This window comes from Schistocerca americana, chromosome 1 (assembly GCF_021461395.2).
Source record: "Schistocerca americana isolate TAMUIC-IGC-003095 chromosome 1, iqSchAmer2.1, whole genome shotgun sequence".
NCBI lineage: Eukaryota > Metazoa > Arthropoda > Insecta > Orthoptera > Acrididae > Schistocerca > Schistocerca americana.
In genome coordinates, this window is record NC_060119.1 from 132,188,120 (window position 1) to 132,332,298 (window position 144,179).

The 144,179-nt window shown below is 42.3% G+C and overlaps 3 protein-coding genes across 3 annotated transcripts; all 3 read left to right on the top strand.

Moving 5' to 3' along the window:
- Positions 1-27,418: 27,418 nt before the first annotated feature.
- On the top strand, positions 27,419-33,837 carry LOC124621893 (cuticle protein 67-like). The gene is made up of 2 exons (XM_047147373.1): positions 27,419-27,446; positions 33,417-33,837. Exons 1-2 carry the CDS (start codon positions 27,432-27,434, stop codon positions 33,741-33,743), a joined length of 342 nt encoding a protein of 113 aa, XP_047003329.1. The 5' UTR covers positions 27,419-27,431; the 3' UTR covers positions 33,744-33,837.
- Positions 33,838-47,607: 13,770 nt separating this feature from the next.
- LOC124546595 (cuticle protein 67-like) lies at positions 47,608-54,105 on the top strand. Its single transcript, XM_047125048.1, has 2 exons — positions 47,608-47,633; positions 53,685-54,105. The coding sequence occupies exons 1-2, from the start codon at positions 47,619-47,621 to the stop codon at positions 54,009-54,011; spliced, it is 342 nt and encodes a 113-aa protein (XP_046981004.1). The 5' UTR covers positions 47,608-47,618; the 3' UTR covers positions 54,012-54,105.
- Positions 54,106-66,074: 11,969 nt separating this feature from the next.
- LOC124621898 (cuticle protein 67-like) lies at positions 66,075-71,001 on the top strand. The gene is made up of 2 exons (XM_047147387.1): positions 66,075-66,116; positions 70,578-71,001. Exons 1-2 carry the CDS (start codon positions 66,102-66,104, stop codon positions 70,902-70,904), a joined length of 342 nt encoding a protein of 113 aa, XP_047003343.1. The 5' UTR covers positions 66,075-66,101; the 3' UTR covers positions 70,905-71,001.
- The last annotated feature ends 73,178 nt before the right edge of the window (positions 71,002-144,179 follow it).

Consider the following 144,179-nt stretch of genomic DNA (forward strand, 5'->3'; position numbering starts at 1 on the left):
TTAGCAGCCAATCAAGTGAAAGTCCAGGAGCAATTAGAAACTAATCAAGCGGAATTAAATAATAAATTAGTAGAGAGTTTTCAGAAACTTGATGATAAATTAAATAAAACTGCGGAAGAATTGAAAATTCAGAATGAAAAGACAGAATTAAAATTAGCTGCTCAAATTGAGCAAGTCACTCAGCAGTGTAATGAAAATGCGAAGAAGTTACGCCTAGAGCTAACCGAGTATGTTGCTACTAAGCTTGATACTATTAAAGAGCAGATCGAGTCAATCCCACAGATAGTTCAAGCACAAGAACAGATGCAATGTTCTATGGCGGTAATTCTGGTATTAGCTGAAGTTCAAGATGAATTAAAGCAACAAGCAAATGAGATGTCAGCAGATATGCAGGATTTGAGACAATCACAAGACAAGATCCCGAAGGACATCCAAAATTTGGATAAATCCATAAATAACATAGCGACAAGACGAGGTTGATCATAAGGTAAACACTCTCGCGGGAAAATTCTCGCAGTTAAGTCTGGAAAGGCAAAGCATTTCTTCAGACAATATTGAACATACGGTCAGAGCAGCTATAGAATTTCAACAATGGCAAGAAAACATTGAGAGACATTTAAATCTATCTCGAGAAGATTTGTGTTCCACGAAAGGTAGTGAACCCATAACAAGATCTATCAATGATCGAAACACTTGAAGCTTTGAGAGATATTTAAATCTAACTCGAGAAGATTTGTGTTCCACGAAAGGTAGCGAACCCATAACAAGATCTATCAATGATCGAAACACTTAAAGCTTTGTTGTGGGGCCTGACTAATGCTGCCGCTAGGCACTACTTCGGTTAAGCTAGCGTCTAATGTTTCACTAACCTCAGAAACAGCTGAGGGCTGTTGTGATTCGCTCTGCTGTTGCATTGCCATTTTATAAGCCGCCCTAGTAAGAACCATTAATACACAGAACACTCACATCTGAGTTAATAATGTCACTGACCTAAACTCTGCATAATACTCACTTATAATAAACACTTCCTGTCTAAAGTTCAACCCAACATTCACTTAATCAATCTGATTCAAACCGATAGACATTTAAATAGTTATCCTAAATTTCTATCTACAAAAATTTAATTGTATATTGTCTGGCCTGAACGACGTCCTCGTAGGTTGTGGCGAAATTGTGACTTCTGGAACAGGCCTCGTCTTCTTTTCTCTCGTGCACATGCAACATAAAATTCACACATGTTTAAGTAATGCTCAAAAATGTGTCCTGTCACAGTGAAGCAAATAACACAACCAGTCATCAACAACAACCAGTCATAACAGAAGCAGTAGATGATTCAAGAGAAAATAATAATCGACATTTAAACTGAAGAGGGCCGCTTTATGCTCCGTAAAGTCGGCCGGGGAATACAAAAGGGGCAAACCTGTTTTAAACGAAATTAATTCCGTGGCAATGTTGAGATATAATGAAGGCGAATTAATGACAGATGAATTGACGAGAGACTTAGAGGCCTGTGTAGTCGAAGATAAAAGGGTTCCTGTGTCTGAGATCATCACAAAAGTGGGAGGAATTTTAACCAATGTTGTATTGGACACAGCTTCATCTACAGACGTAGTATCCGGAACTTTGTTTCGCAGAATTAGTAAAATTAAGAAAATCCCTGTCCTACCAGTACAAAATTGCCGAGTTATAGGTGCAGTGGGAGCAAAATCCCGGAACGTCAAGATACAAACGCTTATAGAGATAAAATTGGGAAATGTAGCTAAACAATGCACATTCCTTGTAGAGGAAAAGTTAGTACATTGTATTCTTGGCATTGGAACTTTGCAATCCTGCAATTGCAAGTTGGACTTGGTAGAAGGGAAGGTGCATTTTAAAATCGAAGATCAATTTGTTAGACTGATCTTACTGAGAAAGGAGGCAGTGTAAGAGCGATATTTCCGTGGTGCTGCTGTGCAGTTGATTTGTGCTGAAAATAATAGTATGTACCGACTACCGATCAAGTCAATTCACGTAGAGGATTTCAGGCAAACAGTCGAACAGAAGATTGCTGAGTCAGATTGCCTAACGGATAGTCAGAGGGAACAATTATTCAATATATTAACAGAATATGAGTCAGTTTTCGATGAAAATCCCGGAATTATTAGAGGATATGTTTGTACATTACAGATTAAGCCCCATAAGACATTTTGCCGCACACAGTAACCCATTCTCTGGCGATTAAAACAACCAGTTCAGGAAGAGATACAAAAAATGTTAAACTGGAATCTTATTGAACCGTTGAACATCCCATATTGTTCTCCGTTGCTTGTTGTACCAAAGCCAGGAGGAAAAGTTCGATTGGTATTAGATGCAAGGGACATTAACAAAATTATAGTACCTGTGTGCACACATCCAGAGAACATCGATGAGTTAATGGTTCAAAATGGCTCTGAGCACTATGGGACTCAACTGCTGTGGTCATCAGTCCCCTAGAAGTTAGAACTACTTAAACCTAACTATCTTAAGGACATCACACACATCCATGCCCGAGGCAGGATTCGAACCTGCGATCGTAGCAGTCGCACGGTTCCGGACTGCGCGCCTAGAACCGCGAGACCACCGCGGCCGGCGATGAGTTAATATAGAAATTTCAAGATGTATCCTATTTAACCAGTATTGATTTGAGAAGTTCGTTCTGGCAAGTCCAGTTAGACAAGGACTCAAGAAAATATACTGCTTTCATACAGGGTGAGTCACCTAACGTTACCGCTGGATATATTTCGTAAACCACATCAAATACTGACGAATCGATTCCACAGACCGAACGTGAGGAGAAGGGCTAGTGTAATTGTTTAATACAAACCATACAAAAATGCACGGAAGTATGTTTTTAACACAAACCTACGTTTTTTTTAAATGTAACCACGTTAGTTTTGTTAGCACATCTGAACATATAAACAAATACGTAATCAGTGCCGTTTGTTGCATTGTAAAATGTTAATTACATCCGGAGATATTGTAACCTAAAGTTGACGCTTGAAACCTCCGACGTTCAGTTGCGTGTTGTAACACACACGGGCATAAATTGGCCAGCCCGTTCTCCTGATCTTACACCTCTGGACTTCTTTCTGTGGGGTACGTTAAAGGAGAATGTGTACCGTGATGTGCCTACAACCCCAGAGGATATGAAACAACGTATTGTGTCCATAGTGCTCAGAGCCATTTGAACAACGTATTGTGGCAGCCTGCGGCGACATTACACCAGATGTACTGCGGCGTGTACGACATTCATTACGCCAGAGATTGCAATTGTGTGCAGCAAATGATGGCCACCACATCGAACATCTATTGGCCTGACATGTCGGGACACACTCTATTCCACTCCGTAATTGAAAACGGAAACCACGTGTGTTCGTGTACCTCACCCCTCATGGTAATGTACATGTGCGTCAGTGAAAAAGACCAATAAAAAGGTGTTAGCGTGTGGACGTAATGTGCTGTTCCAGTCTCTTCTGTACCTAAGGTCCATCACCGTTCCCTTTGGATCCCTACGTAATTCGGTGCTCTCCGATACACACGATCGAACAGCGGAGGAGTGGTACTCAAGCGTCAACTTTAGGTTACAATATCTCCGGATGTAATTAACATTTTACAATGCAACAAACGGCACTGATTACGTATTTGTTTATATGTTCAGATATGCTAACGAAACTAACGGGGTTCCATTTAAAAAATCGTAGGTTTGTGTTAAAAAACATACTTCCGTGCATTTTTTTATGGTTTGTATTAACCAATTACACTAGGCCCTCTCCTCACGTTTGGTCTGTGGAATCGATTCGTCAGTATTTGATGTGGTTTACGAAATATATCTAGCGGTAATGTTAGGTGACTCACCCTGTATATGGAGGGAGAAGCTATCAGTTCAAGGTCGTTCCGTTTGGTCTCAATATCAGCTCTGGAGTTTTTATTTCTGCGTTGGACTATGCCCTATGACCAGAACTACGTAGTCGAATAACAATTTTTGTGGACGATCTATTAATTGCCTCTGAAACTTGGGAGGAACATGTACAACATATTAGGAGGATTTTTGCTGTGTTCAAACAAACTGGTATAGCTGCAAATCTAAAAAAATCCCAATTTTCTCTACAGTGCGATAAAAAATTTTCCAACTCCAAGAAACAGAAGACAACTGAACGGCTTTAGAGGCTTGGCTTCATTTTTTCGTCGATTTATTAAAACTCAAGCAATGAACTCTGAAGCACTAAACCGGCTCCTGAGGAAAGCTGTACCATGACAATGGTCTAATGATTGTGAAAAGGCTTTTTGTGAAATTAAGGATCAACTGATAAATACTCCGTTATTATACCACCCTGATATGAATGTCGGATTCTGTTTAGCCACTGATTCATCAGATGTGGGATTCGGATCTTGTTTATTTCAAATTAGGTACATCGATGGTGTAAAAACCTTTTGTCAAATTGCATGCCGGCCGAAGTGGCCGTGCGGTTCTAGGCGCTGCAGTCTGGAACCGCGAGACCGCTACGGTCGCAGGTTCGAATCCTGCCTCGGGCATGGATGTGTGTGACGTTCTTAAGTTAGTTAGGTTTAACTAGTTCTAAGTTCTAAGGGACTAACGACCTCAGAAGTTGAGTCCCATAGTGCTCAGAACCATTTGAACCATCCAACTGCATTTGCTAGCAGAGTTTTATCCATCTGTGAAAGAGCATATACCACTATGGAATTGGAAGCTTTAGCAGTTATTTGGTCTTTGAAAAGGTTTAATTATTATGTATATGGCTCAAGGATAGCCGTTTATTGTGACCACCAATCACTAGCCTTTTTACAAACTTGTAAGTTGCTGCATCCTCGCTTGTCAAGGCGGACGCTGGCGCTGCAAGAATATCAGTTTCAAATTATTCATGTAGCCGGAAAAGAAAATATTATAGCTGACGCGTTGTCAAGATCTTTAGAAGAAATAACACCTGAACTGGATGTAAATAATAAGGCAGAATTTCCAAAGCTTCTTCTTCAAGAAAATAATTACAAGTTATATTATATTCATTTATGTAAGACAATGGCTCAGCTTCAGGTGAAGGATCGACGATGGAATGCTATAATACGACAATTCAATCAACAAAATCCTATGGTCAATTTGGAATACAACCGGCTTGTGAATAATATTTTATTTTTTAAATCTGGGAAGGCTGAGAATCCAAAGTGGTGTGTCTGCATACCCGAAGAATATGAAGAACGATTAATTTGGTTTACACATTTGACCTGGGATCATGTTGGTGTTGTAAAGTGTGCTAATAAGATTAGATATTATTGTTACTTCCCAAATATAAGGCGAAAAGTGCACAAAGTCATACAGAAATGTGTTCTCTGTCAAAAGGCTAAGCCGGACAACAAGGGAAATAAAATTGCGCTTCACTCAATAATACCTGAAGCACCAAGATCACTTATATCATGTGATATTTGTGGACCACTTCCTAGAGCCAGAGGTGGTGTTAAGTACATTATTGGATTCTGTGATGTGTTTACAAAATATGTTTAACTACATCCTATAAAATCAGCAACTGCAAGAGCTGCCGCAGTAAAGTTTGTAAATGACTACATTCCTCATGCAGGGATTCCAGAATCTATAATCTCTGACAATGCGAAGATATTTACTGGATATTTATGGAGAAAACTAATATCACAACTAGGAATAAAACAGACATTTACATCTTGCTATCATCCACAAGGGAATTTAATTGAACGGGTTTTTCGAGAACTAAACAGATTCATGAGAACGTACTGTCATGATAAACAAACTACCTGGATAAACTATTTGACCGAGTTTGAGCAGATTTATAATAATTTACCTCATAGTTCTACAAACTTTACCCCGAATGAACTGATGATCAGAGATAACGAAAGAAACTTTTGGGTAGATAACTTGCCTAAACTCGAGGACACCAAAATGTCATGGGAAGAAAAAAATCGCAATGCTCTCATTAATATTACGGAGAAAGCAAGACAGCGAAAGGAAATCCATGACACAAACATCAAACGGATTCAGACTCTCAATATCGGACAGAAAATTCTTTTAAGAAGACACATCAAGTCATCAAGGTTGAAGAAGACCATCAGAAAATGGAATCTAATTTATAAAGGTCCATATATAATAGTAGTTGATATACCGAATCCTGGTGCGTATTTATTAGCATATCCGGATTCTGGAAGAAGAAAAGGATTATTTCCCCATGTAGACCTACAGAAGTACTTTTAAGGAAAGTGTTTCAAATTAAATGAAAAGTCTGTATGAAATATTTGGGTGTTGAAAAAAAAAATGAAGTGCGAAGGACAGTATGCCTCAGCTACTGTGATAGGTTAAATGACAGCATGCCAAGCATCTGTGATAGTTTAATGAACAGTAAGCGATTGCTTCTGTGATAGTATAGGAATATTTAGAAAAGTAAGTGGAACTGTAACTATTACTGCTGTGAAGACTTACGCATTATCTGTCTACACGATGATCACCAAAGACGCTTGTGCGTGTGAAATAATATACATTCAGGGAGTGTTAATCTCCAGTGAGAATAAGTTTACTGGAACTATATGATCGAATACGGCGCTTGCGTGTGAAGTTAGTGTTTGTAAACTGACAGTTCACAGGAGAACAAATGAACCGCGTAAGGAAATTAGAATCGATTGCTACTGTCCACAGATATAAAGACTCTCTGTTTTTTTTTTTTTTTTTTTTTTTTTTTTTTTTTTTTTTTTTTTTTTTTGCGCGAGCTAAATTCCATTCAAGAGAATTTAATTAACTAGCTTAGTGTGTGTTTCTAAAATTAGAGTTAATAAGAAAGTTCTTTATTGAATTCATAATAATGTGTCATTTTCCAGTTGGATTTGTTTATTGTTATATTGCATTCATATATGTTCATGAGAAAATGCGGCAATCGGAGTGCGCGTGCGCTGTGGGTAATGAGGAAGATCTGCTTGCCAAAAAGGTGTACAAGGGTCACGCGTGTGTACAGGGACAATGGATATCATAGCTCTTGCTTTATTTCCTTCCGAAGCTTGGGAGTTATTCAATTTTCTAATGTTATTCCAGAGTCAGTTTCTTGCTACTGAGAGGGACTTCGAGAAAGTGGCTTAACGATGGAGAGGGACAGAAAGAATTTTGATCTGATGGAAACGAGCGTTGCCGCCCCGTTGCTCAGACAAGAGCGTCAACGTGGACGGGAGATGTGAGAGACGTTGTTCATTGATAAGACAGTAGAGAAGACACCTGTCTGCACGCAGCCAAGATAACTGTATATACAGGGTGTTTCAAAAATGACCGGTATATTTGAAACGGCAATAAAAACTAAACGAGCAGCGATAGAAATACACCGTTTGTTGCAATATGCTTGGGACAACAGTACATTTTCAGGCGGACAAACTTTCGAAATTACAGTAGTTACAATTTTCAACAACAGATGGCGCTGCAAGTGATGTGAAAGATATAGAAGACAACGCAGTCTGTGGGTGCGCCATTCTGTACGTCGTCTTTCTGCTGTAAGCGTGTGCTGTCCACAACGTGCAAGTGTGCTGTGGACAACATGGTTTATTCCTCAGAACAGAGGATTTTTCTGGTGTTGGAATTCCACCGCCTAGAACACAGTGTTGTTGCAACAAGACAAAGTTTTCAACGGAGGTTTAATGTAACCAAAGGACCGAAAAGCGATACAATAAAGGATCTGTTTGAAAAATTTCAACGGACTGGGAACGTGACGGATGAACGTGCTGGAAAGGTAGGACGACCGCGTACGGCAACCACAGAGGGCAACGCTCAGCTAGTGCAGCAGGTGATCCGACAGCGGCCTCGGGTTTCCGTTCGCCGTGTTGCAGCTGCGGTCCAAATGACGCCAACGTCCACGTATCATCTCGTGCGCCAGAGTTTACACCTCTATCCGTACAAAATTCAAACGCGGCAACCCCTCAGCGCCGCTACCATTGCTGCACGAGAGACATTCGCTAACGATATAGTGCACAGGATTGATGACGGCGATATGCATGTGGGCAGTATTTGGTTTACTGACGAAGCTTGTTTTTACCTGGACGGCTTCGTCAATAAACAGAACTGGCGCATATGGGGAACCGAAAAGCCCCATGTTGCAGTCCCATCGTCCCTGCATCCTCAAAAAGTACTGGTCTGGGCCGCCATTTCTTCCAAAGGGATCATTGGCCCATTTTTCAGATCCGAAACGATTACTGCATCACGCTATCTGGACATTCTTCGTGAATTTGTGGCGGTACAAACTGCCTTAGACGACACTGCGAACACCTCGTGGTTTATGCAAGATGGTGCCCGGCCACATCGCACGGCCGACGTCTTTAATTTCCTGAATGAATATTTCGATGATCGTGTGATTGCTTTGGGCTATCCGGAACATACAGGAGGCGGCGTGGATTGGCCTCCCTATTCGGCAGACATGAACCCCTGTGACTTCTTTCTGTGGGGACACTTGAAAGACCAGGTGTACCGCCAGAATCCAGAAACAATTGAACAGCTGAAGCAGTACATCTCATCTGCATGTGAAGCCATTCCGCCAGACACGTTGTCAAAGGTTTCGGGTAATTTCATTCAGAGACTACGCCATATTATTGCTACACATGGTGGATATGTGGAAAATATCGTACTATAGAGTTTCCCAGACCGCAGCGCCATCTGTTGTTGAAAATTGTAACTACTGTAATTTCGAAAGTTTGTCTGCCTGAAGATGTACTGTTGTCCGAAGCATATTGCAACAAACGGTGTATTTCTATCGCTGCTCGTTTAGTTTTTATTGCCGTTTCAAATATACCGGTCATTTTTGAAACACCCTGTATGATGGTGAAATATGATGAAAGTGTCGAACATCACAGATATAACCAATACAGGCATTTATAACTAGCTACAGGCGCCGTGAGCTTTCCTGCGAAAGGCCTTGCAGGATAACACCGCCGTAAACAGACTGGAAGTGTTAGTATTTGTATAAGTCTTTTTTCAGATGAAGAGGGAAGAGATTTTTATATTTTAGCAGGGCATGGAGAGATGCTGATGCCTTTTTGCACATTGCAGTTACATGCTCAGTCCAACTCAGATTTTCATGTGTTATTACTGCTAGAATCGTTAGTGAAGAAGAGAGCCGGCCGGTGTGGCCGTGCGGTTCTAGGCGCTTCAGTCTGGAACCGCGAGACCGCTACGGTCGCAGGTTCGAATACTGCCTCGGGCATGGATGTGTGTGATGTCCTTAGGTTAGTTAGGTTTAAGTAGTTCTACGTTCTAGGGGACTGAAGACCTCAGATGTTAAGTCCCATAGTGGTCAGAGTCATTTGAACCATTTGAAGAAGAGAAGTTGATAGTTGTCCCATTTAGAGCTGAAGGTGGTAGTGACTCCCGATAATTTGGGCTAAGGAGCCAACCAATATCGCTTGGGTTCTGATTGGGTCATAGGCCACTTCTCAGCTTGTGTAAGCCACACGTCATTAGTTTATATCCTTTGGTGCGACACTCAGTTGTTAAATCATGATTGTGTTAGAAGACGAAAAGTGGTTTGTGAATGAACAAATAATACTTGCGGAATGTGAACTTAAATTCACTTACGACGTCATGATAGGTGGCTCTATACGTCAGGTTGTCCACTTACATTACTGTACAACTCTTCTAACAGCTGTGAGTATGTAATAATGCATGCACTGCTTACTTGACTCCAAGAGTACCTGCTCACAGTTTACATCGCTTCGCTCGTCGGTGTGAATTCTTTCGATCTTGGATGTAAGACCGCCTTGGTGAGCAGATTCCGACAACTACACAAATAAAACAACATCGATTACGTTTTCAAGTTGTTTCAATTCAACTGAAGATTCACGTCTACCTACAAAGCAATAATTCACTCTCTATGTTACCCCACCATACACGTTATAGTTTGGGTGGCGGGTTTGAGGCGCCATGTCACGGATTGTGCGGCCCCTCTCGCTGGAGGTTTGAGCACTCCCTTGGGCACGGGTGTGTGTGTTGTCTTTAGCGTAAGTTACTTCAAGTAGTGTGTAGCCGGCCGCTGTGGCGAAGCGGTGCTAGGCGCTTCAGTCCGAAACCGCGCTGCTGATACGGACGCAGGTTCGAATCTTGCCTCGGGCATAGATGTGTGAGATGTCCTCAGGTTTAAGTAGCTCTAAGTCCAGGGGACTGCTGACCTCACATGTAAAGTCCCATAGTGCTCAGAGCCATTTGAACCATTTGAAGCAGTGTGTAAGTCTAGGGACCGTTGACCTCAACAGTTTGGTCCCTTTGGAATTGACACACATTTGAACATTTTTGAACATTATACAGGGTGTTACAAAAAGGTACGGCAAAACTTACAGGAAACATTCCTCACACACGAATAAAGAAAAGATGTTATGTGGACATGTGTCCGGAAACGCTCAATTTCCATGTTAGAGCTCATTTTAGTTTCGTCAGTATGTACTGTACTTCCTCTATTCACCGCCAGTTGGCCCAATTGACGGAAGGTGATGTTGACTTAGGTGCTTGTGCTGACATGCGACTCATTGCTCTACAGTACTAGCATCAAGCACATCAGTATGTAGCATCAACATGTTAGTGTTCATCACGAACGTGGTTTTGCAGTCAGTGCAATGTTTACAAATACGGAGTTGGCAGATGCCCATTCGATGTATGGATTAGCACGGGGCAATAGCCGTGGCGCGGTACGTTTGTATCGAGACAGATTTCCAGAACGAAGGTGTCCCGACAGGAAGACGTTCGAAGCAATTGATCGGCGTCTTAGGGAGCACGGAACATTCCAGCCTATCACTCGCGTCTGGAGAAGACCTAGAACGACGAGGACACCTGCAATGGACGAGGCAATTCTTCATGCAGTTGACGATAACCCTAATGTCAGCGTCAGAGAACTTGCTGCTGTACAAGGTAACGTTGACCACGTCACTGTATGGAGAGTGCTACGGTAGAACCAGTTGTTTACGTACCGTGTACAGCGTGTGCAGGCACTATCAGCGGCTGATTGGCCTGCACGGGTACGCTTCTGCGAATGGTTCATCCAACAATGTGTCAATCCTCATTTCAGTGCAAATGTTCTCTTTACGGATGAGGCTTCATTCCAACGGGATCAAATTGTAAATTTTCACAATCAATATGTGTGGGCTGACGAGAATCCACACGCAATTGTGCAATCACGTCATCAACACAGATTTTCTGTGATCGTTTGGGCAGGCATTGTTGGTGATGTCTTGATTGGGCCCCATGTTCTCCCACCTACGCTCAATGGAGCACGTTATCATGATTTCATACGGGATACTCTACCTGTGCTGCTAGAACATGTGCCTTTACAAGTACGACACAACATGTGGTTCATGCACGATGGAGCTCCTGCGCATTTCAGTCGAAATGTTCGTACGCTTCTCAACAACAGATTCGGTGACCGATAGATTGGTAGAGGCGGACCAATTCCATGGCCTCCACGCTCTACTGACGTCAACCCTCTTGACTTTCGTTTATGGGGGCGTTTGAAAGCTCTTGTCTACGCAACCCCGGTACCAAATGTGGAGACTCTTCGTGCTCGTATTGTGGACGGCTGTGATACAATACGCCATTCTCCAGGGCTGCATCAGCGCATCAGGAATTCCATGCGAAGGAGGGTGGCTGCATGTATCCTCGCTCACGGAGGACATTTTGAACATTTCCTGTAACAAAGCGTTTGAAGTCACGCTGGTACGTTCTGTTGCTGTGTGATTCCATTCCATGATTAATGTGATTTGAAGAGAAGTAATAAAATGAGCTCTAACATGGAAAGTAAGCGTTTCCGGACAAATGTCCACATAACATATTTTCTTTCTTTGTGTGTGAGGAATGTTTCCTGAAAGTTTGATATATATATATATATATATATATATATATATATATATATATGTGTGTGTGTGTGTGTGTGTGTCAAGAGGGAGGGGGGGGGGGGGGTTGTAATCTTTCTGCATTAGAAAGCCACGTATGATCTTCTTCTATTTGTAGCAAAATAGAAACGCTACGTTACCTACCTCTTGGACTGCCTATCGCATATTTCATTCTGTTAGGTTAAACGTTAACAGACATTTCTAAGATGTCGTATCATGCTTTTTAAATATGTTGGTATCTGACAAGATTATTTGCAACACACGAAGTTCGCAGCAGATAATCTGTGCCCAAGCGCACACACTCGATTTTTATTTTCAGTGTTCAAGCAACCACATTTATATTTTCCATAAGGATCCAGCACATTCAAATTATCCCAAGATAACGTATTTCCTAATATTCACTTTTGAACAGTAAGTTCCCCTGTTACAGCATCCTTTTCTAGATAATACTCTGGAGGATACTGTATTTATTCACTTCCAAAAACCATTTGACTCGGTAGCATTCATAATCTTCGATGAAGCAGCTCTATCATATGGGATATCAAACAAAATTTGTGACTGGAATGAGGATTTCTTGGCTGCAATGAGAATTTCTTGGTAGGAAGGACACAGCATGTTGTGTTAGGTGGAAAGTCACGGACAGATGTAGAAGTAACTTCAAGCGTGCGATAGGAAAGTGTGCTAATATCCTTAATTTGCTTATAGTATGTTAATGACGTGGTTGACACTATTAAAAATGAAACGGGAAGGAAAGGACACATTTATACTGTAGTGTTGATGCAGTGGAATTCTGGACAAGCTCGCCAGATGACAGGGGGAGAAAAGGAGGTAATGTCCATATCTGTTAGGGCCCGTGATTAAAGTTTATAACTGTATAATTATGATGTCAGCAAACATGCAAAGAAGGCGACATTTCGGGGTCGCTGTCAACGATCATTTATTTAATTATTCTTTCCATGGAACGTGCCTATTTTTGATGCACACACTTCTGTTAATCTTGCACTAATATTCTTGATACACACATGCTGGATTTCACAAAAGATCGAAGTCATATGGCATAAAGGAAATATCTAAGAGAGAGAAAGGTTTTCAGACCACAAATATTGTAATATCAACATCTGATACAAAAAATGAGGAAAAGCACCTAACTTTTTTCAGCGGGCTCCGTTACTGAACAACTAATTAAATATACGTCGATCGTTTAACATGTATCGATTTGCGGTATAGGAAAGTTGTTGGCTCTACTGGGAGTGAAGCCAGTCTCGTGCTCAAGAAGGCGCAACAACAAAGCAGATAGAGTAACATTCGTTTGATCGACTCACACACAAGCAGGGGGAGCGAGTAGCTTCCTCTACTTACTAACAAATCTCATGGGGACAATCAAATAACAGAGAGAGAGAGAGAGAGAGAGAGTAGGAAGTGAGCATCATTATTAAGACTCATATCTGCAAGAATACCGCTAAAATTGGGAAATCAGAGAAGGAGAGAACACTCCTCCAGCATATCGGTATTCATTAGGAGCGAAATCTTGCGTTCTGCAACGCGCACAGCAGTACCGAATGGCAGCTGCCAAATCAGGGACATGAGACATGAATCATGCTCACAGACCATGACTAAGTCCTGAGAAACCAACTATCCACTAAACAAAATTCACAGAAGATTTGCGAAAACGTGTACTGCGACTGTGCAACTGACAACTACCGAAGGCATTTATACACCACACATAACATTTCTGTGGCCAGTACCCGTGAAATGTGGTGAGTTGGTGAACAATGGTTGAGACATCATACACAGAGGTTATCCGGTTGAAAGAATGAGAACTCAACACACGATTCAATATACAGGCCATGAAAGATTACGGAATTAAATGAATGAGTAATCGGCTGGTGGAAACTTCGCACTTTGAGTAAAATTCTCATAGCACTCGTCCGAAAGCAACAAAATGCATCCTATCAGATTACACTCAACATGTGAAATTCAGAGAAATGAAATACAACAAGATATTATGGATTACTTCCATAACATATCATAGCTAATATCGATTAAACACAATTACGGTCAACTATAGCTCGTACTGATACCTTCATAACCTAAACAGATCCGCCATAAGAGCACATCTGCATAGTTAAAACTTCACTGTCGGAACAAGACTAATACGAAAACTGCATGTCTGCACTGTCTCTCGCTCAGACACAGGGAGAGATCCTTCAAGCAGTGTGGCCCATATTCAATGTGGAAGCAACCACTGTCTTTAACACTGACAACTGCCCCCACCCACTGCTGTCTCCCTTCACCAAGTTGGCAAGAACGAAAAAAAAAAAAATGGTTCAAATGGCTCTGAGCACTATGGGACTCAACATCTGAGGTCATCTATCCCCTAGACTTAGAACTACTTAAACCTAAGGACATCACACATATCCAAGCCCGAGGCAGGATTCGAATCTGCGACCGTAGCAGCAGCGCGGTTCCGGACTGAAGCGCCTAGAACCGCTCGGCCACAGCGGCCGGCCGGCGAGAATTAACTCCTCATTACTGCTTCTGCAAATGCAAAATACTCTTAAAGGTTTTTTCCCACCAGAGCTAAATCAAGTTAAACAAGGCCAGCACGCTGTGTAACTGAATGACAAACAGGTAGACAGCCTCTACTGCAAATAATGTGGCACATCCTGGAAGCTACTGCTTCAGCTCAGTCGAGCGAGAAGACTGAATCGTTAACTCAGCAACACGATCTCACTGAGGATGATCTTAACGTCTCTCTGACTCCACAGTACATTGCTGCGAGAACGAGTAAATGATCCACAAGAAGACCTGTCAGCCCAATGACATGGCACAGGAACACCAAGCTGAAGCACTGAAAGCCACTGATGTGACACCAAGGTTGTGGTGAAGAATGCTGATGAGCCCAGATAACGAGGACACATGTGGTCATCCTCAATAAAACATAATATCATTTCCTCAGACAGACAACAATAAATACTCTGGCCTCCAAGCCCAAATTTGATTTAGTTACAGTGAGCCAGCTACTATGGAGACCATTCGCCAGATGACATCTACCTTCGAGATTGCATCCTGCCTGGTCTGTGAACCTGGTCACTGAGAGCTGCCAACATCGCATCCACTAATGTGAAATCTTGGTGGCGTCTATCTCCAACTTGCTGGAAGCTGAACTGGATGTGTTTGGTGCACCGTCAACATGTCACTGTAACTCAGAGGCGTGAGTGTCCACACCTACCTCTGGTGGAGAAGCCATGCTCAAACTGTGACAGTCTACATTCCATGCAGAGCTGCCAGAGTTTACTCAGGCGCACCACTTCGATATCCATGAGCGTGCCCTATTACAAAGCAGTCGACAAACTGGTGGTCGACGCCACTGTACGTGCTACGAAGGCCACCTGCTCCTCCGCATGGCACCATTGGGGTATGAGAGAAGCCACGACAGAGACAATAGCCTCGAACACCTGTTGATTTGAACGAGTTAGTGTACTACTACAGCTGCACGTTCAACCACTGCCCTCGCCACGGCCATGGAGAAGATGATTCAGTTGCAATACTTAAACTGAATAAATGTATGTCCTGCTGATGTTACTTCATTAGTGCACAGAACACCAACTGGCCTTTGCCACTGTACACCATACGTCACCATTCTACAACAATAGGAGTCTCTGCACTGTGAACTTGATACAGAAAGCGTACTAGTCTTCTACGTGACATATGTCTCACATTTATGAAATGAATGTAGTTGCCCTCTTTTCAGTAGTAATCTCAGACCTGTCGGAGTTGATGCAGTTATTTATAACTGCGTACTAGCTAAAGTACTGACATCCAGTCAAATTTTTATACGACTTGAAAGTGGTGCAAGGCTTTTCAAATGTCGAGACACATAAAATCGTGATCTTCACAAAACTCAACAAAGAACTATGCTATGACTGCGACATCAGTAAGTCACCATAGGAATTTATCAGCTTATACAGATATCTGGCTGTAACAATTTTTATGGATATGAAATGGAACGACCACACAGGCTCAGTGGTACGTAAGACAAATGGCAGACTCTGATTCACTCGCAAAATACTGGGAAAATGGAAAATCATATGTGTGTCCCCTCTAGAATACTGTGTTTGGAACCTAAACCAAGGACGACTAACAGGGGACACTGAATGTATACAAAGGAAGGAGTCACGAATCGTCACAGGTTTCCTTAACCCATGGGAGAGCATCAGGAAGTATTGAGAAACCTGAATTGGCAGGCTGCTCAAGATGGACGCCAATTATCCCATGAAAGCCTACTCACATTTCAAGAACGAGTGTTGAGTGAAAAATATAGAATTAATCTTCAATCCCCTAGGTATAGCCAGCATAGAATCGTACAGACATGATGAACTATAATATGCTCAGAGGTATTTATGCAATCACTGCTCCTGGCTGGCTCCAATTGTGATTGAAATGGTAGGAGACGCTGTCGCACATTTCAGAATGGTTTTGCAAAGTATGGAGGTAAATATAGACAGCTGTCCAATTGAAACTAGTAATGGGACCGCCAGGGCAGCTGCTCGCCCGCTTATATACAGTGGTGGGACTGCTGATCAGAACTCGTCGGTGATATGTGAGCACGACCTGAAGTCCTCGTCCTGATTCTAGTGGCGGCGGTCGGATGACTAGGCTGGCCCAAATAGTAAGCACACGTCGACACGGAATCTGCACGCGCGACATGAACGCTCCTGCTGGATCTGAAATTGGTCGTTCACAAAAAAGATATATAGTTGATTTGTTTTGCAGCGCCATCTCAGGAGTGTTACTACTGTCACATTTCCTCACTATAAACACAAATACGACATAACGCGTTGCCACTGTTTTGACGTTTACATGCTGTGCTCACATTATTAGCACTCCTCAAGCTAACTTTGTCTACTTACTGTTTGTTATGTGGTTTATGAGCAAAACTGGCATAATTATGTTGAATTATTTACTTTTTTTTTTTTTTAGTCATCGGTGTTCTCACTGGTTTGATGCAACCTGCCACAAATTACGCTCTTGCGTCAAGCTCAGACTACCACTCGCATCCATCCTTAATAACGAGTGTTTATTGGATCTATTTAAATCTCGGTCTTCCACTACAGTTTCTATCCTCTACAGTTCCCTCTAGTACCGCGAAAGTTATTATTTGATGTCTTAACACATGTCCTGTCATCCTGTTCCTTCACATATTACAATCTGGATTCCGGAAGGGTTCCTCGACTGAGAATGCTATTTATATATTCACTCATCAAATACTACAGGTCTTACATAATAAAATACCACCAGCTGGTGCTCTTTGTGATCTTTCCAAGGCGTTACATTGTGTAGATAATAGTACTCTCTTAGAAAAACTCAAGTTTTGTGGAACTGACAGCTGGTTTGAACCGTACTTAACAAACAGGATGCACATAGTTGTGCTGGATAGTTCAAACAATTTTATAAGGGTACAAAATTTTAGTGACTGGGGATAAATTACAAAGGGAGTCCCACAGGATTCAATTTTTGGTCCACTCCTATTCCTTATATATGTGAATATTAAACAGGCAGCATTGATACTTACTGCAGATGATACTACTGTTATAATAAATCCTGTTAGAGAGAAAGCATCAGAAGAGATTGTAAACGATATTTTCCAAAGAATTATTAAATGGTTCTCAGGAAACTGACTCAACCTAATCTTTGAAAAACACACTATCTTCAGTTCTGTACATCGAATAGGTCATACCAACAACGGGTGTAGCATATGAGGAGGAGCCAATAAATAGATTAGAATACTCGAAATTTTTGTGTGTACGCATTGGTGAAAGCTTGTATTGGAAGAGATATATTCCTGAGCTTCTCAAATAATTAAGTTCGGCTATTTTTGGTCTTCGTATGATCGCTAATCCTGGAAACAAACGTATTAACCTCATGACATATTTTCATATTTCCACTCAACAATGTCTTGTAGAATGATTCTCTGGCATATCGCATCACTTAGAAAGTATTGATTGTCAAAAGTGACCAGTAAGAATAATATGAAGTGTACATCCACGGACGTCATATCCTCTTCAAGAAGCTGGGCATTTTAATTGTGCCGTCACAGTACATATATTCGCTAATGGAATTCGTCTTAAGTAATCCACCACAATTTGAGAAAAACAGTTATATCCGTACCTACAACACTAGAAGGAAGAATGCCCTTTATTACTCATTATTAAAGCTGTCAGTTGCTCAGAAAGTAGTTTATTATGCAGCGACAAAAATTTTCGATCATTTGCCCAATAACATAAACTGTCTGCCAGATAGCAAAACAAGTTTTAAATCTGACGTGAAATCATTTCTCCTAGACAACTCCTTGCATTAAAAAACTTTTTTTTAAGTATAGTTCCATAAGTGGGATAAACAAATTGTGTGTTCATTAATTTTGACGTGTATACATATTCTTTAAAGTGATTCGTTCCACATCATTTCGATAAAAGAATCGTTCAAATGATCTACGAAACATGTAAATAACATCGTCTTGGCAGTGTTTTCCACATGTTCCTTTCTTCGCTAATTCTGTAGAGAACCTTCTCATTCCTTTACTTCTCTATCTACCGCTCAGCACCCTTTTACAGCACCACAACACAAATGCTTCGATTCTCTTCTGTTCAGGTTTTCTCACAGTCGATTTTTGACTTCCATAGAATGCTGTGTTCCAGATGTACATTATCAAGAATTTCTTCCTCAAATTAAGACTTATGTTTCATACCAGTAGACTTTTTTGGGCCAGTAATGCCCTCTTTTCCTGCATTACTCTGCTTTTTATGCCCTCCTTTCTTCTTCCATCATAATCTTAATTTGCTTTAAAGGCAGCAGAATTGCTTAACTTCGTCTACTGCGTGGTCCCAGTTTTGATGTTAAGTTTATCGTTAATCTCATTTCTGCGACTCCTCATTACTTTCATGTTTCTTCGTTTTACTGTCATTTCGTATTCCGTGCTCATTAGACTCTTCATTCCATTTACCCCATCCTACAATTCTTCATCACTTTCACTGATGATAGCAATGTTATCAGGAAATGTTATCACTGATATACTTTCACCTGGATTTTAGTCCCACTCTCCAACTTTTATTTTCGTTGTTGCTTCTTCGATGCATACGTTGAAGAGCAGGTGCGAATGACTGCCTCATCATCATACAGATTATATTCTTTTTCATTCGAGCAATTTTTTCCTGGTCTTACATTCTTGTTGTTGCCTATTGGTCCTTGTACATATTGTATAGTATCCGTCTTTCCCTGCAGCTTACTCTTAGTTTTCTCAGAATTTCGAACATCTAGCGCTATTTTACATTCTCGAACGCTTTTCCAATGTCAACAGCTCCTGCAACTATGCCTAATTTTTCTCGGTCTCCCTCTTACCTATCTACCCTGAGGATGGTACATTGAGGTCTACTTTGGCAATCTGCGATCTGTCATTCACGTTACATGTCCAGAACAGGTGAGATGTCGTTCTTCTATTCGATTTGTGGTCCTTTCTTGAGTCTTGAGTCTGGGAAATTTCCCTGTATACTTACGTGGTCTCGCCGAGATATTCTTGTTCATTTTTACAACAGTCAATATTTTTCGGTTTTTTTCAGCAAGCTCCCAGCTAGTAAGTTGCTATAAGCTCTACAATACTTCTACGGACCATCTTCTTTCGTTATATATGACGGTAGTATCTGTTCCCGAAAGAACGGATAGCATTGATGACCGTGCAGCTTCTCTAGAATGAAATGATAGTTAAATCGACGCCCTAGCTGCAAATAGGCGTTGGTATACATAATTGGGGACATGTTGAAAACGTGTGCCCCGACCGGGACTCGAACTCGGGATCTCCTGGGCAAGCATCTACTAGGCGCACTACGAATGTAGTGGTGTGGACATGTTGGGAATGTGTGTCTCACGGGAAGCGTGCAAAGGATAAGTCCCTGCAGGCGCACTACCCTCTGTGCCCTCGGTGGCTCAGATAGATAGAGCGTCTGCCATGTAAGCAGGAGATCCCGGCTTCGAGTCCCGGTTCCAGCATGTCCCAATTGATGTATATCAACGTCTTTTTGCAGCTAGGGTGTAGATTTAATTATCATTTCATCTTCTTTATTTGCCAGCTTAGAAGAGCATAACAGATGGTTTAGCTCCTGGATTGTTATTTTCCCACGGGCTACTCATTACTCTATTTCCCAAGTACTTGTTCAATCTACCGATAGGATGCAACCCAAAAATTCAAATAATTTACGTACCTTGATGTGCTGGCCATCGACTATTACAGTTACTATATTTTATCCACTGCACGCGTACTGAATCTTTTGAAAATTTGGCTTCAATCTACCCTCACCGTATTCTCCTAACAATTTTCTTAGCATAAAGCAGATATCAGCCGGCCGTTGTGGCCGAGCGGTTCTATGCACTTCAGGTTGGAACCGCGCGACCGCAACGGTCGCAGGTTCGAATCCTGCCTCGGGCATGCATATGTGTGATGCCCTTAGGTTAGGTTTAAGTAGTTCTAAGTTCTAGGGGACTGATGACCTCAGATGTTAACTCCCATAGTGCTCAGAGCCATTTGAACCATTTGAAAGCAGATATCATCCTCTTCACTAACCACCGCTACCTGATAGTTTTTTAAGAACGAAGTCTACATACAGTGTTGCTTTGTTATCTGAATAACCATTCTTGCATATTTACTGCTCCACAGTTAAGGTTTTCTGAATGTATATTTCAAAAAGGGTGGTAGCATAACAGCATCCGTGTTTCTATCCTTTTGTAATTTTGGAAGGATGTGACGAAATTTTATTTCCCACTTTGATTACTTGTGTAGGTGGCATATACTTCTAACATACGTCTGTTCAATCTTACTCTCCATCGGCACTTCCGTTTCTTCATCGGCATTGTGTCATACGCGTTTTCGAGATCTATGGACACTAAATGGCTACTGAGATTCCCTCCCAGTCACATTATCATTAACTGTCTTAAGGTAAAAATGTTTTCATTACGGCATCTTCCCTTCTGGTATTCAGTTTGCTGTTCATTGTCCATCAACATTCCCTCTATTCTGTCTTTTAGGACCTAACCGTACAACATACCAGTAGAGTTTGTAACACTGAACCCACGATGATTTCCACATACTTTCTTACTACGTTCCTTATAAATTGGACTTAGATATGCCAAATTTCATTACTTGGGCGCTTCTTCTCCCTCTAACAGGCATGCATTAAGCACTTACACTCTGCCCAGATTTCACCAATTCTGTTGGTATGTTTCCTGCTCCGGGATATTTCCCATTTCTTTCGTATGTCTTCCTACCTTTGCTCAAGTTACTAGTTTTTCATTTCCCAGAGATAATCCATTCTCAAAATCGAGTTCTGTTTCCTTATAGCCGGTTCTCTGTTCCACAAACAGTGTTTTGAAATTATTTTCCTATTGTCTAGTGACAATGACTGTTACATTGATCTCTTCTTTGACGTCTCATCTTAAATTCTTCACTGTTTTCCAGTAATCTGCTATATTTGTACTTGCCATACATTTGTCTCCTCACACCTCTTTTTCCACGTCTCGTTTTTCCTATTAATAATTTCTTTCTTAAACTTCCTGTTTATTTCCACAAACTTTCTTCTGTCTTCCAGGTCTCTCTTCCTCAGCAAATTGTTGCATATTTTCGTCTTCACTTTCATCTTTTCCTCAATGTTCTCCGTCCACCACTCTGGGCTTTGTTTTCTTTCGTCGTTTCCTTGACCTAGCAGTTAATATGCTGCCTCAAGAAAGCGTCTTTTAAATTACAGTTTTTCTTTCAGGATTTCCTCCTTCATCCAAACCTACCAGCTGGTAGCTAGCCTCAGTCTATAAAAGAAATTAACACGTTCAGCTCTGGTTGGCTGGCTCAGTTGGATGTACATTAGCCTATATTTAACAGAATCCAGAATTTTATAGGAGTATTTGAAGTACCCTTTTCCCCCAGGGTGGGAAGACAATCCTCGAAGGAGGATGTCAGAGCCACATTCTGGGCCTCTGTATACCCCAAGTCTAGAATTATGGGGGGAGAACCCAATCAAAATTTCCAAATTCAATGCAGTGCGTACATTTACTAGTCTCATTTTCATTTACGACATCCTTTCCACAATATTAAGAATATCCACAACGTAAAATAAGCTAGATGTGCACTCACCAATAGCAGTAGTTAATTAAATATTTGGGAGTTTTCACTTTGATAAGGCCTTTTCTCGCATTCAGTTTTATATTGTCAACATCTTTAATCTTGAATTCGCAATTAAACAGTCATCAACTTTAAACTACTACGCAGTCAACAGTCAGATCACAGATGTGTTTACGCTGCTAGCACCTCTGCAGCCCTGTCCAGCAGACGGTTACTCTGCTGACTTGTTTATTTCAGTATGGTTCTTCCATTTTTCAAAATGGTTTAAAATAGTTCAGATGGTTCAAATGGCTCTGAGTACTACGGGACTTAACATCTGAGGTCATTTGTCCCCTAGAACTTAGAACTACTTAAACCTAACTAACCTGAGGACATCACACACATCCATGCCCGAGGCAGGATTCGAACCTGCGACCGTAGCGGTCACGCGGTTCCAGACTTAAGCGCCTAGAGCCGCCCGGCCACTCTGGCCGGCTTCCATTCTTCCTTATACTCAATAACGCACTTCAGTACCGAGTTCATTAATTATATGTTTATAAATTCCTCCTGTGAAATCTCAGTTGTCTGCCTCCTTTCCTTGGTAGGAGGAATGTAACAGGATACACTCAGTCTCGTTATGCTAAATGCGTAACTACTGGAGTAATAAGCAGCTGCTCCAAGATCTAGGAAACTGGCAACGGCCGAGAGAGTGTTGTGCTAACACCATACCGCTCCATACATCTGAGTGGCACAGTTGGCAGATGACGACTCGACAGTCGGTCGGTACTGAATGTCCCGATAGGGTTAGTGGGCGAAGTTTTAGCTTTTTAACAATCTTAGTGAACAGTCTACATACCTAAGAAAACGCATTTCTTCTGTTTGCATCCCGCTTCCTCCTCTCTCTTACACTGAGGTACGTACTGCAACAGTTCTGTGGAACTCAGGTTTTGCATACTTGCTTTCCTTTTTTTGCAGATAGTCGCCTGATCTAACAAACACTTTGTAATTTGTTATTGTTAACATCGTTATTCCGGAAACTGGATATTTTACAGCCTAAATACTGAAACGTGGCTACTTGCCCACGAATGACAGCATTGACAACAATAACATCGTACACAAATTAGGCACACTGCCTAAGGGGAACACACTGAATGTTGTCTAAACAAATTTACGGTACTTTCCCTTCTGAGACTCTCTTCAAATAAATGACAGGTCGACTTCTTAGAAAGTTTTTTCTGACGGCAACACTTTCGCCTTGGACAGCATATAAACGTTGTAAATCATACGATATTGAAAAAAATATTTTTCGTCAATAGAGGAAAAATTCGAAGAGCCTGCGAAGCTAAATCAAATGTTTTTATCATGTCGTCATCAGGTTTAAAAGTAAAGAAAAAAGGTGAATAGTAAGATTCTGAGTAACTCAGACCAACTTCTGTATACTTTTTAGACAAATGTGTACATTAATTTTTACTATGTAATAGCTGCAACAGAAATACTTTTTCTTACTGGATACCTCACGTACACATTTGTGAATTTTCAATCTTTCCATCATGCAGAAGTATTGCGAGCTGTTGGTTACTATTGTTATTTTGCATGATGTATAATGAATGATGAGATTAGTATTACAACAGTGAATATTTAAAAAAATAATTATTCTAGTCCATAGAAAGAAGCCAAGTGTACAAAGTATATCTCAGGAATCGGTACATCAATTTGTACAAATCTTGGCTCTAAAATCATTTAAGAAATCACCTGAGAGCGTTAGATCATGACGAAACATTTTTCTTCCTCCAGAAAAAAATTCACTTCTGAATATACAGATAATACACACTCGAATACGATTTGTACCTAGAAACTCTTGATGTGGATGTGTACATCACTCCATTACAACTGAACAGGCAAATACATCCTACCAGTGCATAACATTATGTAAGTTGGAATCTATACAAGCGCGAGTAAAAAATTTAGTTTCATAGTATTTTTTTATTCCCCTATTGTCTTTAATTTTAAATAGATAATCTGACTGACCTCATGATGGGTTTCTACTACATTCTAATACCATTTGTGTTACCCGGAAAGAAACAATAAGAAAAATTTTTCTCATTAGAAAATTTCCTTTACACGCGACGTTTTTTTACTTTGAACGTTTTATCAATAGATGTATTGTATTGTATTGTATTGAACTGGGGACCTAGAAACGAAGGAGAGGCTCCGGCCCCGCCGTATCCCTCAGTGGTGCACAGCCCCACAACGGGCTACAGCAGTCCACTCACACCACCGCCGCCCCACACCGAACCCAGGGTTATTGTGCGGTTCGGGCCTGCAGTGGACCCCAGGCCCCTCCCCTCCCCCCCCTCCCCCCCCTCCCCCCGGGAACGTCTCATTACAGACAAGTGTAACCCCAACGTTTGCGTGGTAGAGTAATTATGGTGTACGCGTACGTGGAGACAGTGTCCACGCAGCAATCGCCGACATAGTGTAACTGAGGCGGAATAAGGGGAACCAGCCCGCATTCGCCGAGGCAGATGGAAAACCGCCTTATAAACAATCCACAGGCTGGCCGGCACACCGGACCTCGACACTAATCCGCCGGGCGGATTCGCGCCGGGGACCGGTACGCCTTCCCGCTCGGGAAGCAATGCGTTACACCGCACGGCTAGCCGGGCCGGCTATCAACAGATAGATAAAATAATAGAGATCACCTTCACTGTCAAGTTTTCGTCAAAACAATTTCTTCAAACGACATGATAATTTCCTTTTTTAGATAGATACTTAAATAATATTATCTGTACGCCGGTATTTAGTAGAAACCGAGAATATTCGAAAACATATTCGCTTTTAAACAAAATAGTTGGAAGTTACTCCATCTCGGTCGAGTGCCATTGCTTACGATATGTTATCGAACTCAGAGGATTCATCAAAACATTGCAGGAGTTACATTTAGTTTCTGGTTTCTAGTGTGAGATATGTTACATATGCTTTGTGAGATGTCGCCGTCGTTTAGCTGCATTATAATAACACTTTTGCCTTGATCACAGTTTTTATTGACTTTGTCACATTTTTGACGTTACAATCTGAGTAGCCCTCTTATATTGTTTGCAGACGAAGATGTCATTTACCGTGTTGCAAAGTCATCAGATGACCAAAACGAAATGCAAACTGATTTAGGGAAGATATGTGTATGGTGCGAAAAGTGGATATTAACTCTGAATAAAGAAAAGTGTGAAGTTATTCACATGAATATTAAAAGAAATACGCTAAATTTCGATTGCGCGGTAACTCACACAAATCTTAAGGCTGTAAATTCAGCTAAATACTTAAGTGTGTGTGGTTTGTGGTTTTCGGGCGCTAAATAGCGTGGTCATCAGCGCCCAAACGCATAGAAACAGGAACACATGCAGTGAAGGGACGAAGACGGACAGCGAACAAGGAGAACGGCTAAAAGACACAGACCTGGCGCAGTTACAAATCCTCACATACAGAGGCAAAACAAGAGGAGAAGAAACGCACTAAAGAAGAAAGGAAACACAAGGAAAAGATAACAGCAATCGAAGTGAAACAAGTAGGTAATCGTGACTGGCGGACCTCTTACCTAAAGCCTGGGTGAGCCAGTCACCCAGCAGCACATTAAAATCCTCTCCCTAAAATCCGAGACAACAAATTGGACAGGACACAAAACCGTAAGACCTTAACCACAGTCGTTGCGTCGTCTTGCAAAATAGAGGGCAAATCCGGTGGCAAGGAAACCACCGCCCTCTGGTCAGAGAATAAAGGACAGTCAAGTAAAATGTGGCGGACAGTAATCTGGACGCCACAAGCACTGAAGATTGGGGGGTCCTCCCGCCGGAGTAAAAAACCATGCGTTAAGGGACTGTGCCCGATGCGGAGGCGAGTGAGGAGAACCTCATCCCGCCTTCATCACTGGTAGGACGTACGCCATGGCCGTGTGGTGGCCTTGACCAAACGCAGCTTATTTTCACCGACTGCCAGCCACTCTTCTTCCCATTGACGCATAACACGAAAACGCAAAAGGGAGGTAACAGCATGGAGGGGGACGGCACATTCAACAACGCGATGAAGGGAACATGCATCTTTGGCAGCCACATCCGCCATTTCGTTTCCCCTAATACCCACGTGCCCCGGCACCCAGCAGAAAGAAACCTCCTTCCCCTGCCGTTGCAGGCGGAGTAGGGCATCATGGACGTTCTGGACGACCGTATCTGCTGGGTACAAGTGTTGCATGGTCTGAAGGGCACTCAGGGAGTCAGAACAGATGAGAAACAAGACTGGGAACACATCTCATCTGCTCCAATGCTCGCAAGATCGCAAACAATTCGGCATCAAAGATGGTAAACGCTGCAGGAAGCCGTAACTTGACGACTCGATCAGGGAAAACAACAGCACAACCGATTACAATTACAAATAACCTAAATTGGAACGATCACAAAGATAACGCTGTGGCTAGAGCAAACCAAAGACTGCGATTCATTGGCAGAACTCTTAGAAGGTGCAACAGGTCTACTAAAGAGACTGCCTACACCTCGCTTGTCCGCCCTGTTCCGGAGTATTGCTCTGCGGTGTGGGATCAGCATCAGGTGGGGCTGACAGATGACATCGGAAAAGTTCAAAGAAGGGCGGCTCGTTTTGTATCATCACGAAATAGGGGAGATAGTGCCACAGACATGATGCGTGAATTGAAGTACCAAACCTTTAAACAAAGGAGTTTTTCGTTGCGACGGGATCTTCTCAAGAAATTTCAATTACCAATTTCCTCCTCCTATTGCGAAAACCTTTCTGTTGGCACCCACCTACATAGGGAGAAATGGTCATCACGATAAAATAAGAGAAATCAGGGCTTGCACAGAAAAATTTAGGTGCTCGTTTCTCCCGCGCGCCGTTTGAGAGTGGAACGGTAGAGAGACAGTTTAAAGGTGGTTCATTGAACCCTCTGCCAGGCAATTTATTGTGAATAGCAGAGTAATCACGTAGATTAGATGTACATGTGGCTCTTTGTATTTTTGCCCTTCACTCTCACGACATGAAGACTGACGCATTACTCTGTACTATACCTGTTGGACACGTTCATTTTTTATATTTGTTGGTCCGTCAGACATTGTGGTCGTACATTTGATCCTTTGAAAACGGCGTAAGAACGAAACACTTAAGATGGAACAAAGTCACTAGAAACTGTAATCAAGGCAAAAGTGTGATCAGTTCTGGGGCAGTGTGTCATTCTAGCCGCACCTGAGTTAGAACCCTGCTAAACTGGTAACCGGGCCGCCACGGACACCTTGCGCCAAGGTCCTGGCAGCGAAACCCTGCCGTCGCCGTGCAGGTATATATAACAGCCAGCGGCCGGCGGCAGTCCACAGTGAACCTCGACACACCAAGCAACATGGTCGCCCTCAAGGTACGAATCGATACTCAGTAGTAGACTTAGAGTAATTCGGTTTTCTAATCTCTTCACGTAAATTTTATTTGCACTACACCGGCAGCTGTTCCGTAAGCCAGTTACAAACCTTATTTGTGCAATAGCAACAGTCACTGACTGATATTACTGCTACCCTTAGCAGACAAGATTATAACGAGTCTTTGGAATGAGGTGTATGTTAGAATGCAGCTAGGTTACGCCTAAAACGCTTTTTGTTTATCAACGTCAGCAGGTGAAACATCTGACAGATTTTTTGCTGAAAGTAGTGCATTGCACAGTCAATACAATTATTACATTTCTTCCCCTTTCAGGCATTCTTTGTAATCGTCACTGTTGCTTTATGACAAACTGTTGTTTTTGTATCCCGCTTGGAAGGCGGCGCATGGGTCTGCTCCTAAACTGAATGAATAGGCCGAATGTAGGAAGTGAATAGGAGCAGGCGAGGTAAGATTCTCGGTAAAACTTTTTACGTGAAAGTACATTTAATAGAGAATCAATGACATACGTAACTTTGCACTGAAGAGCCGTAGGTGCGAAACTAGATAGGCATCCACGTTAATAGCCACTAGTAGTAGGACAAACTATCATTGAATTAACAAGGTCAGTAATGACCCCCTATGAAGTACAAACAATGTTGCTAGCTCGTCTCCTCGGAATCAAATGGGTTGAATCTGGAGCGGAGCTCGTAGATCTGCACAGAGGGCGCTGTCGTCGGTGTCGGTGTCGTAGTGCCAACCTACGAACTTGCACCTACGCCGTGGCATCGTAGCTATCGATACCACAGCTGTGGTCTTCAGTCGGAAGACAAGTTTGATGTACCTATCCACGCAGATTTCTCCCGTGCAAGTCTCCTAATCTGTGCATGACAACTGCATACACTTGCACCTATTTACTACAGTCTACTATCCAATTACTACAACGTTCCCCAAACATTTTCTATCATTGCGAAATTGACTATTCCTTGGTGCTTCAGTATATGTCGTGTCGTACCATACCCTCTTTAAGCAAGTCAGTGCCTTATATTTCTTTTATCCCCGACATGATTCAGTACTTCTTCTTAGCTACACGATCCACGACTCCGATTTTGGGCAGTCGACTGTGGCAACACATTTCAAAAGCTTTCTTCCTACCTGTACCGATCGTCGTTCAAGTCTCATCCCCATGTAGCTACAGCTATACTCCGCAAGCCACTTAACTGTGTGTACTTTGTTTACCACTGTCGCTTCCCACTTTTTCTTTTCCAATCACAAATGTTTCGCGGTGAGAACGTTTGTTGCCCCCGTGTGAGTTCCAATCTCGTTAATATTACTTTCGTGGTCATTTAGTGAGATATACGTAGGAGGAAGCAATATATTAGTTCGCTCTTCTACGTGCGCTCAAGGAATTTTAACAGTAAACCACACCGTGACGGAGAACGCCTTTCTTGTTGCGTCTGCCTCTGATGTTGGCTGAGCATCTCCATGACGCTTTCGAAGATACTAAACGAATCTGTCGCGAAAAGTGCTGGTCTTCTCTGCTACGTCTAACAAGCCTCTCTTGTATCGATCCCAGACTCACAACCAATATTCAACTATTCGTCAACAAGGGTTTTGTAAGCTTCGTCCTTTTTTGGTATGTATTACACTTCTTCCAATGAATCTGGCATGTACCTTACCTACAGTTAGCTTCATGTGGTCCTTCCACTTTAAATCACGCCGTACCCACACTCCCAGTTTTTTATGGATGTGACTGCTACCATTGGTTGTGCTGCAATCGTGTAACTAGACAGTAACGGTTCTTTCTGTCTATTTACGTGCAATAAATTACATTTTTCTATGTCGGAGGTCAATGCCACTCCTTTCAATAAGCGATCCTCTGCAGGTGTTCCTGCATTTCGGTATTATTTTCAGGCGTTCCGGCTCCTCTGTATATGAGAACATCATGAACGAAAAGTCTCATGGAACTACCAACGTTATCTACTGGTTATTTACACATATTGTGAAACGTAATGATCCTGTAAGACTTCCTTGGGCTATGCCCGAAAATGCTGTTGCCTCTGAAGACATTCCTCTGTTGAGAATGACACACTGCATACCGTTTACTAAAAACTTTTCGCTTCAGTCATATAACTCGCCTGATATTCCATATGCTCTTATTCTTTTAATTAGATTGTAGTGCGAAACGGACGCCTTCTGCAACTCAAGCATCAATTATGGTATTACTGCTTCCTGGGTCTCGTGGGCCAACAAAGCGAGCTGGGTTACACATGGTCGTTGTTTTCGGAACCCATGTTGATTCCTGTAAACCAGACTTTCAGTGTCATAATACGAGAGCGTAAAACATGTTCCAATATTCTACAACTGACAGACGGCAAAGATATATGCTCATAATATTGTGCGGCTTTTCGACGACCCATTTTGAAAACGGGAATGAGCTGCTTCAGCAAACGCCTGCATATCGACGTCTCCTGTGGCATAAATTCTGCCCGCCCCCCTGTCCCAAATCTCTCTCCCCACCTCCAACTCAACCAATTCTCACTTATTACTCAAAAAATCATTTTTCATGTTTTGCTACATATACGCTTAACTGACTATTTCTGATTATTTACTAATTGGTACATTAATCGTCGACCTTGGTACTCAATTATTATTGACTTCCCATAGAAATATTTTTATTTTAAAAACTTGATATTAATTTTTCTTGTCTAGTACATAGTTTAACCAACATTTACAAACACGTATCATTTGTGACATCTGAATATTCGTTTAAGAAACTGGACGTGAACTTGGAATCACTACTTTTACTGTAGAGTTACGTGCATGTCTGAAAGAACAGCCATAACTGTACGAAATGTTTCCAAATTAATTCGCTGACTGAGAATTCCTTGACGTCATCTGTATTAGATATCAACTACCCAATAGTGATATATGCAAATTTGTGGCGGACCAGCCGGTACTTATGTCAAGTAATTCTCTGTAATCGAATTAATTTCGAAGTATTTAGTGAACAGCTTACAGGCATTTCTTAATTATCAAAGGTGTCTCTAAAGGAATGGTCAGTATCCAGGGCTATGACACGAAAGATCATTTGAAGCATAAAGCTTCGTATGTACATATACTCTATTCCGAATGGTTTCCGAGTAATAATGTATATTATTATTTATTTTTTGTATTATTCAGTACAGTGATATTATTTGCTATGTGCTACAGCAGAGTAGAGGAATTCGAGATCAACAACTTCACATGGGACACTGGTCGTCTATCAAATGGACAACTACCTCAAATTGGCCTGCAAAAACCACCTAAGTCACACCACTTGCAAATCGCATGAGACCTTCAATACTCTATGAGTCCTGAAGGAAAAATAAGTAGGACCTTTTTTGTAGTGAATGTAATGTAGTTTAACTCTGTATTGTGATACGTTTTGGCTAAATAATGCGGTTTTCGAACTGTTCAAGAAAATGCACAAAAGTTACTTTAAATGTGTTTTATCTAGGAAAACCATTCGGAATAGGGATACGTCATTCTGAAGTTTTTGCTTCAAACGAGCTTCCCTGTCATATCTCTGAATATTGACCACTCCTTGTGGGACAACCCGTATACAAGATGTTGTAAGCTGCATCTATCTATTCGTTTTATGTAGGCCGCAATGCCTTCAACAACCACGTGCAAGATTTTCATATTCTTTCGCTCCCTACAGGCAAACAATAAGTCCTACAGTAAAAATGAACGGGAACTGTTTGTAGGAAATTTAATGTAGTTAATTTTTGTACCGAGAAGAGGTTTTGCTAGAGCCCAAGATTTTCGAGTTATCCAAGAAAAACGCTTTTCAGGGCTACTTTTGCACGTTTTTCTTGGATGATTCTAAAACGACAGCCTCTAGCGAAAACGTATCACAATACAAAATTTCACTACATTAAATTAACTACAAAACGGTACAGTTCATTTTCTTCTGTAGGACTAATACACTCCTGGAAATGGAAAAAAGAACACATTGACACCGGTGTGTCAGACCCACCATACTTGCTCCGGACACCGCGAGAGGGCTGTACAAGCAATGACCACACGCACGGCACAGCGGACACACCAGGAACCGCGGTGTTGGCCGTCGAATGGCGCTAGCTGCGCAGCATTTGTGCACCGCCGCCGTCAGTGTCAGCCAGTTTGCCGTGGCATACGGAGCTCCATCGCAGTCTTTAACACTGGTAGCATGCCGCGACAGCGTGGACGTGAACCGTATGTGCAGTTGACGGACTTTGAGCGAGGGTGTATAGTGGGCATGCGGGAGGCCGGGTGGACGTACCGCCGAATTGCTCAACACGTGGGGCGTGAGGTCTCCACAGTACATCGATGTTGTCGCCAGTGGTCAGCGGAAGGTGCACGTGCCCGTCGACCTGGGACCAGACCGCAGCGACGCACGGATGCACGCCAAGACCGTAGGATCCTACGCAGTGCCGTAGGGGACCGCACCGCCACTTCCCAGCAAATTAGGGACACTGTTGCTCCTGGGGTATCGGCGAGGACCATTCGCAACCGTCTCCATGGAGCTGGGCTACGGTCCCGCACACCGTTAGGCCGTCTTCCGCTCACGCCCCAACATCGTGCAGCCCGCCTCCAGTGGTGTCGCGACAGGCGTGAATGGAGGGACGAATGGAGACGTGTCGTCTTCAGCGATGAGAGTCGCAACTGCCTTGGTGCCAATGATGGTCGTATGCGTCACAATCAGGACTGCATACGACCGAGGCACACAGGGCCAACACCCGGCATCATGGTGTGGGGAGCGATCTCCTACACTGGCCGTACACCACTGGTGATCGTCGAGGGGACACTGAATAGTGCACGGTACATCCAAACCGTCATCGAACCCATCGTTCTACCATTCCTAGACCGGCAAGGGAACTTGCTGTTCCAACAGGACAATGCACGTCCGCATGTATCCCGTGCCACCCAACGTGCTCTAGAAGGTGTAAGTCAACTACCCTGGCCAGCAAGATCTCCGGATCTGTCCCCCATTGAGCATGTTTGGGACTGGATGAAGCGTCGTCTCACGCGGTCTGCACGTCCAGCACGATCGCTGGTCCAACTGAGGCGCCAGGTGGAAATGGCATGGCAAGCCGTTCCACAGGACTACATCCAGCATCTCTACGATCGTCTCCATGGGAGAATAGCAGCCTGCATTGCTGCGAAAGGTGGATATACACTGTACTAGTGCCGACATTGTGCATGCTCTGTTGCCTGTGTCTATGTGGCTGTGGTTCTGTCAGTGTGATCATGCGATGTATCTGACCCCAGGAATGTGTCAATAAAGTTTCCTCTTCCTGGGACAATGAATTCACGGTGTTCTTATTTCAATTTCCAGGAGTGTAGTTTGCACGTAGTGAGCGAGAGGATATGAAAATCTTGCATGTATTTGAAGGTAGGGTGGCTTGTATAAAGCCCAAAGGTAGGAGTACCTGAGTCACTCTACAACATATCGTATTACAGCAAGTATCTTAAGTACCCTTTCGGATTGACCATAAATATATTGTCAAGAGAAAGGGAAATAAAAGCTGTCCTAGTAGTATATAGTTACAATGTGTGTGTGTGTGTGTGGGGGGGGGGGGGGCGGCAGTTGTGGCCGAGCGGTTCTAGGCGCTTCAGTCTGGAACCGCGCGACCGCTACGGTCGCAGGTTCGAATCCTGCCTCGGGAATGGATGTGTGTGATGTCCTTAGGTTAGTTAGGTTTAAGTAGTCCTAAGTTCTAGGGGACTGATGACCTCAGATGTTCAGTCCCATAGTGCTCAGACCCATTTGGAACATTTGTGTGTGTGTGTGTGTGTGTGTGTGTGTGTGTGTGTGTAGGTAAAAGGCAACAACAACAACAGCAAGGTACATCCCCTGCAGACAGAATATGTCACAGCTCTAATATAATTTTAATACACAGTACTTAAATTTACGGACGTCAGCCTATAGTCATACGTCCTTTGACAGCTGTTCGTCTTCGCCGCCGTGCTGGCCGTGGCCCGCGCCGGCTACCTGTCCGCCCCCGTTGTTTCCTACGCCGCCCCAGCCGTCGCCTACGCCGCCCCCGCCGTCGCCTACGCCGCCCCCGCGGCCGTCGCCCCCGCGGCCATCACCTCCCAGAGCTCCAACATCCTGAGGAGCTTCGGCAACCTGGGACAGGTGTCCACCTACACCAAGACCGTCGACACGCCCTACTCCAGCGTCACCAAGTCCGACGTCCGCGTCAGCAACGACGCCATCGCACACGTCGCCGCCCCCGCACTGGCCTACGCCGCCCCCGCGTACTACCACTAACCACCGAGGCTGCAGTTCCACTTCAGCTCTTCTGTTGCTTATTTATTTTCCGTTTTATGTCTTCTGTAAATAAAATCCTTCATTGACAATTTTACTATTGTTGTTGTATCATTGTACCGTTGTAGTCTCCATCTTATTACACAGTCCTTCCGTTTTCTAACCAGTATTAATCCGAGGTCTTGGTTATACATAACACAGTCAACAGGCGAGGGATATCAGTCTCAGTTTATAAAACACATTAGCAAATGAAATATTTCTGTGTCTATTTGAAAAGAATCACTTTGCATTTCTTTTCTATAATGTTACTCCAAACAGGCATTTCAGTGAAGAAAGGTATTTCGTTTTTAATAGGCTAGTTTTAGCCAAGATGACGCTTGAAGGATGCAAATGAAATAAAATGTCTGACAGTATTAATTGAAAAGTGAGAGGTTGTGTAATGGCAACTGAAACACTAATTGTGGTACTTTATTCTGTATTGGGTGATGGTGGGTTCCAACGTTCAAACAGACTTACCAAAACTTACACACCAGGTACGAAAATAACGTAACCGTTATAGAACGTAGACCGGCCGGAGTGGCCGAGCGGTTCTAGGCGCTTCAGTCTGGAACCGCTCGACCGCCACGGTCGCAGGTTCGAATCCTGCCTCGGGCATGGATGTGTGTGGTGTCCTTAGGTTAGTTAGGTTTAAGTAGTTCTCAGTTCTAGGAGACTGATGACCTCAGATGTTAAGTCCCATAGTGCTCAGACCCATTTGAACCATAGAACGTAGACAACATCCACGAAAACGTTTAGAAAGTACTATTGAAACGCCTGGTTAAATCCGCAGGACAGAACACGTAGTTGGAACTGTGGAAAAGGGCCAAAAATGAGCGACTGTCAGTTACACTCAAACACCTATAACTTTATTTAGTTGCCAAAACATTACAGCGCGACTTTACGAGCTTAACTATCGACTGAATATGTCACACAATCTTATGGCTTAAGGGCACAACCTCTTTGATTTTTAAAACTGCTGGAGGCCCATGATTTAAAAACACAACTACAACGAATTTTCAAAAGGCAGAAGGCCGAAAGCTTTATCCAAAAAATATTTTAAATGAGGATGAAGGCCCCAACAATGCAAGACTTGACAAGTAAGGAACTTCCAATTTTAAAACGGCTGAAGGCCCATCATTTAAAACCCAACTAAAAACATACAAATTCAAACCATCTGCTATGAGCCATTAAAAAACACAATCAAACACCAATAAGAAAAGGCAGTATAGCCAGAGGCGCTCAGAAGTTTCCGGGGATCAGTTTGCACTTGAAATACACTCCTGGAAATGGAAAAAGAACACATTGACACCGGTGTGTCAGACCCACCATACTTGCTCCGGACACTGCGAGAGGGCTGTACAAGCAATGATCACACGCACGGCACAGCGGACACACCAGGAACCGCGGTGTTGGCCGTCGAATGGCGCTAGCTGCGCAGCATTTGTGCACCGCCGCCGTCAGTGTCAGCCAGTTTGCCGTGGCATACGGAGCTCCATCGCAGTCTTTAACACCGGTAGCATGCCGCGACAGCGTGGACGTGAACCGTATGTGCAGTTGACGGACTTTGAGCGAGGGCGTATAGTGGGCATGCGGGAGGCCGGGTGGACGTACCGCCGAATTGCTCAACACGTGGGGCGTGAGGTCTCCACAGTACATCGATGTTGTCGCCAGTGGTCGGCGGAAGGTGCACGTGCCCGTCGACCTGGGATCGGACCGCAGCGACGCACGGATGCACGCCAAGACCGTAGGATCCTACGCAGTGCCGTAGGGGACCGCACCGCCACTTCCCAGCAAATTAGGGACACTGTTGCTCCTGGGGTATCGGCGAGGACCATTCGCAACCGTCTCCATGAAGCTGGGCTACGGTCCCGCACACCGTTAGGCCGTCTTCCGCTCACGCCCCAACATCGTGCAGCCCGCCTCCAGTGGTGTCGCGACTGGCGTGAATGGAGGGACGAATGGAGACGTGTCGTCTTCAGCGATGAGAGTCGCGTCTGCCTTGGTGCCAATGATGGTCGTATGCGTGTTTGGCGCCGTGCAGGTGAGCGCATACGACCGAGGCACACAGGGCCAACACCCGGCATCATAGTGTGGGGAGCGATCTCCTACACTGGCCGTACACCACTGGTGATCGTCGAGGGGACACTGAATAGTGCACGGTACATCCAAACCGTCATCGAACCCATCGTTCTACCATTCCTAGACCGGCAAGGGAACTTGCTGTTCCAACAGGACAATGCACGTCCGCATGTATCCCGTGCCACGCAACGTGCTCTAGAAGGTGTAAGTCAACTACCCTGACCAGCAAGATCTCCGGATCTGTCCCCCATTGAGCATGTTTGGGACTGGATGAAGCGTCGTCTCACGCGGTCTGCACGTCCAGCACGAACGCTGGTCCAACTGAGGCGCCAGGTGGAAATGGCATGGCAAGCCGTTCCACAGGACTACATCCAGCATCTCTACGATCGTCTCCATGGGAGAATAGCAGCCTGCATTGCTGCGAAAGGTGGATATACACTGTACTAGTGCCAACATTGTGCATGCTCTGTTGCCTGTGTCTATGTATCTGTGGTTCTGTCAGTGTGATCATGTGATGTATCTGACCCCAGGAATTTGTCAATAAAGTTTCCCCTTCCTGGGACAATGAATTCACGGTGTTCTTATTTCAATTTCCAGGAGTGTATTAACGTTCGCTTAGGGGAGACAGGTTGTCGGCCCAACTATATCCTATCCGCCAGCAACCCAACCCGGAGACAGTCAGCGGACCCACCGACAAGACGACTTGCTTTCCACCCGACCAGTACACAAGGAACTCCAAAACAAAAACGTAAAAGGCGTAGCCGCCCACGACCAAGTATGCATAAGCTGTCAAAACTACACACGTGTTGGACAGCGACAACAGGGTGACGGAAGGACACTGCCTGAATTTTACGTCATCGGCCAGGGCAGGTAGCCGGAACGCTAACGGCCACAAGGCTGAAAATTCCGCTGGTGCAGTTGGACTTCAAATAACCAAAATACAGTAAAACTCCACCGGCTGGTGGCCAAACCTTCGCCAACTCGAACACCCGCTGTTGTTCACGGGAATATCCCCAACAGCCAACCATGAATAGATCCACACCAACCGACCGACTGCCACACACCAGCTAGCCGGAAACTATAAACACTAGACCAAAGATAGTACAATATGCGAATATCGATACACACTTCTGCTGCCACACGTAAAAAGAGGAAGAACCACGGCATGACCGCAATAACAGCAGGAAACCAAACGCAGAGTAACAGTCAAGGTTTAAACCAACACATAAGCCGGGGACAGGACGGGTCAACTATTTCAACTCAGTTCCGTTAAACTGAAGCAGATAACGACATTGCAGAAAAGTGTATGTACAGTATTCAGAAGATCAAAGGTTATTACGACTGACAAAGTAAACAGGAATGACTAAGCTACCCAATTTCATCCTTACTAACCATTTTCTATTCAAACAAGATACTTCTGAAGTGGAGTAACTCGTAACACAACAGACAGTGGGTACTTTATGATGACATGCAGTTTGACTTCATAGAACTCTTGATATGATCTGAAATGACTGTGATTGCACCGCTTCAAGAAAAGCATAAAGTCTTCAAAATCGGAAGGACAAGGACGGCATTTCAAATCCGCGTCCAATCATCCAACTATAGATTTTCTGTGGTTTCCGTAACTCGCCAAGGCGAATGCCAGGACGATTCCATTAAAAGATCACAGTGCATTTCCTTCCCGTATGCTATCTTGTGCTGCGTCCGTGATGCTCTCGTCGTCCACCCCAGTCTTGGTATCTTTTCTTCCGAAGTTCCGAAGCGCGCCCAGGAAAGATCAGTTTATGTTCTGGAGAAATGTAGGAACAAGCGAGGAAATACTGGCCCTTCGAATTATGTTAGAAGGTTGAAAAAGGCAAAACCTACGTTTTCAGCATGTATAGATTTAGAGTAAACTTTTGATAATACTGACTGGACTACACTCCTTAAAATATGGAGAAAGAGGGAGAAAATACAGGAAGAGTTTGATTATTTAGAAACTACAGAGAAAGCAGACTGAAGTTATAAAGGATGGAGGGACATGAAAGGAGACAGTAGTTGCGAAGGGAGTTTGTGGCATTTCCCCAACTATCAAGCTGTGCATTGAGGAAGGATTAAGGAAACTAAGGCAAATGTGAAATTGATTTGAAGTTGAGGGACAAGAAATAAAAACACTGCAATTTGCCAGTGGCATTGTAATTCTGTCAGAGACGGCAAAGGAATTGGAAGATCAGGTGAACCGAGTGGCTAGAGTACTGAAAAATTGTAAAATGAAGATCAATGAAAGTAAAACAAGGTTGTGGCATTTCCCCAACAAGCAAGCTGTGCATTGAGGAAAGATTAAGGAAACTAAGGTAAATGTTGAAAGGGATTTAAAATTGAGGGAGCACAAATAAAAACCTCAAAGTTCGACAACAAAAGATTGAAACAGTAAAGGAATTCAAATATCTCGGAGAAAGCATTAGTTGGAATTATGGGGAAAGCAAAGCAATGGAATCCAGAAAAAATAAACTTGTATTGGCCTTCCAAGTAACAAAAAATACATACAACAAAAAATCCCTTTCATGGGGGTCCAAAATTACACATTACAAGACAGTGATTACGCCAGAAGCACTGTATGCAGCAGAAATACTAAACACGAATTTCAAAGGCCAAATGAAGAAACTTGAGCTAAAGGAAAGAAAAATTTTAAGAAAAATCATAGGACCAAAATTTCAAGACAATAATAAATTATACACATCAAAAATGAAACTCTCTACAAGAAAATAGAAAACCTTTCAGATACTATGCGAAAAAGGAGGATAATTTTTTATGGTCATCTTCTAAGGAATGAATTACAACAGATTAACTAAACAAATCTTTGACTTTTTCCATAACCGCAAAACGACACCCAACTGGTTTAAAGAAACTGAAAAGACCTAGTAGAATTAAAGATTTCAGAAAATTCACTTATCGATCGAACAGCTAAAGTAATTACTGAACATGAAAACATAAGGTTCCAAGACAGATGTTCACAAAAGTCCAAATCCTTCACCTCGGAAGAAGAGAGGAAAAGAAGATCAGAAAGAAAGAAGAAATACTGGGCTCTAACAAGGGAACCTCCCCATCGCACCCCCCTCAGATTTAGTTATAAGTTGGCACAGTGGATAGGCCTTGAAAAACTGAACACAGCTCAACTGAGAAAACAGGAAGAAGTTGTGTGGAACTGTGAAAAAATAAGCAAAATATACAAACTGAGTAGTTTATGGGAAGATAGGCAATATCAAGGATATTGGGATCGCAGGAGCCCCGTGGTCTCGTGGTAACGTGAGCAGCTGCGGAACGAAAGTCCTCCCTCGAGTGAAAATTTTAATTTTTTATTTTCAGACAATTATTATCTGTCCGTCCGATGCGATCACTTTTTTGGGAGTGATTATCACATCCACAATAAAACCTAAATCGGGCAAGGTAGAAGAATCTTTTTACCCATTCGCCAAGTGTACAAGTTAGGTGGGTCGACAACATATTCCTGTCATGTGAAAGTACATGCCGTCACCAGTGTCTTATAGAATATATCAGATGTGTTTTCCTGTGGAGGAATCGGTTGACGTATGACCTTGCGATCAAATGTTTTCGGTTCCCATTGGAGAGGCACGTCCTTTCGTCTACTAATCGCACGGTTTTGCGATGCGGTCGCAAAACACAGACACTAAACTTATTACAGTGAACAGAGACGTCAATGAACGAGCGGAGAGATAATAAATATGCAAAAATAAAGAAAGTAAAATTTTCACTCGAAGGAAGAGTTGAACCAAGGACCTCTCGTTCCGCAGCAGCTTACGCTACCACGGGACCACGCCACTCCTGTGCTGATATCGTCCATTATGTTGCCTATGTGACCCATGGACTACTCAGTTTGTATATTTTGCTTATTTTTTCACAGTTCCACACAACTTCTTCCTGTTTTCTCAATTGATCTGTGTTCAGTTTATCAAGGCCTATCCACTGCGCCAACTTATAACTAAATCTGAGGGGGGTGCGATGGGGAGGTTCCCTTGTAAGAAAAGAACAACACACAAAGAAATGATTGATACAGCGTACCCCAAAGAGGGTGAAACGAAAGAAGAAGAAGGTAAAACAAGGGTAATGGATTCTGTGGGAATTAGATGCATAAATTAGATGTTAAAAGTAGCAGCAGAGTTTTGCTATTACAGCGGGTAAATAAACTGATGACGGCAGAGGCAGAGACGATATAAAATGCAGACTAGCAACATCAAGAAACCCTTCAGTGACAGTGGTGGGAGAAGCCAGAAACAGAGGCAGCAGCAATCACCGTCCGACCGTCGGGAAGTGCACGCACCGCCGGCACGTTCGCACTCAACTGAGCGAGTGGCAGTGATAGGAGGGTGGTGGGAGGGGGGGGGGGGGCGGAGTCACAACCAAGCCAAGCGAAGTCCATCCCGGGGCGCGCACGAGACAGCGCCTACTCGTCCGGCGGCTAGGATGACTGCATACGCCGACGTGACCTGCAGTCTGTTCACGACATAAGGAGCACCTACCACGGTGCCACAATATACGACGCTCTGTTGAAACGGAGGAGCCACCAGCAGCTCCAATCGATATTATTGCAGGTTGACATGGTCGTAAGGCGAATGCCTGAGCAATTCTCACAAGTCCTGCCAAATAAATTCCTAATTGGGAGACACAAAATCAATCCCTCCAGATTTCAGACTGCAGAAACTTCTGAAATGTGATAATATAAAAGATCGATGAAGACTGGAGGGGTAGATCGAATAATTAATAAACCGCCGCTGGGGCGGCTGTCGAAGACGCAACACAGCTGCTTCGCGTAATTTTATACAACGGGAGAAAATCAGGTTACTCGAGGGATCGGGTGATGGAACATGTCCTGAGACGTCAAGATGGTTCAAATGGCTCTAGCACTATGGGACTTAACATCTGAGGTCATCAGTCCCGCCGCGCGGAATTAGCCGAGCGGTCTCAGGCGCTGCAGTCATGGACTGTGCGGCTGGTCCCGGCGGACGTTCAAGTCCTCCCTCGGGCATGAGTGTGTGTGTTTCTCCTTAGGATAATTTAGGGTAAGTAGTGTGTAAACTTAGGGACTGATGACCTTAGCGGTTAAGTCCCATAAGATTTCACACACATTATTATCATCAGTCCCCTAGAACTTAAAACTACTTAAACCTAACTAACCTAAGGACATCACACATATTCATGCCCGAGGCAGGATTCGAACCTGCCACCGTAGCAGTCGCGCGGTTCCGGACTGAAGCGCATAGAACCGCTCTCGCACCGCGGCCGGCTAGTCATCAAGAAATACTAAATTTGGTAATGGATGGAAGTAGTTTGCAGTAGTTATGAAGCGAAGAAGAGGCTTGGACATGTTGGTCTATTGTGAAGAACTGCATCAAACTAGACTTCAGATCACAGCTAAAAATATTTGCTGCGAAAAGGATTAAAGGGTCTCGTTTTTGAAACCCCGTCATTTTCCCCCACTGCGACTCAAATATCCGAAATTTGTCTCAAAAGTGCCTACAACCTACCTGTGTAATGGTGCACCGGCCTCAGTGGCCGTGAGGTTCTAGGCGCTACAGTCTGGAACCGAGCGACCGCTACGGTCGCAGGTTCGAATCCTGTCTCGGGCATGGATGTGTGTAATGTCCTTAGGTTAGTTAGGTTTAATTAGTTCTAAGTTCTAGGCGACTGATGACCTCAGATGTTCAGTCCCATAGTGCTCAGACCCATTAGGAACATTTGTGTGTGTGTGTGTGTGTGTGTGTGTGTGTGTGTGTAGGTAAAAGGCAACAACAACAACAGCAAGGTACATCCCCTGCAGACAGAATATGTCACAACTCTAATATAATTTTAATACACAGTACTTAAATTTACGGACGTCAGCCTATAGTCATACGTCCTTTGACAGCTGTTCGCCTTCGCCGCCGCCGCACCTCAGAAGGTAAGTCGCATAGTGCTCAGAGCCATTTTTTGTAATGCTGCAAAATCGCTGCGCTCTGTGACGTCACGCTCAGGCTCGGCGACGATTCAAAGAGCAAACTGTCGACACAGACGAAAAGAACGCCAGAACTCAAGAGTTCATATGAGTTACAGGGTGAGTTAATGATGTCATTTGGGCACAAACTTCATCACAGTTCTGCAAAACGCCACTGTGGACATGTCACATGTCACAACCACTCGCCCCCTCCTCTTACCCATATCTCACCCCTTTTCTTGACGCCTATGGCAAAACAGCGGCAGGTTGCTGTGGCCGAAGGGTTCTAGACGCTTCAGTCCGGAACCGCACTGCTGCTACGGTCGCAGGTTCGAATCCTGCCTCGGGCATGGATGTGTGTGATGTCCTTACGTTAAATTAAAAGGAAGGTCAGCGTTGGTCGTAATATTGATGTTTTATTGCTAACAAATGGTTCAAATGGCTCTGAGCACTATGCGACTTAACTTCTGAGGTCATCAGTCGCCTAGAACTTAGAACTAATTAAACCTAACTAACCTAAGGACATCACACACATCCATGCCCGAGGCAGGATTCGAACCTGCGACCGGAGCGGTCGCTCGGCTCCAGACTGTAGCGCCTAGAACCGCAAGGCCACTCCGGCCGGCTATTGATAACAGAATCGATTTTCCATCACATAATGATCATCTTAGGTGCTGTACACATTAAACTCAGACACTGGTATCAAGTTATCAACAATCAAAACTAAGAAGCGATCACAATCCTTACGTTAGTTAGGTTTAAGTAGTCCTAAGTCTTGGGGACTGATGACCTCAGATGTTAAGGTCCATAGTGCTCAGAGCCATTTGAACCATTTTGAACGAAAACAACGGCGCCCAGCATTAAAATCACGTAGTTTTCTTATCGGTGACCGAGGAGAATATTCTAGACAAACCGCCGCTTAGAAGGAACTTGAAAAGGCATCAGGATGTGGCATAAAAAGCCTCAATTAGACTACCTCCGCCCTTAAGTCGTTCATTTACACCATTTAGACATATTTCGCTGTCGAATACGATACTTTCAAGAGTCATGTGCAAGACCTTGAGCAGCGGCGTGTCTCAAACAGTTTCTTCCCACAAGAAAACCACTTGATTTCAGCTTCGAACTTGGCGGTTCTGACCTGCATCGCAGAGGCGTCAGGAGAAGGGGTGAGATTTACTTAAGGGGGGAGGGCTTAGTTGAGGTCCTTCCCATCATGTGACACGTCTAATGTTGGGCAGAATTGTGGTCAAATGTGATGCCGACGTGACATTATTAACCCACTTTACATCTCACATGAACTTCTGAGCTGTGCCCTTTTTCCACGCGTGTCAACAGCTTGCACTGGACCATCGCTGAGTCTGAGGCTGACGTCTCAGGGCGCCACGCTTTTGGTTTTGGTTTGTGGGGCGGTCAACTGGTGGTGGTGGTGTGGTGTGTTGGGGCTTATGGGCGCTCAACATCGAGGTCATCAGCGCCCTGACACACATTAAAAGAAACGAATGTGGACAGACCTAAGAAAACTAAAGCACACACTCAAACAAAGCAGGAAAAGAAGGAAAATGCTACCTAAGAAAGTAAAACCTAAGGAAAGGGGAAACATAGCAACAAGAATGTCACAGGAAATTGTTATTGGCTGGCCACTTACATAAAATATGGGCGAGCTTGTCACACAGTGAGCAAATTAAAATCCTCTCCCTAAAATCTTTGTAAAAACATTTGACAGGGCACAGAACTTTAAAACTTTAGCCACATTCGTCCGAGTGTTTCCTAAAAGAGATGGCAGGTCCGCTGGCAAGTCAGCCGCGACCCGCTGGTCAGAAAATAAAACGCAATCCAATAAAACGTGGCGCACAGTGACCTGGACGCCGCAAGCACCACACATTGGAGGGTCCTCTCGCCGGAGAAGGAAGCCATGCGTCATAGGGCTGTGGCCTATTCGAAGCCGAGTGAGGAGAACCTCGTCCCGTCGATTGGGCTGAAAGGAAGTACACCACACACGCGTTGTGGGCTTGACTATACGGAGCTTATTGTCAGTCACTTCCAGCCACTCATCCTCCCACCGACGCATGACCCGTGAGCTCAACAGCGAGGTGAGTGCGTGCAAGAGGATAGCACACTTGAGATACTTGTGGGGCAAGACACGCTTCCTTGGCTGCGAGATCTGCCCTTTCATTCCCAGCAATGCCAACATGCCCCGGAACCCAGCAGAAAGCTACAACTTTCCCCAGTCGCTGTAGTCGGAGGAGGGCATCCTGGATGGTCTGGACTATTTTGTCTGCCGCATACAAACGTTGCAATGAGTGAAGGGCACTGAGTGAATCGGAACAGACAAGAAATTTATGAGAGGAAGAATGACTGCGCGGTTCTCAGCGCCAATACAAATACCAACCTTTGCTCAGCCCAATCTCGCCACTTTCATAAATGATGATGAAATGATGAGGACAACACAAACACCCAGTCATTTCGAGGCAGGTGAAAATCCCTGCCCCGCCGGGAATCAAACCCGGGACTCCGTGCGCGGGAAGCGAGAACGCGACCGCGAGAGCACGAGCTGCGGACGCCACGCTTTTTCACCGTTACAGAGATTGGTTGTAGGTACCTGTCAGCCAAATTACAGACATATGCGTTGCAAAGGGGGAAAATGACGGGGCTTCAAAAAAAGTTACCTTATATTCTTTTGCACAAAGGGTATATCTTGCCAATCTTCTCCTCAATCGTTTGAAACTCTTTCCATTAACATCAGACTCTGATATTTCAACTGTTCCATGATCTGACACCTCACGACTAAAACACAGAGTCAGAACTGATCCATCGAATGGATCCAAGGGGAAAAAATCGAAAGTATCGAAGTTAAGAGTTTTCTCCGAAACAGAGTCCTCGTCTGACCTGTGACTACTGTAAGGGATTAGGACGTGGAGACCAGACAATAAACACACAATCGGAATATCTTTTTAGTGATCATACAGTATCGCGAATTTCAACTCTCCAAAGTCAGAGACTTAAATTGATGAGCAATTGAAAATTATAAGCTTGTGTTAGTGGAATGACGGCTTGGTTTCATATTTTCGCGATCGTGAGAACTTTTGAATACCTCGAGTTCATCAGTACTGATCGCACTGGCAAATCAGACTTCGCAAAGTAAATGACAAGTAGCTTCTGAATAAGTACTACAATTCGTAGCTATCTCAATGAGACGGGTGGAAAGGCGGCCAAGGATAGTTCGTCCAAGCCGGTTATTCTCGTTCATACAACACAAGACACACGCGCCTTTGCGCTAAAAAAACGTTAATAACACAACACGAATTAAAAAAATAGTACACAATGCGTGAAATCAAATTTTTTGTTATTATTGTTCAAACACACTTACAATAACATACATGTCTTAAGAGTATAAACAGTACAAGGCCAGGATGAGGAAAGGTGAAGAGTGAAATAACAGGTGAAGGATGTCAGACAACAAAATAAATTAATTCACAGTGACATCCCTGTCATTCCACACATTCCTCCGAAATTCTAAAATTCCACTTCTAGGATTTTATGTTGTACATATGTTAGCCATTTTTTTTCTTGTTTGTCATTTTAAATACCACTTTTCGTAGGCAGATTATTACATATGTTCTTATAATAAGAGAAAATAATTTCACTTAAACTAGAAAATAAATAAAAATACTATTGTGGACTATTGTGTCTCTGTAGTATGTAACCAATATCAACTGGGAAACGCAAAGTGACGTTCAATCTAATAAAATTGCTTGCATTTTACCCAGAGACCAAAACATAAATGTTGCACTCATTTGCCCTATTTTTTACATACATTAGTAACAGCGACTGTAGTGCTACGGATGCAAATCGAAATACGTAAAAGGAGGGACATTTACTTTTCACTGGTGATTACCACAAAGTCACGGGACCTGGGAGGCAATCTATGTTGGGGACAAAATCCTGTTCTGTGGTGCTAACTCCGTTCATATGTCTACACTGTGACGATAAAGGAAGACTAATTATATCCAAAGAGTAGTTATGAAGAGAACTAATCGTAATATAACGGGCATAGTGAAATTCCTAATGCCAGATATTATAATTTTTTCGAAATTTACATCCCTTAGAATGAAACATAGCTTGAAACCCACCTTCTCTGTCTTGAGCGCATTTTACTTTTGTTATTGTGGACATATTTACAAACAACCAATTTAACATATATGATAGCTGACGCTATAAACAGGAGATTGCCAAAATAATTAAATATTCGTTACGTTGCTTTGCAGAATATTGTGGCACTCAAGTAACACCGTAACTTTTGTCTGCTACGCCATCCCAGTCAGAAACAAGAAAAATCGTAAAATAGTCGTACTTCTTCGGACTAAGAAAAACTGCTGCTCTCTTAAGAGAGTCTACCAAGCAGCAATGTTATTGTTTCATAAAAATGGAGAAAGGTATGAAATTCTCCTACCTAAATCACATAACACTGATAGCCGATAGATATTCATGTAATCTTTTCCATCCAAATACTGTAATATGAGTGTAGTTTATAAAGAAATGGGTTACAGCTTCATAGTCTGAATATCGCTAGACGTGTACCAAAGAATTGTATTAAAGAAGTAATTTGTACAATATATAGAATATCTTCTTATTTTCGCTATTATCTTTACCGATTTTTCTACCTATTAAATTGATACTTCTGGATTGTTAACCGCATGTGGTTCGTTTTATAAGACTCGTTTGAAACAATAAAATATTGTATAATAATGGTAATATGTAATTTGTTTAATGGTTTAGCTATCGAAAAGTAGTTGTGTATGGTAGACGAATGGTATCCAGTAGAACTGACAATGGCGTTTCTTTTACGGTAAGGAAAACAAAAGTCAAATCATGTTGAATAAGGCGTACGGTATTTTGTTCCTGTCTTGGCTTCCCAGCTGACAGTATCTTTTGAGAAAAATGGCGCAGTTTTCTAAGCGCTGGACTAGAAATCTGGAGGATCATGATTCAAATACACACCCGGTCATCCAAGTCAAAAGAGCTGCCTTATTCAAGTATTGACTTGCAGCTCTATGAGGCTGTGTCAGGAGGAATGTTCAGTAATCAGAGATATGGCGGGAAAGATCATTTGAAATAAAAAACCTCATGTGAACATACCTTATTCCGAATGGTTTGGGACGTAGATTACAATTAATGTACATTCTTAATTATTCTCTATACATTCTTAATTATTCTCTGTAATTATTCTCTGTATATGATTTTATTTTATTTTATTATGATTTTATTTTATTTTATTATATGAAATAAAATCATAAGGACGGCTGTAGGTGTCTTTTATTTTTTGTGACGATAGTAAACGGCCATCGTCCCAGTGACGTCGTAAAAAAGGATGGACATACAAGAGAAGTGGACAAAGATCGGTGGGATTTAATAGGCCAAAAAATGAGACAGTCCGGTGGGACGTTGTACAACCTCCTGTTACTTAGTGGTGGAGATCATTCAGATACAATCCGTCACACAGACCTTACGGGAACAGTGCTAACGGCAATGAAATCCAGGATAGCGCGGACAGTACAGCGATAGTAAAATTTGAGACCAGCAATCGAGTTACGCTCGTAGTCTCATTTTTAATGTGCCTGCATGACTAATACTGGGGCACTGTGTCATTCTGAACGAGTTCCTCGCCAAACTAGCCGTCGTCACGGACACCGTGCTCCAAGGTCCTGGCAGCGAAACCCTGCCGCGGTCGGGCAGCTATATAACGGCCAGCGGGCGGCACAGGTCCACAGTCAACCACCTGTACATCAAGCAACATGGTCGCCCTCAAGGTATGGGTCTACAGTAGCTAGTATTCTCTACAAGCAATGCTGTCTGTAAACACTCCCGTTTCTGACCATCTGAAGCTGGGACCTATAGCGCGGCAGTTGATCCACAACCATTACGTAATGCTTATTGAAACATAATTTGCCGCAGCACCAACAGTCCCAGAGTAATATTACTAGAAGTACTTGATTTTAACTAGGTCTCCGGAAGCCTAATAGTAATAAATAAGACACAGAGACCATTTCAGACTGTTAAAGATATATACTCAATATATTAACATAGGTTTAGGCTACGGAGTTGCTATAAATTTTGAATATCAATCTGGGTATTGGGTCCGGTAATTAACGAAAAATTCTAACAACTAAACTGTCGACGTTTCGACCAACTTTCCAGTGAAGGTCTTCCCCAATATACTGACAATTTCGGTTGTCTGAACGCCATTGGACAGTCTGAAGCAAATTTCGCTGTGGAGGGATGGCCGTACGGTAGGCTGTTGTCTGCGCTCCTCTGGCAAGTTACTGGTAGGCAATGGCGAATCGGCAGGTTGCATCGGAGGGAGTGTTTTCCAGCAGAGAGATGTTGATATCCCACGGCATTCCTCCTGCGGCCTTTTTTATATAAAGTTGAACCTGGGTCACGTGTAGGTGCTGGCCGGAGAACAACACACGCGGTCCTGATCAACTGGGATAGCTCGCAGCCAAAGAGTAATAACATCCATTAATGGATGTTATCATGCTGTTAGGACGTCATCAGAGACGCTGTCGAAATAATTAAACGTCCTAACAGCAAGAATAGGAATAACGGCTACAAGTTACCGGGTGCCTAACTGCCAGCGATCCCAATAGAGCTGGCCGCATGGGTTAGCCAACCAGCAGCTCAGTATAAACAAGCGGCCACGAGAGATCTGTCGTGCGGCATCGACGTCTTGCCGCAGGAAAATACCCCTGCGTACAGGCTGCCGATCCGCTACCGCCTACCAGTCACGTGTCACAGGAGCACATCCATAGCAATTTTTACATCGAATTGTCCAATGGCATTCCAGAGTGTGAAGTCGGTAGACATACTACAACCCAAAACAGACAATATGTAGGGAAAGACATTCACTACAATCGAGCAGCTGGTCGCCCTGAAAAGATCGCTGAAAATCAGGTCGAAACGTCGGCATATTAGTTGTTTTTGCAATATCGGTCGCTGTCCCGAGGGCCGTACTTTCAAATACGCGCGCCTCCAGTTAGGCCACCGCCGGTTCCATGAACCCTCTGCCTGGAACTTAAGTGTGATTTGTGGAGTATCCATGTGAAGTAGATGTAGATGTTTCCCACAGCCGCCACAGCGGCATGTGGGCGCTGGCACGAACGATTACGTTGCTGCCAATGAGATGCAAGCATCCCCTCGCCGAGACTCCAGCGACGGGTGTATTTAAGTTCAAACACACATGCACTGAGCTCATTTTGTGTGTTTGCCAGTTGAATAACATTTATAGATTTTCATAGTGGCTAGCGCTCGCGATCTACTGAATAGTTATTGTACTGAAGAGTGACTGATTTGTAAATCTGCAGCTACCGGTAGCAACTGACGCTGCAACTACAGCAACAAAGTTATGAATTATTTTTTACTATTTTATATTAGACTTACAATAAACTAATATCTGAATTCTCTTTATATGAACAGCATCTGTTCCTCGTTCCTGTAACCATTAAAGAACCACACAGCGTGGAAGGATGTTGCAACAGTTTAAATGTTTGATAGCGAAGCGGCCTAATAACCAAACTGATTTTGTTCAGACTAATAACGATCGTGGAAGCCTACGGCCATGCACTATAATTTTGTTTACATGACGACCTGTTTTGGACTGTACATTCCTTTTCTCTAAGTCCGTTCCTAATACACTGATATTGTAATTAATGAAAGAGAAAAGAAACGTGCATTTTCTTCACTGTGCAGTACAGAACTCCCCGGTCTCATCTTCGTGCTACAACAGCAACTTCCACTGTTATTTAACTATTTCACCTTCGTAAAAGAATTCCACTAATTCAAAAGATCGAAAATATTTCAAAAGAATGGAAAATATTAATTCATTTTATTGTTGTCCTACTCATCAGTTAATTTTGTACACTACGTGATACCGACAGAGCAAGAGGCGTAGAACGTATTCAGCATCGCTGGCATTAAGATATCACGTTCGTAGTGACCGGAAGATCTTGCTAAACGAGGCACTTTGAATTATTTGAGTGTGCTAACTTTAAAGTTTATTTCAGTCGATCGTCATATAAATTGTTTAAAGTTTATACTGGTTTGAACTGACTGTGTCAAACTCTACAAGCTGTAAATATTTTCATTAAGTTCCTATTAAATGATATTTTTTGTGTACAGTTCTGCACAACTTAAGTATAGTTTAGCAGCAGCATCATGGAACCACCAAAAGCTGTTGTGAATAACACTGAGACGAAACTGGTTTCGATAAAGCGACCATTTTCAAGTGATGGGTTCCTTAAATGTGACGTAACGTTAATCTATGACTTCCACATGGTCGCTTGATCAAACTACACTACTGGCAATTAAAATTGCTACACCAAGAAGAAATGCAGATGATAAACGGGTGTTCATTGGACAAATATATTATACTAGAACTGACATGTGATTACATTTTCACGCAATTTGTGTGCATAGATCCTGAGAAATCAGTACCCAGAACAACCACCTCTGGCCGTAATAACGGCCTTGATACGTCTGGGCATTGAGTGAAATAGAGCTTGGATAGCGCGTACAGGTACAGCTGCCCATGCAGCTTCAACACGATACCGCAGTTCACCAAGTGTAGTGACTGGCGGATTGTGACGAGCCAGTTAAAGTTGCTCGGCCACCACTGACCAGACGTTTTCAATTGGTGAGAGATCTGAAGAATGTGCTGACCAGGGCAGCAGTCGTACATTTTCTGTATCCAGAAAGGCCCGTACAGGACCTGCAACATGCGGTCGTCCATTATCCTGGTGAAATGTAGGGTTTCGCAGGGATCGAATGAAGGTGTGTGTGTGTGTGTGTTGTGTGTGTGTGTGTGTGTGTGTGTGTGTGTGTGTGTGCGTGGTTTCAGCTTTTCGGGCGCTAAACAGCGTGGTCTTCAGCGCCCAAACGCATAGAAACAGTAACACATGCGGTGAAGGGACGAAAACGGACAGCGAACAAGGAGTAGAGCCACGGGTCGTAACACATCTGAAATGTAACGTCCACTGTTCAAAGTGCCGTCAGTGCGAACAAAAGGTGACCGAGAGGTGTAACCAATGGTACCCCATACCATCACGCCGGGTAATACGTCAGTATGGCGATGACGAATACGCGCTTCCAATGTGCGTTCACCGCGATGACGCCAAACACGGATGCGACCATCATGATGAAGTACCCAGAATCTGGATTCATCCGAAAAAATGACGTTTTGCCATTCGTGCACCCAGGTTCGTCTTTGAGTACACCATCTCAGGCACTCCTGTCTGTGATGTAGCATCAAGGGTAACCGCAGTCATGGTCTCCGAGCTGATAGTCCATGCTGCTGCAAACGTCGCCGAACTGTTCGTGCAGACGGTTGTTGTCTTGCAAACGTCCCCATCTGTTGACCCAGGGATCCGTTACAGCCATGCGGGTAAGATGCCTGTCATCTCGACTGCTAGTGATTTGAGGCCGTTGGGATCCAGCACGGCGTTCTGTACTACCCTCCTGAACCCACTGATTCCATATTCTGCTAACAGTCGTTGGATCTCGACCAACGCGAGCAACAATGTCGCGATACGATAAACCGCAATCGCGATAGGCTACAATCCGACCTTTATCAAAGTCGGAAACGTGATGGTACGCATTTCTCCTCCTTACACGAGGCATCACAACTACGTTTCACCAGGCAACGCCGGTCAACTGCTGTTTATATATGAGAAATCGGTTGGAAACTTTCCTCATGTCAGCACGTTACGATGTCGCTACCAGCGCCAACCTTGTGTGAATGCTCTGAAAAGCTAATCGTTTGCATATCACAGTATCTTCTTCCTGTGGTTAAATTTCGCGTCTGCAGCACGTCATCTTCGTGGTGTAGCAATTTTAACGGTCAGTAGTGTACTTATCTGTGGATACATATTATTTACAGTAGTTTTTAGTAGTTCCAAGACTCCGTTCTTCAAATAAAACATAAATAATATGCTATCAGTGTCGGGAGTCACAAGTCATCGACTGTGTTGTCGTCTTCCTACGGTGTATTTCTGCATCAATATGAAGGACTCGTGGTCGTCAGTACCTATCCTCCAAGGTGGGGAAATGGAAACTGGGGTTTAAAGTCGATACACAATGAAGTCATTAGGGACAAAGTGCAAGCTCTGAATGTCGTTTTTAAAGTAATTATCTCGGCATTTGTCTTAACCCGTACTGGTAATTGTACTAGGAATCTTCAATGATCCCTCAGGAGTTTACACAGGTTGGTTAAAATGAAAGTGCGATGGAAAATATTTCTCCCACCTTAAGATAAGTAAACCAGATTACATCGCCTACCATAAGTGTTGATCATGTAAGTTGTGTCGTTTATCTTCAGGACAGGAAATGATTTCTGCCCAATTTTTATTTTACCCACTCTGTGCATCGATCATCTGCTAACGATAATGAACTCTTTTGAAACATCGTAACATTGATGTTAAAGACAAAATATTAACATTCGATGTAGGAACAAAAAAAAAAAAAAGAAACGGGCTCGTTAACACTGGCGAAAAGTTTTACGTCATTTAAAAGAAACTTCTGAAAATTTCTCAAAACGACACTAGTACAACACAACTACGACTTTTCAAGCTTGGCCATGGGGCGTGGGAGTGTCGCAGGAGAGAAGCAATATTTTTTAACGAACTAAGGCAGAAACATCGGCTATTGTGTTCTGCTTTCGTGTAGGAAATATTTCGATACATTACCATAAAACGAAGAATCTGCATGTGCCAGTATGAAATGTTCCCTCTGCAGCGGAGTGTGCGCTGATTTTGAAACTTCCTGGCAGATTAAAACTGTGTGACCGAGACTCGATCTAGGGACCTTTTCCTTTCGCGACGCTTTCCCGCGAAAAGAAAAGGTCCCTAGTTCGAGTCTCGGTCACACAGTTTTAATCTGCCAGGAAGTTTCAAAATCAGCGCACACTCCGCTGCAGAGTGAAAATCTCATTCTGGAAACATCCCCCAGGCTGTGGCTAAGCCGTGTCTCCGCAATATCCTTTCTCCCAGCAGTGCTAGTCCTGCAAGTTTCGCAGGAGAACTTCCGTGAAGTCTGAAAGGTAGGAGACGAGGTACTGGCGAAACTAAATGTGGTTTATGGAGTGGGCATTATAAAATAGCACAAGCAAAGAATCATTTGCAGACAGGAACAGGTATGGACCTTCCACCGCCGCTCAGCTATTATCTCAAAGAGCGCCTTATAGCTCTTAAACAAGATTCGTGTTAAAAGTACTTCATCGGTGCTTCCTACTGCAAGCTAAAAAACTGCACTTAGATGTTTGAGCTCTGCAAAGACTGTTCTCAAAAGTAAGATACGCTCTATCAACAACACAGTAGATCGCCGAACAACTTCGGTCAAAAATATTATGTTTACAGTCCGTAGACAAATATGCTGGACATATCTATTGATTAGTAACATTGGGTTTTACGCCATTTTACTATTTCATCACTTGACATAGATGTTAAAAGTATAATTAATTTAGTCCCGATTACTATAACCAAGGGTGTTCAGACGTCAATAATTGAATCGATTTCAGTATGGATGATCTGTCAGTATTTCACATCCCTAGTATGAACTACCACTCTTCTGAATACGAATTCTACTCCTCAGTTGTCCACATGAGCCCCATGTACGTTTGAGTTCTCGCATGATGGAAAAACCATGGCAGAAAAATACGCAGCACCAGTTCAATCTCAGTCCAGTGTGTAGAGTTTTGACATTGAACCTCTCATCATAGACAGAAAATGTGGCTTATTCTTACCTTAATAAGAAACAAGAACCCTTCAAGTGAAGTGTGGGTCATTGTATTTTCTGCCGTCTTTCGACAGGTCTTTGCCCTCGCCGCCGTGCTGGCCGTGGCCCGCGCCGGCTACCTGTCCGCCCCCGCCGTCTCCTACGCCGCCTCAGCCGTCGCCTACGCCGCCCCCGCCGTCGCCTACGCCGCCCCCGCTGCCGTCGCCCCCGCGGCCATCACCTCCCAGAGCTCCAACATCCTGAGGAGCTTCGGCAACCTGGGACAGGTGTCCACCTACACCAAGACCGTCGACACGCCATACTCCAGCGTCACCAAGTCCGACGTCCGCGTCAGCAACGACGCCATCGCACACGTCGCCGCCCCCGCACTGGCCTACGCCGCCCCCGCGTACTACCACTGACCACTGAGGAAGCACTTCAACCTCAGCTCTTCTGATGATTATTTATTTTCCGTTTTATGTCTTCTGTAAATAAAAACTTTCTGCGACATTATTACCACGACTTTTTTATTGACATCAGACTGTAAGAAGGTTATAATTAATATACAGAAGTGCAGTACTCAATCATTTCGTCCTTTGACTCTCGTAAGTAATTCTGTGTAGCTATGGCTATTCTAGATTAAATCAGTGTGATGTTAAGGAGATCGGGCTGAAACTATAAAGCATTTCTGTTACAACAGAATTATGTACCTAACAAAAATGGCTCAAATGGCTCTAAGCACTGTGGGACTTAATATCTGAGGTCATCAGTCCCCTAGAACGTAGAACTACGTAAACCTAACTAACTTAAGGACATCACACACATCCATGCCCGAGGCAGGATTCGAACCTGCGACCGTGGCAGCAGCGTGGTTCCGGACTGGAGTGCCTAGAACCGCTCGGCCACTGCGGCCGGCGTAGGTAACATTTCCAACAGGAAATGCATGTTATAGAAGATATAGAGGGATCCAAAAAATAACGCTCAGTGTAAACTTGACATATGAGACCCCGAAATTTTTGTATTATCTTTAACTTGAGTAGAGAGTGTCAGGGATATTATAATCGATGTGGGGTGCCAATGATTGGAACAAAGGCTTTCTCATTGCAGCGAAAAATTTTCACGAAATTTCAATCAATGATTTATATCAGTCGAATATTTGCATCACCTGCATATCTGCGAACGTGTCTGTGCTTGTTTTGAAGATGAGCATGGATTGAAAAAATGAGCTTTGTGAAACTAAAAGTTAATTTTGCTGTGACATAAGTACAAAAACAGTAGCCAAAACAACGGCAGACTGACCGAAGGTACACATCTTTGTACGACTGTAAAATTAAACTCTGTTGCAGCGTAAAATCCAGCTCATTGTTGCTTTATTCCACACAATATAATATCTTTGGATCCTAGAGGTAGTCGAGATATTGCAGCTTATTCTTGCCCATCACTTCATAGGCATCCCTCCTTAGTCATCGAATGTGCGAAAAGGATTCGTACCACAATGCACTGCAAGTTTTAACTGCTTCAAAAATGCTCAGTCGGGTTAATCACAGTAGACACACTAGGCAATTCCATTCGTTTGATTCCTTCCACTTGGAGGAAAATATTCAGTAGATGTGCACAGCATGCGCGAGCGTTATCGTCTAGCAACGGGTTCCTGTTTCTGAGATTATGGTGACAGAACTGAACAATAGTGTGGATTATCCAGTCCTGATAATGCACACCCTCAAACTATGTCTTTAGTTGTTGAGGGTGGTCGAAATTTTCGCGAAATATGATTGACTCAACTCGCAGCTGAACCTGCGGGACAGCATGCTTGGGACGTGCATTTCCATATGTCTGCCACCACACTCCTCAATGACGATCATCAGGCATCAAATAACCATGGCACTCCTCGGCGAAAAGAAATCGCCGCTATTGATACAGGTTCCAGTCCAAGTGATCCTTTGTCCACGTCCTTCATACACCACAGTGCTGGGAGGCTTGTACTGTTGTTCGTAACGGACGACCAAAGACCAAACTGAACGTGTGGAGACGACTCAGTACTGACGAGGGTGACAAGGCCTACGCAGTTGCTCCTCAAAGTGAAGTTCGCTGTGCTACAGGGTTATTCATAAGTACCTTCGGCGATGAAGGACAGGACTGTGAAAAAACTACGAGACATGCAGAAAACACACATACGAAGAGATGTAGCATCACTCCAAGCTTTTAACTACCTTTATAGGGGGAAAACCGGTATTAAGCAAAGAAGGGAGTGCTGAAAGGCGGAATGTGTGTATAGAGGAACCGTATAAGAGAAATACACTTGCAGGCAATCCATACTACTATCTAAAGACAAGACGTTGTTTAACACTCTCAACAAAAACCTCAAAACATTCTTGCCCGATTTTCTTCAAACTTCTACACGATACAATAATAAGTATTCTAGCAGACATAGGCTGCACATCTCTTACTCTAATAAACTTTAGGACAAACATACGCTACTCGTTTTTTAAATGTGCATGGTATACGAATATACATACAAAACGTTTATATTACTATATAAAGCCAAGTTATTTAACGTTGTTACCAAGAATCTCTAAAAGTTCTTGACCGATTTCCTTCAAATTTTTATACGATACTCTGATAAACTTGCAGACTGGCATAGGCTACACGTTCCCCTACTATACGAGATGAATCACTTGTAGCTTGCACAGCGAATATTGTGGAAATGGAAAGTGCTATTGATAAGCGATTGTCACAAAATGGATTTGTACTCAGGGGCTCGTATTGTTAGCCAATCAACAGATTGTAATAATACTGAGAAAGTGTATTTTCTCTACGAAAATACGTTTTTAATGGAGCAGTGACTATGGACATTAACAAACTAAAATTAGGGTAATTAGGCCAGTGGCGTTTGTTGCAGGATTCTAGTGCGAGTCGTTTACGAAATATAGTATTCTGAAAAGTTCCTGAAGACTACTTTGAAGGTCAGTAAAACTTTGAAAAATGTATCTATTTTCTACGAGTAGCCACTATTAAAGTTCCAAACCTCGTAAATACATGGCGTCGATGTGGCCGAGCATCAAAGCCTTTTCGAAAGTTTAACATACAGAATCAGCTTCATTCCCTCCATGCATGCCTCAGAGGTAAAACCTTTTTCTGATACTTTTGGAAGGATTTCGTAAATTCGATTCAAATTTTTGTATACTTCAATTCTGTATAGATAAATATTTTCTTAGACTTGAGAATTTGGAAAAAAAACGTTCCATGCTTTATGCTGGATAGAATTTGAGGAAAGGAAATAAATGTCAGCTTATGTACCTCTTTTCATTTGGACTCGACCACATCTGGTCACTACTTATCTAACAAAGCAAGCTATTCTAACAGTAACTGCCTGAACGTCTCAAAGCCTTTAAAGTACGGGGAGCAGTCATACGCCAACCAGAGAATTTAAGGCACTAGTTTGATTGTGTGGCACCTGATAAATGAACAATGTCTTATAAATTTGGTTGTATGATGTATAGTTTTATCTGTGGAAACATGAAAAAGTGCTTCAGACATTCAATTCACCGTCTCTCTTTGGTTAGATGTGGAGCAGATAAAGTCTGAAACTAATTTCTGTAGAAAATTACAATTTTGACGTATAATGCAAATTTAGGAAACAGATTTTTTCCTCAAGTGTAAACATTCAGAAATTGAAATACTTTTTTTGTAGTTAATATGCGTGAGTGATTTAATGAAACTGTTGATACAATCTTGATCTGCTTGACATGTTTGCCAATACTGAATTTTTTTGTAATACAACGAAACGTGAAAAGAATCTAAGCATTTGAGATGTGGTGCTACAGACGAATGTCGAGAATTAGGTGGACTGATAATGTAAGGAATGAGGAAATTCTCCAAACAGCCGTAGAAGAAAGTAACAAATGGTACACACTGACAAGGAGAAGGGGTAGAATGATAGGACATGTGTTAAGTCGTCCCGTAATAGCCCCAATGGTACTAGCTGGAGCTGTAGAGGGAAAAAGCTGTTGAGCAAGGCACAGATTGGAATACATCCAGCAAATAATCGAGTACGTGTATTTTAATTGCTGCTCTGAAATGAAAAGGTGAAAAGTATTTGAATAGTCTGTCAATAAGTAGTGAATATTTTTGATTAATTTTTAATTAGATTTATACTTTAAAAACTAGTGTAATGTTATTTTATAAGCTTGCCTCTTTCTGTCTTCCCCATTACAAACTGATTGTTTGTATGGAACAACGCTTCAAACCACCAAACTTTTTTTTTCCAATGACCACAGTTGGTGCATCGTATATTCGAATTAGGCGATACTCAGAGAATTGTATTAGACAATGAGACATTAAGAGTAGGAGATGCTTTTTGGTATTTTTCCAGTGTAGTAACTGACGATGCCTGAAGTAAAGAGAATACAAAACACCGGTTCGCAATAACAAGAGAACTATTTATAAAAAAGAGAATAATTTCAGCTAATAAACATTTAAATTTTAGGAAAACTTACCTGGAAGTTTTAATGATTAAGGGAAACCACCTCAACTGTATACTTACACATTTGTTTTATGCTACGAGCGGTTTCGCCTAGAACATCTTCATTTTGCCGAGTTGTGCAAGAATGAAATTGGTCATTTAACAACACATGTGTAATTCTACAGTTGACGTGGTTCTCATTAATCATTAAAATTTGTCATCTCTGGTGTTCAACATGATCAACGTTATTATTATCTGAAAATATTTGCATGGAGTGAAACACACATGATAAGCAGTACAGATCAGAAGAGAACAGAACAGAACTTTTGAAACGGGGTGCTACAGAAGAATGCTGCACATTAGTTACGTCGATCAAATAAATAATGAAGAAATACTGAATCGATTTGCGAAGAAATTGGAATTTATGTATGCATATTTTGAGCTTTTCCTCATTACAGAGGCCTATCTCCAACATAATAATTTACTCGGAAATTACAATACAAAGAATAAACATTCTTAAACTATATTTTTAAAATATTCCTCAGGTGTTTCGATTTCGTGTGTCCTCTTCCTCTGCGCCCATTCTCCTCATTGTGTGCTGTACATTTTGGAGCCAGGTGGTCGTAGGACGTCTTCTTCTTCTCTCCTCCGGTTCCCACTCCAGTATCAATTTTGGTATTGTCTCGTTGTACATGCCTGTACCACTGTAATTTCTTCCTATCCATTTTGTCATATATTCTTTCTTTTATTTCCATTCCCCTTATTACTTCGGTGTTCCTTATCTTTTCTTTCCTGGAGATTCTTGCCGATCTTCTCCAGAAGTCGATCTCTAGCGCTTATAATTTTTTAATGTGCTTCAGATTAATTGTCCAGGTCTCCGTTCCATACAGAACTACAGTCTCTACTATGGATTTGTATATTAATTTTTTTTTCTGCTCATTACATTCCTGCTCCATAAGACAGAGTTAAGCATCCTAATGACCTTCCGTCCGCTATTAATCCTTTTATTGATTTCTGACTCTGATTTTCGCTCGATTTGTAAAATGGATTTATGTCACAACTTTATTAAAAGTAGGTATCGGTTGACAGAAAACACTCTGAGGCACGGAGATACATCAGAGTGCAAAGGAGGGTACTGTGTGCATACGAGTATGTGTGTGGGAGTGTGTGTGTGTGTGGAAGAGAGGGGGAAGGAGTAGGCGCGGTAAAACTTGCAGAGAGAAACCAATTGTCCAGGTCTCCGCTCCATACAGAACCACAGTCTCTACTATGGATTTGTATATTAATTTTTTATTTCTGCTCATTACATTCCTGCTCCATAAGACAGAGTGAAGCATCCTAATGACGTTCCGTCCGCTATTAATTCTTTTATTGATTTCTGACTCTGATTTTCGCTCGATTTGTAAAATGGATTTATGTCACAACTTTATTAAAGTAGGTATCGGTTGACAGGAAACATTTTGAGGCACGGAGATACATCAGAGTGCAAAGGAGAGTACTGTGTGCATACGAGTATGTGTGTGGGAGTGTGTGTGTGTGTGTGTGGAAGAGAGGGGGGAATGAGTAGGCGCGGTAAAACCCGCAAAGAGAGACCAAGGTCTGTATACAGTAGGAAGGTTAAAATGGACTTCAGTTGCAGCAGTTATGCAGAAATGCATACACAGTAGAGACTACCTTGAAGACCTGCACCAAACACGTCCTACGACTCAAGGCCGCAGAATCAGCAATAGGAACATAAATACTAGTGGGTGAGCAACCCATTGAGAAGAAGATGGCATAGCACCATACCAGGCGTGCACCCATCACAGTCCCCCACTAGCAGCAGATACGCTGAGCTAACAAAAGCCGTGAGATATTCCCTAACATCGGCTCGGACCTCCCTGTTCCCGGCATAGCGCAGCAACTCGACGTGTCATGGACTAAACACGTCGTTGGAAGTCCGCTGTAGAAATGCTCAGCCATGCTGGCTCTATAGCCAACCATAATAGCGGAAAGTGTTGCCGATGCTGGGTTTGTGCACGAACTGACATCTCGACTGTGTCCCATGAAAGTGCGATGGGTTTCATGTCGGTCGATCTGGGCAGCCAAATCATTCACTCGAACTGTCTAGAATGTTCTTCAAACCAATCACGAACGATTGTGCCCCAAAGACATGCCGCATTGTCATCCATTACATTTCTATCGTTGTTTGGGAACATGAAGATAGTGAATGGCTGCAAATGGCCTTGAAGCAGCCGAACGTAGCCACTTCCTTCAATGATCGGTTCAGTTGGACCAGGGGACCCAGTGAATCCATGTAAACACATCCCAAACCATTGTGGAACCACCACCAGCTTGCACAGTGTCTTGTTGACAACTTGGGTCCATGGCTTCGTAGGATGTACGCCACACTCGAAGCCTACCATCCAGCTCTTATCAGCTGAAATCGGATCTCATCTGACCAGTCGTCTAGACTCCAACCCACATGGTCACGACCCCCGCAGAGACGCTGCAGGCGATGTCGTGTTGCTAGCGAAGACACACACGCCGGTCGTCTGGTGCTATTGCCCATCAACACCATATTTCGCCGCATTATCCTAACGGATACGTTCGTCGTACGTCCCACTTTGATTACTACAGTTATTACACGCAGTGTTGCTTGTCTGCTAGGACTGATAACTCTATGCGAACGCCGCTGCTCTCGGTCGTCAAGTGAAGGCAGTAGGCCACTGCATTGTACTTAGTGAGAGACAATGCCTGAAATTTGATATGACGGTGTAGGGAGGTTGTGATCTGGCTCTTGCGTGCATGCGTTTTGATTTCCCAAGTTTTGCAACGTACACGTCGTCTTTCATGGCTAAATGGGCATTCATTGTCGTCACCGCTAGACCCTTTCTAAAGATATCTAGTAGCAGAACATGTAACTTACCGACCTATTTCGTATGCTTCTGTCTCGTAGAATTTCTTCTTTAAACTTCATGTCGCTACTAATTACTCTGAACCGTTATTACATGATGTATAGAGCACTGCAGAATTTGTTTTTTATTTCACACTATATCTACATCTACATCCACACTCCGCAAGCCACCTGCCGGTGTATGGCGGAGGGTACCTTGAGTACCTCTGTCGGTTCTCCCTTCCATTCCAGGCTCGTATTGTTCGTGGAAAGAAGGATTGTCGGTATGCCTCTGTGTGGGCTCTAATCTCTCTGGTTTTATCCTCATGGTCTCTTCGCGAGATATACGTTGGGGGGAGCAATATACTGCTTGACTCCTCGGTGAAGGTATGTTCTCGAAACTTCAACAAAAGCCCGTACCCAGCTACTGAGCGTTTCTCTTGCAGAGTCTTCCACTGGAGTTTATCTGTCATCTCAGTAACGCTTTCGCGATTACTAAATGATCCTGTAACGAAGCGCGCTGCTCTCCGTTGGATATTCTCTATCTCTTCTGTCAACACAATCTGGTGCGGATCCCACACCGGTAGCAGTAGTCAAGCAGTGGGCGAACAAGTGTACTAAGTCTACTTCCTTTATTTTCGGACTGGATTTCCTTAGAATTCTTCCAATGAATCTCAGTCTGGCAACTGCTTTACTGACGATTAGTTTTATATGGTCATTCCATTTCAAATCACTCCTAATACCTATTCCCAGATAATTTATGGAATTAACTGCTTCCACTTGCTGACCTGCTATATTGTAGCTAAATGAGAAAGGGTCTTTCTTCCTATGTATTCGCAGCACAATATCCATTAGCACACAGTTTATTTCGATTGACAGTTTTTTTTCAGAATATATGAGAGTTAACTTTTTAACACATTAGCAGTAAGCTGCACCAAATCCAAGAAGTTTCCCACATTCCACAAGTGGTAATGATCAAGAAAATAACTTTACATGTTGGATGCTTATTGCCGACCTAAGTAATAGCTGGTGAACCGAGGCTCGATACCTACTCACTAACATAGATGTTTACGTAATGCCTATTCGCCTCCGACTGACTACAGAAGCTTACACCTTGGCTGCTCATTACAGATTGCACACAACGAATAGCGTAGTGTCTGAAATATTTGAATGCTTAACTTGTACCGACTGTCGCTTTGTTCACAATGCCTATATATTGACGTTTATATCACATAATTCGAAAACGGTAAAATAGAGAGTTATTATATTTTGCATATGATTTTGCATAAAGAAAGGAAAATTGAAAGATGCAAAGGTACAATAGAGGGTGAAGTGGTTTTTCTTCACACAAAATCTATGTTATTAGAAAAAGAACTTTCAGGTGATTGAAATTTCCTTACTTCATTAATTAACGAAAAAAAGTAAAAAGTAAAAGTATACGTTTTCGGAAATACAAAAATCGGGGATGCAAAATTATGGCATTGAACTTTGAATACAATTACACTTTAATACTGTAACATGATGCAAAACGGAAATTTTTTCCTATGAATAATTTTTGAATACTGAGTTCTCGAAAAGAAAAAAATTGTCAGAAAAAAGAGAACGGTGATTTTCAATCAAGCCACGTCAGTTTTAAAACAAACAAGTTTTAGTAGTATTGAATTATGACGTGCACTCTGGTATTTTAAATTTTATTTCTTTAATAAAATATTTCCATATAAAAACTGATTTATGTCATCAACACTGTTTATTTATTGTTCAGCTACTTCAACCTTTCAAGTAGCCTCTTTAATTTTAAGCTAAGAAATACAGTTTCGATTGCTGTTTCCTCGCCACCGCGTATCCTTCGTCCTCTACCAATTCAAGCCTGCGACTTTCTTCAGTTCTTTATTCCAGAACTCGAGTGATCTGTTTTGTGGTCTAGGAGTCCACACTAGTACTGCTTTTGTCCATCTTCCGTCATTCCTCATCTCATGTGCTTCCCATTCCAGTTTTAGACTCTTTACACTTTTCACAACGGCTGTTATTGCTCTTACGTCTTCACTTGTTTTCCGGTCTTTCTTAATGAGCCCTAAGAGTGACCTTTCCATAACTCTAAGCTGCTCGAAAGTTTCTTTTGAAAAACCCGTTGTAAATCAGAATTTCACAACCATATGCTGGTATGGAAAGGACATACTGTTCGAACTCAAACTTTTTTAGTTTGCTAGCATATTAGATTTAAAAACAGTCGCGTTCCTTCAATAAGCCCTCCAGCCTAGCTTGATGGCGCGAAAGATTTCAGGTTTTTGAAGCTCCTTGGTTAATTAACTGACACTTTTTAGAGAGTGGTAATTCGATATTGTTTTCTTTTTGTTAGACAGATGTTGTGCAAAGTATTTGATTTGGACAGATCTATGTTTGAGGCTTACTTTTTCGCAATTCTCTGATAGATACTTTATACGGGATTACAGGTGTGTCATATTGTTGGCTAGGACAAGTAAGCTCATTGAACAAAAAAATAGTCACCTCTAGAAAAGTCAATTACAAGCATCCTTTAATACCTTGCTATTCCACCCATAGACATGATCTGGTTGGGAAGTGAGACCACATTGTCTGTAGTTACGTCGCATCCAGATCAGGCCACTCGTAGAGGATTTGATCGCACAATTCCACCAAGTTGCCGAGACGCTGATGGCATTTTACCTGCTGTTCCAACATGCTTTTCACGTTTCAGTGGGGTCCAAGTCAAGTGAGTTTGCAGGCCAATAGACACGTAATAGGAGGGAAGGAAGGGGGAAGTGTTCAGAAAACCAGTCATGTATTCTTGTAGCCCAGTGAACTTTGCCGTTGTCCCCCTTACGTGCTTGTGTGAGCAGTGGCCACTTGCGAGTTGATCGACTACTAATGCTCATTATATGCAGTTCCAGTGGCAATAGTCTACCGCTAACAGGATGGGATGACCATCATTCACTGCCTGCAGCAATTCTTCTCGGATTGGGAAGTGATTTTGATTGGCAAGCCACGAAACGCGCGTATGGTCCCCCTTGGTCAGCGTCTTTTTCCGACCAAAATACTGTTGTCGTGTTTCGTGATCACATGTGTACGTCACAGCTTGTACACACGTTGCATAGTTCACCGCAAAACACCAAGAAATTCAGCCAAACAAGATTGCCCTTTATTTGCCTCTATGCCTCGTCCTTACATTTATCCATGTTTAGGTACAATATCTGCTTGAAATATAAATGTCACAGCGGTCACCACTGCCATATGCTCGCATAGAGGTAATGCACGCACGGTTGAGAACGTCACTTGATCGCTGCGCCATCTGTAAAGGCTTAAGGATTATTTGCGCATGCACACTGGAGCGACATCTTTTGTCCGGTTAGCTTATATCATCTATAAATCTCAGTTTGTTTTTACTTTTTCTAATCAACCTTTGTTTGCCAATTATGTTGGACGTAACCATCTCTATGACATATAAATACTTTTGGGGGTATAGGGTCATCCTGCTTTACTACTCGTCCAATGGAAAATTCCATCGTGTGTTTTCGTATGGTGACAGAAGCCATATTATGTTTACACACTTTGTTTCCACAGCTTGTGTGGTCCGTGTCAATATAACTGCAGCGTAGACGACAAAATCAAAAGCCTTTTTGAAGTAAAAAGCTATGCATGGCGGCATTTCACATTCGCCGAATCGACTAATTATTTCACGCATGGTGTATGTATGGTCAGTTGTAATACAGACAGGGCGCAATACAGTTTGTTCTGTGGGTTGCGAGAAACACCACTGAAAGAATTTCTCAAGGCTTTAGTGAAAACTTGTTAGATAAGAGGAAGTAATTCTTCAAATCCTGAATACTACCTTCTTGGTATAGAAAGATAACATTTGCTTTCTTCCACAAGGCGGGGATGCTGCATTTTTGTACACAAATAGTAAAGATCTTAGCCAGATACTGTTCTATTTCTTTACCGGTAAGCTGAAGTATTTCCATCATCAGACCATCATAATGCACTTGCTTTGCCTTTCTGCATTACGTTTACAGCTTTCCTTATTTCTTTTCGAAGAATTTCTTGGTCTTCTTATCGTTTTCATTTGCATAAAATGTTCTTAGTGGTTCAAACAAAATTTGTATTGCGCAAAATAGAAGTCGATGTAATACAGTTTGAATTAAAAATTAGTTATTTCATGTAACTATCGTATATAAACTGTCAATGAAAAGAAATCATAAAAGAAAAAAAAGTAATATTGACATCAGGAGTGGTTTTAACAACATACCTCGCTCTGTTACAGCCACTTGCTGTGTACGGGTTGCATAGTTGTAGAGAGAGAATCGCAAATTGAGGTACTTCAGCGTCAGGATAATGGGGAATTAAGCGTTGGTCATTCACATAGATACATGAAAAGAAATCATAAAAGAAAAAAAAGTAATATTGACATCAGGAGTGGTTTTAACAACATACCTCGCTCTGTTACAGCCACTTGCTGTGTACGGGTTGCATAGTTGTAGAGAGAGAATCGCAAATTGAGGTACTTCAGCGTCAGGATAATGGGGAATTAAGCGTTGGTCACTCACATAGATACATTTCGGTCTGTTATCTAGCATTGCCGTCAGGAGGAAGTGGACAAACGTGACAAAAAATAAAAAACACCGTCCTTACGATTTCATTTTATATAATAAAATAAAATGATATCGTAAGGACGACTGTAGGTGTTTTTTTATTTTTGTCACGATAGTAAACGGCCGTCGTCCCAGTGACGTCCCGATAAAAGGATCGACATACAAAAGAAGTGGACAAAGTTCGGTGGGATTTAGTAGGCCGAAAAATGAGACAGTCCGATGAGCCACTGTACAACCTCCTGATACTTTAAGGTGCAGATCCTTCAGATACCATCCGTCACACTGATCAGGGGAACAGTGCTAATGACAATGAAACCCGGTATAACGCGGTCATATAGCAATAGCAAAATTTGAGATCAGCTATGCAGTTACGCTCGCAGTCTCATTTTTAATGTGCCTGCATGACTAATACTGGGGCACTGTGTCATTCTGAACGAGTTCCTCGCCAAACTGGCCGTCGTCACGGACACCGTGCGCCAAGGTCCTGGCAGCGAAACCCTGCCGCGGTCGGGCAGCTATATAACGGCCAGCGGGCGGCACAGGTCCACAGTCAACCACCTGTACATCAAGCAACATGGTCGCCCTCAAGGTACGGGTCTACAGTAGCTAGTATTCTCTACAAGCAATGCCGTCTGTAAATACTCTCGTTTCTGACCATCTGAAGCTGAGACCTATAGCGTGGCAGTTGATGGAATACCATTACGTAATGCTTATTCAAACATAATTTGCCGCAGCACCGACAGTCCCTGAGTAGTATTACTAGCCGTACTTGATTTTAACTAGGTCTTCGTAAGCCTAACAGTAATAAATAAGACACAGAGACCGTTTCAGTCTGTTAAAGATGTATTCTCAATATTCCTACATAGGTTTAGGCTACGCAGTTGCTATAAATTTTGAATAAACTCAATTTGGGTATTAGGCCCGGTAATTACGAAAAATTGGAACAACTATACTATCGACGTTTCGACCAACTTTCCAGCGGTCCTCTTCAGGGCGGTTAACTACTGGACTTTAGTGAATGTCTTCCCCTATATACTGACGATTTTAGTTGTCTGAACGCCATTCCTCTGGCAGGATACCGGTACGCAATGGCGAATCGGCAGCTTGCATCGGAGGGAGTGTTTTCCTGCAGCGAGATGTAGATTTCCCACGGCATTCCTCTGGTGGCCGTTTTTTTTTATACTTTTGAACCTACGTCATATGTAAGTGCTGGCCAGAGAACAACACACGCGGACCTGCTGAACTGGAGTAGCTGGCAGCCAAAGAGTAATATCCATTCATGCATGTGTTCATGCTGTTAGGACGTCATCAGAAACGCTGTCGAAATAATCAAACGCCCTAACAGCAAGAACAGGGATAACGGCTACAAGTTACCGAGTGCCTAACTGCCAGCGATTCCAATGGAGCTGGTCCCATGATTTCGCCAGCCAGAGGCTCAGTATAAACAAGCGGCCACGAGAGATCTGCCGTGCGGCATCGACGTCTTGCCGCAGGAAAATACCCCTGCGCACAAGCTACCGATCCGCTATTGCCTATCAGTCACGTATCACGGGAGCACAGCCAATACAATAACTTACCGTATAGCTACTCCTCCATAGCAATCTTTACTTCGAATTGTCCAGTGGCATCCCAGAGTGTAAAGTCGGTAGCCATCTTACAACCCAAACAGACGGTATATAGGGGAAGACATTCACCACAATCGAGCAGATGGTCGCCTTGAGAAGATCGCTGCAAAGAAGGTCGAAACGTCGGCGTTTTAGTTGTTTTACCAATATCGGTCGCTGCCACGACGGCCGCACTTTCAAATACGCGCGCCTCCAGTTCGGCCACCGCCGGTTCCATGAGCCCTCTGCCTGGCACTTAAGTGTGATTTGCGGACTATCCATGTAGAAGTAGATGTAGAAGTTTCCCACAGCCGCCACCGCGGCACGAGGGCGCTGGCACGAACGATTACGTTGCTGCCAATGAGAAGCAAGCATCCCCTCTCCGAAGCTCCAGCGACGGTTGTACTTAATTTCTAAAACTCATGCACTGCTCTCATTTTGTGTGTTTGCTAGCTGAATAACATTTACCGACGTATATAGTGGCTAGGGCTCGCGATCTACTGTATAGTTATTGTACTGAAGAGTGACTGATTTGTAAAGCTGCGGTATCTGTGTATCCAACATTCAAAGCTACCGGTAGCAACTGACGCTGCAACTACAGCAACAAAGTTCTGAATTATTTTTTACTATTTTATATTAGACGTATATTAAACTAATATCTGAATTCTCTGTATATGAACAGCATCTGTTCCTCGCTCCTGTATCCACTAAAGAACCACACAGCGCGCAAGGAAGTTGCAACAGTTTTAATATTTCATAGCGAGGCGGCCTAATAACCAAACTGATCTTATTCAGACTGACACTGGTCGTGCAAGCCTACGAACATGCACTGCAATGTTGTTTACACGACGACCTGTTTAGGACTGTGCATTCATTTTCTGTAAGTGTGTTCCTAATACACTGATATTGTAATTAATGAAAGAGAAAAGAAATGTGCATTTTCTTCACTGCACAGTACAGGACTCCCCGGTTTCATCTTCGTGCTACAACAGCAACCTCCATTGTTATGAACTATGTTAGTTTCGTGAAAGATTTCCACTAATTCATAAGACATAAAATATTTCAAAAGAATGGAAAATATTAATTCATTTTATTGTTGTCCTACTCGTCAGTTAATTCTGTACACTACGTGATACCAACAGAGCAAGAGATGCAGAAATTATTCAGCATCATTGCAATCAAGATATAACGTTCGTAGCGACAAGAAGAACTAGGTAAATGAGGCACTTTGAATTACTTATTTGAAGGTCTGCATGGAGCAATAGTTAAGTATAGTGCAGTGTGCTAACTTTAAAGTTTATTTTAGTCGATCGTCACATAAATTGTTTAAAGTTTATACTGGCTTCAGCTCACAGTGTCAAACTCAGCAAGGTGTCGATATTTTCATAAGGTTCCTTTTAAAGAATATTTTTTGTGTACAGTTTCGCACAACTTAAGTGTAGTTGAGTAGCAGCATCATGAAACCACCAAAAGCTGTTGTGAATAACACTTACTGAGACGAAACTGGTTTCGATAATGTGACCATCTTCAAGTGATGGATTCCTTTAATGTGATGTAATGTTAATCCATGACTTCAGCATGGTCGCTTGACCAAATTACTTGTCTGTGGATACGTATTATTTACAGCAGTTTTTAGTAGTTCCAAGACGCCGTTCTTCAAATGAAACATAGAAAATATGTGATCAGTGTCGGGAGTCGCAAGTCACCGACTGTGTTGTCGTCTTCCTACGGTGTATTTGCACATCAGTATGCAGGATTCGTGGCCGTCAGTACCTATGCTCGAAAGTGGGGGAATGGAAACTGGGGTTTTAAGTCTGTACACAATGAGGTCATTAGGGACAGAGTGAAAGCTCTGAATGTAGGAATGACCGCGAGGAAAATCAGCCACGTCGTTTTTAAAATAATTAACTCGGCATTTGTCTTAATCCGTACTGGTAACTGTACTAGGAATCTTCAATGATCCCTCAGGAGTTTACACAGGTTGGGTAAAATGAAAGTGGGATGGAAAATATTTCATTCACCTCAAGACAAGCAAACCAAATTACATCGCCTGCCATAAGTGCTGATCATGTAAGTTGTGTCGCCCCGCGGGATTAGCCGATTGGTCTCGGGCGCTGCAGTCATGGACTTTCCGGCTGGTCCCGGCGGAGGTTCGAGTCCTCCCTCGGGCATGGGTGTGTGTGTGTGTCTGTCCTTAGGATAATTTGCGTTAAGTAGTGTGTAAGCTTAGGGACTGATGACCTTAGCAGTTCAGTCCCATAAGATTTCACACACATTTGAACATTTTTTTTTTAAGTTATGTCGTTTATCTTCTGCCCCATTTTTATTTTACCCACTCTGTGCATGATCATCTGCTAATGATAATGAACTCTTTTGAAACATCGTAACATTGATGTTAAAGACAATATATTAACATTCGATGTAGGAACAAAAAAAAAAAAAAGAAACGGGCTCGTTAACACTGGCGATAAGTTTTTCGTCATTTAAAAGAAACTCTTTCTAAAAATTTCTCAAAACGACACAAGTACAACACAACTACGACTTTTCAAACTTGGCCAAGGGGCGTGGAAGTGTCGGAGGAGAGGAAGCAATATTTTTAAACGGACTAAGGCAGAAACATTGGCTATTGTGTTCAGCTTTCGTGTGGTCGAGTAGTGTGGGAAATATTTCGATACATTGCCACAAAAAAAAAACTACATGTGGTTTATGGAGTGGGCAATATAAAATAGTACAAGCAAAGAATCATTTGCAGGCAGGAACAGATATGGACCTTCCACAGATCTCAGCTATTATCTGAAAGAGCGCCTTCTAAATATTAAACAAGATTCGATAAGAGTGTTAAAAGTACTTCATCAGCACTTCCTACTGCAATATAAAAAATCGTACTTAGATGTTTGAGCTCTAAAAAGACTGTTCTCAAAAGCAAGATACGTTCTATCAACCACACAGTAGATCGACGAACAACTTCGGTCAAGAATATTATGTTTACAGTCCGTAGACAGAGATCCTGGACATATTTATTGAATAATAACATTGGGTTTTAAGCCATTTTAATATTTCATCAATTGACTTCGATGTTAAAAGTATAAATAATTTAGTGTCGATTACTATCAACCAAGAATGATCAGACGTCAATAATTGAATCGACTTCAGTATGGATGATCTGTCAACATTTCACATCCCTAATATGAACTACCACTCTTCTGAATACTATTTCTGCTCCTCAGTTGTTCACATGAGCTGCATGTATATTTACGTTATAGCATGATGGAAAAACCTTGGCAGAAAAATACGCAGCACGACTTCAATCTGAGTCCAGTGGGTAGAGCTTTGACATGTGAATCTCTCATCACAGACAGAACATGTGGTTTAATCTTACCTTACTAAGAAACAAAAAGCATTAAAGTGAGGTGTGAGTAATTGTATTTTCTGCCGTCTTTCGACAGATCTTTGCCTTCGCCGCCGTGCTGGCCGTGGCCAGCGCCGGCTACCTGTCCGCCCCCGCCGTCTCCTACGCCGCCCCAGCCGTCGCCTACGCCGCCCCCGCCGTCGCCTACGCCGCCCCCGCGGCCGTCGCCCCCGCGGCCATCACCTCCCAGAGCTCCAACATCCTGAGGAGCTTCGGCAACCTGGGACAGGTGTCCACCTACACCAAGACCGTCGACACGCCCTACTCCAGCGTCACCAAGTCCGACGTCCGCGTCAGCAACGACGCCATCGCACACGTCGCCGCCCCCGCACTGGCCTACGCCGCCCCCGCGTACTACCACTAACCACCGAGGCAGCACTTCAACCTCAGCTCTTCTTCTGTCTATTTATTTTCCTTCAAGCTCTGTCATCTTCCGTAAATAAAATCTTTCTGCGACATTATTACCACGACTTTTTTATTGACGTCAGACTGTAAGAAGGTCATCAATTAACATACAGAACTGCAGTACTCAATACTTTCGTCCTTTGACTCTTGTAAATAATTCTGTATGGCTATGGTTATTCTAGATTAAATCAGTGTGGTTAAGGAAATTGGGCTGAAACTATAAAGCATTTCTGCTACAACAAAATTATGTATCTAACATTTCCAACAGAAAATGCATGTTATAGAAGATATAGAGGGGTTCAAAAAATAACTCAGTATATACTTGACACTTGAGATCCTGAAATTTTTGTATTATTTTGAACTAGAGAGTGTCAGGGATATTATAAGGGATGTGGGGTGCCAATGATTGAAACAAAGGCTTTCTCATTGCAGCGAAATATTTCCACGAAATTTTAATCAACGATTTATCTCAATCGAATATTAGCATCACCTGCATATCTGCGAACGTGTCTGTGCTTGTTTTGAAGATAAGCATGGAATGAAAAAAATGAGCTTTGTGAAACTAAACATTAATTTTGCTGTGAAATAAGAACAAGAACAGTTGCCAAAGCAACGGCAGACTGATCGAAAGTGCACATGTTTACACGTCTGTAAATTTAAACTCTGTTGCAGCGTTTAAAATCCAGCTCATTGTTGCTTTATTCCACACAATATAATATCTTCGGATTCTCAAGCTAGTTGACATATGGCTCCCAAAAATGCTCAGTCGGGTTAATCACAGCAGACACACTAGGCAATTCCATTCGTTTGATTCCTTCCACCTGGAGGAAAATATCCAGTAGATGTGCACAGCATGCGCGATCGTTATCGTCTTGCAACGGGTTCCTGTTTTTGAGATTATGGTGACAGAACTGAACAATAGTGTGGATTATCCAGTCCTGATAATGCGCACCCTCAAACTATCGTCTTTAGTTGTTGAGGGTGGTCGAAATTTTCGCGAAAAATGATTGACTCAACTTCCAGCTGAACCTGCGGGACAGCATGCTTTGGACGTGCATTTCCATATGTCTGCCACCACACTCCTCATTGACGATCATCAGGCATCAGATAAACATGGCACTCCTCGGCGAAAAGAAATCGCCGCCATTGATACAGGTTCCAGTCCAAGTGATCCTTTGTCCACGTCCTTCATACACTACAGTGCTGGGAGGCTTCGTAAGTACCTCCGGTGATTAAGGAGACGACTGTAACAAAACTATGAGACATGCAGAAAACACACATACTAAGAGATATAGCATCACACCAGTCTTTTAACTAGCTTTACAGGGCAAAAACCGTTATTAAGCAAAGAAGGGATTGCTGAAAGGCGAAAGGTGTATACAGAAGGGCCGTGTCAGAGAAATACACTTGCAGGCAATCCATACTACTATCTAAAGACAAGACGTTGTTTAACGCTGTCACCAAAAACCTCAAAAAATTCTTGCCCGATTTCCTTCAAACTTCTACACGATACAGTAATAAGTATTCCAACAGACATAGGCTATACACCTGTTACTCAAATAAAACTTTCGGACAAACATACGGAACTCGTTTTTTAAAATGTACATGGTGTATGAATATACATACAAAACGTTTATACTACTACATAGAGGCAAGTCATTTAATGTTGTTACCAAGAATCTCGAAAACTTCTTGACCGATTTCCTTCAAATTTTTATACCATACTCTGATAAACTTGCAGACTGGCATAGGCTACACGTTCCCCTACTATACGATATGAATCACTTGTAGCTTCCACCGCGAATGTTCTGGAAATGGAAAGTGCTACTGATGTGCGATTTTCGCAGAGTAGATTTGTAATCAGGGGCTCGTATTGTTAGTCAATCAACAGACTGTAATAATACTAAGGAAGTGTATCTTTTGAGCGAAAATACATTTTTTTTTAAATGGAGCAGTGACTATGAACATTAAAAAACTAAAAGCAGGGCAATTAGGCCAGTGGCGTTTGTTGTAGGATTCTAGTGGTGGTGGTGGTGGTGGTGTGGTGGGGCTTATGGGCGCTCAACATCGAGGCCATCAGCGCCCTGACACACGTTAAAAGGAACGAATGTGGACAGACCTAAGAAAACTAAAGCATACACTCAAACAAAGCAGGAAAAGTAGGAAAATGCTACCTAAGAAAGTAAAACCTAAGGACAGGGGAAACATAGCAACAAGAATGTCACAGGAAATTGTTATTGGCTGGCCACTTACATGCGAGTCGTTTACGAGACATCATATTCTGAAACGTTTACATACCGACCCCTGTCGGTGCCATCCAACCTGCGTAGCTGCAATGTGCGATGTTGTTATTTTTGCTTACAGTGCACTTTTCTGTTCTTTACTGCATGGTGACTTGCTAATCAGTTAGTGTGTGATAATGTAAGCAGTAGGTCAAGAGTGTGCGATAGGATTTGCCAACGCAGAAAAAGCCAAAATGCTCAAGGCGTAAGGACAACGTAAGAAGAATGCACTTCATTCTTGTAGAGTGTATGTGTCAGACATCCCAATAGACATCAACCTTCTCGGCAGTTAATTGTCAGCCTCATCAACCAGTTACGTGAAAGTCGTTGCGTAACACCTAGACAACCTAACAGAAGAAAATAAGTATCGACAGAAGAGGGGGAAATTAATTGCTGCTGTTGCAGTTGCAGTTGATCCGCACCTTACCTCCCGTGCACGAAGAAGTGACATGAGAAAGGCTAGTGTTCTACGCGTTCTCCATCGACATAGGTTCCATCCCTATCGCATCTCTCTCCATCAAGAGCTGCATGGAAACGATTATCAGAATCGAGTTAACTTCTGAGCATGAGCGTTAAGACAGAATACTCCAGATGTATCATGCATCTTGTTTAGTGATGAAGCTACGTTTACCAATCATGGCCAGGTAAACAGCCGAAACATGTACTGATGGCCTGTTCACTATCGCAGTTGACTTCAGGTGGAACGTAAACGTCCGTTGAGCGTAAAAAGTGGGATGGGATAGTGAACCATCAGCTCATAGGCCCGTTTTTCATAGACGGAGCAGTGAAAGCACGCAAGTAGCGACGCCTTCTAACAGACCACCTTCCACGGATACTAGAAGATCCTCCTCTGCAGACTAGGAGGAACCTGTGGCACTAACATGATGCCTGTCCAGTGCAAGAATTACTAACTGTTTCCAGATATCTGGACTGGACGCCGAGGACGTTTACGTTGGCCGACCCTTCCTCGTATCTGACGACAGCTGAGATTTTTCTGTGGGGAAAGCTGAAAGACACTGTCTACACCAGATGATGTGCAGAGACATATTACTGGAGTCTCCCCGGACATCTCCGCTGACTTGTCAGCACGTGTGCAGCAGTCGTTCCATACCAGACTGGAAGCGTGTACTACCGCTGCCGGTGGTCATTTTCAACACAACCTGTGATGGTCAGTTGTCTCGTTACTTCTCAGAATCCACATAACTAATGTATGCACTGTGTTGTTGTTGTGGTCTTCAGTCCAGTGACTGGTTTGATACAGCTCTCCATGCTACTCTAATCTGTGCAAGGTTCTTCATCTCACAGTACCTACTTCAACGTATATCCTTCTGAATCTGTTTAGTGTATCCATCTCTTGGTCTTCCTCTATGATTTTTACCCTCCACGCTGCCCTCCAGTACTAAGTTGGTGATCAAAAATGGCTCTGAGCACTATGGGACTCAACTGCTGAGGTCATTAGTCCCCTAGAACTTAGAACTAGTTAAACCTAACTAACCTAAGGACAACACAAACATCCATACCCGAGGCAGGATTCGAACCTGCGACCGTAGCGGCCTTGCGGTTCCAGATTGCAGCGCCTTTAACCGCACGGCCACTTCGGCCGGCAGTTGGTGATCCCTGGATGCCTTAGAACAAGTCCTACCAACATGTCCCTTCTTCTGGTCAACTTGTGCCACAAATTTCTCTTCTCCCCAATTCTATTCAGTACCTCCCCATTAGTTCTGTGACTTACCCATCTAATCTTCAGCATTCTTCTGTAGCACCACATTTCAAAAGTTTCTATTCTCTTCTTGTCCAAACTATTCATTGTCCACGTTTCACTTCCATACATGGCTACACTCCATACAAATACTTTCAGAATCGACTTCCTGACACTTAAATCTCTACTCGATGTTAACAAATTTCTCTTCTTCAGAAACACCATTCTTGCCATTGACAATCTACATTTTATATCCTCTTTACTTCGACCAGCCGGCCACTGCGGCCGAGTGGTTCAAGGCGCTTCAGTCTGGATCCGCGCGACCGCTACGGTCGCAGGTTCGAATCCTGCCTCGCGCATGGATGTGTGTGATGTCCTTAGGTTAGTTAGGTTTAAGTAGTTCTAAGTTCTAGGGGACTGATGACCTCAGATGTTAAGTCCCATACTGCTATGAGCCATTTACTACTTCGACCATCTTCATTTATTTTGCTCCGCAAATAGCAAAACTCATTTACTACTTTAACCGTCTCACTTGCTAATTTGACTCCCTCAGCATCACCCGATTTAATTCGACTACATTCCATTATCCTCGTTTTGCTTTTGTTGATGTTCATCTTATATCCTCCTTTCAAGACACCGTCCATTTCGTTCAACTGCTCTTCCAGGTCTTTTGCTGTCCCTGACAGAATTACAGTGTCATCGGCGAACCTTACAGTGTTTATTTCTTCTCCATGGATTTTAATTCCTACTCCGAATCTTTCTTTTATTTCCTTTACTGCTTGCTCCATACACAGACTGAATAACATCAGCGATAGGCTACAACCCTGTCTCACTCCCTTCCCAACCACTGCTTCCCTTTCATGCCCCTCGACTCCTATAACTGCCATCTGGTTTCTGTACAAATTCTAAATAGCCTTTCGCTCCCTGTATTTTACCCATGCCACCTTCAGAATTTGAAAGAGAGTATTCCAGCCAACATTGTCAAAAGCTTTCTCTAAGTCTACAAATGCTAGAAACGTAGGTTTGTCTTTCCTTAATCTATTTTCTAAAATAAGTCGTAGGGTCAGTATTGCCTCACGTGTTCCGACATTTCTACGGATCTTCCAGGAGGCCGGCTTATAACAGTTTTTCCATTCGTCTGAAAGAATTCGTGTTATTATTTTGCAGCCGTGGCTTATTAAAATGGTAGTTTGGCAATTTTCACATCTGTCAACACCTGCTTTTTTGAGATTGGAATTATTATATTCTTCTTGAAGTCTTTGAGGGTATTTCGCCTGTCTCATACATCTTGTTCACCAGATGGTAGAGTATTGTCATTGCTGGCTCTCCCAAGGCTATCAATAGTATGTATGCACTTGTGTTGCTATTTAGTTTGTGTCACCACAGGTGTTGCACAAATGTCCGTATGGGAACTTTTCAAAAGACGGTATCTCGTAAACGACTCGCACTGGAAACCTGCAACAAACACCACTTATCATCTAATGACACTGCTTTTAATTTGTTGACGTCAACAGTCATCGACTCAAGTTAAAGAAGTTCATATTCGCACAAAAAATACACATTCTCAGTACTAATAAAATCTGTTGAGTGGCTAACAGTACGAGGCCCTGACTACCAATCCATTCTGTGAAAACCGCACATCACTAGCATTTTCCATTTCCGAATATTTGCGGTGCAAGTTTTAGGTGATTCACACTGCATATGGTATACACCGTGGTCGGAAACATTCTGAAAATATTGGCTGAGAAACAACTGTTAGATAAAAATTTCTGTATGTTGTGCAGTTTGCTGTTTAATTAACATTGAAATTAGCAAATCAGTGTTCTTCGTTTGGTTTCCTAAAACCGAACGAGAGAGCGACACGAAGCTTGGACACTAGGGCGGTAGTAAGGATCGAACCCGAGCGAAAGGCACAGCAGTCTCGTACGTAACAATCTACACTATGAGAACAGTTGATACTAATTGTATGTGGCAGGCGGCTTGAATCTGCGCGCACAACGGCATGATTGGCTAATTAAAATACTAATTAACTCGGAAACGGCGCAACGAGTTGAATTTTTTTCTTACCAATTACATCTCAGCACAGTCTACCCTGTTTCTGACAATGCCCCCTGTCGCTGGGCCACAATTTTTCGCGATTGGTTCGAAGAACATCCTAGGCAATTAGAGTGAATGAATTCGGCTACCTAGATCACCTGACATGAATCCAATCGAAGCCGGCCGCGGTGGTCTAGCAGTTCAGGCGCTCAGTCCGGAACCGCGCGACTACTACGGTCCCAGGTTCGAATCCTGCCTCGGGCATGGATGTGTGTGATGTCCTTAGGTTAGTTAGGTTTAAGTAGTTCTAAGTTCTAGGGGACTGATGACCACAGATGTTAAGTCCCATAGTGCTCAGAGCCATTTGAATCCAATCGAACATTCATGGGACATAATAAAGAGTTCACTTCGTGCACAAAATCCTGCACCGACAACAACTTCGTAATTATTGACGGCTATAGGAGTAGCATGGCTCAATATTTTTGCAGAGAACTTCAAAGCAATTATAGAGTCCTTAGCACGTCGAGCTGCTGCACTGCGCCAGCCAAAAGGAGATCTGACAAGACATTACGAGGTATGGCACGACTTTTGTCACCTCGTTGTAATTCCCCCCCTACTCCCCCCCCCCCCCTCCGTCTAGACCACCGCTTTAACCACGAGGTGATGATCACAACCACAACGAAGTGTCTCACATTCCCATTTATTTCCTTTTATTTCGGCAAAGCCTTTGTACTACATGGTTATGTTGCAATACCTTTTTCAGTTTGCCCTCGCTAGGTACGAGGATACCGAGAATTTTGGTTATAGTGCCAACGGTACTTACGCCGTAAATCTTATGCTACCAAAACTTACCCAGCGCGGACATAAGGCAAATTAGTGCATTGCTTTAGTCAGAGTGGCCCTCCTTTTATCCGAAATGTCATGACAATCTCACAAAGTTCAGTAACGCTTATATGGCAGGGGGGAAGGACTACATCGAAATTTATTCCGGATACATGCCAAATCGAGACGTGGAGTTTTCAAATACAGAAGGTGCTGTCATGAAATATAACCCTTTTACCAATGTGGTATTTCCTGTTTTACGCTTGAAGTGTACATACTTGTCGACATACAGGTGAATTTCGGATAATGGAGACTCTACGAAGCTGTGACTTCCCCCTTTCAACAATATTTAAAATCTTTCAGTCAATAAGCTGAGAAATATTGAAATTGTAAAACATGAAATAATGCACTGTATAATACGCCTTTTTATTTCAGAATACTCGAAAGTGGACTATGGAATAGAAAGAAATACACTACTGGCCATTAAAATTGCTACACCACGGAGATGACGTGCTACAGACGCGAAATTTAAGCGACAGGAAGGAGATGCTGTGATATGCAAATGATTAGCTTTTCAGAGCATTCACACAAGGTTGGCGCCGGTGGCGACACCTACAACGTGCTGTCATGAGGAAAGTTTCCAACCGATTTCTCATACACAAACAGCAGTTTACCGGCATTGCCTGGTGAAACGTTGTTGTGGTGCCTCGTGTAAGGAGGAGAAACGCGTACCATCAGGTTTCCGACTTTGATAAAGGTCGGATTGTAGCCTATCGCGATTGCGGTTTATCGTATCGCGACACTGCTGCTCGCGTTGGTCGAGATCCAATGACTGTTAGCAGAATATGGAATCGGTGGGTTCAGGAGGGTAATACGGAACGCCGTACTGGATCCCAACGGCCTCGTATCACTAGCAGTCGAGATGACAGGCATCTTATCTGCATGGCTATAACGGATCGTGCAGCCACGTCTCGATCACTGAGTCAACAGATAGGGACGTTTGCAAGACAACAACCATCTGCACAAACAGTTCGACGGCGTTTGCAGCAGCATGGACTATCAGCTCGGAGACCATGGCCGCGGTTACCCTTGACGCTGCATCACAGACAGGAGCGCCTGCGATGGTGTACTCAACGACGAACCAGGGTGCACGAATGGCAAAACGTCATTTTTTCGGATGAATCCAGGTTCTGTTTACAGCATCATGATGGTTGCATCCGTGTTTGGCGACATCGCGGTGAACGCACATTGGAAGCGTGCATTCGTCATCACCATACTGGCGTATCACCCAGTGTGATGGTATAGGGTGCCATTGGGTACACGTCTCGGTCACCTCTTGTTCGCATTGCCGGCACTTTGAACAGTGGACGTTACGTTTCAGGTATGTTACGAACCGTGGCTCTACCCTTTATTCGATCTCTGCGAAACCCTACATTTCAGCAGGATAATGCACCGCATGTTGCAGGTCCTGTACGGGCCTTTCTGGATACAGAATATGTTCGACTGCTGCCCTGGCCAGCATAAAATGTATCACTCACTAACCTCCCTTCCAACTGTAACCTGGCCTTATCCCCCCCCCCTCCCCAGGGCCCCTTTTTCCTCTCCCCTCCTTCTCACAGAGCTGATTTATTTCCTTCCCTCCCAGAGTCCCTGCACCCCCTCCTCGACTGCTTCCCTCCCATATCCTTCCCTCCCCAGCCCTCTTTGCCGCGCCCCCCGCCAGTCTCTCTCCTCCCCTTCCACCCTTATTCCCTTCTCCCCCTCTCCTCCCCTCCCTCCCTTCCCCTCCCTTCTTCCCTCCTCCCTATTCTGTGTGTGTCTGGCAGATCCTCTCTGTTTGCTCATCGTCATCGGTGTACTACATCAGTGTTGTTTGGTGCTGTTCTCCTGTGCGTCAAGAGTTGTGAGTTTAATTGTGTGCTGGACTTGTACACAATGTCATTGTCAGTGACTGGTGAGTGCTACGCGGTCCGTCGATACTTCTATGATCCAGTGTTTGGTTTTGTTTTGTGTGAACTAATTTTTCACAGTTTTTATCTGCATTTTACAGTCGTCCCCTTTTTGTCTGTTCTCTTCTGTACTGTCCCCCTTTTTATGTATATGTACACCACATTTTCTTCTTTCTGTTCTTTCAAATGTCTTCCTTTGTATAATTAATGTCTTTCGACTGAAAAGCAGTGCATATGCTGCTGCTAGTTCGCCCCAGATGGGGCATTGAAATACAAGAAAGGATAAAAAACATATGTCACATCGATTTTTAATTGCCATGCGGCCAGAAGCCGCTTAAATCATCAATCACATCGGTTGCTAATTGCCCTGAGGCCAAAAACTGCATAAAAAGCATCAATCACATAGGTTTTTAATTGTCCTGAGACCAAAACCAGCATATAAAGCATCAATCAAAATCAAATCGGATTATTAATTTCCGTGTGCCTGGCTCAAAACATCTTCAATCAGCTGTCCACCGTTTTCCATAAGAAGTTGAAATCGAGAAACAGCGCGTTCCCCAACTGATTGAAGTGTTTCGGGGTCACGTTCAGAATGTGTTGCATAATGCGTGCCTTCAATGCAGCTAATTTGGCAATCGAAACGCAACATCTTTCAGATAGCCCCACAGCCAGAAGTCCTACGGATTAAGATCAGGTGATCGGGACGGCCAGGCTGATAAATTTAGCATTTACGAAATGGTACTTCAGGAACTGCTTAACTGGGTTTGCAACGTGCGAAGGTGCGCCATCTTGCATAAAAATGATCCCATCCACACATCGACGCTGTTGGAGAGCTGCAATGACGCGGTTGCTCAAAAGACATTCACAGTGCTTACCAGTGACGGTACAGGCAATAGGTCCGGAAGCGCCTGTCTCTTCGAAAAAATCTGGGCCTATGATAAATGATGCTGTAAGCCCACACCACACAGTGACCTTTTGAGGATGAAGTGGTACTGGTTGATTTGCATGTGGTTTTTCCGTTGCCCATATTCGACAATTCTGTGTACTGTCATATCTTCTCACATGGAAGTGGGCCTCGTCTGTCCACAAAATCTTCCACGGCCAATCAGTGTCCACTTCCATGCGAGCACGAAATTCTAAAGCAAAGGTCTGTCTTGCTGGCAGGTCAACTGGGAAGCAACTCGTGCACATGGGTAACTTTGAATGGATAGCAAAGAAGGATGTTATGTAGCATTTTACGCACCGTGCTCACAGGTATAGCCAATGTTCGAGCAATTCTCCATGCACTACACTTTTGCACACCACCACTTGTCTCCTCCTGCATTGCTGTGGCCACTGCTTCAGTTGACGTCGAATCAATACGTTTCGTCCCTCTACCAGGCTGCACACCAAAAGAACCCGTCTTTTCGAATTTCGGAATCATTTTCTCACACCCACGGCAGTCATCGTACCAACGCCTTTTTCCAAATCCTTCAGAGTCCGGAACTTCTGCAGAGCAACATGTGCACAGACATCATTCTTGTAATACAGCTTTATAAACAGAGCGTGATCCTGCATTGAGACAGTCATGGCGAACGTCACAGACGCGAAAGGAGGTAAAGCCGTGTACCCGGAGTGTTCAAACCAACTTCAATGGGTCGTGCGCATGACAGGTGTTTTCATTTGCGTATTCTGACACATACAGTGCCATCTACTAATCAATTTTCACACTATTATTTTTCCTTCTACCATACGTCTTCCCGCTTCTCCAATAATATTCCACTGCCATTTGACGTCATTCAGACCGTGGATGTTATTTCTACAGCGTCTTGAAAGTTTAATTATAATCATCCTGTATTATATTCACTTTCCAGAGAGTTTGAGTATTTTGCGTCAAGAAAAAGAAAACCGCTGTTCCAAGTACATACTAACAATTTGATGTTCATGTTTTGTTAATTATTGTGTAACATCATATAATTAAGAAAACAGTTTTTTTATTGTAAAATGAAACTTCCACGGCCGAGAAAATCACATTTATATTCTGGATTTACATGCTGTTGTCGAAAGACTTTAATGAAGAAAGCCAACGTTTCGTCCCTGTCTGCGGAGGATGTCTTCAAAGGCGGCTGTAACTTTTACGAAAGCCCGACCCACACTTTGGCTCTCTACTGACTGAGGGAAATTATCGTTTCCCCATGGTCCCGCGCAGAGGCGGGGCGTCACATATTTGCAAAACTCAAATCCGATTCGCCGTTATCGGTTGCCATCGTCCACTGTTATTATCTATATATCATCCTATTCTCTAGTACTGATCGAGTGTTTGGGATCTGCACCAGGTCTGATTGAAGGACAACATCGAAGTAATTCAGAGGTGCGCTGCTAGAATTGTTACCGGTAGGTTCAAACAACAGGCAAGTTTGTACAGAAATACTTCGGGAACTCTAATGGGTATCCTTGGAGGGAAGGCGACGTTCTTTTCGAAGAACACTATTGAGAGAATTTACAAAATCGATATTTGAAACTGACTGCTCAGTGATTCTACTACCACCAAGATCCATTGCGTGTAAAAGACGACTGACATTAAGATAGGAGAAAATAGGTCCTGAGTTTTTTTTTCAGCTAGCTTCCTTGCTAGACCCTAGGTTTTCCTCTTCTTTGCGGTCGTGTGAATTACCGTAATATTCCGTTATTTCAATCTTCCCCACGTCCCGAATGAATGGACGCAAAATGTGGTTGTATATCACAGCGACACATACGAGGCAGTCTTAAATTCTTTGATTTTCAGCGGATGATGAATCATTCTTCAACAACGCATTGGTGAAACACTCCAATTCTGCACAAAGCAGTTCCATTTCAAAGATTTTTCTCGCTCGAGCAGTTAACATTTTAACAACAGTTCAGTTTTGCCGTGGATAATGATTTGAGTCTCGGTATATAAAAGTGTATGTGCATGGGTTCTTGGTATACCTTACGGCCCAAGCTATAAACTTCTCTTTTGAACAGTAGCACATCCAGAAAATATCTGACCTGAACATACGACTTAATATTGTTTGAATATTTACGGAAAAGGCCTCGTTTCTCTTCGCCACTTCTCCGCAGCACAAACGTTTCGTGCACGTAACAGACTCAGGGGTTCAGTTTTTTTGGTGGCAGTTCCCAGTGGCTATTATAATTTTTTTATGAAAAACTTTACTATCACCGGGTTTCATACGCTCTTCATTAATCGGCCATACGGCTGTTCATAAAACTGTTCACTCAATTTAAAGTACGTACTCGTGATGTAGCTCTACTCTATCAGCAGGAAAAAATCGATTCAGCTGTTTCAACATCTCATTTAGCGGCTCTGCAGTGAACAGCGATGGCACATCGAGGCTGACTAATGTCTTCTCCAGTTACACCAATATGCTTTTTCCTTTACCGATAAAGTCTACCGAATTCCAAATGTAGGAATCCGATCAGCCTGCATGCAGTAGTAATAATGTTGTCAAGAATTTTGAAAATGAATAGGTATGTGAACCAATGACACTTACTACAGGTTGTAATCTTCCCCCTCCTTCCTTCTTCTATCTATTGTCCACATTAAACAATGCCAAGTCCAAGTAATTAATAAGCAAAGTCCTTTATGAAGAATTGAGAGGAGCGAAGATTTCAATAAACTTTTAGGTTTACTTTGCTTGTCATGTTGAGATCGCTCCAGTTCTTCTTGTCTAGAGGTCTGATTCTTGAAGCTGAAAATCTAACATCGGGTCTTCACGGTTGGTCTGAACTAAATAACTTGGAAGAATTTTTTACATAAATATATTTTCCACTGATTTCCTCACATTTTAGTATATTATACAGTATTCTGATTTTTCACATTAACAAAACCCGAAATTACATTGTTCGCATCTATTATACAAAAATATGTCCGATCATATCAGAGGCAAGCTTATGACTCTCACACTCTGCGGAAATAACAATACTCCAAAGGGTTTACAATTTTTCTTAGCAAATTAATTCCTACTACTTTTCGTCACATTATTTATTAACTTCGATCAGTATTTCATAAATGAATTCAGGAGTAAACGTAGTAAACAGTACAGGATTGTGTAATTAACAATAGAAATTGTGCAAATTAGTCGTAATTTCAAATGTGTCTAAAACATAATTTTGACTGTACATTGAGAGCTAGTACTTATCGATTATAACATCGAAATTAAAATATTTTATAAACTAATTCCTTTTCATTAATTTTAGCTTGAAATATAACATACTGTTTTAAAATTACATGGAAGTTTACAGAAAACCAACTGTCCTATTCAAAATTCCAAAAAAAATAATACTGATATCGACAACTACTGTTAAGGAAACGTAATGCTAGAGGAGTATGTTCCCTTATAAGGTATTAGCAGAACGTTTTGCTTTTGAATTTTTGGCATCCATAGTAGACTCAGTCGTATTTTTCCAACCAATGTGATTCTTCAAATAATAAGATTCTATGTATTTTCGTTAATTTTAATCCAAGATTTAAACTTTGATAAAGATTTCTATCATGTAAACCATATTTTCCTTTTTAATTTAATGTTGTTAATAACTTATATCCTTACTACAGTGCTAATGGTAAATCTTTATGTAAATCATGTAATTTTTTTGATATTTTAGAGTAAAATGTAACTGTATTTATAATGATTTGATTTTTTTAAGTGCTTTTCAGAATTAAATCTTTAAATAGTAAAAACTGGGACAGTGGTCATCCATATAAATTATTATATGTTTTAACATGACTTTGGCGAATTCCACATGGAATTCCTTTTTCAAGAATAAAAATCATGTCATAATCGTTTAATAAATGTAATTCAATTTTTTGTAATTTTTTACATAGAATCCCAAAATAATCCTGGAGCTGTTGAATATCAAGATGGATCACGTTCACAAGGTTCAATACATTTAGCACTAAGGTTTACGAAAATAACTGCTAGTATTAATATGTCAGGTTTATTAAATAATCTTGTACATTTATCTAAATTTTTAATATTAATTTTTTTCCAAACTATTTCAGCATGATTATAATCTTCATCAGACATACATCTTTATTAGGTCATAAGTAAAAACAATCTTTTTTTGTTATTTAGTTTCTTGTAATTTTTCTTCAGAATGCATATATTTGTAAATTTAAATATATCCAAAAATCTTAATGTTAATCAATCCTCAATGTATTTACTAAAAGAAATATATTTTCTGTTATTTTTTGGAATAGCATCAATGTTTTTATTATCTATTGCTAATTCTTTGATAAACAAATCCACATCATATGTTCTTAAATTATGAATACAAACTGGAATAAATTTAAGATTTGGGTAATTGAGTTAACGATCTTCATGTACAGCTCCTCAATATTTTCCTGGAAAACGACAATGATTTCCTACTTTCTTTTTTTCCTTTAGTAGATCTCTTTTCACAGTTGTAGCTAGTTTTCGAATTTTTTTATTTACTTTGTTGTTATCTGTCATTATAAGTGGAAAATTTCATTCATATATTTTAACAATTTGTCTAGATTCTTGTTTTAACATTCCAACGAAATTTTAGTTGCAACCTTACCAGTATACATAATAGGACTTTTATAATCAAGATTAGACATAATAATTGAATGAAATCAGTAAATGTTTGTGATGTTTGATATGTATTGAAATCAGTAAATGTTTGTGATGTTTCATATGTATTGTTATCTTTCAACAGATATTCAAACTCTGCATAAATTCCCAATGAATTATTATAATTTTCAAATTCAATTTTTTAACCCTATCTATTTTTACTTCTTTATCTGCTTTGCAATCGTTTTCATACCAGTCTAATTTATTTAGTGAATAAAAATTTTTTAAAGATCGATCACAAAGATAAAATTTGGTGACCATTTCTAGGTGATTGCGAACTAATTAATCTATATAAATTTTTTAACCAATAATAATGTGAATTAGTCTCTTCTCGAATTAAACGAAGATTAACATGTTTCTCTTACTTTTTGTATAGTACAGAGGACATACAATAAATATTTATTCTTCATTAATTTCATATGCATAAAGATTAATTAAAATATTTGATTTCTTTCCAAATTTAGGAATATCTGTTAACTCAACATGAATATTAATATTCTCTTTTTCAAAAATTTCCTGTAATTCTAATCCAATATTTTTACATTTACTAACTCCTTCTCCATCACAAAATTGCTGGATATAAAGCTGATGTTATTGAATAAAGAAAGCATTCTTGATCGGTGTTTTTAGATTAGTAACACCTATCTTCATCTTTAATTGCTTTTGGTCAATACATGTAAGAGGAACCAGAAATTTTTGTGTCTATAACATTTAATTCTAAAGTATCTATTTAAATTAAAGACCAACCATATTCTTTCCTTTGCCATTCTTTCCTTTCAGGTAACAATTTATACATCAAATTTTGATAATAATATTTTATATCAGTATTTGTTAATAAAACTTGATTAGTTGTTTAAAATTAAGTTCTTATATTTCATTTTATCTTTTAAGATTACAATAAAATTTCAGGTAAGCTTTCATTGCTATCCTTTGTATTAAAATATTTTTTATTTGGTGATTATGTCTTCTTTAATTTTATTAAAAACTGCTTGTGGTCCAACAATATTATCACTGTTATTAATTCCATAAGTTATTGTTCTTGATTTCAAAGCAGAAGTTGTTCTATAAATACATTAGGGTTGATTTTAAAAAAATCGTGATCATGTAGAAAATTGACATGTGGTAAATTTTTCTAGTAACTACTTGTTCAATTTCTTGACATTTATCTGCTAGAAGCTTTTAAAAAAATTCTCATTATGATTATCATTATTGTTAATATTGTCTCACATCTGTTAATAAGATCGATTAATTGTTGTTTATTAAGTTGAGAAAATTATTTTAAATTTTTCACTTTAGAGATTTTACGAAGATTGTTTGAACATTATTAATCAAATTGTTATCATTAGCACTAATTTTATCATAAGATCTTTTGGTAAGTGCAATTGATTGTCTTTTACTAAGTTTTTAATAATTTTTATTTTTCCTTTCATAGATCTTATGAAGATCTTTCATGGATTTTTATTCAATTCATTATTGTTATCATTGTTATTAGTATTGTCAACAGGATTTCCAATAAGATCGATTAATTTTTCTCTATTAAGTTTGGAATAGTTCTTTAAATTTTTTGTTTTACAAATAGATTCAAGTTCTTTTATGTTTTTATATTTTAGTACCCTCTTCCTAATTTTTTCTTCATTTCATTCTTATTAAAATAATTGACAAATTCCATCAGATCTGGTCTAGTTAGATTTGAATAACATCCTCTTTACATTAATTTTATAAACCATCACAACTCAATCTTTATTTTCCTTTACAATAATTTTCCAAGTCTTGAAATAGCTCAACTTTGGAGTACATTTTTCTTTTGCTCTCATTTATACAGAAAAAATTTAGGCTTTCAAAAACTGAAATATTTACAGTTGGAATGTACCTTTCAAGTTTTTTAATTTAAATTTCAATCAGTGATATAAATAGATGAGGTTTGGCAGATTTTAGTTATAAAGAGAACAATTTATTCCATTATATTTTTTAAATAAATAAGAATTTTGTTATGCATATAGATAGATAAGACTTGATGGCTCTTATTTATAAAGAAAAGATTTATTAAATTTTTAAACTTTTGAATTAAATGAGAATTTCATTCATGGGTATGGTTAGATGAGGTTTGGTGGCTCTTAATTATAAAGGAAAAAATTATTAGATTTTTAAAATTTTAAATGATAATTTCATTTTTGGGTACAGATAACTTTTTGGTGGGGGTATGGTGAACCTAAAACCATGGTTTATATTCTGGAACTTTAAATAAATATCTTCTTTGCATCATAATTGGCGTAGATACACCCCATAAAATGACAACTGAAATAAGTTGCATTTACATTCTAAAATCTCTCAGCAGGTAACAAAACGTTCATAAACACACCTGAATGTCTACCTGATTGCAAGAGTAACTACTAATGTCAAAACAGAGGCGCCACCTATGAGCACTTTATCATTAATTTGCCTAACTAAAAAGTACATTTCGTCTAGAAAGTTCAAACGCAATTGCTGAGTGAGGAAGACGGCACTCAAGTATAGTTTAGTTATGTCAAGAACTTTAGGTTTCAGAGGAAGGCCGAAATTGTTCTTGAACAGCAGTGGCTCTATAAGGAAAGAACTTCCCACCTGGAAGTGCAGGTGTGCCAATGTAATCCATCACAGTATCGTAGTAAATTCCTCTTCAGTAAATACAGCCGGTCATGGTGACTCTGACAAAAACTACCTTTCAGCTACTACGTCCCAGTACCACATGCAGGGCAGAGTACAGCCACAACACATTTCCTGTAGCCGCCTCGGTTAAACAGGCCCCACTTTATAAGTGCTGTTTCACGACTCACCACATACTGCGATCTCCATACGCTTCCGACAATCCTCTCAAAAGGCTTACAGGTTGCGCCGCTAGCCAAAGGTCTTTGTTACCAGTCTAATGTACCTACAGTCGGCAGTAATCATTCAACATGATCTTTTTAGGACATACATGGTTAGCAAACAACATTCTTTCGTCATGGGAAAAGAGGACGTCATGCAATAGCGACAGAAGTTCCTCACAAATAAATTGATTGGTAAGATGAAAGAATCGAACCTAGTTAATCAAATATTATCCAGAGAGCCAGTCGAGAATGCTAAGGGAGAGCGGTAGTCCAAATGAGGGACACATTGCTGCTTGTCCGGATGTAAGGTACTTTGGCTTAGATATTTCTGTTGTTTTGCTAATTTTCTTTCTTTTTCTCGAAATGTAGGCAAAAAAATATTGCTCATTATGTGCTGTTTTACATGGCTCCAAATGTCGACGGAGTTTGTCGGATTGCTTCTAGTTAGTAAAAATCGTGTTTTTAAAGTGGAAGGCTGTTTTTACATTCGATAAAGCGGTCCCAAATTAGTGCTGTGCGATATTCGCTTTTATGATACGTGTAAACAGGGACAGTGAAAGCGCTGAATAACGTTTTACTTATCGAATGGCTATATCTGTAAATAGAACTATAGTAATGGCAATGAGAGGGAAACCCCAAGAAGTGCAAAAATAGTGATAAAGGGTAAGACAGTATAAAAGGCAAATTCGTTGAAATACCTCGCTACAGATATATCAGTTAACAAAACTAATTCAAATGTGGTTCAGAATACACAGAAATGTAACGCTATAAAATGCTGTAAAGCGGTGTATCTTCGCAGAACTATGAGGAGAAAGATTTCCCTGGTGTTCATACATCCAGGCACAGCAGTGGAATCATGAAGAAGATCATAGCTGAGAGACCCAAACTTCCAGTAGTGATGAAGTTTGAAGGGGAGTGTGACACGACCTCTCGCCTCAGTATCTAGAAGGAATTGTGTACATAGTACACAGCGTTAGAACAGCAGCGTAAAAAGGTCCTCAGCGGCAGGGATCGATGTCGAGTGTTACTCATTGTCAATGACACTCGATTTCAATGCGGACACGAATTGGTGGTGTCAGCGAATGCTGGTCTACTTGAATCAGTTTCCGAGCGGATATTGCAAAGAGAAATGCATGCAACGGACATCTGAAGTCGGCTACCTCACTAAAGTCCAATGCTCACAATGGCACATAAAGCTGCACGTCTGCAAAAGACGGAACAACACAGAAAGTCGATAGCAGATCGCTGATGACATGTAGTGCGGCCCGACAGGTTGCTTTTCTGCTTTTCAGATGATGCAAGAAATCGTGTGCATCTACGGCCCAACGATTTGTTTACCTTGGACTGTTTGGAGGGTATAATTCAGGCTGTAGGCGGTTCTATAATGTTCTGGGGATGTTTTCTGTACCACGATCTCTGTACCCATTCGTTCACGGTACCGTTAACATGAACCACGACGTTTTTGAAGAGTTCTGGTGATCAGGTGTTACCCTAACTCCTACATCTTCATGTGAGTGCTTCTGTCTCCCAAGATCACAGCAGCCGAGTTCACATGGTTGCACGTATACGGTAACGGTGCGACGATCACTCGGGCACACTATCGCTTTTCGATATGTCCGCTGAACCATTCGATCTTAACGGGTTTTCCGTTCCCAGGGGCTTGTTTTACGCTAATCTTCAATTTTTCTCGGAAAATACTGCTTTTTCCATACAAATCTTTATTACAAAACTTAAGTAAACATCTTGAATTCTACGTGATTAATATTTATTCAATAAATTGATGAGCCTATGCAGCGCAAAATGGCAGCCAAAATACCTCTGCGTAGGTTGCACAACTTAGCTGGTTTACACGACTGAGGCCGGCCGGGGTGGCCGAGCGGTTCTAGGCGCTACAGTCTGGAACCGCGCGACCGCTCCGGTCTCAGGTTCGAATCCTGCCTCGGGCATGGATGTGTGTGATGTCCTTAGCTTAGTTAGGTTTAAGTAGTTCTAAGTTCTAGGGGACTGATGACCTTAGAAGTTAAGCCCCATTGTGCTCAGAGCCATTTGAACCATTTTTCACACGACTAAGGGCGAAACATAGGTCTGCAATCCATGGCGTGAACCACGAAAATGAAATACCCTTAACTTAATTCAAAATGGCGCCATGTGAAAACATAGGTGCTGAAAATCGATATATTGCGTCGCCTTTAAATATAAATGAATAACGAGTATTGTAAAAAATGCATCGCTTTTGAAGTTCACTCCAAAGTTACAAGTGCCTATTTCATTAAATCCAAAACTGCTTCTAATTTTATCTGTTAGTTTTTTTTAATCATGCAAAACAGTTTAAAAACGTCGTGTCACGAAACATGCAATTAAAGTTTGGAGTTCGATTTTTGTGTATACAACTTTAGAATTTTTAGCATGCCGTTGATCTACTATTCCTGGGCCATACAGTAAACCCTTCTATTCTTTGAAGACCTCATTTTCTAAAGCGCGAGTCTCTCTAGCCGCAGTTCTGCTCTGGAACGAGTGCCGGTCCGAACGCTTGAGAGGTTCCTCGCCTCTTTTCGTTTCGAATGAGAAAACCGTGGTGGCGATAACAATTCTCTGCCCTGTTGTTAGCACTTTGGACCCCTTATACACTCCAAAGCATGTGTTTTGGAGCATAAGTCCAAATTAATGAATTCAGTACTTGATTGTTATTCTGCGTATAAGCACCAAGTATCTCTCGATCGAATTACTGTTTGATAGATGTCCTCAATAAGTACACTCCTTAGTGGGGGATTATGATCAGAAGTATCCAGCGTCCCCTTGCTCTTAGCTTGCTTCCATTTACACCAACGTTCAGACCAGTAACCGTATGGCGGATTATCGTTCGTTGAACTACTGTGATAAAGTGTCGCCATAACTGCTTTTGTCATATCACTTATATACTGGAAAAACCCCTTAATCCCAGAGAAAATGTTGGGACTATTTGGAAAGTGGGTGAAACGTAAAAAATCCACATCCAGGCGGTTTCATAGCTCTACTGGATCCAGTTGTCGAAAAGTTACTTCGGCCGGATATGGGGACAAGCCTGAACAAACTTGTGAGCTTTCTTTACCGCCGAACTCGGCCTGTTATCATGGCTGAAGACGGTGGTTCACGGCATTAGCGCGAAGTCTCCTCCTGGTGACTAAAGCTTTGTCCTGTGTGCTCATATTCACTTACATATTACATGTGGAATTACATTTTGCGGAGTGAATTAGAGGACAGAAATGAAAGGTTCCGGAGAACTAGAAAAAAAATGAAAAACCAAGGACGTACACCTATAAGATTACAAATTGGGACTGCACTTTTTACGTTACTACAATACTCGACAGCAATGGCACTCGCTACACTGTATATTTCTTACTCTCCGTACACTGTGAGTGAACACGTGTCTTGCGATGCACGAACACTGCAATTATGAGATTTCAGTGTGGCCTGTTGCCACTGCTTCAGAGTAGGATACAAGAGAGCTCTTTTAGAGAACAGTACCAGATAGGTAAGTCGACATTAGAAACATAAAGTAGTAATCGAAAATTTGTCAGTTTATGTTAACTTAGCACAATGGATTGCATATTTTACGCTCTTCCGTCAAGTTTTATATATTCCGTTCATTTAGGAAGGAACAGATCTACTGAATTCGACGCCGTGGTAGTTTGAGTATCCTGATCATTTCAACCAGAGCAACTCAGATTAAGAGTAGTGTTTGGGAAACAGGCTAGGATTGGGAAAAGCTCTGATTAACTACCGAAGCGAAACAGTTTTGCCTGTGCAGAGCCATATCATTCTACTGAGAGTAAGTTTTGTTATTTGTTGTGAGAAGGATTTTGTGGAGTTGCCCTGAGTACTCGTCATGGACCCAAGAGCAAATTTATTGTTGTTATTGGGGCTATTATCAAACGACCGGAGAGTTTGAGTTATTGACTCTCCACATTATACCTTAAATTCTTTCAGTTTTGTGTGGTACTACATGACCATTAAAAGGGACTAGCTACTTGCAAAACAAGCTGGATCGAGTTTCCACCAATATTAATATATAATTCAGAAAGTAATTAGCAAGATCCCAACACCAGAAGTGGCTTAGATTTACTACATACACCGAGGTGACGAAAGGCATGGGATAGGAATATGCACTTATACAGATGGCAACAGTATCGTGTACACAAGGTATAAAACGACAGTGCATTGGCGGAGCTGTCATTTGTGCTTATGTGATTCGTGTGATGAGGTTTCCGACGTGATTACGGTCGCATGATGGAAATTAACAGACTTTGAACGCGGATTGATAGTTTCCATTTCGGAAATCAGGGAACTCAATATGCCGAGATCTACAGTGTCAAGAATGCGCCGAGAGTACCAAATTTCGGACATTACCTCATACCATGGCCAACGCAGATGACGCCGACCGAGAGCAGCGGGTTTGTGTAGAGATGTCAGTGCTAAAAAGCAAGCAAAACTGCATGAAATAATCATTGAAATCAGTGTGGGACGCACGACGAACGTATCCGACTGGACAGTGCACATAAATTTGGCGTTAATAGGCTATGGCAGTAGATGATCGAAGTGAGTGCCTTTGCTAACAGCAAAACATCACCTGCAGCGACTCTCCTCGTATCGTGACGATATCGGTTGGACCCTAGACGACTGGAAGAGCTGATGGTAGGGTTCGAGTGTGGCGCAGGTCGCACAAAGCCAAAGTTGTCAATAAGGCACTGTGCGGGCTGGTGGTGGCTCCAAAACGGTGTGGGCTGTGTTTACATAGAATTTACTGGATCCTCGGGCCAAACTGAACCTATCATTGACGGCAAATGATAATGTTCTGCTACGTGGAGACCATTTGTACGAGGGTCACTCCAAAAGAAATGCACACTATTTTTGTAAACTTCTGCATGTGTGGAAGTTTTAGAGTGTGTAGATACATCCTTCCCACTTGTTTTCAAACTTAGTTAAACCTGTTCCCGTGAGTGGCGCCGTCATAGCACGTCTTCAAGATGGCTGCTACACTTGACGTTCGTCAGAAGCAACAGGCTGTCATAGGATTCCTGTGCTGTGAAAACGAGACAGTGGGAAACATCCACAAGAGGTTGAAAAAGGTGTATGGAGATGCTGCTGTCGATCGCAGTACAGTCAGTCAGTGGGCGAGCAGGTTACGTGACGAAAGCGGGCACGGCAGTATTGAGGATTGTCCTCGCAGCGGCAGGCCTCGTACTGCACACACTCCAGACAATGTGCAGAGAGTTAACGAATTGGTGACTGCTGACAGACGCATCACAGTGGACGAATTGTCACGCTACGCTGGGACAGGGGAAGGAAGTGTTCGCAGAATACTGAAACTGTTGGCGTTACAAAAGGTTTGTGCCAGGTGGGGTCCCAGGATGTTGACAGTGGCTCACAAATAAACAAGAAACTCGGATGGACAAAACTGAAACACCCGCCTTATAGTCCTGACCTGGCTCCATGTGACTATTATCTCTTTGGGAAACTGACAGACACTCTTCGTAGAACAAGGTTTGAAGATGATGACTCCCTTGTGCACGCTGCCAAACAGTGGCTCCACCATGTTGGTCCAGAATTGTACCGTGAAGGTATACAGGCGCTGGTTCCAAGATGGCGTAAGGCAGTTTACAGGGATGGAAATTATGTGTAGAAATGAAAATTTGTTCTTAAAGGATGTATCTACACACTGGAAAACTTTCAAACATGTAGAATAAAAGATGGATTTAAAAAAAAATAGTGTGCATTTCTTTTGGAGTGACCCTCGTAGCCAAGCATGGACTTCATGTTCCCAAGCAACGATGGAATATTTATGGATGAGAATGCGGCGAGTCACCGGACCACAACTGTACGCGATTGGTTTGAAGAACATTCTGGTCAGTTCGAGCGAATGATCTGGCCACCCAGGTCGCCCAACGTGAACCCCATCGTACATACGCGGGACATAATCGAGAGGTCAGTTCGTGCTGAGAACCTCGCAGTGGAAACACTTCAGCAGTTGTGGACGGTTATGGATGCCTCAGTAATTCTGCAGGGGACTTCCAGCGACTTGTTGAGTCCACGCCACGTCGAGTTGCTGCACTACACTGGGAAATGGTAGGAGGTCCAACACGATATTAGCAAGTCTCCCATGACATTTATCACCTCTGTGTATTTGCCCTACTATACTGAAACAAATCCGTGACAAATTTTTATTCGGTAGCTACACCTCGCCAAAAATGAACCTACTTCCGGTTTTTGAAAAAAGTAAAATTATGTTTTCAAACACAGAAAAATGGAATATTACTTCAGTCCAATAAAAACAAAAGACAGAAAGGGGAAGGACAAAATATATTTCACGGGTAAAAATTATGTAGCTTCGAATGAGGTTTTAAGTTAATAACGAGTGAAACAGTCAGATTAGTAGTTGTCCATGATTTTTCGAAGAAAGTAAATGTATTTTCAGAAAACTACTAACATAAAGAAACAATATTTATCACGATATCACTGGTATATCTTAGTAAGTTGACTTAGTCTGTTGTGCCTAGTATCATTGACCAGAAAATTAATGTAGCTCGGTTATCTTCGTGGATTATTTTAGACCGTACATAAGAAGATCTATATTGTAAAGTACTACGGAAAGCTGACTCTGGAACAGGAAGATTTTACATTCCAGTACGTTCCAGTACAAAAAGACAAGGCGAGATGAACACACATAGCAAAAAGATGAAAAACAAAGAAAACAAATTGCACAGGAAGGACAGAGAGTGAAATCGGAGGGAATGTGGCGTGGCGGGGTTTGTAACTCCGTGTGCTGTGCAGGATGTCAATTAGAAATTCACCTACCTCAGAACGGCGTCTGCTCGATGTCCCTTCACTCGGCAATTTAGATACTTACAAGATGATGTAAAAGCAGTGTTGATAGAAAACACCATCTAACATCTACAATTACTGAGGCAGCGCAACTCTCAAAAAATGCACAAATGTGTGTGAAATCATATGGGACTTGACTGCGAAGGTCATCAGTCCTTAAGCTTACACACTACTTAACCTAAATTATCCTAAGGACAAACACACACACCCATGCCCGAGGGAGGACTCGAACCTCCGCCAGGACCAGCCGTACAGTCCATGACTGCAGCGCCTGAGACCGCTCGGCTAATACCGCGCGGTGCGCAACTCTAGTAATAAAGTAAAGTTCTGTAGAAAGACTGTCAATAAATATTTATTGGTCGGTAAGAAAATGGATTAGCTTCTGGAAACAAATGTCCGAAATTTCCGCACAAAAATGCTTATTTGTTCTTTCAACCAAAGAAACGGTACTGTTTAGTCCACATTTAAACTATTGTTTATTTTCGTCAAGTTCACAATTCATAGACTCATTTCGCACGCACAGCAGCCAGAAATCTGTCCAAATCCGACCCGAGTTAAACAACGTTTCCACAGTCATTAATTCCACCACTACCATGAGTTATTACATTCGGTCCTTCTGGTGGATTTCAAAAAAGAAATTGCTTGCCAAAAATGCTGAGTGTTTGAATACTGAAAATTGCCACGCACATACTATGAAGGCCAAATCTTCACACGCGATTATCATTCCAACAACACAGTTCTAAAACTTCCAAACTTCACAAAACTGTCCGTAACTACATCAGCGTTAGTCACGACACGTATCAAACGCGAGGAACTCAATATTCCTTCATTTTACACATTATTTTGACTCGCACTAGTAACATGACCGTCCGCGTTCAACGCTAGCGAGAGACTCTTCTCTTGGGGCCTCACTCCCAGTATAACTATCACGTCACGAGCGGGAACCGTCTCAATTCAGATTGGCTAACCATACTCGCTGCCTATCAGAATGCTCGCTCATGATCATACTCGCGCCAAAACTGGCCGGCACCGATCCTTACATACAGACACATCTACGTCATTCTGACATACGAATATTAAAGTAATGTTTAATAAATGAAAACAAAAATGCAATAAATCTATAAATATCCTTTAGATATAGATAATACTCCAGCTGACTTTCTGGCTGCTCTGTTACATTAGCAATCACACCTAGACATACGTCATCAGCAAAGTGGGTAAATTCCCTACGAACATTTTCCCACGACAGGTTTGCATAACTCTTGCAGGTTACTTAAGACGGTATATAATGCAACATTAAAATTTGACGAATGTCCCATGTACACACTCTCATTCACTCACATATACTCCCACAACAATCTTAGGCACCAATAACAATTTTGTCTGATTTTTATATTACGAAAACGAAAAACAATTAAAGTTTTAATATGAAAATCTCAATTGATTATTTCTGCGCCATGAGAGTTCTGTTTATGTTTTAAGATAATACCAAAGATTAAACTATTATATTTCCTAACTGAATTTAGTTTCCTAAGTGTCGGTTTTTGACTTTTTCAGCATTTTTTTTATCTCTGAAACTATGATAGTTACAAAGCTGAAAATTGGTTACTATCTTCTCCTGAATGTCAAAAGGTAGTGTACCGATTTTCAAAATCATTGAATAATATTTAATATCATTTATTTAGGTTCTTATAGGTAGTGAATGTACGCGTCCAGTAAGAGACATTGGATAGCTTTCCCACGGCATGTAGTGACAGATGTGCGTGTGTCTCCCAGTTAGGCCGGCAGATGTCAGCCCCCCAAAGTTACATGCAGCTAGCTACCCTAAAACAAACATTCGCTCGGAACAAACTTGCGACGCTACAGGAGGGTGGAGGCCTCGGAGAGAAGGCCAGATGCCCACCCTTAGATGGTGCGATAAAAAAAAAAAAAAAAAAAAAAAAACCTCACGAATAAAACATAAAACTGAATCTCCTGTTGAGGCATTCTCACCCAACACGGTAGGCAAGGTGCTGGGAAGGTTAAAAGTCGGCCGCAGAGTGGCTAAAATTGGGCAGTCCAACAAGATGTGGGCGACAGTCATAGGGGAGCCAAGGCGAGACCAACGTGAGTCCTCGCGGTCCAGGAGGTAACCATTTGTTAGCCACGTATGGCCGATGCAGAGCCAGCAAAGGATAAAAGATTCCCTGCGAGTGGCTCGCATGGATTACCGCCACATATTTGTTGTTTCCTTGATAACAAGGAGTTTATTTGGCGTACTGAGTGTGCGCCATTCAGTATCCAGATGGCGGAAACTTTGTGGCTCAAGACCGGTCGCAAATCGATCTCCAGCAGACCAATCTCCAGAGATGGTTTACAGGTAGCCTGTTTGGACAGGCAGTCAGCAAGTTCATTGCGCAGTATCCCGACATGTCCTTGGGTCCAAATGGAGGTCATTCAACAACCACTGTTCTAGAGGACAAAAAGAGACTCATGAATGATCATTACCAATGGATGTCGAGGGAAGCACTGGTCGGGAGCTTGTAGGCTGCTCAAGGAGTAAGTACATGTGACAAAGCACTCACCGGCGCAGGAGCGGAAATGCTCAAGGGCGTAATAAATGGCTACCAACTCTATAGTGGAGACACTGCAGCCATCCGGCAAGGAGCACTGTTCAGTATGCGCAACGTGTGTGTAAACGAAGCCAATAAGATTGTCGATAATTGATCCCTCGGTGTAGAATATTTGTGAGCCCTGGAACTCACTGATAAGAAAGAGAAATTGCTGGCAGAGGATCTCAGGTGGAACGGAGCCTTTCAGGCCTTGTGGTAGCTCCAGGCGAATTCGTGGCCGAGGTATGGACCATGCAGGCCTTTGGACGTGGACCCGCATGAAAGGTGGTCGGGGAAAAGCGTCAAGTTCATTAAGAAGCAACCAGACATGGACAATGGGGGGATTCCCAGTGCTGGGCCACTGTTGCAGGAGATGGGTCCGTGTTAGGAAAAAGGAGACGGTAATTTGGATGGCGAGGCGAACTGCGAAAATGGGCGGTATAATTTGCAAGCAATAGTTGCCGCCGGAGCCGCAATGGAGGAACACCAGCTTCCACAAGGAAGCTGTTCACAGGGCTCATTTGGAAGGCTCCCATCGCGAGCCAGACTCCACTGTAGTGGATAGGGGCCAACAGACCCTGTGCAGAAGACGATGCTCAACGATACACTACGCTTCCACAGTCAGTACAGAATTGTACAAGGGCTTTGTACAGATGCAGCAGTGTAAAACGATCAGCACCCGAGTCAGTCTGGCTCAGGCACTGAATAATACTAAGATGCTGCCAGCAATTGTTCTTAAGCTGATAAAGAGGGAGAAGCCAAGTTAAGCTGGCATTAAATACCAGTCCCAAAAAGCGGTAAGTCTCCACTACATGTAGCAGTTGGTCATCGAGGTAAACTTCTGGAAGGGGATGGACTGTACGACGACGTTTTGGCGGCCGAAAACTGAAAGTCGTCAGTGAGGGCCCAGGACTCCACCTTCCATATAGCTCCCTGCAGCCGGAGTTCAGCAACAACATTAGAAGCGCAGAAGGAAATACAAAAATCGTCAGCATAGAGGAGGGGAGCTACTGACGATCCTACTGCTAATTCGAGACCATTGATGGCAATTAAGAAGTGTGGGACACTCAGGACAGAGCCCTGCAGGAGACCATTCTCTTGTATATGATGTGCCCTGGGGGATGCACCAAAGCGAATTCTGAAAGTGCAGAGCAACAAAAAGTTCTGCATAAAAATTGGGAGCGGGCCCCAGACACCCCACTCATGCAAAGTAACGAGGAAGTTGCGTCGCCAAGTGGTATCATAGGCCTTCCTCAGGTCGAAGAAGACGGCAATAAGTTGTTGTCGCCGGGAAAAGGCCGATCGAATGGCAGACTCCAGATGCACCAAGTTGATGATGTTGGAGCACCCTTGGCGAACTCCGCCTTCATATGGAGCCAGAAGGCCTCAAGACTCAACGAGCCAACACAATCACCGGCTCACCATATGCTCGAGTAGCTTGCACAGGACGTTGGTTAGGCTGATAGGACGATAGCTATCAACATTTAGTGGGTTCTTACCAGGCTTCAGCATTGGCACGATGATACTTTCCCGCCATTGCGACGGGAATTCGCGATCGCTCCAGAGGCGTTTGAAGATGGCAAGGAGACGGCGCTGGGTATCGGCTGACAGATGTTTCAGGATTTGTGAATGGATGTGGTCTGGGCCAGGGGATGTGTCAGGACAGTCACCAAGGGCACTGAGAAATTCCTGCTCACTGAAGGGGGCATTACAGGGCTCAGAGTGGCGTGGAGCAAAAGAGAGATGTTGTCATTCCACCCTCTGTTTGAGGAGACAAAAGGTGGAATGATAATTCTCAGAAGCAGAGATGTGAGCTTAATGCTCAGCAAGACGCTCAGTGATTACATCTCGATCAGCAGATACAGCTACAATTGTGGAAATTCCAGGGACACCTGCAGGGGTCTGATAGCCATAAAGTCAGCGGAACTTTGTCCAAACCTGGAATGAGGAGGTTCGTGTTCCAGTGGTGGAGACATAGCGTTCCCAACACTCCTGTTTCCTTCGTTTGATGAGTAGGCAAACCTGGGTGCGGAGATGTGTGGAGGTAATGAGGTTCACTAAGGACAAGTGGTCATTATGACATTGTTGAGCCCGCCTACAGTCTCTAATGGTCGCAGCGATTTCAGGCGACCACCAAGGCAATGACTTTGCACCCGGGGCAACTGTAGGAACAAGGGATTGCCGATTCAGCTGTGGCAATAATGGTATTAGTGATGGTGTGAATCATCTCATTGATAGTGGCATGCAACGGAGTTTCAACGGTGGTAGCGGATGTGAAAGTGTCCCAGTCAGCTTTGGGAAGAGCCCCCCTGGGCAAATGGCGAGATGAGGGACGATGGACTAGGTTCAAATGGCTCTGAGCATTATGGGACTTAAATTGTGAGGTCATCAGTCCCCTAGAACTTAGAACTGCTTAAACCTAACTAACCTAAGGACATCATACACATCCATGACCGAGGCAGTATTCGAACCTGCGACCATAGCGGTCCCGCAGCTCCAGACTGTAGCTCCTAGAACCGCTCGGCCACTCTAGCCGGCTGCTGGAGTAGGGACAGGAAGAGTGGAAAGTGGTCACTACCATACAAGTCGTCATGTGCTCTCCAGCGGATAGATGAGAGAACGCTACGACTGCACACCGAGAGATCGGTGGCCGAGTACGTGTCACGTACCACACTGAAATATGTGGGAGCACCTGTATAAATTAGGCAAGGGTCGAGTTGAGTTAGTAGGCCCTCAGCATCCTTGCCACGGCTAGTAACCTTGGTTCCAGCCCACAAAGGTTTATGGGCGTTAAAATCATCCAGGAGGAGAAAAGGTTAGGGGAGTTGCGAAATGAGTGCAGCCAATACATGGGGCAATGCATCTGGAGAGAGGTAGATGTTACATATGGTAATTTCCTACGTTGTGCTCACCCTGACAGCAACAGCTTCTAATGGTGTTTGAAGGGACACAGGTTCACTACAGACAGAGGTAAGGGCAAAGATGCAAACTCCATCTGACGGTCTGTCACAGGCAGGACGGTTCTTGTACTACCCCTGACAGCCATGAAGGGTGGGGGCCCACATTGCAGGAAACCAGGTTTCCTGAAGGACAATGCAAAAAGCAGGTGTAACGCTTAAAAGTTGACGTAATTCAGCCAGGTCGGAGAAAAAACGCCCTCAATTCCACTGGAGGGTGGCGCTTCGTGGAACTGGGGAAGAAAGGGTATGTCATAGAATCACCTGCCGCCACAGGTTGATTATTTGTATCCGTCGCCATTGTTGATGAGGCGTCGGTGAGAGCCAAGTCCTTGGGGGACGCTAAAATCTCCATCTCGTCCTCAAATGCAAAACTGGTAGGGAGTGGTGATGTTGGACCCACAGGAGGGTGCTGTTTAGCTAAGAAGCCTCGTCCCTATAGTCGAGCACAACAAAGCCATCAATAACCTTCCAAGAGACAAGAAAATGAAGGAGCTCCAGTGCTTTTGGGGTAAGATTTCTTATTATGCTAAGATTATTCCACAGGCTGTGCACATCTGCTATCCTCTCAACTGGCTTCACCAAAAGGACATGTGATTCATATGGTCTGAAGGCTGTCAACAGGCTTTTCAGTCCCTCAAGCAGTACTCATGCTCCGCTCCAATTATCATTAACATTACTGACACATCCCGATGTGGCATAGGTGCAGCCATGTTGCAGTGGAACCCAAATTGCACCAAGCAGCCCATCGCTTACACATCAAACAATTTCAGCAACACAACATAACAATTCACAGGTGGAAAATAAGTTTTTGGCTGTTATTTTGGGCATTAAATTTTTCATATGGTGTGGAGTTTCTGCTCAGTACCGACCACAAGCAACTGATTTCAGTATTCGACCCTCATTCTAAACAGTGGTATAGAACAGCCCACTGCCTGCAGAGGGGGACCCTCTTTCTCAGTGATTATTGCTATGATATTCGTTACTAGTCCTCTGCCCAGCGTGCTGATGCAGATCCACTATCGTGGTTGTTGCATGACCTGATCCAGAATTCAGCCGAAAGGAGGCTCTTGTTTTCACATTGGGCGAAACTTGCAGCAGACATTGCCAGATATTCTCTTCACAGTGTAGGAGCTGGCAACCACCACGTCTGCCGAACTGTTCTTTCGGGAAAATTCCTTCACGAGTCCAAACAGGATGGCCCAAGCACACACCTTCAAGAGCAGGTTCGGAATGGCATACGTTTGTCCCCCTACGTGACCACCTCAGCGTTGTCCAGTTGATCGTTATGCTTGCCATGGAAGGGAAAAACTGTCAAGTAATCGTGCCACTGATGTGTCGTCACAAACTCCAACCACTGCATCACACTGGGGTCTGTCTTGTATGAAGGGGCTGGTACAGCATCATGTCTACTGGATGGTGATCAGTCATAATATTGAACACCTTGTGCAGGTTTTCACAGCCTGAATCAGGCTGCACCCTCACATCAGTTTTACCCTTGGCCAATCCCAGACCGCCTTGGGACAGGTCGACTTTGCTGGACCCTTTTTGGGAAACTGGTGGATGTATTTTACAATTTCCCGTATCTTCTCAAACTGTTTTTCAAGATGATTAACTATTCATGCAGTGGCAGTAATTTTGCTGTTCAGGGCTTCGCTCAGACCCTCATGTCCAATAACGGTCGCCTATTTCTGTCACGGGAGTCTGAGGACTTTTGCATTCACAGCAGTATCCAACATTTGATTACTGCCCCATCTCATCTAACTTCTAATTCAGAGGTGGAATGCTTCATGTAAACATTCAAGACCCAATCGAAGAAGTCGGTGTCAGCCTTATTTCGTGATTGTACACCGTTTCTAGTTTCCTAGGCACGTACTTGGTGACGACGGATAAAGAGTGCAGTTACTGCAACGTTTGCATGGTAGCCGGTGATGGCGTCTCAAGACACATACTGCAGACCATCGTCGCCTGGAACTACTGTTTGGACCCGGTCTTTCAGCTGGCAGCAGCTGTTGTAGTGGCACTCAATCGTCGGTATTTGTTTATGGTGGATGTCAGTCGGGAGCAGCTGTGTCAGTGATCTGTCAGACCTGTAACGCCACCCGCCTGTGCAGCAACTGGGCTTCCGTGCCAGTCACGGAATTTTCCTGGTAGGAGACTCCCTACTGTGGCAGGATGCACACTAACTGTCGTCCTGCTTTTCCTAACGGAATATGGTATCGGTGGTGATCACTCCTATGGCTTCCGCTGCGGAGCCTAGGCAATTGAAACTGGCACCTTCCTTTCCTCACTCGCCCATAGATGAATCTCCGTCCCCATCGATGCAGGCGAAACTATACTAGCCACCACAATATTCCGCCGTTCCGGCAGAGTCAGTTGTGTCGCCATTACCTCCTTCAGTGGTACTTCCACTGCATGCGAATCTTGCACCTTCTCTGGTTTGCGACGGAGGCTACAGAACAAACATGGTCGTTTTTGGCCCTGTGTAGCCTTATCATAAGGGAGAGCTTTAGTGCCCTCACCATCGGACATCTAAGTTCTAGGGGACTGATGACCTTACATGTTAAGTCCCATAGTGCTCAGAGCCATTTGAACCATTTTGAACCATCGGACATCGTATGAACGCGGATGAGCTGGTGTGGGTCTCGCGGCAGAACAGTGCAGCAAGCTGTCATGGACGGCACGCCTGAAGCGTTTCATGGGCAGAGCCGCTGACTCTGTAGTTTACTTGCCAGTGGCTATAGACCCGGCACATCAGATCATCGACTAGATCTGTCCTGGTGTTCCCACTGTGCTGTGCTCTTTCTTCGCGTGTTAGCTGTTCCGTCATTCGCGCTGGTAGCGTTTTGTGCCTTTTTCCGCGCTTTTCTCTGCGCGGTGTTTGTACCCTCTTCTCCACAGTAGAGTGCCCACACATCAAATTTGTTTTTCCTCTTCTGGGCCCCACTTTGCCACCTTCCGTAGCTAAGCTGCCGCTGGCTAGAGTAATTAACATTTGTGCTGACAGGACGGTTTCGTGGTGTTGCCACGTCCGTGCACGTACATTTCTTCTGTATAACATGCTCGAGCATTCTTGAACGTGCAGCAGTAATGCAGGATTAACATTGCCGATCCACACATCGACTGCCTACAAATGATCCAAACTCACGGTATCAAATTCATTTTGAATCTACTTTAGGATTTCTTTGCGGTGGAACTAAGGCAGGTAGTTGGAACACATTACCTTCGGCAGTTGTTGAGGAGATGTACCACTGACTTTTATGAGAAATGTAAAATGTGATAGAACTGACAATAGAGGTTTTTGAAAAACTTGAGATCAAATAAGGCAGAAGGGATAGACAACATTCCTGTGTATTCCTGAAATCGTTCGGGGGAAATGGCAACCAAGCAGACTTTCGGAAACAATATCATCTACACAATTCCTAACACATAAAGTGCAGATAACTGCGAGATTTATCACACAATCAGCTTACGGTTCCAAGTTTCTGACAACAGTAATGCACAGAAGAATGGAAAACAAAATTGAACAATCTGTTACATGACGATCCGTTTAGGTTTTTGAAAAGTAAGGGCACGAGAGAGGCGGTTCTGACGTTAATGATAATGGAAGTAAGAATTAAGAAAAATAAAGAAACGTTAATATAATTTGACAACCTGAAAAAATCGTTTCGTTGATGACTTTACTGTCTTCAGAGAAAGTGAAGAAGTGTTACACGACGTGATAAATGGAACGAGGAGTCTAACAAGTACAGAATATGGACTAAGCATAGACGGAAGAAAGACGGAAGGAATGAGGAGCATCACAAATGGGATTAGGGATAAATTCAACGAGGTTAATAAACTCTACTGCCATAGACGCAAAGCAACGCATCATGAACGGAGCAAAGAGGACATAAAAAGCTGGTAGGTACAGGAAAGGGGGTGTTTTTGCCAAGAGAAGTCTGCAAGTATCAAACATCAGTCTAAATCTGAGAAAGAAACTTCCGAGAATGTACGTTCGTAGTACAGCATTGTATGATAGTGAATCGAGGACGGAAAAAGAGGAGGATGGAAGCGTCTGATATGCGCTGCTAAAGAAGAATGTTGAAAATTAGATGGACTGATAAGGTAAGGAGGAATTCAGTGTCACAGTTTACATATGCCTCGTAATTGAGAGAAAATGATGGTATATTAACACAAATAGTGGTTCTCAGAAGTGTAAAATCCTTCCGAAGTGTCTCACTCACTTCCAGAATATATGTTACTAAACGAATAAAACAGTAGCCCGGTAACAGTTGCAAGTTTCCTATCTAATGGCTTCCAGGGGCAGCAAAAATTTGATTGAGTATTTCATATAATTATTGCCAAAATTTAGAAACGTAAATGCTGCCATAACCCACTCATTAAGAGGTACAAACTTACGTTAAAAATTCAACACAATCAGTCAAGTATTAAAGTAAGAAACTGCGTAACTCATGGTGCGCTAATTACCGCGACTACATTCATCCAGTATTTGAGAATGAGAACATTTAGCGACACATAATTTCATATCTTTTAGAAATTTATTTCGGCTAACACCCGTCACGTAATAATGAATGGAAATAATTTTACCCGTTACTACATTTTCGGTGTTGATGCAGTAAAACTTCAGTATCACACATGACGTTTTAATTTATTACTTCTCTACAACTAACTCTATTCGCGACACATTTTCCAGACAGAATCCACATATACCACTGCGTTTACCTGAAAAGTTACATTATTATACGATACATAGTTCAGGAAGTTTCACGAAATAGATATTGAGGTACGTATAAAACTAGCTTCTATTAAAACGGGGCACAAATTACACAGAATGTACTCAGCCATGGGAGTTCGGCTCTTTAAAGAATCTGAAGTGACGGGAGTTATCGGTTTCTGAAGGAAAGAACTCGCGCTGAACGCAGGGAATACTAGACACCTTCGAAATATAGAGTCACATTTGCTACGATCATTTTGCAGATGACAGCCATACACTACGACCTTTAGCAGATAAACACGTCGAGAAACACGTCGATTCACTGAATTTATTCTGTTTTCCCGACCATTTACAATAGAAAATTAATCAGGCAAGCTAATTATATTTTCCAATGTCTTGACATACACTCCTGGAAATGGAAAAAAGAACACATTGACACCGGTGTGTCAGACCCACCATACTTGCTGCGGACACTGCGAGAGGGCTGTACAAGCAATGATCACACGCACGGCACAGCGGACACACCAGGAACCGCGGTGTTGGCCGTCGAATGGCGCTAGCTGCGCAGCATTTGTGCACCGCCGCCGTCAGTGTCAGCCAGTTTGCCGTGGCATACGGAGCTCCATCGCAGTCTTTAACACTGGTAGCATGCCGCGACAGCGTGGACGTGAACCGTATGTGCAGTTGACGGACTTTGAGCGAGGGCGTATAGTGGGCATGCGGGAGGCCAGGTGGACGTACCGCCGAATTGCTCAACACGTGGGGCGTGAGGTCTCCACACTACATCGATGTTGTCGCCAGTGGTCGGCGGAAGGTGCACGTGCCCGTCGACCTGGGACCGGACCGCAGCGACGCACGGATGCACGCCAAGACCGTAGGATCCTACGCAGTGCCGTAGGGGACCGCACCGCCACTTCCCAGCAAATTAGGGACACTGTTGCTCCTGGGGTATCGGCGAGGACCATTCGCAACCGTCTCCATGAAGCTGGGCTACGGTCCCGCACACCGTTAGTCCGTCTTCCGCTCACGCCCCAACATCGTGCAGCCCGCCTCCAGTGGTGTCGCGACAGGCGTGAATGGAGGGACGAATGGAGACGTGTCGTCTTCAGCGATGAGAGTCGCTTCTGCCTTGGTGCCAATGATGGTCGTATGCGTGTTTGGCGCCGTGCAGGTGAGCGCCACAATCAGGACTGCATACGACCGAGGCACACAGGGCCAACACCCGGCATCATGGTGTGGGGAGCGATCTCCTACACTGGCCGTACACCACTGGTGATCGTCGAGGGGACACTGAATAGTGCACGGTACATCCAAACCGTCATCGAACCCATCGTTCTACCATTCCTAGACCGGCAAGGGAACTTGCTGTTCCAACAGGACAATGCACGTCCGCATGTATCCCGTGCCACCCAACGTGCTCTAGAAGGTGTAAGTCAACTACCCTGGCCAGCAAGATCTCCGGATCTGTCCCCCATTGAGCATGTTTGGGACTGGATGAAGCGTCGTCTCACGCGGTCTGCACGTCCAGCACGAACGCTGGTCCAACTGAGGCGCCAGGTAGAAATGGCATGGCAAGCCGTTCCACAGGACTACATCCAGCATCTCTACGATCGTCTCCATGGGAGAATAGCAGCCTGCATTGCTGCGAAAGGTGGATATACACTGTACTAGTGCCGACATTGTGCATGCTCTGTTGCCTGTGTCTATGTGCCTGTGGTTCTGTCAGTATGATCATGTGATGTATCTGACCCCAGGAATGTGTCAATAAAGTTTCCCCTTCCTGGGACAATGAATTCACGGTGTTCTTATTTCAGTTTCCGGGAGTGTATTTTCAAATACTGAAGTACTGAAACAAACAAAGAAAAGATAAATACAGAAAGAAAATGTAGTACAAGTTATATTAGTGACTTGACAACATCCTTGCTTTCCGAAAGTTCATGTCTGAAACTGCAAACGTATCTTTACCTGTTCAGCGAACCACAGTAATGTCCAAACTTTAGCTCTTTTCTGTAACTAGTTTGATGTAGCATTTATAATGAGTAATAAAGCAGCACTAGAGCAATTTCGGTGCCCAATTACGTTATACGAATTGGTTATTTGTCTGTGCTAAGTTTTTCTGTCGTATGTAATTAGTAACACCCTAATGTAGGTACGTTAAAAAGATTCATTGGCTGATTCTCCACTGGCTCTTTGGGTAGATGTTATATAAAATTAAGCTCTCATGTCAATGCGCTGTTCATTTTGTGTCGGTATTTTGTCTCGTTAATGTGTCAGATATGTAAAGTGAAAGCTGAACCTGTCTCGTATGGAAGTGAGAGTTTTGAGAAGTTAGCATGTATTCTGAAAGGATACATAAACCACTTATGTAAACAGAGCAGAAGGCTGCGAATCAGCATTAACGGCGATTTGCAAAATAAAAATAAATTGTATCGCGAAGAATCAGTAGTTGGTAATTGTATTTCTCCTGTCAATCAAAAGCATTTCACACTTTGCCGCGACCTGTCATCAAGGCTGTGACGTCATGTTTCACAGCTCGTCCTCAAAGGAAAGTCTCTCCAGTTTAATATTCATCTCACTGTTCTAGAAGTACGCTTGTATGGAACATACAGAACGTCTGAAGGAACAGTCAATACGCCTCCTCAGCCCTCAAAAAACGATCCTCACTAGACATTCTCTTGTCTTTAGGGCAGATAATTTATCGCTTTCCACAAACGCGCTAGTTATGAAAGTAGTTTAGTCTTTGTTTGTACATCAATAGTTCAGAATGCTCTCGTAATTGGAGAAACTAGCGACACGCTCGACCTACAGGGCAATGACGTCAAGTGAGACGCGATGCGACAGACACCATACTGATTTTGTCGTACTTCGCTGTTTTTGTGCTGTATCTTGTAGAGTGCTGTTTCAAATAACGGCGCACTGAAGATTTATCAGAAATACGTCATCCTTGGTACCATTTGTTAAAATGAAATGTCAGTTAATAATGCACCGGTGATAAAGTGCTACAGGTGATACTAAGATGAACAACGATGAAGCTGAAAGCTGCATATTTTATCATAGATCAATACAGAATGAAAGGAAGTAGGTTTGTGTCCTGCAATATGTCAATATCTTAACTTTCTAAAACATTCTAAAACATTTTTATGAATATAATACAAGTATGTTCTGCAATATCCGATGTTATTCACATACAAGAGCGCGCTATCTCAGGAATGAGTTGCTTCGATTTTGTGACCTCTGTCTGACTAGGAAACGAGGTATGAAACTGTTGGGACTGGAACAACCGGCAGTGAAATTTGTATTCTTGCTCGTGATACATATTTGGTCGTTTTTCTTCCGAACATGAGATTTCCGAGAGTTGGGTACGCATGAACCTGAGTACAGATTAAATTGCTGCGAGTGAAATATTTGGCTGTTGTTTCTGCAGGGTCCATTTACCTTCGGGAGCAGCTGGTATTAACATTACACTCATCTTACTCGAAATCTGCTTGATATGTACTCGTCGTTTTGACGTCACTTCCAAGTAAGCTGTGCTAGCGAATAGCTTCCCCCTCTCTGAATGCACTGATAGTAAGTCTCGCAAATCCCTCGATGAAAATATCAGTATAGCACAAAGAAATGTCAAAAGCTCTCGCAACTGTCTGCTTCTGATAGAGCTGCAAAAGCTGAGACGTCGAGCTGGATGCATAAACTGTTCACCAATTTTTTATTCCCGTTTCTTTTTTTTTTTTTTTTTTTTTTTTTTTTTTTTTTTTTTTTTTTTTTTTTAAAAAGCTACAACCACGTCTTTAGGCCACGAGGGGCCTACCGGGACCCATCCAAGTACCGACCACGCCCGACATCGCTTAACTTCGGTGATCTCACGGGACCCGGTGTATCCACTGCGGCAAGGCCGTTGCCTTTCCGGTTTAGTAGAACATAGTAAAAACTTTAGAGGGAAGACCATAAAAAATTTCATGAGACAAGCGTTATAGTTTAGAGTAGACAGTGCAGTTTCATTTGCACTTGAATAGAGGCAAAAGAAATTTATAAGTACCATAATAATTTTAACAAAAAGGGAAAGTGTGTTAAATAAAGCAAATGTAAACGCCGAACTTGCAGACTGACAGGAATGCTAACCATTCATTATTTGTATTCGACATTTACGTCGCCGGCATCACATGACGAGTGCTGGTGCCGCCTACACAGGCCCAATGCACTGTAAATCCGGTGCCTTTTGAGTTTTCGATGTAGCTGTAATTTTTCCGAGAAGATGTCATCCACAGACATGGACGAAAAATTATTTATTGAACTATTTTAGGTATCTACCACTGCCTCTCAGCTCAGAATATTAGCATAAAGCGGTTAAACAATTCAGTGTCACTTTTCAAATGTAACATATATCTTTTGTAACGTAAATATCATATGACAGTAATCATGTAATATACCCAAAGAGATAATACGAAAGCGATGTACATGCAGTGACACGGCAGCAAATGATCTTTGTTTTTGGCTTATAAAACCGTAATGTATCGATGTTGAGTTCTCTCTGACTGTGAAGCTGATTAGACTCTTGTATTGTCTTGGGTGTCATCATTGTGCAAGCGGTTCATATTATTGGAATAATAATCGAGTTGGCTTAAATGTATGTCGTGTTTTGATTTAAAGTTACATTCCCCGTCAGTTCAATGATCTTTGGATTAAGTGTAAATGTGGCTGTCTTTCATAAATAGAATAGATGGTTATTTTAACAAAGCCGTTGTCGAGCGCTGTTTAGGTATATTTTCATTTGAATTTTGTAAAAGAAGTCAAATTGCTTTTCAGATTCAATTTATTTTTACATTTTATCATTTTGTAATCGTGTGTGTACGCAGTTTCAAAACGAATCGATGCCAAACAAACGATGAGCCTAGCTATGAATATTAACTAAAAGAGAATATCAGGTAAACAAAGAGTTTACTAAAATAACTAAAAGTATTACAAGCCATTGTACATCGGCTTGTAGAAAGAGCAGAGAAAAATATTATTTTTTATCTATTGTTAGCTAACCACCTCGACACGAATTTTCATTAGAAAAGTGTGGGAACTACAGATCTTGTAGCATACGAGACAAACAACAGAACAGCGAATTTTTTGTAGATGGATGGTCGAGGAAGGGACACGTGATCGGTGGTCAGACAAACAGAGCCAATCCACCATTCGCTGCAAGTGATGAATACCACGGAAAGCATAGAAAGTGTTTAAAAAGAAAAAAAGCAACGAATATTTTCAGAGGCGCTAGTACTCATCGAAACAATAAAACTCAGCTCAATAAACATGGGTCCGGAGACGCATACTTACTGAAATCCGCATATGTTTGTTTGTGCGTATGAGCACAGTTGTTTCATTGGCTCTCAGGTAACGTGATCAACAGAGTGGTTTGATATCTCTCTGCATCTCAGTACCCTAGGCACATATTAGTCTGAGCATTAAGTGATCCGCAGTCAGTTGTGTTGAACTGCAGATCCGCTAATATATACCATACGCTCCTCCATATCCGACGTGCGGACTGGGCGCCGCCATCAATTTTGTACTTTTCAGGAAGCTGCGAAACCTTTGTTCTTAAGAAGCGACCGAACAACTCAACAAATGGTACTTTACGACTTGGATTTTTTCAATCTGGAGAGAACAGGTTCGCATATTTCTGTCATTTGTTACATCGTAGCAGAAATCGTTTCCATAATAACACTCTTTGAGGCATTGGTTTCCATTGCTAACAAATGGTAGGAAAGAGAAAATAAAAAGTACTGAATCATTCGTTCGAACAAAGAGTACACTAACAGCACACACTGCAGTTATATGTGTAAGTTGAGATAGACCATGATACACATCCATAGGTGCGAGTAATTCATTTATTATGCATGTATTTATTTCATCTGACAAGATTAGGTTTTTCAGAACCTCTCCTACATCTAACTAGACTTCCTCAGGGAGTAAACATCGCAGTTTGTATCTTGCCTGTGAGGTAAACCCGATGTAGCAGGTGTAAGTGTAGATAATCTTATTGGTGACTGAGGACCCTGTACTAGACAACATTACATCAGTAATTACTTCATTACTTATAGCTTTATTACTTATAGCTGCTAGGAGTAGTATATTAAGTTGGTAAGTACCTCCAGGTATATGTGGCAAGAGCAAGCTGTTAATGCTCATTTTCCCTGGGTAGCAAGTGAGATACTGAAGCGTGGACATGTGAACGCAAAACTGTTAGTCTATGCTCCAGGCGTAGTTCACTTAGTAGAGCAGTTACGACTGTGCAGCTACCATCGTAACGTGTCAAAACTAATTATGAACGGATTCGTGTCGTTCCGTAAATAATGCGGTCGTTTCAATTTGTCATGACTGCAGCAAAATGTCATAGGTAAAGTGTGTATATAAAGGGTGTAAAAATGCTTTATTTCTTGAAACTAAAGTCAGTGTGTGTATATATGTTCTAGAAAAACCAGTGTTGTTACCAGCTGCACAAATGTTCACCATCTATGCGGTGGTGGCTGACAGCAGCAATGCGCGCCAGAGATCATCATGGGCGAGCCGGCCGCTCTACACGAAACGACAGTCACAAGAAATTATATATTGATTGTTAAAGAATAATAGTAATGCCCTACGTTTGTCTAGATTTATGGTTCAGTGAAAGAAGCAGTCAGTCGCTTTTGAGGAGTCGAAGAGTACATGAGCTTGAATCGGTAAGACGACTGGTGTTCAAATGGTTCAAGTGGCGCTGAGCTCTATGGGGCCTAACTTCTGAGGTCATCAGTCCCCTAGAAATTAGAACTACTTAAACCTAACTAAACTACGGACATCACACACATCCATGCCCGAGGCAGGATTCGAACCTGCGACCGTATCGGTCGCGCGGTTCCAGACTGAAGCGCCTAGAACCGCTCGGCCACTCCGGCCAGCAGACGACTGGTGTGTCACTCCACGTGGGTCGAGACATATTTAAGTGTGTCGGTATCGATGCTCTGCTAGGAGAATTCGATATCGATTACCAAGACATTTGGAGATTTTCCGTGAATTTTATTTGAAAGGTTTCGAAAACTTGTAACGACTGAATTTAGATTTTTAAATGCAAGATTAGATAATGCTGTAACGAGACTAGAGCACAATCAGCGGACCTGTCTGGTGAATTATCTTTGAAAGTAGCTCCTTGTCATTTTGTTTTGTACTTGAAAAGCGATCTTTAGAGTGACGGGCTTACGTAGTGTTGTTGGTGCGCTGTGTTAGTTTGAATATTGGTATCTGTGTGTTGTAGGTATGAGCGTAAATGAAGGTTTTAATGTCAGCAATAGTGTCTGACGAGTTCCAGCTTTGTTTGCGATTGTTGCACGCGCCAAAGGATTTGGGTGTTGCGTATAATCTGGAGGTTAGTGTTATCTATTTGTGTAGATTTGTGGAGGATATTGTTACTATGAGGTAGTTGGTTGGTTGGTTTGGGGAAGGAGACCAGACAGCGTGGTCATCGGTCTGATGGGATTAGGGAAAGATGGGGAAGGAAGTCGGCCGTGCCCTTTCAGAGGAACCATCCCGGCATTTGCCTGGAGTGACTTCGAGGTAGTAACTTGTTGTATAATGTGGAGTATTTAATATTCGACAGTCGTTCTCTAGTTTTTTCTTGATCGTAGGACCAACTACAAGAACAAACGCACCGAAAGTTAGTAGTGATTACCAGTGTATTTAGCTCGCACTCATTGTTAGTGACGCAATTATAGAGATTCTCTTGCCCCAGCCGAACCATTTGAAGATGGAAAATCCAACTACTACCATTATACTAGTAGTATGTGACCAGTGACATTCGATTAGAGTTGTAGGGTACGCGAGAAGCCAACACCTGAAGTGGGTGAGGTTTTGAAAATCTGATTTTAAGCTGCCCTTGAAAGTGGTGCTGGCGTGTACGTTTATTTTTAATTTCTATCTCGTTCAGTAAGGGGATTAGAACTGTGGTCACTCGCTCGAATCAACATTGGTCTATGCAAAGATCTGATTCATTTGAAAGAGCTAAAATAAACTCTGATTCGTTAAAATTAAAACGAAGTCACTGTATTATTATTTTACCCACTATTCTAAATAAAGTGAAAGAGAATAATCCAGTTTTGAACCATGCACAGGGAAGTAAAAAATAAATAAAGCTTGAACGTTTAGTGACATAATATAAGAAATTAATGACGAGTCTCTAAAAAGAAAGCAGAGAAGTATTTCATCAAGGTTTAACGACATAGTTTACTACGTAATTTCTAGAGAGGTAACTTTGGAATTACAGTTAAAAAATATTTTAGCTAACAACTATAAATCAATACGCAAAGATTTACTTACGAAAGAATTCTGATTTAGCACAAAAGACTACATTTAAAGTTTATTATCAGAGTTATGGCTAATCAGAGGATGTAAATAAGTATGTTTATTTCCATAGTAACAAATACATCTTCGGCCTGAGACGACAACTGCTTTATAAAAATAATCAAATGCAGAACGTTTTTATATATTTTGGAATGCGTAAATGCTGTGATTAAGAACTGGGATTAATTAACTGAAATAATTTAATGCCAAGTGCAACGCCGTTATTATCCGAACAACAAGTTAATAGGTGTCAATATTATGTGGTAGAGTATGACTCTCAAGTATAATTTTAATTAATAGTGGTTACTACTGTACACTCGTTTGAGTTGTGTTGATGATCTCTATAACTACCCATGAGCTTAACTCCAAAAAGATTCGTGGGATCATGGAGTTAGAAAGCTTATTTACGGATTCGATCAGATACACGAGTGCTGATTGTTTTCAGAATTTCTCATACAGTGTTTCTAAGAAACTGTTATCTTTTGGGAGCTCATATTTAGATCTATTGCGCCTCTCCACGAATTATTGACAATTTATTGCATTTATTTTTTTCGATTTCCCATTGTACTGAGTTGTGGTGACGCCTGAACGTTTTATTAGGGCTAGATACGTGAACACTCGTAGGAGGCAATTCCGGCATATTGCAACATTAGGCAGTAAATTATGTTATGCGTTTGCGTAAAGACTGTTTGACATAGAGGAAAAACAACGAACACATTGATGTGGCTACATATTAAGGTACCACATATAAAAACATCTGCACTTATACCCGTTACATTCCGATAATTATAATGATAGTAAAAATACGTACAGTAATAAATTTGTGGGGCATAAGAAATGTCAGTCTTAATAATATTGAGTAATTTCCCCATTTGGCCCCTCTGTGCTTTAATATTTATATCAACGATCAAACCCTGCCTTATAACACACAAAGTTTCACCTATGCTGATGATCCCCCCGCTGTTCCCAGACTGAGACCACTAAACTGATAGAACTAAATCGTAACGCTGCTTTGGAGTAATTATATAAATACTACTGTAGGACTCAAATAAAACCAAACCCGATAAAACACACGTGTGCGCATTCCAACTGAGGAACAGACAGCCTCTCAGAAAACTTCCAGTGACTTGAAGAGAAGTGCAGCGACAACAGTTTCCAGCCCATATACCTGGCTGTCACTCCTGACCGTATACTATCCTTAATGCAGCACTGTCTGAATGTAAAACGGTAAATATCTGCAAGGAACGACGTAGTACGCAAAATTACGGTGACATCCTGGGGCGCAGCAGCAAAAACAGTTTAAACTACACATTTACCTTTGTGTTACGCTGCAGGTGAACATTCGAGAGCTGCTTGGTGTAATTTTGCTCATGCTAAACAAGTGGATATTGCTCTTAATGAGTCGTGTAGACTAATAACTGGTTGTCTGAATCCTACACTGTGGGATAAACTCTACCATTTAGCTGTAATTGCCCCACCAGACATCAGACTTGAGATAGCTGCAAGCAGAGAAAGGCATGAAGTATCTACCTCCGTAAACACCAATTATATGGTCACTATCCTCCTCATTCGTGACTGAAATCACAGGGATGGAGAAATTAAATATCAGTTATTATAGACTTCCATAATTTTTGTGTAGAGTGAACATGGAAAAACAAGGTATTATAACGTATGTAAAAGTTGGACACAAGGTCAAAAATAGTGAAACAAAGTTTTTGTCTTGATGAGAACCTAGAATTATGTCCTTGTGCGTTGTTATTGGAGAATAATTCTCTGATAATTATAACAGTCTACAGATCCCCTCTAGGAAAGTTTCAGCTATTTATGAGAAATTTAGATGCTCAGGCAGCAACAATTAATGTGTACCCAACTGTTAATTGACTATCTGATCATGATGCACAATTAATAAAAATAAAGAGTAACGCACATTACAACACCGAAGCAAGTTCATACAAAGCAGTGAGGCTTATTAATGAAAACACCACACAATGTTCAAGAGTAAACTAAAAGTGGGAGGGAGGAGGGGTATGGAATGAGATACCAACAGAAAAAGATGCTATAGTCAAATTCAAATTATTCCATAGTAAATATGTGTCAATATATGAAAGTTGCTTTCCTAGAAAATTACCCAGAATATCCACTAAGAAACAAGTAATCTATGAATAAGTAAGAGAATGAAAATCTCATGTAAGAGGAAGCGGGAAATTTATGTAAAGGCCAGAGTAAGTTAAGATCTGACATTACCTGCATAGTATAAAAAATACTGTAGTACTTTAAGGAAATCCATTAAAATAATATAGATGCACATCCTGATACATAATAAGGATACATAATAAGGATAAAACTATAGGGGACATTGTCAATGGGATTCAGGACACCCAGTCGGTGTACAAGACTCCATAACGATTAAACTGAATGACAATCTTGTGACTGATAATTTACAAGTTGAAATACATTTTAATAATCACTTTCTAAAAGACGCAAGAGAATGTCATTCCACAAAACTAAGTAACTGGAAGTAGCACCGACATCCTTCACTGAAATTAATGCAATTACAAAAATTCTAAGAAACAATCTAAGCTGAAAGATCATTTTAATTTATTTGCAAAACGACTCGACAGTCCTCTTATATGAAAATCACATCAAAAGTATAAAATTTCACCACATCGATTAGAAACAGATATTATTGTGTTTTTCTTGCTGTTTGCATGCGCTTACTTTTACAGTCGCTGTTCATACACGTCACGCTCTAAAAGTTATTTCTAGTTAATATGACCACACACTTTTTACTTTGTTAGAAACAATGTTTTTATCCTGATACTCTCCTTATTGTTTAAACATTTGCAGTTTCATCAGCTTCCATAACGATGATATAAGACTGCATCAGACGTTAACGTTAGTTTACGCTCACAAACAACATAACCCTTATGTTTGTGTCACCTGCGTGTTGTACAGGCTTTTTATCTCTCCGTATAACTTCATCGTCCTACACCTCGTTGCACTGTGGACGACGTGTGCTGATATATTCACTACTATCAATGATTTCCAAAAAAGTGAATTGTTTGTTCGCAAATACCTTTTTTGTCCATTTCTCAGACTACGACTAATGCGAAGCTATATATAATACATCCCACAATCGAAACAACTGCTACAATCAGTACTTGCTAACGTTATTTTCGTATTTCATGCAAAACTTTTATAAATATGTGATGCTTCCAGTATTCGAATATATGACCTCTTCATCCGCAGTCAAATACACTATACATTGCGCCACCTAACGCATTTTGATGGTGTATTTCTGCTAAATATCTTCTACAGACGAAATCAGCACTAATATTTGCCAAGAATAATTTTATTGTACTATGGGTCGTAGCAAAAGCACTACAGTTTCTTAGTTTTGAGCGAGTTTAAAGATATTGCAGGGAGCAGGGAAAAGAATGTCCATCGTTGCACATATCACCGCTCTAAATAGGGGATGCATAAACGCGTCAACTTTCGCAAGGCTTCCACTATCAGCGTTCACAAAATTCCTCTCTATTGTTAATTAATAGTCGTAACTGCCTCTTCTATCACTAAATAACCAAGATGTTTTCAGAAAAGTATGTAAAAACCTCGGAACTTCGACGGATGCTCCTATAGCACACACATAGCTCCGTGTTACTCCTTGTATGTGACATCAGCAGAGTATCAGCTAATAACAGCGTTTTCGATCACGTGGCTAGATCTTGATATTTAATGACATTTAAGTTTTAATTCTATGAAAATAACAGATACTTTGTGAGAATATTGACCGTAAATGCTGTTTAAATGTTATAATTGATCAGAATAACAACAATCCGAACCATGTTTTCAAAACAGGAAAATAGCCGATTTTTTAAAGTCTGTCTTGTCACCTTTCTTATGAAGTGGTTTAACAATTGCATATTCAAACCTGTCTGGAAAATCTGCATTGCATATGTGCATTGCAAATATAACCAAGGACGTTGCTTATTAAGTTGGAACAACTTTCCACAATTATGATTGAAATTCCATCAATGACACGGTCTACCGCTCTAACAATTGAGCTAACGAGTAACTGTCGCCTACTTGGATAAAACGACAATTTTCACTGAGAGTTTAATTTCGTTGAATGGTGCTATCCTTCGTTGTAACGGCGAGAGAGCATATCTCGGAGGTAAATTAATATTAACTTCACAGTGCAACATATTTTTAATTAAGTTAGTGAACATGTGCGTCGAATTGTGCCAGTTTGACGGTACAGTGCAACCACATTTTATGCATCTTCTCATTATCTGGGACACTCAAACAACTTTTCAGGCATTTTTATAGATGTAAATGCACAGTATGGTACAACACATCATTTGTAACCCATTTTTCGAAACATAAATGCCAAAACAAGACATCACTGTGAATTAGAGGTATGACAGTTAGATATTTTGGGATTAAGCGAAACGAAGTGGAAGGGAAAAGGTGAGAAGGATTTGAGAGGAGGAAGAAAACTGTACTGGAGTGAGAATAACAGGTTTTGAAGAAATGGTGTGACAGTGATGGTGAATAAGAATGTACAAAGCTGTATTGAAAGTGTGAGATATATATCAGACAGGATCATAATCTTAAACCTGAGATTCCAAAAAGAAACACTAAAAGTTATCCATATTTATGCACCTCAAGTGGGATGTAGCGAAGAAGAGAAGATAGACTTTCAAAGTGAGTTAGAGAACCATATAGAGAGTGCTAAAATAGTGATGGGAGATTTTAATGCACAGGTATGCAGACAGAAAGGGATTTGAGCAAGTGTTGGGATGTTTTGGATATGGGGGCAGAAATGAAGAAGGGGAAAGACTGCTGGATTTGTGCCAGAGGAATGGAATGAAAATAGTAAACAGCTGGCTTATGAAGAGAGAAAGTAATTTTATCACCAGATACAGATGGGATGGAAGAACCAAGAGTGTAATTGATTATATTCTAGTAGATAGGGAATGGGGAGAGATAGTAACAAATGTGAAGGTAATTCCAAGTGTGAGAGCAGATGGAGACCATAGATTACTGGTGGGACAATGGAAAATGAATCAGTGTGTGAAAAACAGAAAACAGAAGAAACTCTTGACGATAAGGGATTGGAAACTGAAGAAGAGTGAAAGTGCTGAGAAGTACAGAGAATCAATCACACAAAAATTTCCAAAAGAAGTTTTCTGCAATGTAGAAAAAGAATTGAATTTATTCAAAGACAGTTTCGTCGAAGCAGCACAAAAAGTATGTGGTAGAACGTCTGGAAAGGAAGAAGTAAGACAGACAAAGTAAGACAGACAAGTCGGTGGATGATACCACAATCTAAGCAGTTAGAAGAAAAAATGAAGTGTGGAGAAAGTGGTGGAAAACTAAAAAAGACGAGGATCATACAAGATACATAGAAGAAAAGAAGTGCAAAGAAATAGTGGAAACAGCAAATAAAAAGGCATGGGAAGAGTTTACAAAAAACTTGAAGATGTGTAGTGCAATAAGAAAATGTTCTATAAAATGATGAAAAATAAAAGGAAGGCTTCTGAAGTACCAGTAAAGATGGAAACATGATGGAACTGTGACTGAAGATTCAGGAAATATAAGAGATCTCTGGAGAGAACATTTTAAGAAACTGTTAAACGCTGAGAAGCATGTACACGAGGAAACAACAAATAATGGAGAAAGTGAGAGAAGTTTGGAAGCAGAATTAGGACAAATTACATGGGCAGAAATGGAAATAGCTGTGAAGAAGATGAATGAGGGGAAAGCCCCAAGACCTGATGAAGTATCAGTAGACATGATAAGAGCAGCAGGTCCAGTGGGAATGCAGTGGCTGTATAGAGTACTGTAAAGTGTGTGGAGAAATAATACAATACCTGACGATTGGAGAAAAGAAGACATTGTTCTCATTTTCAAAAAAGACAATAAAAGACTTTGTAAAAGCTACAGATGAATAACCCTTATGAGTCATACAGCCAAGATTTTTGACAGAATTTTACTAAATCGAATAAGTGAGAAGATAGAAAAAGATCTGAGTGAAGAACAGCATGGTTTTAGGAAAGGAAGAAGAACGATCGACCTGTCAACTGATGGAAAAAGTTTAGAGTATAACAAAAGGGTGATAATGGTTTTTATAGACATAGAAAAGGCATATGACTCAGTTAACAGGGAAATACTCTGGCTAGAAATGAAGAAGATAGGTATAGAAGATGGGTATATTAATGTAATAAAATACAATGTACAGAGGACACAATTGTAGAATTAGAACACCATTGGGGAACTCTGAATATTTCGAAATAAGACAAGGACTTAAACAAGGAAGTATTCTATCACCTGCACTTTTTAATGTTGTGATGGAGGGAATGAATAGTACAGTTAAAGATATAGTTACAGAAAGAGACAAAAAGATGAATTTTGCAGATGATATGGTAATATGGGGCGATAAAGAGGTACAGTTGCAACTTGATGCGTGGAAGGAAATAATTAAAAGGAATGGATTAAAAATAAATAAAGATAAGAGTGAAGTAATGGTATTCAGAAGAGACAAACGGATCAACCGGAATATTACTTTGAATGGAGAATCCTCAAAGTGGTAGACAGTTTCACTTATTTTGGGAGTGAAATATCTGGTGAGGGAAGAATCACTAACGAAATCAATAGGAGGTTAGAAAAGGGAGGCAATTACTACCAAACAATAAAACACCTGATTTGGAATAAGGAAGTTTCAGAAAAAGCAAAACTCCTTATGTATAGAGTTATTACTTTCCTATTGTCACCTATGGAGGAGAAACAAGGACAATGACAGAAAGGGACTGGAGCAGACTGCAAGCAGGGTAAATGAAATTTATCAGAGCAATTAAGGGAAATCAAGAATGGACAGAGTAAGGAATGTAAATATTAGAAAGGACCTTAAACAAGAAAGTATGAGAGAAGAAATCGAGAAAAAGAGGTTGAGTTGGTACGGGCATGTTAAGAGGATGTGTGGGCAGAGACTTTACAAAATCATGGAAGAACTAAAAATGGATGGAAAAAGGCATAGAGGGCGCCCAAGAACACAGTGGAAAATGGGAGTGAGAATATTTGTAGAAAGGAGAGGTGTGACTTGGTAGCAAGAGGAGGAGGAAAAGTGGTGGGAGAGCCGAGCCAAACAGAGAATATTCGTCAGAAACCAGACCTGGCAGTAGCTGGAGGGGTATCTAGATATGTACATACATACAGTAGGTGCACCGAGCCAGCCTGTGATATCACAGGCGTCACATGACTCAAATGGAGAGTCTTAGCGGGCTTTCAAATTATTTGAGTTTCATTTTCGTATTTATAAAAGAGAACTGAAATTCAAGTGGAAGAAAAAACATGTTAGGAGCATGAAATGATATAATTAATCATTTAAGACAATGTCCAGAAAACAGTCATATACCATATTATTGTCCACTTTGCTTACTGATATCTTTTTGCTGTATATTGGAAAAGCAATGTGCTCAAGAACAGACATACACTTAATTCGAAACAATTTACTCACCATACCATAGATCAGATACCAGAAGTGTTGCTTAACTGAGAATCCTTTTTATACACTCATTCATAAAATAGTACAAATAATAATATATCGCCAATTAGTATTTTTTTGTGATATTGCCAAGGCATTTGATTGTATAGAACATGTCACTCTCTTAGAAAAACTCAAGCTTTATGGAACTGATGGCTTCATGCAGAGATGGTTTGAATCATACTTAAGAAACTGAATGCAAAAGGTTGTGCTGAATAATTTAGACAATGTCAAAAAGACAGAAAATTTTAGTGACTAGGGAAAAAAAGGTCACAAAGGGAGTCCCACAGGGTTCAATTTTTGGTCCAATCATATTCCTTAGACATGTGAATGACCTTCAGTTTAACAGTCAACAACTAAAACTGGTACATTTTATTGGCAACATTAGTGTTTTAATAAATCCTATTAGAGAGAAAGCAACAGAAAAACTGGTAAATGATATTTTCCAACGTATTAAGTGGTTCTCTGGAAACTGACTCTCCTTAAATTTCGAAAGCACAGACTACAGTCAGTTCTATACAACAAGTAGAATGATACCAACAATTGATGTAGCTCGTGAGCAGGAATCAAATGGCTCTGAGCACTATGGGACTCAACTGCTGAGGTCATAAGTCCCCTAGAACTTAGAACTACTTAAACCTAACTAACCTAAGGACAACACACACATCCATGCCCGAGGCAGGATTCGAACCTGCGACCGTAGCGGCCGCGCGGTTCCAGACTGTAGCGCCAGAACCTGAGCAGGAATCAGTAAATAGGGTTGAATGCTCAAAATTTCTGGGTTACATACTGAAGACAATTTGAACTGGAAGAAGCATATTACTGGGTTTCTCAAAGTGATAAGTTCAACTACTTTTGCTCTTTGTCTAACTGGTAAGTTTGGAAACAAACCAATCTGCCTCTTGACATATTTCTTATATTTCTATTCATATGTAAAATGGAGTGACATTCACACATACATAAATAAAATGACAAAGGGTCGCTGTAATACCACCCAGCTTGGCAACATACCCATCTTAGCCGAGAACTTTCACAATGAAACTGCGCAGAGACAACCCAGGCGCCGGTAGACAGGCTATGCTGATGCTCTAGCCCCTGCTAGCAAGCATTCAAAATCGCAAGGGTGTAAGGGGGTAGCCTGCCTGCAGGCATGTGGGGTACCATCACGCATTGTCTTCAACAGGTACGTTCTTAAAGTATTCAACTAAGGTGGGCGCACTGCACTCCAAAGGAATGTGATCACATTCTGTGGGGTTCCTGGCCCACGATGTCTTTAGAGAATGGTTGAATGATATGGGGGGATGGGGTGTCAGCACTGTGAAAGATTGTCACGAATATCATCTTGTTGCTCATCGCACTGCGAACTGTCGTTTCCGACGAACGAAATGTGCAATCAGCGGCCCAAGAGACGGGGTGCTTTCATTGACCGCCATTTTTGACACCCCTAGAGGCCTTTTTGTGTCATTTCTGACCGATGGTGCGTCTTAAATGTTTTCCTCAGCCAACCATAAGAGAACCATGTCCTTTCAACTCTGGGCGGCGCGGTTCTGACCTCCAACGTGCAGGCGTCAAAATAAGAGGTGAAATGTGGGTAAGACAGGATGTGACGACCTTCTCATCATGTGGCACGTTCAAGGTGGTGTTTAGCGGAATTGTGGTGAAATCTGGTGCCAATCTGACATCACTAACCGACCTTATTCCCCACATGAGCTTCTGAGCTCTGGCCTTTTCTTCACACGTGCGATACGTTGCTGTTTGAAGCGTTGCCGAGCACGAGGATGGCGTTAATGGGCGCCAAGCTTTTGCACTAGTACAGAGGAAGGTTTTAGGTACCTCTGAGCCAATTTTAAACCTCATACCTAGTAATGGGAGACAATTATGGGGGTTTTTAAAACGTGTCCCTTGAATTGTGTTGCGCAGTGTTTCTTCGATGCTTAGACACGAATAAATAAAACATGTTACGTTGTTGTTGAATGTGAGTAATCACATTTAACAGAAGGATTAGACAACAGAACAGAATGAACCTATGTCGGGAAAAAGCTGACTGTCAGATGAAGAGTGAAATGGAAATCAGAAAAAAGGAAAAAGGGTGGGGACAACGCAGAGTTGGAAGCTGCGTCAACGACGAAAGACAAAGTTTTAATCTCCTCTTCAATGCAGAGTCGGTTTGGATTATAGCCTACTGGGTAATTTGTTTCACAATCTTATAGCTGACATGCATATGGAGGAAGATTTAGTGTTCTGAAAAGATGCACTCAGGATGAAGAATGTAAGTGATGATAGGTATTTGATATGTTAGCAAAAATATTTGGACACAAGTGACCACGGAAGCGATGAAGTAAACAGAGCGGGTCAAAATCTCACGGCGATCCGGTCGCATACTGAGTATAGGAACTGAGTATAGGAAGCACTGTTCGAATTTTATACACGTATCTTACGCAAACATTCTTCGCTAGCTATATTCGTCTGGAGTTTTCACTATAAGTGCTGTGTTGAACTGCATCATTGTAGTAGCTACTTGGCACGACTTAAGTCTGGACTACGTTTTGCTTAAATTTAGGTTGAATTTTTCCCCCTAAGTTCTTGGATTGTATGTAGGCAGGAGAGAGAGTTCCTGCAAGCTTCAACAGTTTCTCCTCACCAATTCAGATACTCATCCAAGATTATGTCCAGGACTCTTGCCGTTTTTTTGTAACGCTAATAGGGAACCTTTGAGAAATACTGAAGGGATTGTTTGAAGAATATGTTCGCTGGATAACTATCCGTGACATGTGTGGATGACAGACTGTTTAGGGTTTAGTTTAAGATCCAGGTTTTGTGCCCTTCGTGATACGCATCTAAGATCTTCATTCACACTTGGTACAGCAACAGCAATGTTCTTAGGGCTGACATATACAACTGGATATCGTCAACACATAAGTAGTTACAAGAGAGAAACACAGATGAAAAATTAGTATACACGACGAGAAAAGCAATGGATGAAGGACGGAACCCTCAGGGACAACAGAGAGTACATTTCACCAAGAGGACTTCTCCGACCCACAAATGACTCACTCACATCTTACACTGACACCACGAAAAGTACGTTGCACGTAACCCGAAACACACAACTGACTGCACACTAGAGCGGACCGTGAGTACTGTGATACAGAAAGGCACCAAAACACTCCGTTAACCAAGCGTCAGTTCCACGATTGTGCTCATATCCGCGCCCAAACGCCAGTTTGTGAAGCATATTCCCTTTCCGGCGGATAAAAGTGAGAGAAAAATTTAAATTTTGACGAAAGTATGCAAGGCAGGAATAAAGGCTTGGCGTGGGAAAGATGCACTTCAGAGGTGATGGCACGATGTGATTAGTAACATTACACACACAACTTTCTACCGCACTGAAGTCATCTAGCACTGAACTGAAGTCATCTAAGTAGGTATGCCATCGAGCATCATGATCTTTTGATGTATCAGGCCCTGGTGGCTACTGAACATCATCACTGTTCGAAGTCCCATTGATCGTAAAAATCCTATGCTGACTTCCACGAAAAAAATGGTAATAAACATTAATTAGGACTTCGTAGAAATACTCTGCAATTTTGAGTTGTGGAGAATAAGGTACTTAAACGCCGTGGTGGAAAATACAGTACTTAAACGACGTGGTGCGATAAGCAATCGGTCGTTCTGCCTTCGAACAATGTGTGCGAAATTTCCTGTTACAACTGCCTGAAACGTATGAGATCATTAAATAAAATTAATATGATAATGAGTAACGATAAAGGTTTCTACAATAACTGCAGAACCAGCAATTATGAATAAAATGATTATTATTCGATAAATCGGATAAGACACGGGGCTAACAACACGTAACTCCTAATATATCGAGACCTGAAGCATAAGTGATAGTCAGAGGGGAAGTCTCAGCTTCCAAAGAGTCGTCTGTTTTCCAAAAAAGAGAGAGAGAGCGAGAATGTAATATAGGTACTGCTTATTACGCCTGTCGCAACTAACATCTGTTCTTCCATGTTTACCTTACATACACGTTTTCTTGTATAACAATTTCTTAGAGGTTGATGGTTTCTTCGTAAAAGCAATAAAAAATAAAACATCTTTATACGATACGCTTCAAGCTGTTCATATCTCAGACAATATCCATTTTCAGACCCTTGTTTTCTGGACTTGTTTTCAATGAGTATTTCCGCATGGCTTCCTGCTCCGGCGGGAGGACCCTCCAATGTGTGGTGCTTGCGGCGTCCAGGTCACTGTGCGCCACGTTTTATTGGATTGCGTTTTATTTTCTGACCAGCGGGTCGCGGCTGACTTGCCAGCGGACCTGCCGTCTCTTTTAGGCAACACTCGGACGAATGTGGTTAAAGTTTTAAAGTTCTGTGCCCTGTCAAATGTTTTTACAAAGATTTTAGGGAGAGGATTTTAATTTGCTCACTGTGTGACAAGCTCGCCCATATTTTATGTAAGTGGCCAGCCAATAACAATTTCCTGTGACATTCTTGTTGCTATGTTTCCCCTTTCCTTAGGTTTTACTTTCTTACGTAGCATTTTCCTTCTTTTCCTGATTTGTTTGAGTGTGTGCTTTAGTTTTCTTAGGTCTGTCCACATTCGTTCCTTTTAATGTATGTCAGGGCGCTGATGACCTCGATGTTGAGCGCCCATAAGTCCCAACACACCACCACCACCACCACCATCTAAATATTAGACACTTTTTTTCTCGTCCTGTGCAGGGCGTATTAAAAATATGCCAGAGACTTTCGGGATTTATTCTTAACATCAAAACACACACACACAAAAATCATATGATCATGGGTCATAAACTCTTCTTACTTATAGTCGGCCTTCGCATTTGTTTTGTTTCGCCTAATTGTCGTTGTGTTTTGGAATAACTTCCACCACAACATACCACAACGATACATTCAGTGCCTGAAATGACGGATATACACTACATGTACGGACTAGCAGCCTGTGACATTCTTGTTGCTATGTTTCCCCTTTCCTTGTAGCATTTTCCTTCTTTTCCTGCTTTCTTTGAGTGTGTGCTTTAGTTTTCTTAGGTCTGTCCACATTCGTTCCTTTTAATGTGTGTCAAGGCGCTGATGACCTCGATGTTGAGCGCCCATAAGTCCCAACACACCACCACCACCACCACGGTAATGCAAACGCTCCAAATTTATGTTGAACCTTACCCTAGGAGGAAGTTAGGATGTGCGATAACGTTTGTACTACTTCACCCAACACTCGCAAGAGGCAGGCTCATTTGACAAGCGAGTTGCAGATAGTGGGAAACCAAGCGATGTCGACACACCTCAGGTTGAGGAACGGGTGCTTCGTACTGTGGATGAAACTCTAACAAGAATTGCAAGAAGGGAAGGTGTTAATCACATAACGACCTGGAACATTCTGCTTAAAAGTATTCTTTAACCGCATTACCTTCAATGAACGCGAGGATTAAATGAGGCAGACTTCCAGCCAAGAAGAATTTTATGTCACTCCAAGTTATGGCAGCAGATGTTAATATCTACCCTATTAACTGATGATGGTCTTCTGTTATCGTAACAAACGCGTCTCGGCATATGAAAACGCTCATGAAGTGCGACAAGACAGATATCAATAGCAGTTCATTCTCAACGTGTGGGGTTGAATCGTTCATGATCATATCACTTGTCCCTACGTCTTTCCCAACATCTTACAAAACAAGTTCATCTGCAGTTTCTCAGACACGTTGCTTCATTTTCTTGACGATGTACGTCTGGACGTCATCTAACGAATGTGGCCTGTGCGCGAATGTGCTCCACTTCACTTTCCAAGAGGGAGTTCGGCAGCATCTCGATAATCAGTTTCCGAAAAGGTGGATTAGTCGAGGGGGATGCATTACATAGCCTGCTCGATTATCAGATTTGAATCCAATGCACTTTTTACTTTGAGGACGTCTAAAATTCTTTGTATATCCAACTCTCCGTAAGCAGTGTCGATGTTCCGAGGCAGCGTATCCAAATTGGTTTTGACCAAATATGGGACACAAGAGTTTTCCGAAGCGTACGGCGAAGTATGGAACGGAGGCTCAGAGGATTCATTACGAAACAGGAGGTGATCACTTCGAGTAATTTCTGTGAATGTAAATGTTTTAGGTAAATGTGTTATTTTTGCCATAAGTAATATACGTGATCAAGTACTCAGTGCTTAATTGCTAAAATTTTAGGTGCCGGAACGCACCTCTTCAACCACAGTTTGGGGTTTTGAAAGTTTGTGAAAAAACTTATAATGAGAAATCGTTTCTTTACAAAATACTGTTCTGGAATCCAGGTCTTTAAAACCACCAGATTTAATATAAAAAACAGGTGCTGCCGTCTGTCCCAATAGCAGTGCCACATTGCTCCCCAGTTCTGCTCTCTACATATCGGCACGGGTCAGTAGTTTTCCTGACTATGACATCATGTTTTAAACTGCTGCCATACGAAACGTTCAGACAGTTGCACTGTAGCTGCTCGGTCAACGTGTGTCCAGTATTAACTAAAAAGCATTTAGCGGTGAAAGACGAGGAAGCTGTTCCTGACCCATCGGGGTCATGTACAGTTCCGACTTACTGAAGGGTTAGTAAAAATAAAAACACGACATGGCATGAGACACGGAGTTAGATGTTTAGTTCAAATGGTTCAAGTGGCTCTGAGCACTGTGGGACTTAACATCTAAGGTCATCGGTCCCCTAGAATTTAGAACTACTTAAATCTAACTAACCTAAGGACGTCACACAAATCCATGCCCGAGGCAGGATTCGAAGCTGCGACCGTAGCGGTCGCGCGGTACCAGACTGAAGCGTCTAGAACCGCTCGGCCACACCGGCCGGCTAGATGTTTAGTAAATGCTTTAAATGTCATTTGTCTTCTACTCATTGAGTTGTATTACTATTGGATTGATTTAAGTTCATATTCATTACTACAAATAAGCAATATATTTAAACAAGAACGTCCCTAAAATACGAACGACGCTCTACTTCTCTTGGTTACACGGTGGATCTCTGAGTCTGCTGGCAGTTGTAAACAAAAGACAGTCGACCCGAAAGTTACCGATATGTACCGATCACAACTAAGGAACAAAGCTAAACTTTTATTGTTACTCTGCAATTTGATGCAGGTGCAGTATTTCAAATCTCCGCTGTTGACTTGTTCCAGTGAGTTCAAAAAAATCGTTGAGAGATGTTGGAAGGCGCCGCTGCGGAGCCTTCCGATCGAAATTAAGCCGTGGAAGTACTGGGGGAAGTTTAAAAGATCCGGGAATCCGACGTATCGATATTTAAACACTAGCATTATCGGCACTCGATATATCAAAAAAGTATCTATCGATATATCGACGGATAAAATATCACGTACCGGCCTATAAAAATATCGGCTGCACATTTTAAATATACTGCCGGTTTTAGAGTTGTATATTTAAGTATTGATTTATTATTAGATTTTCTGTACATCAACAAACTAGTCGCCTGCCTATCGCCCTTAGGGCAAGAATTGAAAAGAAAACGATGCACGGTCACGCTTGGTGATAATCACTCTGCTAACAATAGTAACTGCATGTAAGTGGCACAAGAAAAGATGCCGGATGAGTCCATCGTTCCGTTTCGTCACACATTGGATCTGTCCGGAAGACTTCATTTTGACTTCCCTGTTTGTTCACTCCTGCAAACGTCAGCCACCTAACAGTTGTAGTGTCAAAATTGCGTACGATGTTATACGCTGTGGTTTCCATTGGTAGCGTCGAGCGCCAATGACGTCTGCATTTCCCTTCATCATTTTCAGCAACTGTTTCTGAAGACTGTCAGTGTGAAGAAATAGTGCATTAGTTGCATTAAAAACTGTTCTTTAACGCAGCTGTTTGCTATTTCTTCACATCCGCTATCTTTTTATTTCATTTACACCGACCCCCCCCTCCCCCCCCCCCCCCCCTCCCCGTGCAGTTGGACTTCTTCTTTGTCCCACCTATACCTATACTTGCGTCACACAGTCAAAGAGAAAGAGGACGTGATGAAAGCTCAAAAGTAGTAAGACCCCTTTACACAGCGAAAGAAAAATTACGTTCCACTACAATTTCAAAAGAACGACCTAAAATATTTACAGAATATTGCCTTTCCAATATGGATACAATGATATATCGGGGTAAAATATGTCGGATATATATATATATATATATATATATATATATATATATATATATATATTACTGGACAAATATCGCTATATCGATATTTTAGCAACAGGCCTACTAGGCACACAGTTTTAATCTGCCGGGAAGTTTGAAGCCAGGGCACATTCCGCTGCAGAGTGAAAATTCGTTCTGGAAGCAAATCATTTCACATCTTTCTACCGTAGGATTTTCAGACACATGTCCATGTGAACTTCAACTAATGTTTTGACATCACTCATTAATCTCTAAAGTTTCTGACACGTGTTTCTATACACCCAGTTTATCTACTCGACTCGACTATAAACTGAAACCTACTCCTCACGAATGTAAGTACAGCACGTTAAGCACCAGCTGTAGCTGGTTCACAAGGGGACCGTATGAACTTCCACTTACCGACTAAATTCATACTTATAGTGTGTGTGGGTCATCATTAGGACTTCGACATATGCAAACAGAAAGACGCAACTTTGAAACGTTTTCGAGAGAATCGTGATTGAAAATTTTAGTCGTAGTCGTCTACGTTGCGTGGTCGTTAGTATTCAAGGTGTCCGGAGCCGAGCGAGAAAGCCAGATGCTGGCGTTCATCACACGCACGGCTGCTGACAGCATCATCCCACAAATGATTCTCTCCCTGGGTATGGACTATTTTCCGTGTGCAAAGACCTACTCGGTGACTTGGCTTAGCGGGCACGCGGTCCACCATCTGTTTGGTGGTGGTGACCAACAATATTTCTCGAAATTTCTGCGGAGCGCTTTCACAAAGTCCCTTGCAGCTGGATCATCCGTGCAAGGAGAGCTGACGTATGTCCCCCTTCTTCCATTTCACAGATCCGATCCCTTCAACCGTCATTGATACACACTTCCAAGAAGACGTGCATCGATGATCTACTGAAGTGTCGTACCACGCGGAGTTGTGTTTCCCGCTGAAGTCGGGCGATCGCCAGACTTTGCGAGGATGTGCTGGTGCGACGGAGATGGATTCAGTCATGATAAAAAAATAATAAATGAAGTAAATAAATATTATTAAAAAGATAAAAAAGGTACCTTCTTCGCTTTTTTTTTGGTATATGTTATTGGGTTCTTTCTTGCCAGGGGCCAACACCTGAAGTGGTGGAGCTTTTTTTTTGGGTCTTCTTCTTAAAAATTTTGGCTAAAAGTGGCGGTGGTATTAGTTTCCTTTTTTTAATAGTTTTAGATACTTTCAGGAATGCGAGGATAACAAAACTAAAAACGTAAGCGCTTAGTTTCGTAAACGCGAGTTTCTGGATCTAAACTTACTGCGAGTACTTCCCTATTTTTCTTCATTGCCAAGTAATTCTAAGAACGGATATGCGTGCTGCACCACGAAATTTTGTGATGAGCGAGAATCATTTATGACTGTAAACCAAATTTGTTTTACAATAGACTCATGGAAATACCCATCCATGCGCAAAAATTAGGCACTTACTACATGTGTTGTAAGCCGCAATAATCATTGTTTTCCATGTTTCGACTAAGAATATCATCCTGACTCGCGCAGTGCTCTGTATGTGGCACATTATACTCGTCACAAAATCAAATGGTGCAAATGGCTCTAAGCACTATGGGACTTAACATCTGAAGTCATCAGTCCCCTAGACTTAGAACTACTTAAACCTAACTAACCCAAAGACATCACACACATCCATGCCCAAGGTAGGATTCGAACCTGCGACCGTGGCAGCCGCGTGGTTGCGGAGTGAAGAGCCCAGAACCGCTCGACCACAGAGGCCGGCCACTCGTCATAAATGTAGATACAATAACGCAAATAAAATAACTGTACTGATTTGATTGAAAGTCCTCGTGTATCTTCTTTGTATTTCCCGACTCCTTACCAAAAATTATTTTTCTCATTTTAGAGGATAAAGACTATGAAAATAATAAATCTGTTGTTTATGAAAATGGAAAAGTACGGGAGTACCGGCAGCGAGATTCGATCGAGAGACCTCGCCCTTATAAAACAATGTGCTTACTTCTTTTTTTTTACAAATTGATTATATTGCAGTGAAAACATAGTGTGTAGTGGGGCGATCACTCTGTTGTAGAAATAATTCAGAGGCCAAGATCGCTTAAATACTGTTTACTGGATAACCGGTTTCAACACACTAAAGGTGCCATCATCGGATCTGAAAGCAGATGAACATTTATAAACCATTTGGATATAACGATACGTGATTTTATATCAGCTGGTCTGCCTCATGTATCATTACATCTAAATGGTTTATAAATGTTGATCTACATTCAGATCCGATGATGGCACCTTTAGTGTGTTGAAAGCGGTTATCCAGCGAGCAGTATTTAAGTGATCTTGGCTTTTGAATCATTTTTAAAATTGATTATAATTTCTCATTGCTATGATACAAGTAAAGCATCTGTCTTTTTCAGAGTATTTTTTAATCTCTTAGTTCTACTTATTTACCGTTTTTTAGTAGGGCCACAGCTACAGGCTAGAGAAGACAAGGTGGGCAGGGGTCGAATCTCCAAGCCACGATGTCTCCCCCTTCCCATCACTGAGCTGCACTCTCATGCAGTTCTTTTTTCCACGTATATAATTGGAAAAACAGATTAAAACAAGTCCACTCATCCAGAACCTGAAGGCCCTGCAAGGCGATAAAGGACGACAGACAGATCGAGTTCAAGGGACTGGCGTCTCATGTTTCTTTCCGAATCGGGCGGCCGCCTGTCATCCCGGGAACAGTCGCTTGGCTGAATATCAGCGACCTTACATAGTACGAGGTGCATTCAAGTTCTAAGGCCTCCGATTTTTTTCTCCGGACTGGAAAGAGATAGAAACATGCGCATTGTTTTAAAATTTTTCAATCCAGAAACAAAGCGCCAGTCAGCTCAATGGAAGCACACAGATTCACCGCCACCAAGAAAATTTCGGGTAACCGCCAGTGCTGACAACATGATGGTGTCCATGTTCTGGGACAGCGAGGGCGTAATCCTTATCCATTGCGTTCCAAAGGGCACTACGGTAACAGGTGCATCCTACGAAAATGTTTTGAAGAACAAATTCCTTCCTGCACTGCAACAAAAACGTCCGGGAAGGGCTGCGCGTGTGCTGTTTCACTAAGACAACGCACCCGCAAATCGAGCTAACGTTACGCAACAGTTTCTTCGTGATAACAACTTTGAAGTGATTCCTCATGCTCCCTACTCACCTGACCTGGTTCCTAGAGACTTTTGGCTTTTTCCAACAATGAAAGACACTCTCCGTGGCCGCACATTCACCAGCCGTGCTGCTATTGCCTCAGCAATTTTCCAGTGGTCAAAACAGACTCCTAAAGAAGCCTTCGCCGCTGCCATGGAATCATGGCGTCAGCGTTGTGAAAAATGTGTACGTCTGCAGGGCGATTACGTGGAGAAGAAACGCCAGTTTCATCGATTTCGGGTGAGTAGTTAATTAGAAAAAAAATCGGAGGCCTTAGAACTTGAATGCACCTCGTATACAAGCTCGCCTAAAATTTTCAAAACTCTATATTTCTCGAAAAGGGTTAGGGCTGAATCATCCTGTGTACATACACTGAGGAGGAGGAGGATAAGGAAAGGGTTTTAAGGGCGCACAACGGCAAGGTCTTCAGCGCCCGCTCAGTTCAAATGGTTCAAATGGCTCTGAGTACTATGGGACTTATCTTCTGAGGTCATCAGTCCCCTAGAACTTAGAACTACTTAACCTAACTAACCTAAGGACATCACACACATCCATGCCCGAGGCAGGATTCGAACCTGCGACCGTAGTGGTCACGCGGTTCGAAACTGTAGCGCCTAGAACCGCACGGCCACCCCGGCCGGCTGCCCGCTCAGTAACAGATTTGAGATGGGTGTCAAGAAAAGACTCAGAACAATAAGATAAAACAGAACGTGAGACACAGGAAACTAGCTATGGAGAAATTTGTGCCTACCCACACCGAAGCGTGGGACGAAGCATGCCGCCAGCAGTAAAACATGGACAACCCAGGAAGAAAGTGGTAGAGGGAACTAAAATAATATAGCAGATGGAATTGGCTGGCTGACCGCAAGGAAAAAGGGAGGAGCCAGTCACTTTGCAATAGACTAAAACCCCCAGTCTAAAAGCTTAGGCCAGAGTACGGATACATCACAAAACTTTAAAACCCTAGAGACACACGTCTCATCATTAGCTAAACCACAGGGCAGATCCCCACCAACCTGTGCTTCTGCCCTTGCATCACGGTATAAAATGCAGTCTGTTAAAATGTGCCGGACAGAGATGTACATACACTGAAGGAAGCCCCGGTCAAGCCCTACACATCCTGTCAAAAGGAATCAGATCGGTGGCGGGAAGTCCGTACGGTCCCCTTGTCAGCTCTCCACGGCGAAGTAAACTCACGCGGCGCTGGTGCAACGGCAGCGCGTCGGCCGACGATAGCGCCACACTCTGCGCCTCGCCTCGCCGGCTGACTCAGCGACACGCGTGGGGCGTGGCCGTGCCGCTTTGCTGCCGTGCTGGGTGTGTTGTGTTTCACAACGCGCCGGCCTGCCGGCTCCCTTTTCGAAACATATTGGTGCGCCGAGGCCGGCCGCCCCGCGGAACCGGCCCGGCGACCTCATTACGGGCCCCCCTAAACAAGGAGCACGCCAGTGTGGCAATTTTCATAGACCGACGCTGCCCCGAGGGCCGCGGTGCCCGGCAGTTGTTTCACGGCATACCGCGGCTCGCCGCAGTTATCCCTAATCAATACTCGCGTATTTCCCCTTTCACTTCTCCTCAGACGCAGATTGAACGGATCTTCTACGAATACCGGAACGACAGAATGAAGAAGTTCCGAAAAATGGTTTAAATGGCTCTGAGCACTATGGGACTTAACTTCTGAGGTCATCAGTTCCTTAGAACTTAGAACTAATTAAACCTAACTAACCTAAGGACATCACACACATCCATGGCCGAGGCAGGATTCGAACCTGCGACCGTAGCGGTCGCGCGGTTCCAGACTGAAGCGCCTGGAACCGCTCGGTCACTCAGGCCGGCGAAGAAGTTCCATTTCTGGTGGAAAACGAGGAAAATAGAAGTACTGCATCTCCACATCTACAACCAACCTCACAGCGTGTGGCACAGCATACGAGGTGTGCCTATAAAATAGCGGGACTGTTGTTTAAAACATTTTATTTCAGTAACCTACACATTTAGTACTCTCAATGTACTCCCCTCCTCTATCCCTACAACTCTCCATGCGAATTTTCCACTGATGGAAACAGTGCTGGAAGTTCTAACAACAAAGATCAAAAATTCATTACGATTGTAGTGTTGCTCACGCTGCTACATATTGCATTTTCAGGTAACAACGAAGTTATATTATGTGGCAGGTGTCATTAGAGAACAGTTAATAAAGTTATTTCTTGAAATAATGGATAAACTAGGCACTCATCTTTTCGTGTTTCCCACGCTGGTCTCGTTGTGAACTCGTGGCTCAATCGTCGAAAATCTAGGTAGTGATGATTCCAAGCTCGTATGCAAAGAGGCCTAGGTGTTATTCTGCGATATTCAAAAGTTTTATAGATGTGTTTCATAAACCATTCTTGAAGATTAAACTTTTGCAAGCTAGTACAATGGTGATGTAAAAAGGTAATCAGCACTCCGAATTTAAGTTACACTTCTTTTTTATTACTTTTGTTGCAATATCACGTAACTCGTTCCAAAACATCACTTCACAATATAAAACATACTTGAAAATTTCTTCCTCACTGTTAAAGTTCACATTTCATAAACTGACTACAATTTGCGTGTTTTTAACATGACGACCAAAGCTTGACTCCCTAATAACCGCTCACGCGCCCAAGAAACAGAGTTACAAGTACGTCAAAGATCATAGTGACAAAAGAAAGAATACTCATAAAAATGGTTCAAATGGCTCTGAGCACTATGGGACTCAACTGCTGTGGTCATCAGTCCCCCTAACTAACCTAAGGACATCACACACAGCCATACCCGAGGCAGGATTCGAACCTGCGACCGTAGCAGCAGCGCGGCTCCATACTGGAGCGTCTAGAACCGCACGGCCACCGCGGCCGGCAATACACATAAGAGTAATATCATCGCAATATAAACATATCGATGTATCGAAGTACCTCTACATTAATGATATCAAATCTGAATGTTGTCACAGAAATATGTTAATTATTTTACAGAAACACAGTAGAATATTGCTGGTATCGAGAGGTTGAGGTGAGGTGCCGTAATGGTTACGTAATTCAAGTACCATTACAAAGTCCAGAATGAGATTTTCACTCTTCAGCTAAGTGTGCGCTGATATGAGACTTCCTGGCGGATTAAAACTGTTGCCGGACCGAGACTCGATCTCGGAACCTTTGCCTTTCGCGGGCAAGTGCTCTAGCATCTGAGCTACCCAAGCACGACTCACGCCCCGTCCTCGCAGCTTTACTTCTACCAGTACCTCGTCTCCTACTTTTCAAACTTTACAGAAGTTCTTCAAATGGTTCAAATGGCTCTGAGCACTATGGGACTTAACATCTATGGTCATCAGTCCCCTAGAACTTAGAACTACTTAAACCTAACTAACCTAAGGACAGCACACAACACCCAGCCATCACGAGGCAAAGAAAATCCCTGACCCCGCCGGGAATCGAACCCGGGAACCCGGGCGTGGGAAGCGAGAACGCTACCGCACGACCACGAGATGCGGGCTACAGAAGTTCTCCTGCGAACCTTGCAGAACTAGCACTCCTCAAAAAACGGATATAGCGGAGAGCTTCTGTAGAGCTTGGAAAGTAGGAGACGAGGTACTAGCAGAAGTAAAGCTGTGAGGACGGGTCGTGAGTCGTGCTTGGGTAGCTCAGATGATAGAGCACTTGCCAGCGAAAGGCAAAGGTCCCGAGTTCGAGTCTCGGTCCGGCACACAGTTTTAATCTGCCAGGAAGTTTCATATCAGCGCACACTCCGCTGCAGAGTGAAAATCTCATTTTGGAAACATCCCCCAGCCTGTGACTAAGCCATGTCTCCGCTATATCCGTTCTTTCAGGAGTGCTAGTTCTGCTGGGGTCGCAGGAGAACTTCTGTAAAGTTTGGAAAGTAGGAGACGAGGTACTGGCAGAAGTAAAGTTGTGAGGACGGGGCGTGACTCGTGCTTGGGTAGCTCAGATGGTAGAGCACTTGCCCGCGAAAGGCAAAGGTCCCGAGTTCGAGTCTCGGTCCGGTACATAGTTTTAATTTGCCAGGAAGTTTCAGTGCCGGAAGTCTTCCTTTGTCAGTTCCTTGGTGATGCGTGCCGACTTTCCTTCCACTGCTCCAACGGACTGAAACACACTGAAGAGCCACAGAAAATGGTACACCTACCTAATATTGTGTAGGGCCCCCGCGAGCACGCAGAAGTGCCGCAACACGACGTGGCACAGACTCCACTAATGTCTGAAGTAGTGCTGGAGGAAATTGACACCATGAATCCTGCAGGCTGTCCATAAATCCGTAAGGGTACGAGGGGGTGGAGATCTCTTCTGAACAGCACGCTGCAAGGCGTCCCAGATATGCTCAATAATGTTCGTGTCTGGGGAGTTTGGTGGCCAGCGAAAGTGTTTAAACTCAGGAGAGTGTTCCTGGAGACACTCTGTAGCAATTCTGGACGTCTGGTGTGTCGCATTGTCCTGCTGGATTTGCCCAAGTCCGTCGGAATGCACACATGGATGAATGCAGGTGATCAGACAGAATGCTTACGTAGGCGTCACCTGTCACAGTCGTAATCTATATGTGTCAGGGGTCCCATATCACTCTCACGGCAAACACCAATACAGAGCCTCCACCAGCTTCAACAGTCACCTGCTGACATGCAGAGTCCATGGATTCATGACATTGTCTTCATACCCATACACTTCCATCCGATCGATACAGTTCGAAACGAGACTTGTCCGATCAGGCAACATGTTTCCAGTCATCAACAGTCCAACGTCGGTGTTGACGGGCCCAGGCAAGGCGTAAAGCTTTGTGTCGTACAGTCATCAAGAGTACACGAGTGGGTTCCGAAACTCCATATCGGTGATATTTCGTTCAGTGGTTCGCACGCTGACACTTGTTGCTGGGCCACCAATGAAATCTGCAGCAATTTTCGGAAGGATTGCACTTCCGTCACGCTGAACGATTGATTCTCTTCAGTCGTCGTTGGTCCCGTTCTTGCAGGATCTTTTACCGGCCGCAGCGATGTCGGAGATTTGATGTTTTTCCGGATACCTGTTACTCACGGTAAAAAATGGTTCAAATGGCTCTGAGCACTATGGGACTCAACTTCTGAGGTCATTAGTCCCCTAGAACTTAGAACTAGTTAAACCTAACTAACCTAAGGACTTCACACACACATCCATGCCCGAGGCAGGATTCGAACCTGCGATCGTAGCGGTCTCGCGGTTCCAGACTGCAGCGCCTAGAACCGCACGGCCACTTCGGCCGGCACTCACGGTAAACTCGTGAAATGTTATTACGGGAAAATCCCCACTTCGTCGCTACCTCGGAGATACTGTGTCCCATCGCTCGTGCGCCTCCTGTAACACCACGTTCAAACTCATTTAAATCCCGATAACCTGCCATTGTAGCAGCAGTAACCGATCTAAGAACTGCGGCAGACAATTGGCTTATATAGGCGTTGCCGACCGCAGCGCCGTATTCTGCCTGCATACATTGTATTTGAATACGCATGCCTATATCTGTTTCTTTGGCGCTTCAATGTAAAAGTCACGTGATGCTATGTCAGTCCAATGACATAAGTTGTCTAACACTGGGATGTCGTACTTCCCCTGAAACCTCTAACAGAAGGTATGAACATTTGTTTTTAAGGCGACGGTCTACAGCGTGAATATAGAGAAGGCATGTTAACTTTGCTGTATTGAATTTCGCCCGACTGGTCTCGGTTGTCTACCTTTTTCCAGGGAAAAGCAAAAGTCGTATTGTGCGGTTAGAGCCGGCGCGTTGTGTCTATGTAGAACGCATGACTTGATCTTCCACAATTCGGAACTTTTTCTCTTTTTTTCTCACAGAATTGAGCAAGAACCTCAACAATCATCATTGCCTTGAATCTTTTTCGTTTATTCCAGCTTGTTTCGCTCTCAGTGAAATCGAGCCTTTTCAGTGCATGAATTGGCGCTTTGTTTCTGGAGCATAACTGAAAAACCGAGATATGTCACTTTTATCATTCTTTTGAAGATATTAGGATCATTTTAGTGGTACTCAAAGTGTCAGTACAAACACTTCACTCGCTTGTTTTTGTTCGATCGTGAGAATGTTCGGTACCAGTTTCGCACACACTTTTCTCGTGTTAAACTGGTTAGGTAAAATTTGCCTTACGCATTCTTTGTCAATTCCCACAGTTTCAGCAGCCAATTGAATACTTAAACGACAGTCAGACCGAATCAGATTACCTACCCTTTCCCAATTTCCATCCGTTTTTGATGCCGAAGGGCGTCCCGGGCATGAGTCTTCTTCAACGTCTTCTCAGTCATTTTGGAAACGCTTGAACCACCCAAAAACTCTCGTACGTAATAAACAGTATACCCATACACTTCTTTTAGTAACTGGCAGATTTCAGTAGCAGCTTTTCGCAGTTTCATGTGAAATTCGACGACAATTCGTTATTCTATTATTACACTTACCATTTTTCCTGCAGAAATAACAGCTGTCACACAAACAAAGGCTACAGCCATACAATCTGCCTACAGACACCAGAAATGCCGCATCCGACTGAAAAGGCTTCACGCTTCACAGCTCTTGGTCGTTCATCTACGGCTTATGCGCACTAATTCTGTGACAGCATCTGTCTCGTTACTTTACACCCATATCTCGTATGTCTCCTTGTTGTTCTGTTGTTGTTGTCTACAGTAGGAAAATTGCTAGTTATAGTTCTCCAGGCTAGGCTATCGTCTGCAAGCCTCTTTATCTCCCAGTAACAAATGCAACCTGCATCCATTTGAGCCTTTCACTGTATTCATCCCACTATTACCCTCTACAACTTTTACGCCCCCACCCCCTTCTCTACACACACACACATACTTTAACAAAATGTCCTTTCCCTAATGCCTCAGGATATGTATTACCAACCAATCACTTTTGTCAGTCAGTCTGCACCACAGATAGCTTTTTCCTCCTAATTCGATTCAGCATCTCTTCATTTATTTTTCGATATACCCATCTAATCTTCAGCATTATTCTGTAGCAATACATTTCAAAAGCTCCTGTATTTTTCTCATCTGCACTGTTTATTGTCCGCGCTTCACGTCCCGAAAATCCTTTACTCCGGACAAATACCTTCAGAAAACACTTCCTAACATATTAATATTAGATGGTAATAAATACCTCTTTTTGGAAACGCTTTTCTTGCTCTTGACAGTCTGCAGATCCTCTCTACTTTGACCAGGATCAGTTATTTTGCTGCCCAAATAGCTTAAGACATGTACGATTCTTAGTGCCTCATTTCCTAACCCATCAAGCTTGTTCCTTCAGTCTCTATAACATAACGTTTCCGAAAAAATAAACAAGAAATGAACAACAAATCAATCAATAATGCATTATCCGTTGTTGTTTACAACTTCTTCCCAAAGTTCAAAAAGCTGTTCAATGCCTCAACGGTGGAGATCACCTGGTTTCCACTCCGAGAAACCTTCCAAGACTTCAGCTTCACGTCATTATGAAGCGAAACGCCTCGCACTGTATTCGAGAGGGATCGGAACACGACAAGAGGGGAGAATAAGGATGGGTTGGCGGCACTGCCAGCCGAGCGTTTGAATGGCTTCCTTGGCGATGTGAGTGCGTTGTCGTGTTTCAGAGAACGCCATGTCGGCCACCAGGTCGTTGTTGATGGACAGTGTTGTTGAGTCATTGCATTCGTTACAGGTGAAGTCCCGCATTCACTATTCGGTTCCGGTCAAGCAATTCATTCTGGTTGATGCATGACTTTGAGGTCTAAATTGCCACTTTTGAACCGTTTAAATCAATTTTAACCATCCTAAGAGGCATCACTTATTCGTCATACACTTTACAAATCTCTCGAGTAGCTTTGTGGCTTTGGCACCTCGATTAAACGCAAGAAGCAGGAGGTGTCGTAAATGCTCTTTTGTGTCGACTTGATGTTCCAGTTTAATGGCCTGTAAAGAACGGAAAGCTCATCAGCACAAAAAACAACACACTGCTTTGTCGAGAATATAATTCTCTATCGAATAATAACATATGTTGCCTGTCAGAAAGGTCACAGTTCGTAGTAAGTCATCGAGTAAAACCGAAGTAATATCCGGCGTTCCCCAAGGAGGTGTTATAGGCCCTCTATTCTTCCTGATCTCTATTAATGACACAGGAAACAATCTGAGTAGCCGTCTCAGATTGTTTGCAGATGATGCTGTCATTTACCGTCTTGTAAAGCCATCAGATGATCAAAACGACTTGCAAAATGATTTAGAAAAGATATCTGTATGGTGCGAAAAGTGCCAATTGACCCTGAATAAAGAAAAGTGCGCATTTATTCGCATGTGTACTAAAAGAAATCAGCTAAATTTCGATTACGCGACAAGTCACACAAATCTGAGGGCTGTAAATTCAACTAAATACTTAGGGATTACAATTACAAATAACCTAAGTTGGAACGATCAGATAGATAATATTGTGGGTAGAGCAAACCAAAGACTGCGATTCATTGGCAGAACACTTAGAAGGTGCAACAGGTCTACCAAAGAGACCGCTTACACTACGCTTGTCCGCCCTATTCTGCAGTGTTGCTGTGCTGTGTGGGATCCGCATCAGGTGGGACTGACGGATGACATCGAAAAAGTGCAAAGAAGGGCAGCTCGTTTTGTATTATCGCGAAATAGGGGAGATAGTGTCACAGTCATGATAAGTGAATTGGAGTGGCAATCATTAAAACAAAGGCGTTTTTTGTTGCGACGGGATCTTCTCATGAAATTTCCATCCCCAGTTTTCTCCTCCTATTGCGAAAACATTCTGTTGCCACCCACCCACATAGAGATAAATGATCATCACGATAAATTAAGAGAAATCAGGGCTCGCACAGAAAAATTTTATAGCTCGTTTTTCGCGCGTGCCGTTCGAGAATGGAACGGTAGAGAGACAGCTTGAAGGTAGTTCATTGAACCTTCTGCCAGGCACTTTACTGTAAATAGCAGAATAATCACGTAGATGTAGATGTGTAAATGCAGAGAATATTCTATTCTTGACGCTTGAAACAAAAAAATAAATAAAAAGACGCTAGGACTTATAGACCAATTCAATAATTCCCTAATCATCGTTAATTAGTTGTGATTTGTTTTTGTTCATCGTATGAGCTCTTTTGCAAGAGACTACTCATTCCGTTCAAGTGCTCTTCCCAGTGCTTTACCGTCTAACACAGAATTACATTGTCATTGATAAACCTCGAAGTTTTTGTTACCTCTCCCTGAAGTTTAATTCCCCTTCCTTTATTAGTTGCTGGCTGTACCGACTCAACAACAAACATCTCGGAGAGGCTGCAGCCTTGTTTCACTCCATTACCAGTTACTGCTTCCCTTTCATTTTTAGTATCACAATTATCGCCTCCCCCCACGCACACACTCCTGCAGTTCGCCAATGATGCTTGGGAAGAATGAGTGACGGTAGGATGAGCTAACATTTCCTGATTATCTCGTCACGGTCACCCGGTGAGACCAAGTGCGGAAACGATATGTTACCTAACTCGTAAAACCACTCTTCTTCGAACATAAGCTGATGGAACTCTGACAGCAAATCCCTCAGTGGTGCACAATGCCCCTCTTGAAGCGTCTGCCACTAGGGTTGTTGGACATCTCCGTAAAGATCTCGCGGCTCACAAAACCATCTCGTAACAAAAAGCGGCGTTCTTCGCTGGCACTTCTCCATCTGCACTATCAATCCAACTTGGCGAGGGTCCCACACAGATGTAAAAGGCCCCAGAAACCATCGAACGTGTGTTTTCACGCGACCTCTTTCGTGGACGAATTACATTTTCTTAAGATTCTTCTACTGAAAGCCAGCCTGGCACCTCTATTCGAACAATTTGTTCTGTGTGATCATTTCACTTGTTCAAGTTGGTCCAGGCAATAACTCATACGTATTTTACGGTTTTTACTCTTCCTAGTGACAACCAGTAGCGTAATCAAACAGCAATGAATATCTGCCTAGTTATGCCCAATTAGTTACACTTATTTACGTTCAGAATTAACTACTTGTCCCTGCATCAGTCGTAACTGAATGGGGCAATGAAAGGCTTTCTTAGCGTGAATTTTAAGCTGTAGATAAACAAACATGAAAACTTGAATTTTATTTACCAAGGTGAAACCATTTCTTGTTTCACCTTGGGTATTTCATTCTTGAATGAGTTAGTCCACAACTCACTAATATAAGCCGTTGTCATTTTTCAAATGATATTTACATTACATCATTACGTGGCAAGTGCTCTGCTCAGCTTTGCGCGGTACCATCACTGGGGAACAGGCTCCGATCCCCGCATCTGCTGTGGCCCGTTTCTCGACTTCTGGTAGGTAGCGTACCAGAAGCAATCGTCGGCAAACAAGGTGAGTTAGAAACGACCAAGGAAAACAGTCTAAGAAGAATGTTTCGCCATTTATCTCCGAAGATTGGTGTTCTAATGGCATCGAACCAGTTTTAATGCAGTGACATCTCTTTATGAAATCAAATATGTTCCTTACAGATTCCGTGATTAAGCGTAGTACAAGATTATTTTAAATGACTGATGCGATTTCATATATTCACTCTAACGACATTAATTGACATATTGTCACAAAACTCAGCACTCACAGAAAAGCTCAGAAAGTGTTGTATAGTTGCAGCCGCACTTCAAATTTTTACCACGACAGTGGAGCACTGATAAATCACGTTTCTTAAAAGCAAAATTTATAAAGCTGCAGCAGGCTAGTGCATACTTGGTAATGAAAACGAACTCTGAGTTCCACACTTGACCTGTTACTCTGAAACTGCAATAAATGGTATCTTGCACAAATCTGTGTTACAACTAATTTCTTAAGAATCTTGAAGTTTTATAAACTTACATTTTGAAGCACTTGCAATTTGGCTCAATTGCGATTGTAAAACAATTTCTTCTAATAGATCTGAAGATGGGTAGCTTGATCGAAACCTGTCATATGGAAATAAAGAAAAGCGATCTGGACACTGAATTCGGACATTTTTTACTTATTAATAATAATTTTGTACTATCGCTAGAATCACTTAATTAGATATCACAACCACATTCTGTTATCTGTTTTTAAAAAAGTGGAAAAATTTTGTATGCAGGGTGTTTCAAAAATAGTTTAGCAAGCTTTTGGGGCAGGTTCCTTATACCAAAACAAGAAAAAATGTTCATATAAACATATGTCCAAAAAACCCTCGTTTTCGAATTGTTAATGAACGTTTACAATTCAGGTGACTGTACTTCATCAACATACACACTCATAGTAAATGCCGGCCGAAGTGGCCGTGCGGTTCTAGCCGCTGCAGTCTGAAACCGCGAGACCGCTACGGTCGCAGGTTCGAATCCTGCCTCGGGCATGGATGTTTGTGATGCCCTTAGGTAAGTTAGCTTTAACTAGTTCTAAGTTCTAGGGGACTAATGACCTCAGAAGTTGAGTCCCATAGTGCTCAGAGTCATTTGAACCATTTTGAACCATAGTAAATGCTCGAAATGTCCTCCTCTGCTTCTAAAAACGCTAGCAGTCATCGAATAGTGGGCTATCGAACCCTTTCAAATAGTCCCTGGCGGCTCCGAATGGTTTCGCAGTCTTCCATGACACTTCGATGAAGAGTTTA